General features: G+C 57.5%; 1 protein-coding gene and 1 long non-coding RNA gene across 21 annotated transcripts; both read left to right on the plus strand.

Annotated features, from left to right (window-relative positions):
- The first annotated feature begins 24337 nt into the window (after positions 1 to 24337).
- Positions 24338 to 119020, plus strand: PTPRS (protein tyrosine phosphatase receptor type S). 20 transcript variants are annotated; one of them, XM_047708753.1, is made up of 39 exons: positions 24338 to 24510; positions 61076 to 61275; positions 66749 to 66894; positions 67451 to 67592; positions 72593 to 72781; positions 74650 to 74658; positions 76290 to 76307; positions 78488 to 78598; positions 80476 to 80487; positions 89542 to 89811; positions 90717 to 91298; positions 92181 to 92314; positions 92658 to 92802; positions 97362 to 97420; positions 97553 to 97667; positions 98964 to 99157; positions 99298 to 99324; positions 101546 to 101663; positions 103090 to 103695; positions 104150 to 104247; positions 104820 to 105073; positions 105695 to 105788; positions 105892 to 106107; positions 106605 to 106762; positions 107189 to 107200; positions 107470 to 107582; positions 109155 to 109202; positions 110185 to 110282; positions 110366 to 110489; positions 111039 to 111214; positions 111294 to 111413; positions 112879 to 113033; positions 113108 to 113393; positions 113561 to 113739; positions 114469 to 114595; positions 114857 to 114982; positions 116694 to 116848; positions 117016 to 117151; positions 117699 to 119020. In XM_047708753.1, exons 2-39 carry the CDS (start codon positions 61185 to 61187, stop codon positions 117765 to 117767), a joined length of 5712 nt encoding a protein of 1903 aa, XP_047564709.1. In that variant the 5' UTR covers positions 24338 to 24510; positions 61076 to 61184; the 3' UTR covers positions 117768 to 119020. The 20 variants fall into 20 exon arrangements, with proteins under 20 accessions (XP_047564709.1, XP_047564608.1, XP_047564672.1 ...); XM_047708652.1 differs by having other exon boundaries at positions 97362 to 97667; XM_047708660.1 differs by lacking the exon at positions 24338 to 24510 and adding an exon at positions 54064 to 54197 and having other exon boundaries at positions 97362 to 97667.
- Positions 92809 to 97347, plus strand: LOC125088505 (uncharacterized). Its single transcript, XR_007123732.1, has 3 exons — positions 92809 to 96038; positions 96074 to 96509; positions 96635 to 97347. It is a non-coding gene; the product is annotated as an uncharacterized LOC125088505 (long non-coding RNA).
- Positions 119021 to 121896: the final 2876 nt, after the last annotated feature.

The raw sequence follows: 121896 nt of genomic DNA on the forward strand, positions 1-121896 counted from the left end.
TGATGTCATCTATCCCTGCTCTGACCACAGATGGAATGCCACTTGCAGCAGAAAATTTAGGAAGAACGCCACGAACTAGAGCAAAGGGATAGAACTCGGCTGTCATCTCTCCCCAAGAGTACCAGCATCTCGGCGAGCTCCCCTTAGGTCTGTTTTCAGTGTGATTAGACATGTTGCAATTTATTTAAGAGTCACATACTGGTTTTGAAATTGATCCCCTATTAAGCATTTACATTGTGTTTGATGTGTTGCTATTATAGACCAGAGGAAATAACACCTTGCGGCTTCCTCCGAGTCCCCCTCTGCAGATATTTCTGGGGGGAAAGTGTCCTGCAATGATTTCTTAGAGGCAGATGTGATTATAATGATGTGCTGTCTTCTCCTCCTCCTTCTCCTTCATTAATTGAAAACTACTTTATTGGAAATTTTTATATACCCTCTTGGTGTCAAGTGAATTTTCACACCCAAAAACAAACAAACAAACAAAAAATGGGAGAATGGGGCATAGTTCCTTTTAGCAAAGTGGGACGGGCCGCGTTCTTGATGCAAAATACCTCACGATTAGGTCCTTCGTGCTAGTGACCCATTGAATGAGGCCACCCTACTTGCTTTTTGTGCTCGGAAGTCCTGTTTTCACTTAGAAATGCTGGGTTCTGACAATATTTATGCAGGATATCCTCCTCTGAAAGCTCGTCATCTGCGATCCTGATCTAGGCATCAATCTCACCATCATCGCTGGCCACCAGGGCTCCTCTCGCCTGCAGTCACTGTTTTTACTTTTATTGAACTGAAATTCACATAGTGGACGCTGGGTTTGGGGTGTATGCTTCTGACTCCTATTCCCTACTCCTTGTGGACATCCAACTACCCTACCCCCGAGCCCTCCCCCCCGCCCCCTGCTGGCCTTAGCACCCCCCCCACTCTTTTTTCATGTGTTTCCTTCCCGGTCTTCTTTCAATGCCCATTGGTTCTCTCTGCACCTGCTTCGTGTTTGTCCTCACTACAAAGGGAATTCGACAAATTGTCAGAATGAGGGCAAGGGTTTTGGTCTGTCTTGGTCACCGTGGTGTCCCCTTGTGCCTAGAGCATCCTGGCACACAGGGCTTGGTGGGAAGTCAAGATGTCACCCGAGTCCCTCCAGGGCCATCCAGCCTACTCCTCCCCATTACAGTTGGCAAAACAGAGACCGAGCAAGGGGAGATGTCTTGCCTAAAGGGACACAGGGAAGTAAGAAGAGAGTCTCATGGTAATATTGTTGGTGGAGCATTTATTGAGCGCCTACTGTGTACCAGACACTGTGGCTCACATGCATTCCCTCTATGAATTCTCACGTCGTTGGAAGGTCAGCGCTGTTTGCACATATGCATTTCACAGAGCAGGGAAACGCGTCCCGGCGGGGAAAGGATTCATCCAAAGGGGGAGAAGAAAGAGAGGGCGAGCAGGTAGGAGACACAGCTCACGCAAAGGATCATGAGTGCAGGGTCTAGAAGAAGGTGAACAAATTCAGGAAGAGCCCCATTGCCTGGGGACTGACTCTGTGCCAAGTCCAGGACTGAACACTCCCGCACATGCTCCTGGTGGTCGTCCAAGAGCCCAGGAAGCCCATTGGACAGAGGGGGAAACTGAGTCTCGGTTTAGGAGAGTGATGTGCCCAAGCAGAGAAACTGAGATCTGGAGCGGGGAGCAGAGGGAGGGGCTCCAGGTGAGAGGATCGGGGGCCCACCTGGCCAGGAGGGAGGTTCCCTTACTCACGGCCCCCATCACGGAGAGGCAAGGGTGGATGTAATAAATCTTCCTGTATCCAAAATTAATAGGGAGAAATTTTATTTCAGGGGTGTGTGGCTGCTCCCCCTCTGCCTCCCTCCCGCCCCTGGGACCCACGCAGGATGGGGTGGGGGGATCTAGGAAGAGGCCACAGAATAGGGAGCTCAGATTCACCCAAGTGTGGAATGTTTTCGCTAGGAGGACAGAGAAAAAATAGAGTCCCATACCTTAGTGTAGGGAGGGGAAACTGAGGCACGGGGCAGCTGGCACAGACTCACCTCACCCTCCTGGTGCCACCCACAGGGTCTTCCCTGTGGTGCCCATTCATTCAGGTCAAGCCCGTGACCCAGACCAAGCCCCCGTCTCCAGCCAGAGACCCTGACCTGAATGATCCCCGTCTCCAATTTTGCATGTAGTTTCCATTTCAGTTGAGCTACTTGTTAGGACAAACACACACACACACACACACACACACACACACACACACCCGTTTGCATGGGGAGAGACTGGCCCAGGAAGCTTGGGTGGGTGACATGCCCAAGGTCATTCAGCCAGGGGTAGTTGGCACTCTGGTTGGCTGAGACCAGAGCCTGTAAATTTTCAGCACATGTAGCTCTCTCTCGTTCTCTCTCTCCCTCCTTCCCTCAGAACCATTTAAACGATTACAAAGATGCTATTTTTATCTCAGGGAAAATTCAATTATAGACATTGACCTTTACGTGTTTTTCCCAGGCTCACGTGCTGCTGGCCCAGGGTGAAAAGTCTTCCGTGAATATTCTCAAAAGAGAAATTTCCTCAAAGTCAGAAACCTGGGGGGTGTGAGGGGGGCTTCAGAGGCCAAGGATGGAGGTCCAAGTCCGTGGAAAGGGAGGTTCGCCTCACTCCTCAGCCCTCTGGGGAAGCGGGGAGGGCAGGAATTCCCTCCTGCTGCCACATCTGGGGGCTGAGGTCAGGAAAGTCTGGTCTGCACTGGTCATGGGCTTACTCTCTTGTCTCCAATTGTGTTTTCTCTTTTCCTGGACACATATTCCAGGGCCTGGTAATAGTGGATGCTTATTCAATGCGTTGGGACTTCCCTTAAGTGTTTAATTATTCAACAAATATTAACTGTGTGTCAGACGCTGTCCTAGGTGCTGGGAGGAAATGGTAAACAGAACAGAATGAAAATCTCTGTTTTCAAGAGCTGACGTTATACGCTAGAAAGTAAACAAGTAAAACAGACAGCGGGTCAGATGGTGGTGAGGGCTAAGGGGGAAATTCTAGCAGCAAAGGAGGATTAAGATTTGCAGGGAATGACGTGGATGGAACTAGAGGGTATCATGCTTAGCGAAATAAGTCAATCGGAGAAAGACAACTATCATATGATCTCCCTGATATGAGGGAGAGGAGATGCAACATGGGGGGTTAAGGGGGTAGGAGAAGAATAAATGAAACAAGATGGGATTGGGAGGGAGACAAACCATAAGTGACTCTTAATCTCACAAAACAAACTGAGGGTTGCTGGGGGGAGGGGGCTTGGGAGAGGGGGGTGGGGTTATGGACACTGGGGAGGGTATGTGCTATGGTGAGTGCTGTGAAGTGTGTAAACCTGGCGATTCACAGACCTGTACCCCTGGGGATAAAAATATATTATATGTTTATAAAAAAAAATAAAAAATTTTTAAAAAGAGATTTGCGGGGAAGGGCTCAACGCTGAGATTTATAACAGAGTAAATCTTAAACAGGGTGGTCAGGGGAGGCCTTAGAGAGAAGGTGGCATTTGAATAGAGACCAAAGGAGGTGGGGGGGGAGGGCAGAGGGCACAGCCTGTGCAAAGGCCCTGGGGCAGCACTGTGCCTGGTTTGTTGGAGGAACAGTGAGGAGGTCCATGTGTCTGGAGCAGAGAGATGGAGGGGGAGATGGGGAGGAGGGGAGGGCAGGGAAGGCACAGGGCAGGTCCTGCAGGACCTTGGGGACTGCAAGGAGGATTTGGGCTTTTCCCCCAGGGAGATGGGAATCTGTGGAGGGCTGCTGGCAGAGGAGGGCAGGACCTGACTGAGGTGCTCACAGGCGCCCTCTGGTGGCCGATGCGGGGAGGGGGACTAATCCGGGACTAGGATGGATGGGACTGCGTGGGTCCTCGCTGAGGTGCCGGAACTGCACCAGATGATGTAGACAAGGGAGAAGGAGGGGCACCTTCTGGATAGACTGTGAAGGCAGAGTCAATGGAATTTTTTACGGAACTGGTCGTGGGGTGTAGGGAAAGGAGGAGAGCCGAGGGCGATGCCAGGGTGTCTGCCCTGGGCGTCTGGAAGGGTGCAGTTGCCATCAGCTGAGATAGGGAGGATGGGGGAGGGGCTGGCTGGTGGGAGCGGGGTGAGATTTGAGAGTTGGTCTGGGTTTGTTATTGGGCACCCGATAGAAATGCCAAGGGGCCACTTGGACATTAGAGTCTGGCGTTCAGGGGAGAGATGCCCTCTGAAGACATAAATCTAGTGGTCCCTGATAGAAGAAGGTATTTGAATCCACGGGGATAGACCAGGGGAGCGGGGAGGAAAAGAAGATGCCCAAGGGCTGTCCTGTGTTTGGAAACTGAGCAGAAAAGGGGGAAAAGCTGGCAGAGAGATTGACGGGGTCCCACAGAGAGGACGGGGGAAGCCAGGAGAGGTGTAGCCTCCAGGGGCCCCATGAGGACAGAGTTCCCAGATGGAGGGACTGGCCAGGTGAGACATCGCTGGGAGTGAGTGCAGGACAGGGGCTGAGGAGTGACTGCTGGATTTGGATCCTGGGAGGTCACCTTGACGAGGGCAGTCTCAGGACAGCAGCAGGAAGGGCTCACCCTAGAGATTTTAGGGAAAGCCTCTAACTCTCTGATCCCCAGATGCCCCCAACTCTGGAGTGAAAGCATCAGCCTAAGGATTTGGAGAGCTCATGTACTCGGTAAGTGCTATGCTTGGTAAGGCATGGCCGGGGGTTACCATTGGCTGTTGTCGTTACAGGTAAAAGTGCTACCTGTCCATCCACCCATCTACCGAACTGCCATTCTCCCCAGCCACCCACCCACCTACCCATCCATCCATCCATCCATCCATTCAACTACCTCTTTCCCCATCCACTCATCCATCTATCTATCCATCCATCCATCCATCCATCCATCATCCACACACCCACCCATCCACACACCCGCCCATCCATCCAACTACATCTTTCTCCATCCACTCATCCATCTCTCAATCCATCCATCCATCCATCCATCCATCCATCCATCCATCCATCCATTCATCCACACACCCACCCATCCATCCAACTACATCTTTCCCCATCCATCCAACCATCCATCCATCCATCCATCCATCCATCCATCCATCCACTCACCCATCCACCCAACTACCTCTACCACCCACACACTCATCCATCTACACATCCATCCACCCATTCACCCCTCCCTTCAGTGTCCGCACATGCCGGGTCCTATGCTCTGCTCATCCTCCAGGCCTGTCCTACTCCTCACCCCCCCCACGCCCCTCTGGTTATTCTCCTGAGATCCTCAGAGGGATGCTAAGGTTCACCTCCATGGTTCCTTTCCCTATTAGCCTTGCTCACCACGATCAACCCAAGTTTGTTGAACGGACCAGAGCCAGCCAAGATGTACCTTCCTGCTCCCTGGCCATGGGCCATGCTCAGGGTTGGGCTCAAGGTTAGCCATGCTCCGTTGTCCAATGGAGCCCTCCTGTGAAGGACCGGTTCCAGGGTTCAAGTCTTCGGGCCCAAGACAGTCACATCAGCTGAAAAAAATCCCTTCAGGGAGGCTTTTCTGGCCCTGGAACAAGGTTGGCAAAACCAACCTCCTCTTGTGCCCCAAACTCTGCTCAGCGCTCTTTTCCATGACCAGAAGGGCCCTTGCCACCTGCACCAAACATTTCCTCATCTGAACTGTGTCTTATTTCTGTGGCTCTTGTCCCTTGGAAAGTGGGCAGAATTGGACAGGTGGGGGAAGCGGAACACCTCACAGAGGCATCTCATCCCAGCTCTGCCCCGTCATGCTGTGCGACCTTCAGACGCGTCCCCTCTCTGGGCCTCAGTTTCCTTGTCTGTACAATAGGGTCACCACCACCCCCATCTCAAGACTAAATGAGTTCTGCACCTAAAGCATGGAGCAGTTAGTAGTTGCTTAATAAATATTATTATCAAATTATTATTATTTGATTAGTAAGTTACAAGTGTTATTTAAATTTATAACAACTATTGTAAAACATTAATAAGACTTACTATCTATATTGCAGCTGCTAGAGGGGACCGGTACTGACTTTGTAGTGTGTGTTCCTCACATGTTTTTCTGCACATGGAAATAGTTTGGGGATCACAAGTGGGGTCGTATTTAAAACCACTGTCTCCCAGTGAATGATTAATCACAGCCACAGTAACTCCCAACAGCCCTAGAAGGGAGATGGTTTTATTAGTTCTAATTCACAGAAGAGGAAAGGGGCCCGTGGTGAGAAGAAAGTCTGGATGGGAACCCAGATCAGGCTGAGTGCGGAGGCTGAGTGGCCAGGCCAGGCCGCTGGTGGAAGGGGGAATGGGGTTCCTCCTGGGGCACCCCAGGGCCGGGCTCCACCTGAGACCACAACTTCCTCCTGAAGTCATGGCAAACAGCTCCTTCAAGATTCTAATTAAGGCAAATAGGAGCCGATTCCCACCCTCAACCCTCCCCTGAGGACCAAATGCCAGGAGGGCCCTCCCTTTCCTCATCTCCTATGCAGGCAAGGCGCGGCAGGAGCTCCTATGGCCAGAGGGACTCGGTTTCCCCAGGTTGCGTCACTTGCTCTAAGCCTGGGTCCCTGGAGGGCGAGGGTGGGAGCAGGGAGGAGAAGAGGTGAGCTCACCAGCTCCGGGATTGAAGATGCCAGCTATGGGCTAGCTGCCAGGCACGAAGCACTCTCCACGCACCATTCATTCAGTGTTGAAAAAAATTTAGTCTTAGAGATTTCTTTGTTTGGATTGGTCAGGATGGAACAGGATATACGAGTCAAGAGCAATGCTTAGATGGCCCCCACCTTATGCCAAACCCTATTTTCAGCACCCAACCAGTGTTAATTCATAATATCCTCATCTGAACTGCCCTCTGGGGTGAGTCTCACCATTCCTGGTTTGTAGGTGAGGATACTGAGACACAGAGAGTTTAAGTGACTTACCCAAAGTCACACAGCTGGTCAGAGGCAGAGCTGGGCTTTTTACTATCATGTTTTTCTGCCTTTCAGACTATAAACAGGGCAAAAAAGAGATCTTCCTCCCCACACTGGCCCCAGTCACCCGGCACCTATCCCCAGAGGAAGTCACTGCTACAGAGCCCTATGTTCATTCCAAGGACCAGATAAGGTGCGCACATAAGCACCTGTGCATTTCCCTTCCCTACCTGCTTTCCTCAAGCACGTATGTGTGTATTCACGTGCTGTCCTGCACTTTCCTTGCTATCATTCAGTGATACGCCTTGGAGAGAATGTCTCATTGGTCCACGGACTCCCATGTTTTCTACAGCCACCTGACCCTCCTCTGGGAAACTAAACCAGGGTTTTTTCTTTTATTGTGGTAAAATACACATAGCATATAATTCACCATCTTTACCGTCTCTAAGTGCACAGCTCCGCGGCGTGAAGCACACTCACCCCATCCTGCAGTCTCCCCCACCGTCCATCTCCAGAACTCTCCATCTCCCCACGCGGAGACTCTGTCCCCATGAAGCACGGACTCCCCACCCCCTGCCCCAGCCCCAGCTCCCACCGTCTCCTCTCCGTCTGTGTGGATGGGACTCCTCTGGGTGTTGCTGGATGGGTGCTTCTGGGTCAGGCTTACTTTACTTACCGTAATACTCTCGTGGCCCAGCCACATCGTGGCAGGTGTCAGGCATCCTTTTCAAGGATGACTAGTGCTCCAGCGTGTGGACGGACGTGTGTACCCGTTCATCTCTCAGTGGACCTTGGGCTGCTTCCATCTTTTAGCTACCGTGGGTCCCGCTGGCAGGAATATGCATGTACAAGTCTTTGTTGGAAGACCTGTTTGCAGTTCCTTGGGGGTATTAAAGCGGACTGTTGGAGCCAGTCCCTGGGGAAGGACATTTAGGTTGGACATTATTCGTTCTGCTGCGGCAGACAACACCGCTGTATGCATCCTTCCCAGTTCTGCACCTCGGGCGAGACGTTCCCCCTCTCAGCTCATCGGTTTCCCCACCTGGCACATGGGGCTCATAACACTGCCCACCCTATAGGACGGTGGGAGAATTAAATGTGGAGACAAGAATAAAGGGCTTGGAACAGGGCTCAGTATACAGTAAGTGCTTAATTAATGCTCATCCTCCTGGGAGGCTCGGATGAGCCTCACTTTTCCACCCAGGTCTAGAGGGTCCGTCCACTGGCTGACTGCACGTGGCGGTGGGGGGCAGCCCAGACACCAGCACACTGGAGGGACCAGTCCCATCTGCTCCCACGTGTGCCCTCGGATGAGCGGGCAAGGCAGGGGTGCATGCAGGGAGTCCCCGGACGTCATGGGATTCACCTGCCTCTGCTCACAGGCAGGAGCAAGGACACACATGGGGGGCACAGATGCCACAGCCTTTCCCCTGTGCCTCCTCGCTCAGCCCCAGGGAGACAGAGCTCAGAGAGGTGGCCAGAGGAGCCCAGCAAGATGAAGCTGGGCTGCCCAGTTGGTCTGCTTGTTCATTTATCCTTTCATGTACTGGGCAGCTACTGTGTGACAGACGCTGTTCTAGGTTCTGGGACATAGCACAAAACAAGGGGGCCAATTGTGGGCTCAGCATCTGGTGGCTCATACCCTCCCCCTCTTGACCAATCAACAAACTGAGGCTCAAAGGAGGGCAGGTGACACAGCTCTAGAAGGAGAGATGGAGATTGAAGAGGTAAATAATCCATGGCAAATGCAGGGATTTTTATGAAATGGGCGTTTGGAGCTAAGAAGGAAATGAAAAGGGACAGAGAACAATTGGACATGTTCTCCAGGTGATCAGGGAAGTCTTCTCGGGGAGGTGACATTTAGGCTTAGGGCTCAGTGATAAAGGGAAAGCTGGGACCTCAGCCAAGACTTTGGGAAACTGTGTCAGCCTGACACAGCACATGCAAAGGTCCTGGGGCAGGGCCATGCCTGGTATGTTGCAGAAACAGTGAGGAGGCCTGAGTAGCTGGAACAGTGAGCAAGAGGAGAGAGGTAGGAGGTGAGGTCAGGAAAGGGACAAGGCAGGTCGTGCAGAGCCATGTGGGTGGGCAGGGAGGAATGTAGATTTGATTGAGAGCATCAGAGACCTATGAAAAAGTTTGGTTCAGTAGCGACTTAATCACTGAGCCAAGTTTTTATTTTTTTTTAATATTTTATTTATTTGTTTGACAGAGATTGTTTGACAGTAGGCAGAGAGGCAGGCAGAGAGAGAGAGAGGAGGAAGCAGGCTCCCTACGGAGCAGAGAGCCCAATGTGGGGCTCGATCCCAGGACCTTGAGATCACGACCCAAGCTGAAGGCAGAGGCTTTAACCCACTGAACCACCCAGGCGCCCCCTGAGCCAAGTTTAAAGAAACTCTGGCTTCCATGTGTAAAACAGGCTGACATTCGTTCATTCATTCATTCGCCCATTCACTCTGCAGTCATTCGCTGAACGAGCCTCGCCTGCACCCCCCATCTACAGATGAGGAAACGATCTGAGAGAGCTGGAACCCCAGATCCAAACTCAAGTGGCATGCGGCTGGTCCAGTCAGGATTTGAACCCACGCCTGGCAGGCAGACCTGCGTCCTAGCAGCTTCCCTCAGCCCCAGGTCTGCATCTGAATCATGGGGACCCCCAGGAAAGCAATTCCTTAGTGTGACAGGAATGTCACTGCAGAGATGCACATGAGCGGGGAGCACAACGGGCAGTGAGAGCTTAGATGGCAGCCACATGGCAGTGGTAGGAGCCCGGGGCAAGGGCATTGGACTCACCCGAGGGAGGGGGGGAAGGTACCAACAGGGCTTCCTTGGAGGGGAGACATCAGGGCTGAGACCTGAAGGTTGAAGGGTCGACCAGGTGAGAGGGGGAAGGAAGAGCATTGGAGCAGAAGGAACAGCATATGCAAAGGTCTGGAGGGGAGATCCAAGATGGCCCATGTGAGCACACAAAGTGGGTGTGGGGAGTCTGGAGCTCAGTGCAGAAAGAGGGCCAGACGGGGTGGGGCAGTGGAAGGAGGAGGAAGAGGATGGCTCAGGGACCGGGGGTGCCTCTTAGGCAGCATGAAATCCTGGATTTAGCCGGGGGACAAGAGTGGCCACAGATGGAACCAGGCAGCCTAGGGACAGAATAGGCTTTGTGCTTTGAAATGTTCCCTGTGGCTGCTGAATGAAGGATAGGGTGTCGACGTGGGAGGTAGGAGTGGGAGTCAAAGGGCCAGGCAGGACCTGGGGAAGCTGGGAGAGGCCACCTCTGCCTTCTGGTCCCCAGACTGCTTCATCTCTGTGCCGTCCTCCACATGCATTGCTTTCCAAAGTCACCCCTGGGTCAGACACCAACAAGATGCTTTTGAAGGGTCCCCTCCTCACAGTCCCCCAAGATCCCTGCAGTCTATGCCAAATAACAGAGGAGGCGAAGGGGTCCGGCCACCTGCAGGCATAAACACTGATGATGGCAGGCCAAGAGCAGGCGGGCGGTCGGGCAGAGGGACAGTCCTGACTCAGGTTGGCAAGGAGCACCCTCCTTGGCAGGCCCAGGTAGGGGGAAGTGAGTGAAGGCCAGGTGTGAGACATCCCCCCAATGCACGTGCGCACACACACACACACACACACACACACACACACTCAGTAGAGTCCAAGGTCCATCTGTCCCTGTGTCCACTTTGTTCCATCTACACCACCACCAGGTGGGGGCATGATGGTAGATGGTGGATGCCAAGGCTCTGGCAGTTTTGGAGACAGAACCCAGGTGCAAGATGGAGCCTAGGGGATCTGCCAGGTCTGGAGGGCAGAGTTAGAACCAACCCTGGAGCTGGGTCTGGAGATAAAACCAATTTGGTCTCAGACCCTGGGGTGCAGCAAGGGGGCTCCGGGGAGGCTGACATCAACCATGGCCGAGCCCTATTGCATGCTGGGCAGGTGACACATAGCACTTCACACAGTCCACAGAAGAACTCCTCGAGGGCAAGATTTCTATTCCTTCTTTGCAGAGGAGGGAATGAAGCTCTGTGGCAGGCAGCAACTTAACTAAAGTCGACACAAGGAAGAAGCAGTCCAGCCAAGATTTGAACCCTGATCTGTCGAGTCCAGGATCTGTCCTGTTGTCATTGCCGGACAGATGTGGAGGATTTTCTATGGGCAGAAGCACCCCTTCACTCTGGAACGGCACACATATAACATAGAGACCCAGACCTTCTATTCTGCCGCTCATGACAGGCATCACTAATCAACAACAGAACTCTTTCCCCAGGAGACAGGATCCAGGCATCACTAATGGATTGAAGCATCTCTTTTCAAGCCAGAACTGGGACACAGGCTCAGAATCTTTCTCAACACAGCCCCCAAGCAGCCACTTCCCATCAATGAGCAGGTGTGCAGTTGGAGTTGTGGGGTAAACACAGGCTGATTTCTCTTTTCAGGAAATTCTGCTCCTCCATCTTCCAGAATGACATTTTTAAGTCACAAATGTACTCCTTTCCCTGTGAAAAAGCCCTTCGGTTTCTTTTTGTTACCCCAAGGATGAAATCCAAACTCCTGGCCCTACCTTTGCCCTTGCTCTTTGCTCTGCCCACTGAGGCGTCTCTTAGCTATTCAGGGAGATCTTCCGCCTCCAACCACACCCGGGCTAAAGTCTCCCCAACACCTCCCACTCCTAGTGTTACCATGCTTTTGTTTCTTTGGAACAATTGTTGTGATCTGCAATTATCATCTTTGTTCTTCCATTTGCTTGTCCCTCCTACAAGGCAGGGTGTGGTCTGCGGGCTCTGGGATGTGCATTTGGCACTTTGGGGTCCTCTCTCTAAACCCCCAGAGCAAATAATCTGGTTGGTTCAACCTGTGGCCCTTGTCCCATCTGTTAAGACAGGAGGGTGGGGTCACACGGTGCTCGAGGCCGGGGGCACTGTGTTAGTGGGGCAGAGGGTCACTGGCAATTCTTAGGAAAAGCCCATGGGATGGGCAGACACCCCAGAAAAGGTATTATAAAAGCAGCAATAAAACAGTAAGTAGGGGCACCTGGGTGGCTCAGTGGGTTAAAGCCTCTGCCTTCAGCTCGGGTCGTGGTCCCAGGGTCCTGGGATCGAGCCCCACATCGGGCTCTCTGCTCAGCGTGGAGCCTGCTTTCCCCTCTCTCTGCCTCTCTGCCTGCTTGTGATCTCTCTCTCTGTCAAATAAATAAATAAAATCTTTATATAAAAAAACAGTAAGTAGAGTAAATAATAATGGTGAGTAATTGTAGCTAATGTTAAAATTTTAGTATTAAGTATTAGCCACATGTGGCAGGTGGGGAAACTGAGGCACAGGGAGGGAATGCAATGTGCCCAGGCTCACACGGTAAGAAAACTCCCTCCCCAGGAGGATAAACAACCGCACAAGACCAGACAGACACAAGACTGGCAACAGGACACAGGACAAGAATCTCTTCTCCTGGGGGGTGTGGCCCTGCCCTTCCTCTCTTCCTCCCAAGGACAATTCCCTCCCCACAGCGTCTCACATCCTCTGTGACCTTCATTCAGTCTTGGCATGGCTCCGCGAACACGAACACGTAGAGCTTTAACTCCGGAGCAATTACATTCTCTTTGTGGTTGCCCTGTCCCAGCCTCCCTCCGGGGTCTGGTACCCACAGCTGCGGGTGAAGTTTGCGTGTGGAGGACAGGAAGTGTCTATCTTTATATTCCGGCATGAACTGAGCCTCGGTCTCATTGAAATGGCATTTTCTTTCTCCTCCTAATAAACAAGAATGTATTTTTTTTTTTTTAGCTCTTCCGCCATCACTTGATTCTCAAGTCTGAATTGTCTGAAGGCTTAAAACACTTCTGACTACATCAACACATTTTAATGTTTTCCTCTGCTGAATGAGAAAGGCAGGAAAAGGGGGGTGCAGGGTGGAGAGTGAAAACAATTTGATTGTATTAACAGGAGTATAGAGTGTAAAAGTAGGGAGGTGATTGTGCCACGTTCTCTGCTTGGAACCTCATGAGGAGGAGTGTATTTAATTCAGAAAACTCCAATAAATCGGCGCATTGGGAAGAAGCGGGAGGAATTGGGTATATAACACGTGTCATTCATTTTTCCATTCGCGAGCGTTTACTGAGCACTTAATTTGTGTCAGGTGCAGTCCAAGGGGCCGGGGATATTAGTGAGAACAAGCAGATTAAAAAACCCTGCCCTCATGGCACACAGAATGTGTGCGAAGACAGATGTTACTCAGTTAATTACATAATTAACTATCACAGTTAATGATTTAAACACAGACTGCTGCAGGAGGCCAGAGGCAGGGAGGAGGACGGCATCTGACTTCTTAGCTACTGGATAAAGGGTGGGGGGACCAAGTGCCTGGGAAGAGCATTCCTAGCAGAGGGAACAGCATGTGCAAAGGTTGTGAGCCAGGAAGGAGCTCACGGTGGAGAAGGAGAAGACAGAGCAGAGAGGTCGGCTGGGCCCTTTGGGTCCGGGGGATGGAGAGTCACCCTGTGGAGCCCTGGGATGCTCTTGAGAAGGGTCAGGTGTGACGTATATGAGAAATAATCAATGGACCAACACTTGAAAGGGAAAACATTTGACAAACACAGACTGAGCATCTGTTGTGCAAGCTGGGTGCAGAGGTCCCAGGGGCAACCAGGACAGGGAATATTTCCTCTTTTTAATAGATGGGGAAATTGAGGCTCAGAGAGATGACACGGATTGCCCAGGGCCACAGAGCTGCCAAGTGGCAGGTGTGTGACTCCAAACCCTGGGATTCGTCTGGTCTCCAATCCTGCTCCTTAGAAAAAGACCTGAAAAGGCTGCCTAGAGGAGGAGAGAAAGGAAGAGGAGGGAGGAGGGGAGTGGGAAACAGGAATTGGGGAAGGAGAGAGACTTTCTGAGCACCCTCCAGGCAGCAGGACCAGGGGTGGGGAGAATATGTAGACCAGCCAGATTAAAGGAAAATAGCTCTTAGCAATGCCCCAAACAAAGGTGGTTCTCCCAGATGGGGGATGAGGGTTCCATCACTGGAGGTGTGCAAGGTCAGCCTGTGTCAGAGAGGGATTTCTGCTCTGGGAAATCCACTGTCCTCCTAGGCCCCCTTTACTCTCTGGGAACCTGTGATGGGAGGGCAGATGGGCCCCAACAAGCAACTTTGGCTTAGCTCTACTCAGTGTCACCAAGACTCAGTTTCCAATTCCGGCTCTGCTGTGCGGGCCTGGGCTGGTCCTCGACCTATCTGTGCATCACCTGCAAAAGGGGGTCATAACAGTCCAGACCTCCCAGGGCAGCAGAGAGTCCTCTGGAAGCACCAGGAACAGTGTCTGGAACAGAGAGTGCCCTCAGGAGAGGTAATTTCTGGTGAGGTCTCTAACTCAGCATCAGTGGGGCTGTGGTTGTCACTGGGGTCTTGGCAGGGCCTGGCACACACTGGGAGCACCTGGCAGCGTCTGTCAGGTCACTAGGAGTGATGACATCTGTGTCTCCAGCTCAGCCCTCTGGGGCCCCCTGCTCCAATGCCCAGTGTGCACTGGGCGCCCCTTCACGGAGTCATGGGGCTCATGGGGTCCTGCCTGGAGTGGGGGGCTCACACACCTCAACCTTGTCTCCTAGCCCCTGGACCTCTGTCCTCCTCCATCTGGATCAGCTCCCACTCTCCCTATTCCACCCCGTCATCCTCCCCTCAGCAGCCAGAGGGCGCCTGGGAGCACCTGAATCAGGAGCCACCCTCCCTGGGTACCCTTCCCGGCTCCCTCCTCTCTGGGGTAAAAGCATGAAGTAAAAACCCACAAGGCCCTGTGGGACTCTCCCTGTTCCCTCCCTGCCCTCCCCTCCTCCTCCTCTTCCCCTCTCTCACTTGGCTACAGACAGGGCCTTCTCCTCCAACATGCTAGACCCTGCCCTGCCCCAGGACCTTTGCACGCTGCACCCACCACCTGGGATGTTCTCCATCCACTTCAGGTCTTTTGTTCACACATCATAGTGAGGCCTTTCCTAACCACCCTATTTAAAAGCACACCCCCAGCCCTTCCCCTTTCCTGCTTCATTTTCTGCCCTAGCACTTCCCACCATAGATTTATTGTCTGATTTCATGTCTGTCTCTATTAACAAGTCAGCCAGAAATTGTTGCCTATTTTGTTCCCTGTTGTGTCCCCAGGGCCTGGCATGCAGTAGGTGCCCAGTAAGTATCTGTCAGAAGCATAGATGAATCAAGGAAGGAGCAGTCAGACCTGGGGCCCAAAGCCCAGCCCTGCCCCTCCCAAGCCATGTGAGTGTCAGGGCTTCCCCTCCGCTTTGAGCCTCGGTTTGCTGTGCTGTAAAAGGGGGCAGAAGTCATCAGTCCGCTAGCCAGGTGCTCATCAGATGACAGTTTCTATTGTCTTGGGTCGATGACCTTCCCCTTTCCCTGGGCCACCTGCCCCCAGCTCAGGAAGGTCCCAATATTTCAGTTTTTTCCTGTTCTAAGGGAAGTCATGACCATATTGGGGGATGAGGATAGCGGCCATAGGCTGGGGGCCCCTGTGCTGCGTCTGAAATGCCTCAGCCCCGAGAGTCTCTCGGGCACAGGAAAAGCGCCCCCCTCAAGGGCCCCAGAGTGCCAGGCACTAGGAGAGGAGCCGCCCGGGGAACTGGGACGCCAGGCGAGCGGATTTATTTAGCACTTCCCGTTTTATCTTGCGCGACATCTCCGCTGCCAGGACGATCCCACTCGCAGCCGCATGGTCGGGTGGGAACTTGAGAGGGTGGCAGGGGGAGGGACGCCCAGCCCCTGCTGAGACATCCCCTATCCACTGTGTGTCCTGGCCAAGCCACGTCCCCTCTCCCCAAAGATTTCCTTTGGAGGTGTGAGACAATAGTACAAATGCCTACTGTGTGCCAGGCACCGCCCTAAAATGAACGTGATTAAACCAACCTAGTGACAGGTGATTAAACAAACCCAGTGACAGGCGCAGTATGGACCGTCCATCTGTCTATACAGGATGGGCTGAGCCCCTGCCACTCAACTTCTGGAAGGACAGTGCTTGTACCCAAACTACAGACTGAGGATAGCTTCATAGTCTTCTGGGGGAGAAATAGACTTCTAAGGGCCCTCTGATTGGCTTCTCAAGGCGTGACAAGGGATGTCACCCTGACCAACCCCCCAGTAGTAAGGGTGATCTGTGGCTCATCCTGCCACATGCCCCAGCTCAAAACCTTGTCTCTCTGGTCAGAAAAAAACCCTTTCCCCTTCATCTACCCGTCGGGGTGCCCCAAGGCTAGCCCCTATCCCACTGCAGCCGGGTTGCCGTCTATTCCCAAGATGCACCTGGGCATGGTATGCAAATGAAGTGAGTTAACCCTTTCACACAAAGAGGAGGTCCCATACACTCAGGCAGGTGTTAAGCTACCCCCATGGTGTGCTTGGCTCTGTGGGATGGATTGATGAGCTCCCCCAATCCCCCACCCAGCTTTCACAGTGACTTCAATAAGTAAGTCATAAGTAATACCAAGGGCTATGGCTGGAAGGGTCAGGAGGGCTAACCTGGCAGCAGGTACAGGCGGGAAAACATCCAGAGGCAGGACCATCAGGGAAGAAAAGTTATGGTTTCTGCAGTCAAGGTGGTCTTTGTTCCAATCGTGTCCCTGAGCCCGTGATGTCACCTCCTGGAGCCTCAGTTTCCTTATCTGTAAAATGGGTCTCAGGAAGGTCCATCCTGCCTGGGCATCACCAAGTTTCCACAAGATAATTCAAGCTGTATTTGGACTTCAGTGCTCCTCAAACAGCAGTCTCCGGGCGCCTGGGTGGCTCAGTGGGTTGGGCCTCTGCCTTCCTGGGATTGAGCCCCGCATAGGGCTCTCTGCTCGGCAGGGAGTCTGTTTCCCTCTCTCTCTGCCTGCTTGTGATCTCTCTCTATCAAATAAATAAATAAAATCTTAAAAAAAAAAAAAGCAGTCTCTGGGTAGTGCTTGACCACTGGTTACTTAATATTTTCCTTAAATCCACCTGCTTCCCCGTAAGTAAACTTCTTTCTTAAAAAGAAACTATGAGGTCACACCTCTCCCTAGGGAAGGGATACACCAAGGCAAGTAAAAATAACAAGTTAAAGGAGTCAGGCTACAGTTTACAGAGACCAACAATGAGGGGCCCAGCCATGAAATTAACAAATGTTCAGATAGAAATTATCAGATTGGGGCATCTGGGTGGCTCAGTGAGTTAAAGCCTCTGCCTTCAGGGGCACCTGGGTGGCTCGGTGGGTTAAGCCTCTGCCTTCGGCTCAGGTCATGATCTCAGGGTCCTGGGATCAAGCCCCGCATCGGGCTCTCTGCTCACCAGTGAGCCTGCTTCCTCCTCTCTCTGCCTGCCTCTCTGCCTACTTGTGATCTCTCTCTCTCTCTCTCTCTCTGTCAAATAAATAAATAAAAAATAAAAAAAAAATCTAAAAAAAAAAAAAAAAAGCCTCTGCCTTCAGCTCAGGTCATGATCTCAGGGTCCTGGGATTGAGCCTTGCATCGGGTACTCTGCTCCGTGGGGAGCCTGCTTCTCCCTCTCTCTCTGCCTGCCTCTCTGCCTGCTTGTGATCTCTGTCTGTCAAATAAATAAATAAATAAATAAATATCTTTAAAAAAAAATAAATTATCAGATTGGAGCAGCCGCCTGTGTCCTCCCGCAGAGAGACTCCCGGGATGGTGCTCTCCTTCTTGGGAAAAGTATTGAGCAAACATTAGCTGGTAAGCATTCAGGACCCACCTAGCACGGGTCTAAGACTTCCTCCTGGAAAGAAAATACAAGGGATTAGCTCTGGCAGTCAGTGATTCCGTGGTTTTCCACGCTCTGTGTGACTCACCTACATCACCCTGAGGTTCAGGTGCCAAGCATGGGACCTGTGATAGAAGTCGGAGGGAGCCCCCTGGCTTGGTGCCTGGATGGCGAATCCAGGTGTGTCCCTTGGACCCTGGTGGCAACACCTAGGGCAGCTGCCCACCACACCCCACCCCGTGGAAAATCCAGGACTCTGTCCCCAAGAGCAGGAGAGACAGAACCCCCATCTGCTCCTGCAGCTGGTAAGATGGGACTGAGGCCAGTTTCGAAGACTGTCTTTGGGTCCCCAGGGAGGTGATGCCCTAAAGCCCCTCGGTCTCTCTATGTGCCCGGCAGGTAGGGGGTCCCCCAGCCTCCCCCAAAGCCCCAAAGCCTGGATCTCATGGCATAGGTGCTGGTGATTTATGGTCCGGGGTCTGGCGTCTCCAAGTAGTGTGACTTGGGGATGCCAACCCCCTTAATTATCCAGGAGTAACAAAGTGCTGGATGAGTTTAAGCTGGGTCAACTTCTGGGCAAGTTTCTGTTACAGGTTGAATTGTCCCCCCCTGAAAGAAATACACTGGAGTCCTAACCCCTTCCACCCCTCACCCCTGGGGCTTCAGAATGTGATCTTATTGGGAAGTCATTTCTTTTCAGGAAGTCATTAAATTAAAATGCAGTTGTGAGCCCGAATCCAATATGATGTTCTCATGGAAAGTGGGAATCCGGACATGGAGAGGGACAGGCCTGGAGGAAAATGGTATGAGCGGTCCAGGGAGGAGAAGGTGGCCGTCTACATGTGTGCGTGCATGTGTGTGTGTCATTCTTTACCATCTCATCGCATGGTCAGCTTCATGCGACCATGACCATCACGGAGATCCACAACTGTGTCACCACCACAAAGACGGAAAGATGCCATTTTAAGGAAGAATTGTTTGAAGGACCCATCAATTCTACCCTTTGTTCAGTGCAGATAGTGGTACTGACCTGGGTTTATTAACATGTAAATATATGCATTTGCTCCTGTTAAAATAATAGAAAAATAAGCTGACAACTTCGATAAAAGGTAGAACATGATTGTCAAAACTCTCCACTTGCATCTTTCACTAACAAATTATCCTGGAGAGTCTTCCCCATGGGTCTATGCGCTCAACCCCTTTCCACAGCTGTATACTACTCCACCATGTGGTTGTACCTGGTTAATTCTGCCTGTTCTCTCCTCTAGGATTTTTAGATTCAATTATTTCTTTACACTTCCCAAAATAATCCCCTGTGTCACAGCTCTGGGGACCCTCACAAAACGACCAAGTGAGATCACTTCAATTATACCTAATTTTAAGGCCAAGAAACTGAGGCTAAAAAGGGAGATATGTGTCGTTTGTTCAGGGTCATATGACACAAAGGTGGCACAGCCAAGAATTTTTATGACAGTTTCATTGAGATATAATTTACCACCAAATCATTCACCCATTTGAAGTGTATTAATCGATCATTTTCAGTATATTAACAAACCGTCATAATCACCAACCACCCACAACCTAATTTTAGAATATTTTCATCACCCCAAAAGAAACTCCAAAAGAACTCATTGTCCAACAAAGATCATAAAGATCTATGCCTATGTTTTCACCCAAGAGTTTTAGCTCTAATATTTAGGTCTATGAACCATTCTGAGTGTATTTCTATATATGGTGTGAGGTAGGGATCCAAATTCATTCTTCTGTGTGTAGATATTCAGCTTTCCCAGGACCACTTGCTGAAAAGACCATTCTGTCCCTCACTAAGTTGACAGCCTCATTGAAAATCAATTGACCCTGGGGCACTTGGGTGGTTCAGTGGTTAAATGACTGATTCTTGAGTTTGGCTCCGGTCATTATCTCAGGGTCAGTCTCCCAGCTCAGGGGGAACTCTGCTTGGGATTCCCTCTCCCTCTGCCTCTGCCTTTCCCCCACCACTCCCTCTCAAGGAAATAAATCTCTAAAAAACAAAGAAAAAGAAAATCAGTTGACCCTATATGTTTATTCTGAGCTCTCAATTCTATTTCATTGACCTGCTTGTCTATTCTTATGCTGGGATCATAATGTCTTGAGGACTGTAGATTTGTTTTCTGTTTGTTAAGTAGGCTTCATGCCCACTGTGGAGTCCAACACGGGGCTTGGACTCATGTCCCTGAGATTAGGACCCAAGCCAAGATGGAATCAGATGCCCAACTGATTGAACCACCCAGGATCCCCCAGTGACTGTTGCAATACCATTGGGAGACTGGGAAGTGTGAGCCCCCACCTTTGTTCTTTTTCAAGATTGTTTTGGTTATTCTGGGTCCTTTGAATTCTCATATGAATTTCAGGATCAACTTGTCAATTTCTTGGTTGGCAAAGAGGCCAACTGGGATTTTTTTTTTTTAAAGATTTTATTTATTTATTTGACAGACAGAGATCACAAGTAGGCAGAGAGGCAGACAGAGAGAGAGGGGGAAGCAGGCTCTCCACCGAGCAGAGAGCCTGATGCGGGGCTTGATCCCAGGACCCTGAGATCATGACCTGAGCTGAAGGCAGAGGCTTAACCCACTGAGCCACCCAGGCGCCCCCCAACTGGGATTTTGATGGGGATGAGATCGAAGTTCAATTTGAGGAATATTGCTATTTTCACAATATTAAGCCCTCCAGCCCCATCCACAAATGAGCTGTCTTTCATTTATTTAGGTCTCCTTTAATTTCTTTCATCAACCCTTCATTGTTTTTAGAGTATAAGTTTTGCATCTCTTTTGGTAAATGTATTCTTACGTATTTTATTCTTTTTGATCAGTTGTAAATGGAATCGGTTTCTTAACTACGTTTTGTTTGTTCATTGCTAATGCATAGGAAGTACAATGGATTTTCGTGTATTGATCTGATGTCCTGCAGCCCCAAGGAACGCGTTTACCAGTTTTAATACTTTCTTAGTGGATTCCTTAAGATTTTCTGAATACAACGTGCCATGGAGCTAGTTTTACTCCTTCCTTTCTAATCCAGGTGCTTCTGATTTCAGTTTCTTACTTAATCACCAGGTTCTCACCTCCAGTAACATGCTTGGTGGGAATGGTGAGAGCAGGCATCCTCGCCTTGTTCTTGATCTTGGGGGGAAGAGACCCAGTCCTTCGCCATTAAGTCATGATGTTAACTAAGAGACGCTTTGCCAGGCTGAGGAAGTGCCTTCTATGCCTTGAGTGTTTTTTTATTTATCATGCAGAGATGCTGAATTTTGTCAAATGCCGCAGCCAGGACTCGAAGCTATGTTTCTCTGAATCCAGAGCGCCTGTGTTTAGCTGATATACTAAATTCGTGGACCCCCAAAGGGGCCCCACATGGAGCCCAGTGAAGAGCAGGTGGTCAGCAAATGGGGTGTTCCCATCTGCCCCTTTTTCTCTCTGGCACTTGAAGTAAATCTACACACACACACACACACACACACACACAGAGAGAGAGAGAGAGAGAGAGAGGGAGGGAGGGAGGGCATACATGTGCACAGTGTTTAATTGGAGGAGTTGTATCATCATGGTGAAATTGTTGGCATAGGGGCGACATTGCTGGGGAGATGTTTTGGAACTGTCTTGCAGGGGTTTGAGGCTGGGTTCTGTGCAGACAATCCTGAATTTGGCATGAAGAGTCCTGTTTATAGACAGTAATGGACAGCTGATGGTTCTCTTACAGTTGCCTCAACAAAAACATGGTGGAGCTAATTACCAGGTTCTGGGAGACGCTGGGGCGGAGGTTGGGCCGGCAGAAGAAGATGGAAGTGCTCATGGGCTGAACTTTTCACCCAATGAGTCACACCCACAGCGTGCCAGGTGCTGGGGTCTGCAGACACAGAAGAGACCCAGGGCCTGCCAGGCCCCACCTCCGATCCCACTGCTTTCCACAGTGTGGAGCTTTGAGACTTAAGCTGTGCCACTAGGGAGAATATTCCCTCCTGGTTCTCTTGGAGCTTTGGCTTATGGGAAGTCTTGGTTTGGTGTTACTGAATCCTTAACACCTTCCTGACACTTGTCAAGCTCCTGCAGCTGCCAGAAAGCTGGGACAGAATCAGACTAGAGTGTTCTGTTCGCCTGGTCTATTGATTTTTCTGGACATCTAGCTAGCTACCCTGGTTTCCTCACCTACAATGGCCCCGTTTATCAAGAAACCCTCTTCGAGATAAGGTGCCGGGTGTTTGACACACTGTAACTAATTTTTCCCTCCCAACGACCCTAGGAGGTGGAGACTACTCCTATCCCCCATTTACAGATGGCCAAATGGAGGCACAGGTCACATGGGGAGACAGACAAAGACAAGCAAGCTGATCAAAATATAAAGTCAGTCCAAACTTTAATAAATCACCTGGTACCCAGACGATGATGAACTTGAGCAGGGGGCGGGAAGGTCTCCAGACAATTGAAAGATTAGGGGATCCAACCTTGGGAAGTGGAGGAGGAACAGTGTCCTAGGCAGAGGGAACAGCCAGTGCAAAGGCCTTGAGGCTGGACTGTGCCATTTGCAAAGAACAGTGAAAAGGTGGTGTGGGTGGACTAGAGTGAGCGGGGGGGGGGGGGGGGGGAACAGCCGGAGGTGAGGACAGGGAGGTGACAGGGGCAGGTCATTAAGGACCTTATAGACTGCAGGGAGAACTTGATTTTTTTCCCCCCAGGTGAGATATTATCTATCTCCTTCACTTGATTGTTAACTCCTGGAAAGCACGAACTTTTTTTTAGCCTGTTTTGTCCACTTCTGTATCTTCATCGCTTAGCATGGCACATAGAGGGAAGGGCCGAATGGATGGGTTTCCTGGGCATAGGATGCACTGGCTCTTACGCCCTTGCCTCTGCTGGTTGCAAGAACTCTCAGAGGTAGATGTGGTTGCCCCTTTTGCAGATGGGAACAGTGGGGCCGAGTGGCTTGTTCAAGGTTCCTCCCCTAATAGGCAGCAACACTGGGGCTCCTGCCATATCCAGCCTTCCAGAACTAGCAATCGCATTTCGTTCCGCCTTCATCGGGCACACACGGCTGGAGTACCCACTGTGTATGAGAAACCATCACCAAGATGGGGTTGGGTCTTCATTGCATGGATGAGACAACGAAGGCCAGACTGTCAATGGTTAGGTCAGGGTCATGCAGCGAGGAAGGAGAACCAAACAGGCTCCGCGAACCTGGCCGCTGCACTGGCCGCTGGGAAACTCCGAGCTTAATTTAGGTTCCTTGTTTAATTATTCATTCTCTCCTCTCTCTTCTCCTATTTATGACTTCCGCCTTCTCATTTTGTTCCCGGGGTTAATGCCTTTTGTTTATATCTGCATCTTTGGCCTGGAATGAATGAATCAACGATTTTGGAGGAAAAACCCCAAATTCTAAACTTGTGTCCTTTTGTGGGCACAAGGCCCTCTCCAAACACATACCTTGGAGAAATAAAACAACTTCAGCGTGTTCAGAACTCATCTGGAAGTGTGCAGTCTTGAGGTGCCTTTGAACCCTCCAACCTCCTATGGCAACCCCCCCCTTTTTTAAAAAATATTTTATTTATTTATTTGACAGACACAGATCACAACTAGGCAGAGGGGCAGGCAGAGAGAGAGGAAGGGAAGCAGGCTCTCCGCTGAGCAGATAGCCCGATGCGGGGCTCGATCCCAGGACTCTGGGATCATGACCTGAGCTGAAGGCAGAGGCTTTAACCCACTGAGCCACCCAGGCGCCCCAATCCTCCCCCTTTATTTTTCTTTCTTCTTTCCTCATCTGGTTTTCAAGCACCAACTACAGGCTAGCGTATCCTCAACAGGTCACCCTTACACTCTTTATCTTGCTCCCTTTCAGACAGGACACTGAGCCCCCAAGGGGCAAGCCCCTTTTGCAGGTAGGAAAACTGAGGCTCAGGGTCCTGCCCCGCGCGTCAGCGCCTGAGCTGGGGTTCCTCGGGTGATCCGCCCGGATTCCAGGCAGCGGGGAACGGCAATGAGGTGGGACGTCTGCAGAGTGCCCGCTCGGCAGGAAATGCTCTCTCATCCGTTCGACCCCCACACAGGGACCCCGGGCCCTCGGAAGTCACAGCTGGGGGGACCGGGATAAAAACCGCACGACGGGTCGGAGGGCGGCTGGCGGCGGGGACCAGGAGCGCTTTCCCCAGAAGCTGCGGCTGGAGCAGGAATCTTAGGGACAAGGGAAAGATCCCGGGGGAGCATTATTCCAGGCGAAGGACGGGCAGAGCCGAGGGCCCCGGGTGAGGAGGGGCGGGCGGTGGCACCGTCACGAGCCGGCCGGGTGCGGCATTTGCACCCACGGGCAAGCAGTGGGTGCGAACGTGGACGCATTCGAAGGGCGCCGGGGGAGCCGGAGCAGGACCGAATGCAGGGCCCGGCAAGCACCACGCCCTAGGCGCCGAGCGTCCTGGGTCCCGCAAGCGTGGCCGGAGGAGTCCCTCGCGCTGACGCCACCACCCACGCGTCCCGCGTAGCCCAGAGACCCGCGCCCCACGTGCTCTCGCGGCCCTTTAAACGCCCGGGGACCACCTGACCAACCGGTGCCGTTTCATTGGCCGGGGGGGCGTGGCTGCCGCGCGGCTGCGCAGTGACGCGCGCGGGCCGGCCCCGCCCCCGGCCGGCGGCGCTGGCGGAAGGGATGACGTCACCGGCTGGGGGGGCGCGCGATCCGGCGCGAGGGGAGCGCGAGCCGCAGTGAGTGTCCTCGCGCCGCCCGCCCGGCAGCCCGGCCGGCGCGCGCACGCCGCGAGCCGCTGGCGCTCGGGCTCCGCTCGAATCCCATGCAACAGCCAGGATGTGAAGCGGGGCAGAGCCGGGGGAGCCCAGCCCAGCCAGCCTCCAGGTAAAGGTGGGGGGAACCGTGAATTCGATTAAAAAAAAATTGCAGGCGCTCCAGTGGGGGTCTCGGAGGCAGCGGAGTGGGCAGCGCGCCGGCTTTGTGCCGGGAAAGCCTGCACGGCCATTGTGCTCGGAGGGTGCCCGGCTGCAGCCGGCTGCACGCCCAGCCGCGGCGCCTGGCTAGCGGCGTCCGAACAATGCCCCGGAGGGGCTGGGCCGGGGCGGGCAGGGGCTGCGGGGAGGGCTCTGCGGGCGGGGCTGGGGGGGGGGGCTTCGCCGCGGCGGGGGGGAGGGGGCTGGGCTGGAATCGCCCGGAGCGCGGCGTTGGAAGCTGCCCAGCGCCGCCGGCTGCACCACCCGGGGCTGCGGGCGGGGCAGAGGCGCGGAGGGGGGACGCGCGTGTGTGCGGAGGGGCTGCTGGCCCCGGCGGCTCCCGGCCAGGCTCCCCGGGCGGGTCCTGGAGGCAGGGGGCGCTGTGCTGGGGGAGGGGGACTCGCGGGCGCCCCGGAGTGGAGACCAGCCCGGGACCGGTGGCTCCAGGTGGGAGCGAGGGCAGACCGGCCGGTGCGCCCAGGGCGGCTGCTCTGCCCGCCGCCTTCGCTCTCCATTTGCCTTCCCCCCGAGACCTCCGGCTCAACGCTGTCTCGCCCTAGCGCCCTCCCGGCCTCATCCATCCCTGGGGAAAGGGGCCGCAGCTCCGGCACCCTGGCCTTGCCCCACCCTTCTGCGGCCCCGGCGCCCCCTCCCAGCCCCCCAGGCGGGGCGAGGCTCAACCCCCAGCCCCAGGGATTCCGGCAGACAGACGGCCGGGCGCGCACCGGGCACCCGACCTCTCCTCGGCGCTGGGGGCCCCTTGGGGATCCCGGGAGAGGGGAAGCCGCCCCTTGAGCCAGCAGCCCCGGGGGTTTTGCGCGCCCCGGGAGCCCCCTTAGGGGCGGGGGGGAGGTGAGGTGACGTCATCCAGGGGGCGGAGCCGTCGGAACCCTGTGAAGGGGGCTCTGGGGGGGCGTGCCCTGAGGAGAGCCCCCCGGAGTTAGGGTGCCGGAGCCCTGGGCGCATGGGTTTCGGCCAGGTTGCGGCCAAGTTCACTGCTCCTTATGGAAATTTCTCCCAAATTTAGGATCCCCCTTAACACCCCCCCAAGTCCTGGACGCTTCCCTCCGCGAAACCCCGTAAATCGGAGAACTCCCCTTCAGCTGCTTTTCTCCAGAATTCTCAAATCAGGGAGCCCTTCTGCAAACTGGGATTTTTTTTCAGCCTCGGTCCGCACTACCCACCCACCCTCATCTAGAACCTCCTCCTTAGTGACCCTTCCCCCATCTCAAATTCTCCTCGGGTAGCGCTGTAAATGGGCAGCTTTTGAGAATGTCCCTTCCTCAAATTTAGTCACCCCCTAGGGACCTCATCTCCCAAATTAAGAAACCTCCCCAGCGCCTCCAACTGGGGGACACCTCCCCTCCCCTTTCTAAGGCTCCACTGGGATTCCCCTGTTCCCCCATCTCAATCTGGGGGAGTCCCTGTTCTGAGCATGGGGCCCTTCTGTCGCTGGCCCAACCCCTGAAAAACCAGCCTGGCCGACACAGCTAGCGAAGAGAGGGGGATGGTGTCTGGGTGTCCAGGTTGTGTATTAGCACTTCAAGAAGCTCGGACAAAGCTGGAGGGTCCCCGGGAGTCCCAGGGACAGGGACCCACCTGCTCTGAGCCCCCAGTGGCCTCCACCCAGACTTTGGCTGCTGGGATCCTAGCTTTCCCTCCATGTCCCCCCATCAGTACTGTTCCTGGGGTGCGGGGGGCAAGGGCTCCTTTTGTTTGGGGCACCCTGCTTCCCCCTCAGAGCTGCCTCCCACCTCCCGTGAGAAGAGAGAGCCAGTCCGTGCCTGTATTCCCGCTGCTGCTGCTGGAGCTTTTATTAATGGCCGAGGGATTCGGTCGATTCTGCCATTTGCATAGCTCCCCTCCCCCTCCCAGGGTCCCTTCCTTTGTGCCCCCCTCCTCCTGCCAATCTCGCCCGCCTTCTGTCCCTCAGCTCTCTTCTTCCTCTGCCAGCTGATACTTTGGCTGCGGAAGGCAGGCAGCTGGGGCTGGGGCGGCTGCTTCCCACCCCCACATCCCAGAGCCCACCAACTTGGACCTGAGTCTCCAGCAGCAGCCCCCTGCCCCGGACAGTGCCCTCGGCACAGCCCCTCTTGCTGCCTGCGGTTTGCATGTGTCTCCATTCTTCTTCTCCAGAAAGCTTCGTCCTGCCCCATCCCCTGGGCCTGGGGGCACCTTCACCATGACGGTGCACTTCTGCTTGGGGCCTGGGCCCCCCACAGCCCCCTGGGGGTTGCCACCCGACATACTCAATTGCCCTGAGACTTGGTATAATTGGGCTCAGGCAAACAAAACGTCGCGGGAGACCTGGCCTGCCTGGTGAGCTCATGCGCTTTCCTGTTCCTGCCACCCCAGCTGATGACATCGGCCCCCTGGGGGGTGACGGGGGCTGGTGCTGTCTTGCCAGTGGCTGTCCTGAGAGGAGAGGCAATGGCCTGGTCCACTGCCCACCCCCTGCAGGAGATGGGATGGGGCATTCTGGTGTGGCCCGGTATGGGCTTGGAGGACTCTGCCCAGGGTGGTCGCTGGGCTCCCCTGGGGATCCATCCTCCCCCCAGGATCCCTTCCAGGCCCCTGAGGTGGGCAAATGCTGGGTGCAGGGAGAGGGGTACTGAGAGCCGGATACCTTGAGCCAGGCACCTGCCTGCTGTCCGCACAGGTCATCGCCCGGGGACTGGTACTTCTGTTTCTGTCCCCTCCAGCGGGAGTCCGAGCCCCTTCCCTGCCTGCTTCCCCCTGGATTCCAGGTGTCTCCACAGGTCCCTGGGCCACCCTTGGAGACTTGAGACATTTTTCTCTCAACACTGGAATGTAGCTGCGGACAAGGGTGCGAGGAGCCGGTTCGGAGGGGGGGGGGGGAGGAGCTCCTCGGACGTGAGGGACTTAGTTGCGGCATCTTGGTGGATGGTTCTGGAACCACCACCATTCACCCCTTTGCTTCTTCTTTGGGTCACACAGAGCTGGGGGCTCTGCCTGGGGCTCCCTGGACCCGGGGCCAGTGACAGAGATGGATTAGCTTCCGCTTCTCAACTTTCCGGGGCGTGACTCAGTTTCCCCTCCTGCCTTCCGGGTCATCTCTGAGAAGCGCGTCACAGGGGTTGGAGTGCAGTGCTCCCCTCGGACTGCTGCGTCCTGGAGCAGGGTGCCAGGAGACCTGTGGCTCTGCCGATTGCTCCAGCAGCCGAGTGGCCTGAACGATGGTCAGCGAGGTGGCCCGGGAGGGACGAGGGACGAGGGATGGGCCGTGTTTCTGACGCTCCAAGGCACAGTGTGACTTTTCCACCCAGGTGCCCCGCAGTGTTCACCTGCCGCCCGTGACTTTAGTGCAGCCGCCATGCGTAGGGGGGAGAGAGGGGGGCGTGTAGAGAGTTGGGGATCAGGAGGAAAACCCTAAAAATAAAGGTGGATATTTATAAACCCAGTGGGTTTGGGGGATAATTGACAAAGCTTAATGTTTTCAACTGAGAGCGGTCCCCCCACCCCCCCCCTCGCGCCGACTGCATTAGTTCCATTTGTGAAGTCATTCGGTGCCAGCGGAAGGTTCTTGAAGTGTCTTGGGCTCTGTGGGCGAGTTGCGGGCTGTGGTCCCCCTCCAGGGGTCTTGTGCTTCTGGAGGGAGGCAGGGGCCCCAGGCAGGGGTGCTGAGGTGCCCGGGGCCCCAACTTCCCAACACAGCCTCCTGGCATCCCCTCCCATGGTGAGGGGGGGCAATCCCGTTTCCCAGAATTGGTGAGAAGGAAGCCGCCCCTCTCCCTCTCCAGCGAAGCGGGCACACGTTGCCCTTGCTCTGTTGCCCTTGCTCTGTCCTTCCCCGCGGCAAAAGATGCCTGGGTGGGGTATTTGGAGAGACCCCAGCTGCCTGCTGGGCAGGGTGGCTCAGCCTCCGGTGGGGACAGGAGGGGACGAGACGAAGGCGTAACTGCCGTGCCTGGGTGGGATCCACAGGCTGATCCCACGGGAAACCTGCCATGGGTCCGTGGACAGAGTCACTGTGGCCTGTACTGGGCTGGGGTGGGGGAAGGAGGGGTCAAGGGTTTTTCAGATGTTCTTAAAATTTTGTCCCCTCACTTGGCGGTGGTCTGGAACCAGAAAGCTGGGGCTTGGCCTGCAGGGCGGAGAGCTGGAAGGGGATGGAAGGGAATGGAGGTTCAGGGGCTTATCACCCTGTCACAGGGAGGAGGGACAGCCCAGAGATAGGCCCATCCTAGCTCCAAGATGCATGGGAGGTCCTGGCACCAGGGTCTCTCAAGCCTGCGGGCCAGGGTGTCACCCGCCTAGCCTTCTAGAAGCTCCAGGTATGGGGTGTACTATGTGGGTTTTTTTTTCTTTAAAGAAAGAAAAGACACTCAGGAAAAAAAAAAAAAAAAAAAAAAAACAACCCCGACGTACCATTTCTGTCTTGTCTCTGGCTGATATTTCAGAAGCGTGGGGGGGCTTGTGCGTGGGGAAAATGAAAAATCAATCGGCTTACACTTCTGCAAAGGCGAAAATTAACGAGCGGGCGGGAGTGACTCATGGACAGGGCCCCGACTTTTCTCGCACTGCCTCATTTTTGTCTTTCCTTTCCCTGCCCTCCTCCTGCCCCTCCTGGGGGCCTGGCCAGGCCGGATGTTGGGGGGTAGGGGTGCTATTCTGAGCTCCCAGGAGTCCCCCTCTTCTGTCCCCGGGATCCAGGTGTCTTCAGTCCTGTGGAGGCCGGAGGGATTCTGTACCTGAAAATACACCCGGGGTCTTGCCTGGCCTTTGTGTTCTCTGATCACTCCCGCGGATGTCCCCCCCCAGGGGTGGGGGTGGGGGTGGGCGTCTCGGAGCTTGGGGTTCCGGATTGCAGTGACCTCCGCCCATGAAAATGCTTTAACTGGGGCTTGATCGCAGTTTTTTTTTCTTTTTCTTTTCTTTTTTTTTTTTTTTTTTGAAGGGGCAGAATTTGTCGCGAACTCCCTGGGAGGTGTCTGCGGTTTTTGAGTTTTATATTTGGTTTTTAAAATCTCTGCTCTTAGCCCTTTTTAGGAAGGTCAGGAGGGTCCTGTCCTCCTGGGAGAACTGCAAATCCCAGCTCCCCTCCCCCCACCACCCCCAGGTTTTCTCCTTTCTGTCTCCCTCCCTGGGGGGGCCTCACCTCTGCCCCTTACCCTCTCCGTGTGGGAGCCTCCTTGCCTGCAAAACGAGGTTTTGATGCCTCCGGCTCTGGGGTCCTGACTCCTGTGCCCCTCCTCTGCCAGAGCTGTGCAAACTCGCAGGTTGGTTGGCCTCTCTGTTTCTCCGTCTCTGAGATCAGGACTTGTCCACAGCCAGCCAGGACAGGAGACGCTTCTGGTGAAGGACCTCCCTCGGGTGTCAGATGCGACTGCTGTTGGCAGCCCATACCCTGCGACACCCAGACTCCACGTGGCCCGCCAGCCGCAGCCCCAGAGGCCTAGAGGCCAGGGAACCCGGGACGGAGGCAGGCGGGGTGTACAGGGGCTGGGGAGATTGCTCTATTGTCATGCTGTTGCGTGGGTAGAAATTCAGGGGTTCTGGGGAAGCGAGGTCGATGCGTCTGTGTGTGTGTAATTTAATGCCGCTTGTAATTAATCCCGTGATCCGCAAATGAGGGGGTATTGGGGGGAGATGGAAGAGCCCCTCCGCCTTATTTGGACTTGGCGCCTGTCCCAGGCCCTGTGCAGAGAGCATTCCCGCCGAGTTTAACCTTCACGCCCTGCCCCCAGCTGTCCGTGTGGCGGTTATGCATGGAGCCCCATTTTGCAGATGGGGAGACTGAGGCCCAGGAAAGGTCTTCTCTGGCACGAGGGCACACAGATAGGTGACAGAGCAAGGAGTCTCCCTCCCCAGGGCAGTGGATGCTAGACCTTAGGTCTTAACTCCTGGGGACGGGCCTGGCTCTCTGTCCAGTTGTCTGAGAAGTCGTTTGGATGCTGGTTCACCCGCTGGGGTTCCTGAGGGCCCCTGTGCCGACGCTGGGGTTCCCAGCTGCCTTCCTCGGAGGGGGGGAGCGTGGATGCTGGACTGGGCTGCCTGGGGCCCGCATCCCCACTCCGGTTGTGTGATGGGGGCGAGGTGTTCAACTTCTGTCTTCCCATTTTCTCGTCTACAGAATAGAGAATCGTGGTACCCCTCGGACGGCATTGTTGGGGGGAGAGCGCCGCGCTGACACATTGGCTGGATCCGCCCAGCAGGGGCTCCCCAGCAGCCCCCCAATGGGGTCCAGCCTAGGAGGGATGTCAGGATGACTCAGCCGCTGCAAACTGGGGCGTTCCCCGTCACTGGCTGCCTAATCAAGGCCGCCCCACTTCTGCGGCAGGATCGGAGCCACGGGAGGCCCGGCGAGGCGGACGGGGAGGGCGGGCAGCTGCTGTGCGAGACTCGGGCACCCCCGAGACCCCCGGGTGGTGGCTCCCCGGCTTCCAAGGCCCCGGGTGGGTCTGAGCCAGCGTCCCCCCCGCCCCAGGGGGAGGTCTCAGCTTTGACGGCAGCCCCGCAGAGAGGCGCCCCGGAAAGGGGTCCGTGTGCAAGCTTGGGGCGGGGCCATTCATTCATTCATTCACCAATTCATTCCTTCAGTCAGTTAGCATTTGTGGACTACTGGCCGCCAGAGACCGTGGGAGCTGGACTCTGGGTTCGAATTGTATCCAGCTCTGTGGCTCACTGGCTGTGAGGTCTCGGGCTCGTTCTGTAACAGACCCTTGCCTCGGTTTCCTCATCCATAACCTGGGGGCTTCGGCACTGCTCCGCTCTGGATAGGGGTCTTGTGACAGCTCTAGGAGCTCAGATCTGCCTGGTGGAAAGCTCTGTGTATGTTCTTTTTTGTTTTTTGTTTTTTGTTTTAAATAAAAGCGAATTGGAATTAAATTCTGGGGATACAGCAGTAAACAAGGCAGGCTTGGTCCCATGTTCCTTGGACCCTGCAGGTTATTGGGAGAGGCAGTGAGTACATAAATAAACAAGTAGGGTCGCCTACGGTCAGTCGGGCTCTGCTGAGACCGGAAATGCGGGCAGGACCTGGCAGGACACTGGCCGCTGTTCTATGGGTGGGGGCGGGGACACAGGGACTTTCTGAGGGGCTGACCTCGGTGTTGAGACGCGCAGGCATTGGGGACAGCAGCGCAAAGCTGGGAGGGACCTCTGGGGGCAGGGTGAGGCGGGCTGACCACAGGGGCCCTGATACTGAGCTGTTACTTTAAGGTTTATCATGTGGCCACAGTTTGCTGGCAGACACCCTCAGCCCACTGCCCCGAGCTTGGGTGTGAATATCGTTGCAAACAGAGACCCCTGTAGGGAGATGGGGAAACATCATTTGGAACAGCCAAGGCCAAGGCCCAGAGAGAGAGAGGAACCAGCCCGAGACCACACAGCTACACCCGACTGCCAGTCCCGCCGGCCCAGAGCAGGAAACTGAGGCAGGAGGATGTGGCAGAATGTCCTTCTCCAACCCCAGTGCCCATCCAGGCTGGGCTGATAATGCCTGTGGGTGATGTGCCCCAGGTAAGCCCCCACCACCCATCCTGCTGGCCAGCTCCCAATGGCTCCACAGCCCCATCTGAGCAAAAGCAGAAAATCCCGATTTTACACAAAATTGCCCCATTTTACGTCCTTGGAGCATTCTTTTCCTGAAAACACCTGCCTTCGCCAGGTGTGACCTCAGCCCCTCCTGGGCCCCTCCCTGAGCCTCAGTTTCCCGGGCTGTCCCACGGGTTTGAGAGTCACTGCCCTGGATGGGTTACTCAGAGGGCCCGGGCAAGATAACTCACGGGGAGGGCTGAGGACAGCCCGGGCCAGCGTCCACACTTGATAAACGCTGGCTCTGATTATATTAATATTGGTCATAATGATAAACTTGACTTAGATGAAATGCGGCACAGAAGGGAGCCTGCTGGTCCCGAGGGGCAGGGCTGTGAATTATCTTCTGGCTGCAGGACCCGTCCCTCAGGCTCTCTCGTCTTCTCCAGAACACAGCTCTTGGGTCTTGGGCCGGACCTTATCTGTAGAGTTTGTCCCAGCGGTCTGTAACCAGGGGCAGTTTGGCTCCGGGACACGGGACCATGTTCGGGGACGTCTGCGGTCGTCAGGACTGGGGGTGCTCCTGGCATCGGGTGGGTGGGTCAGGGATGAGTGCCCAGGATGCCCCCCCAAAACGATCCAGCTCTAAATGTCAGTACTGCTGAGGGTTAGAAACCCCGACGCATGCTCCGGACCTGTGGCGGTGGGAGAAACGCGGCAGGATGGCTGTTGGCTTGCCCGTGACCGTGAGCCTCCCGCGCTCTACACGGCAGTGCTGGACGCGGATGCCGGGATAACGGATGGGTCCCGGTCACACATCTGTCCCGGCCCCCGCTGCCCAATTGATTTTCAGAAGTAGGTAATTGCTCCTGATGTGCAGCCTCTGGAAAGCGTGGCCGGCTGGGGCTGCTGACGGCGGTGCTGGGTCTGGAGTGTGGAGGGACTGCCTGGGGTGTAGACCTTTTTCCTGCTGTTCCACCTGGCCCTGGGAGCCTGGACTCTGTCCTCATGGGGAAGGGTTTAGGGAGGCCTGAGCACCTGAAGTGGGAATCCTGGCACAGGCCCTCCCGGTCACATGAGGCAACCCCGTTATTCTCCCCCCACCCGGAGCCTTGGTTTTCTCATCCGTAAAATGGGGACACATCCTGCCTGCTGTGTCATGAGTTTTCACTGGTGTCATGTTGATTATACCCCCTCCCCACCGGCAGCTAGGTTGCACACGTAGGGGCTGAATGATGGTGCCCTCCCACTGGTCATCTTCATGAGGAATTGGAGGGAGGGGAGAACCTCAAACTTCCAATTTCCCAGATAGCTGCCCCAGAGGGGACATTGCCCAAACAGGCATTAAGTCCCCCATCACGGAGCCCAGCCTCACACCTGGCCCTCCAGTCCCCTTTCCTCTGTTCACCCTGAGAATAGCTCCCAAAGTGACAGCCGCTGCCCCCATCTTGCAGATACGGAAACTAAGGATCGGGGGCAGAGTAAGGGACATTGCCGCTGGCCGGTCTGGGTTCCTGATCCGTTCTGGCCTCTCAGGAGCTGTGTGACTTGAGGAAAGTTGCTTCACTTCTCTGGATGGCACCCCAAACCTCCTTCTTGCCGGCCAAGCCCCTCCAGGCTCCTGTACCCCCTCCTGCTTCTGTCCCCCTCACTCATTCCGCACCAGCCATGGGGACCTCCTCGCCCCCTCCTCTAGGCCTCTGTCCTTGCCGTCCCCTCTGACGGGAGCTCCGCTTCTGGCCAGGCCGGCTAGTTGGCCCGTGTCCCCAGCATGCTTGTTTTACACTTTTCTCAGTTGCTGCTGTCTGCCCCGTCTGCTGCCCCTTCCCAGAATGTGAGTTCTACCGGGCTCTCCCCAGACAGGCCTGCCTGGCTTCTGGGAGCCTCCGCTGTCCCCAACGAGCATCGGCGTGTCTCATCATCCAGATAGGGCGGGTCCCGACGCAGAGAGCCCTGCATCTGCAGCTCCCTGGGCAGAGAGGCCAGGAGAGCAGCTCCCTCGTGGAGATGCTGTGTGACCTCGGCCACTTGCTTGCCTTCTCTGAGTCTCTGCATGTCTGAGATGTCCGGCACAGAAGCAGTGACGAGAGGGTGTTGAGAGCCGGGGGTCCTGAGCATGGGTGTCTGGAGGGCAGGGATCCTGAAATAGTCTATGAGGTTTCCTGTCTCTTGGGGAGAAAAGAAGTCCAAAGGCCAGGGACTCACAAAACTGAATAACAGCTGGGCTGGAGGCTTTCGGGCTCAACGGGCCCTGATGTTCATTTGGTACCTGTGTTTCTGGCCAGATGCGTAGAGATGTTGCCGAGGAGCCCCCAGGAGCAGGCCAGGCTTTCTTTTGGGGCTCATATTTGGTGTTTTGGAACCCACAGTCAGGCCTTGGTTTGGCCTCGTGAGCCTTGGTTTGGCCTCGTGAGCCGTGTGTCCCTGGGTCTGTGGACTCACCGGCCGGAGGCTCTGTCTCCTTGTCTGTGAAATGGGTGTGAGCGGTTTCTTGGGCGGTCGAAAGGGTCCTTACTGAACATGCTTGGCAAGTGCTGGTGTGTCGAAGCCCCCTCCCCCCATACTTGACTAAACATCACTGAATATTCCATGGTGATTAACCCCTTCTGGGAGGAAGTTGAGGGCGTTAGTTACATACAGAACTCAGAGGACGAAGGCTTTGGGGCTGCTGGAAGGTGGTTGGGCCCATGTCTAGCTTCTCCCAAGGGTGTCCAGTCAGGCCTGGAGCCTCCCCGCTCTGGTGCCAAGAGCAGGCTGGCGGGAGCCGGGATCGAGCCCTGGGCAGACGTGACTGATGTGGGCAGGACTTTGCCCCAGGCCCCCCTGAGCCTCGATGGAGGCAAACCCATCACGCCAGCATGGCCAGAGTCCTTGGCAGGGGCGGGGGGATCAGTGCCGACCTTGTAGGCCTGTGTTTCGGTCATCCTGTGGGGCTGCATGGAGGCCTCCAGTGCTCCGCCTGGCACCCCCCAAATTCCAGCCACCCACTGTGATGTGTACCTTTAGCCCCAGCTGCCCAGTCCCCCTGATGATGGTTTTCTTTTCAACCGATCTCTTTTAAAACTTCAAAGAGAAAACTTGGTCTTACTCTCATGAATGGGGGACCTGGTATGTCCTTGACGTAAGTAGGTGGAACCTTAAAAATAAGTGGGATGAGAGTAAAACACACACACATGCACACACGCACGCGCACACACGCACAACCTGACATTAAACACTAGATTATCGTGCTGCTGCCAGAGGCCTCAACCGAGGCCAGGGGGTGTCGAGGCATTAAAGCTGCCTTAGCACTACCGGACACTTCCAACCTTCCGAAGGCTGGATGGAGCGGAGGACGGGGGCGGCCCCCTTGCTGTGGCATCGGCGTCCCTGAACGCGGTGAAGCATTGGGGGGTCTCCTGGCCACCCTGGGTCCCATCCCACCTTCCACCCAAGGTGCTTGGACTTGCCCACGGCATCTGAGTTTTCTTTCCCAGCGGCCTGGGGAGAAGGTTATTTCTCCCTGAATTCAATTAATGAGCCTATTAAAAACTATTTATTTTCCCTGACAGTTGTTTACTGAGGAGAAGGAGATGGATTGGCCAGGCGGCCTCACCAGGCAGGCACGAGGCAGGGTGGGGGAGGCCGGGTGCCTCGGGGCCCTGGCACTTGGGGATCGCAGACCGCGGGTGGGGTCCTGCTTCTGGGGAGGCATGGAATGCAGGCTGTGGCCACTGTTTCTGCCCTTGGAGTCTTTGGGGAGGCAGACTCAGGGATGAGTGAAAACCGTGCTGGTTGTGGACACAGGGGGCTGGCTCCCATGACCTCCCTCTTGTCCACCCAGGCCAAAACCTCTCGGATGCACTGGTTTGAAACCCAAGGTACACCTTGCTGCCATCTGAGTTCCATGATCCAGTTCTGTTCAGTGGGGTAGATGGTGGAATTTCCTGGAAATGCCTTTGAAGGGAGTAGCACATGCTCCCTTCTACCCCCTAAGCTGGAATATGGAGGCGATAGTAGGTATTCAGGCAGCTCTTTTGCACCACGAGGCAGGTATCATGGCTAAGAATGGGGGAACAAAAAGATGAAGGCCCCTGGGTCCCAAGGACTGTGAGGTGGGCCAGATAGCCCTGAAAAACCAACCTGGGAGTTTCCTTTACGTGATGAGAGAAATGACGCCTCTCTTGTGAATTTTTTGGTACCCGAAGCCCGACTTGGTCCTAACAATGGTAGTATGCGTGCCTCCTGACATACCCTGTCCTTCTGGTCTCTGCTCATTGGATGGGGAGGCTTTCCTGACCTCCCTATTACTCAGATTTGCAAAATCACTGTTTGCAAAATAATCGGTAAAAGGATCACTTGGCAAAATTTGCCTCTCCCCCACTCCCCATCTGTCCCTGTCCCTGCTCTGATTTTAGGTGAAGCACCTGTCCCCGGCTTCATGTTGTAGGCATCTTTACTTATCCTAGGCCTCCCGCTCTGCCTGGGACTCCCCGGGGAGGCGTTTTTGGCCGGCCTCCTCTGCTGTGCCCACAGCAGCACCAAGCACCTGTGCGTGCCCAGTAGGGCTCGGTGCCCGTGTTTTGCCTAAACAGGTCTCTGTTCCCAGCAGGAGACATGAGGCTCCGCGACACCCCGAGGCTCCCCAGCTGGCTGGTGGCTCCCTGGCTCTCTCCCCTTTCATCCCCAACCCCCCAGAGTCGGTCAGTTCGCCGGCAAGTCTGTCCCAGCGGCTGCTCCTGGTCCTTCCTCTCGCCCCCGTGTTCTCACCTCGCCTCCAGAAATAGCCCCTTTAAAATAGCCGCGTCCCCGCGTTCCCGGGCCTCTGCCTGCCCACGGTCGTGACGCTGTGCTGACGGGCCGGCCTCCTTATTGCTGTGGGATTTTTAAAAATATAGCTGGTGTTAGGTGTTTTTCCCCCGATTTTATGCCTGAAGAAGCCCAGGCATCCTCAGGTCGCTTCCCCATCCCCAGCACCCGCCCTTTCGGGGTTTGTGCTGCGAGTCACCAGGGATGCTCCCTTGAGCCTCGGCTCCTGGGGGTGTCTGGTTTGGGCAGCTGGGGACTTCCCCTGCAGACTGACACCGGCCAGCCCAGGTGGCCCTGTGTGGACTGCCGTTCCCAGTCTGGCCAGAGAGCCCCGGCTTGGAGTCCCAGCACCACCTCTTGCTGGCTGTGTGACCCCAGGCAAGTGGTAGAACTTCTCTGAGCCTCAGTTTACTTTTTTTGGAAAAGGGACATATCTGGGGTTTGGTCAAAAGGGTGGAATTTGGGGCGCCTGGGTGGCTCAGTGGGTTAAAGCCTCTGCCTTTGGCTCAGGTCGTGATCTCAGGGTCCTGAGGTCGAGTCCCACATCTGGCTCTTTGCTCAGCAGGGAACTGTTTCCCCCTCTCTCTCTCTGCCTGCCTCTACCTACTTGTGATCGCTCTCTCTGTTAAATAAATAAAATCATTAAAAAAAAAAACAAAGGGCGGAACTTGTCTGAGCCTCAGTTTACCTGTCTGTGACATGGGGACGTCTCGGGGCTTAGGCAGATGGCCGAATTTCTCTGAGCCTCCGTTTATCCATCTGCACATGAAACACCCGAGGGTTTCTCCCCGGGGCCTGGCCCCCTGGGTTTTCTCGAGATGTGAGCCAACCTCGTTCCACCATTCAGTCCCTCTGGGAGGACCTCCACCATCCCTCTGAGGGCAGGATGTAGTGAGTTTAGTGCCGGCTCTGGGCCTAGCACTTCCGGCAACCCTCAGGAAACCACTTCCTTCCCCAGGGACTTGGTTTTCCTTATCTGGAAAATGGGCCCATTTCACCAGCATGTCTGCTAGGAGGCCGCCGGGAGAGGAGCCGCCTCCACAGTTTCCCCTCCTGGCTCAGTACCCGGCAGATGCCCTGGAGATGTCACAGACGCTCTCCTGCCATGTTTATTCTTGTCACCAACGAAGACCACGGAGCCTGTGGTTAAGAACCAGACTCTGGGACCAGACGGCCTGGGTTCAAGGCCCAGCTATTTCGCACTTGCTGTGACTTGGCCTCTCCCAGCCTCAGTGTCCTGCTCTGTAAAGTGGGGATACTGATGACCGTATCCTCCCAGGGCCCTATGGAGCAGCCGATGGGTCTGTGAGGGTGAAGGCCCGGGGCAGCGCTGGGCTCCAGGGAAGGGCGATACAGCCTTTACCCACTAAACATCAGGCCCCTTCCACGTGCTCTCTCCGCCTGGGGGCTGGGAGAGGGACGCTGCTCTAATCCATCTGTTTGTGTGTCTGGCTTTGAGGTCCTGGCTCCACCCCTGGGTCCCCCCTGCCCACCGCGGCCGGGATTATATGGCCGGGAGGGACATGCATGGCCCAGGCCACAGGGCACTGCGGGGGCCGCCTCCGCTTCCTGCATTCGCTCAGCAGGTGTCGGGCTGCCGGATGGCACAGACAGGGACTGGAGGCTCAGGAAAGGGCAGGGGGGCAGTGTCCAGCGATGGCTCAGAGATGGGGACAGGAAGGGCCCCCTGGGAGGAGGCGTGGAAGCTTCCTCTGCTGGCACAGCTGTAGCGGCTGCCTCCCTTGTGTTTCTGCCCTCTGTCCTCTGGGCTGGTTTCCTGGACCCCTCCTGGGTGCCGGTCTCTCTCCCAACCTGGCATGGGAGGAAGTGCGTGCCTTTGTGGGACTCAGGGTCTGATGGGGAGACACAAGAAGCAAAATAAAATAATTGTCACACTGGAAGGTGATAAGAGAAAGCAAGGAGAGAAGGGGGTTGGGGAGTGGAGGGGGGAGGGTTGGCATTTAAGTGGGATTGTAGGGACAGCTTCACCGAGGAGGTGACAGTTTGAGAAGGCCCTGATGGAGGTGAGGGAGGGAACTGAGTGGCTGCGTGGAGGAAGAATGGTCTGGGCAGAGGGCACAGTCCATGCAAAGGCCCTGGGGCAGGACCAGTCCTTGTTCATTGGAGAGGCAGCAAGAGGGCCCATGTAGCTGGAGCACAGTGAGCTCTGGGGAGAGAGGGAGGAAAGGAGGGCCTTTGGGGACCCCGCGTAGGACTTGGGCTCTTACCCCATTGAGGCTCTAGTCCTGGAGGGCTGTGGGCAGAGGAGGGAGAGACCATCTGACTCAGGTGCTCAGGGCGCCCTCTGGCGGCTGCTGTGGGAGGCTGGACTGGGAGGGGTGGTGGTTGACTTGGCCCAGGCCGGGAGATCCTGGGGCTGGACCAAGTAGAGACAGAGGAGGGGGGCATAGACAGATTGGGATAGAGTTTGAAGGCAGACTTTGTAGGTTTCATCTTTATGGTAGCTCTGTGAGGCACTCCGATAGCCATTTGACAGATGGGGACATTGAGGCCCAGAGACGTCAAGGCACCTCCCCAGTGTCGTCCAGCTGTGTGTTTGCTGGGTTGACTCAATTCTGGGGCCTGGCTGGGATGCAGCCTTTTCCCCAGGCACTGACTGGCCATCACTTTCCCCTAATTTATAGATCTGTTCACAGGCGTTTAAAGGCTTGAGTGAGTTTGAGTTCTCGCAGTTGAGCTGTTGGGGGGTGGAATGGGGGGGTTCCCTGTCCCACCCCTTTGGGGCAAATACTTTGTCAGGGCTGTCAGTTGTGAGAACCTTTGGGAAACTGGGGGTTCTGTTAGCGATAGATCCGGGTTCAGAATCCGCGCTCCCCTCTTACTGTGTGTGTGAGCTCTTACTGAGCTGTGTGACCTTATGGTTGTTGTCTGACCTCTCTGATCACTTGTTTCCTGTGTGAAAGCGGACTCAGCTCACCAGTAATGCCTGGTGCTTGCCTGCCATGTGCCAGGCGGTTTTAGAGCGGTTCTTCTTGTCTTGCTTGACCCCTGTAGCCCCCAGGGTGTCAGGCAACAAAGCACAGGGTTCGAGCCACACAAGGCCGGGTAGGAGGGCACTGAGGGGGCATCGGCTGCTCCGAGGGTCGCCCGTGCAAGATGCTGGGTTCTGGGGCTTGGAAGCCCAGAGACCAGTGCTATGTGCAAAACTCCAACTGGACAGGTCTGGGGAGCAAAACAACTCAGAAGAGCTGGGCTTGGGACACAGAGGAGTTTCACTGACACTTACCACTTACGTACCTAGTTTGGGAGAAAAAAAAATCATCAAAGTCTATGTCTAATGAAGTTTAGAAAGCTCTTACAAATTCTTTTCAGAATGAAAAAACAGAAAAGCTCTTTCAGTTGTCATCAGCTACTTCTCTGTGATAAAAAGGTATTTCCAGGGGCACCTGGGTGGCTCAGTGGGTTAAAGCCTCTGCCTTCCGCTTGGGTTGTGATCTCAGGGTTCTGGGATCGAGCCCCACATCGGGCTCTCTGCTCGGCGGGGAGCCTGCTTCCTCCTCTCTCTCTCTCTGCCTGCCTCTCTGTCTACTTGTCTGTCAAATAAATAAATAAAATCTTAAAAAAAAAAAAAAAAAAGAAAAGGTATTTCCAGTTCAGTGGGTGCCATGTTCTTCCTGCATGGATAGCAGAATAATGGAGCATCTTAAACTTGGTGGAATACAGAAATCACCAGATCGGGTGCTGGGACAGGGGAGGGGAAGAGAGGACAGGAGGGTCTGAGAGTGAATGATGGGAGGGGAGATCAGGGAAGGCTTCCCGGAGGAAGTGGTGGCAGATCTAAGACATGGAGGCCGAGTAGGGGTTAACTGGGGAGGGAGGGAGGGAGGAGAGTTCCAGGCAGAGTTGAAAAGTCTCTGTGAGCTCTTAAGGTGAAGTAAGTAGTTTCACCTTGTGCCTCACACCAGGCCTAGCCCGTAGTAGGTGCTCACTGAATAGATCATGGTAGATGTTAGGGTAATGGGCCCATCATAGGCATTCAGTCGATGGCTCCCATGATAGGTGCTCAGCAAACAGGCACTGCCCACAGTCTCCAGTCTGGATGATGCCATGTGGGTGTCACTTTGTGGTGACTGCATTTTGGAAGACCTGGCTCCCAGAGGTCCCAATTTCTGCTGCGTAGGAATAACCTTCAAGGTTTCTGATCCTCAACTCCCTGCCCCGTTCCTGATGAGGCTGCATCATTGGGGGCACAGTGGTCTTGCAGCTTGAAAGGAGGAGAAACTCAAGTCAAGCACGTTATTAAAAAAGCAGATGAACTGACTGGCTCTCATAACCGAGAAGGCTGATATTAGAACAGCTTCAGGCATGGCTTGATCCAGGGCCTCCAACAAGGCATCTTTAACAGATGAAAAAAGCAGACCCAGGTGGCTTAAACCCCTTTCCTGAGACCACACAGCTAGGAGGAGGTTAAGGCACAGTTCAGATTCACGTTGCTGTGAATCTAAAGTCCTTGGCTTGGGAAGGTTGTCCCAGGCTAGGGGGTGACGATTCCCATTTCCCAGATGGGAAAACTGAGGTTCACAGAAGGGAAATGACTTGCTGAAGTAAGCAAGGAGCAGAGCTTGGTCTTGGACCGTACACCACATGGTTCCCCTTAAATACTAGCTGAGTGGTGGGTTGGACAGGCAGAGAAGGAGAACAGGTTTGCCAGAGACCCCACTGACCTTAGGCCAGCTCTCCCCTTCCCACCCAAGAAGTGCCCACTCACATCCCTCCCGCCAACCACCCGGATGGTCATGACGTTCTCCTTGCTCTTGATGAACACGTCATGGGTGACAGGTGGGGAGGTCCTTGCCGACCCTGGCTCCGCGCCAGCCATGGGCCCCGGCCAGGCCTGCCCAGCTCTGTCACAGGAGGAAATGAGATTGGCAGCCAATTGTTTTCCAAGCCAGCCGCCTCGCTCCCCGGTGCCCAATTTCCTCCATGTCGGCACTGATTGCTCAAGCCCTTGCCCCTTCTCCCCCACAGTCGGCCTCCTGACTGCTCGGTACCTCCCGCCATCTCCACCTGGGCACAGCCCTGCCTCTCCTGGCTTTGTCCTTGGACATCTTCAGGGCGTTTATTGGGCACCTACTGTGTACCAGGTGTTAGGCTTGGCTACTAGCCGACTTTGTCATCCATCTCTCCCTCTGCCACCTCCAGCCTGTGACCTTGAGCAGGGGGCCCGACCTCTCTGCGACTCAGTTTCCTCCCCTGTAAGATCGAGAGAATGAGGGAATGAGGCCAGGTCATATGCTTGAAACACATTGAATGGTGTCTGGCACACAGGCTTCCCCTTAACAGCTTTGTGGGACAGGAATGGGGGGCCTCCCCCTTTGGCTTTTCCCATGGAGCCGGTGGTGCCTAGGGGCTGGCTTCCAATCTGAAACTTTCTTCCGGGTCCCCGAGAAGAGCTTTCGAGCACTGAGAACGATCATAGGATCTCCTCAGGACATTGCTGGTGGATATCGATTGAGCACCCTCTTTATGCTGGGCCCTGATCCACATGCTGGGCACAGAGTGGTGAGGAAGCCAGAGCTCAGAGCCCAGAGCCCTGCCCTTGTTGGACTATAGCACGTGAAGGACAAGAAACAATTGATGGATAAAGGATTTAATTAGGACATTTCTCTGGGTGCCATGCTTTCAAGAAAGCAAAGAAAAACTTAGGAAAATGGAGCCAGGGAAGGGCAGAGTTGATATGTAGGGGTTGTTTTAACTATGGAATCAAGGCAGGCCTCTCAGAAAAGGTGACATTTCAGTAAAACCAGCAGGAAGTAAGGGAGTGAGCTGTGTGGAGTTCTGGGGGGCAAGTGTTCCTGGTAGGGGGAACAGCCTTCGCAAAGGCCCTGGGACCAGACCAGGCCTGATTCTTTGGAGGAGCAGCAAGGGGGCCCCTGTGGCTGGAGCAGAGTGAACATGGGGGAGAGGGAGGTGGGACCCCTGGAGGGCTGTGGGCAGAAGCTGGACCTGACTCAGGAGCCCACGGGAGCCCTCTGGTGGCGGCTATGGGGGTAAGGGTCAGGGGGAAGGGTGGCGGCGTTTGTCCAGGTGAGCGGCCATGGGCCCTGGACCAGACCCAGACGGAGAGGAGGGTGGAAGGGTGGGTGGATTCTGGGAAGGGTTTTTAGAAGAACCCGTGGACCTGGCCACGCCATGGCTGCTGGGTGGAGTTGAGCGAAAGCCGGAACACCCACGGGGACAGGAGGGACCAGCGTGGACCCCTATGTTACTGAACACCCGCAAAGTTTGCGGAAGGCAACGGGGCTGGCTCTTCCTGGAGGCGCTCTAGCGGGCCTCCTGGAGGTGGTGACTCCCTGCTCGGGAAGGCCCATGTTTTGTTCCACCTTTCGGCACAGAGCGCTTAGAACAGGGGCCCACTACGCATGGGGGACACGGGTTTGGATGTGGCTGGGATTGGAGCCACGCCAGCTCCGAGCTCCACCGGAGCCCTGGGGGCACACATTTTGAAATGTGCTGGAGGCCTGTCGGGGGAGGATCTGAAGGGGGTCTGCGCTGCAGAGCAGGAGGCTTGAGCCCAGAGAAGTCGAGGTGCTTGCCTGAGGGCGCCCAGAGCACGTGGCAGAGGCAGGACCCCACTGGCGGGCCCACACCCCTCCCGGCTTGCTCCTTTTCCTTCCCCTTTCCCTTCTGTGTTTTCCACCCCCGGGGGCTGCCAGCTTCAGTTCTTGGTGGTTTCCAGGCTCCCCCAGGCTTCAGCTTGGCACTCACCTCCTGCCTCCACGCACTTGGGGCCCGGTGCCAGGTGGGCGCGGGACAGGGGTCTTGGGGAGCACCCTCCTCCCTTTTCCACCCAGGGTTTCCTCTGCCCCTGCCCCACCCCCCACACTCTTGCTAATGATGGACGAGGAATGGGAGGGAGCAAGCGAAATTATATACACACGAACATATAAAAATTAGTTTAGGATCTGGGCCAAGAAGCACTTGCGCTTGGCCGGGCATTGTGGGTAATTCATCGCCGATTACCATAAAAGCCAGAGCCTGGCTGACAGGCGGCTGCGGGGCTTTTGTTTAAGGTTCTGATGAATATATAATCCTTCTCCTGGGCCTGGAGCCCACAGTCTCCCCCACCACTGTGGCAGCAGAACCCTTGCCCCCTCCCAAGGCTGTCAGTGGGGCATGGGTCCATGGACAACACTGCCTCTGGGTAGCTTGACTCGGCATTCGATGCCCACCGCCATCCCCAGTGACCCGGGCCTTGTGATGCTGTGTGTCCCTGGGCGTAGTTCCCTGAGTTCTTTCCCCACCCAACACACATTTATTGGGCTCCTACTGTTTGCGTGGCCGCACACAGGTGCTCTGTGTGGCAGGGGTGTCCAGAGGGGTTCTGAAGTGAATGCTACCCCTTCAGAGTCTGGGGGCTCACAGCTGATGAGTGGACACACACCCTCATTTTGAAGATTCACCCATCTCTTGTTCATTCCCGTGGCAAAGACGTCGGAAGCTTTTGGGATACGCAGAGCGGCAACAGCAGAGGGACCAGAGCAACCGTGCCCTCCGGGCATCACCAGCAGGAGAATGCATAAGCATCACCGCTTTGAAACATCTTTTATTTTTAATTTATTTTTCTGGCCAGATGGTGCCTACATGGGGGACACAACTGAGGAACTTGCGGGAAGAATGCACAGTGGGGAGTCTCTGTGCCCCTCCCCCAGGCTCTCAGTTCCCCTCAGCTTCCTTCCCTGGAAGCAGCCACCAGCCTCCTTTGAGGACAGGGGTTGGTAGGTGGAGGTTTTGCGAAGGGCCACATAGTAAATCATCTGAGCCCTGGGGGTTGGAGGTCTCTCTCTGTTGACACTACTCGACTCTGCTTTTGTAGCCAGAAGGCAGCCAGACTCAACAGGTGAATGAGTGGGCATGGCTGTGTGCCAATAAAGCTTTATTTATACAAACAGCCGGAGGGCCCCATGTAGCCTGCGGGGGCTGTAGGTTGCCCCCCCGCCCCACCCCCCAGCCCCAGTGCCGTTCAGTAGACCTTGTGCGATGACAGCAATGTTCCCTGACTGCATTTTCTAATGAAAGAGCCACTAAGCCCTGTGGCTATTGAAATGTGAGCAGATAAAATGTGGCTTGTGTAACAGAGGACAGGAATTTTACATTTTATTCCATTTAAACGTGAGCAGTCATAGGCAGCTGACGGCTACCGTTATGGACCGTGCTGTTATCCGGAGATCTGGGAGCCTTTTGTGGGCGGGGAGATTCAGATCCCTTTGTCTAACCAAACGGGAGCATGTTTTACACGCGGTTTTATACCTTGCGTGTGTGTGTTTTCTCTGCCCTTCCCCCACCCCGCCACCTAAAAATATAGCATCTTCGAAGTAATTTCATAATTGTACATCTGGCTTCCCTGTTCCTTTTCACAGCTGCTGTACTAATGTCCTAAGACTGAGAGATATGGAACTTGTATTATCACTCTTCGGGTCCTTGAACTGTTAAATAGTTAACTGATCCCTACTGATGAGTGACTGTGACAAGGGGTTGTACATATCAGATCAATTCCTGGAGGCCGTGTTGGCAGGCCCGGAGGGCATGCACAATCCCCGTCCCAATTCTCAGCGTCATCCTCAGCATCGAGAAAGAGACATGCGCCCCTGAGGGCTTGGGAGTCATTGGCATGGATTCACCACTGAGCCAACCTAAGTGTCCGTCACCGGGGGATGGCCCGGGAAGGCCCATGTTTTGGAGGGGGATGGCCCGGGAAGGCCCATGGTATTGGGCCGCAGCCTTGTGAGGGAAGGTGATGCAGCAGGTGAAAAAAAAAGAAGAGTCTGGGGATGTGTGGGCTTAGTAGATAACAGTGTCCTGTGGAAGACGCGTCTGCTGGGACCGTGACCCAGACAGGATAGTAGAGTTTGACCCCATTCGAGAGTTACCTCTGATCTGTGACTTTGTGGCCGAGGCTGGCACAAAACAAGGGGTGGCTTCTAGGGGCAGAGAAGAGGGACTCTCCCTTCCTCCCCTCCACAAATGTGTCTACGGTGTGCCAGCTGCTCTCTGTTCCAGGCAGGAAGAATTAAAAAAAAAAAACAAATTTCCTGCCCTCTTGGAGGTAGCACTCCAGTTGGGAACATGAAGAGAATAAACAAAGCACAGAAAGGAAAAAAAAAAAAAACCCACATCAGATGTCAGGGGGTGTTGTGATGCTCTAGGAAAAAAAAAAATCAGGGAAAGGGAATGGGGGAGCGCCAGAGTGGGGCAGGATTTTAAATAAGGGGTCCGGGAAGTCCTTGTTTGAACAGAGGTGGGGAGGGAGGAAGCCAGGGAGGTTTCTGGGTGGTCAGAGAGTGCAAAGGCCAAGCCGTGAGACCTCCCTAGACACTTGCTGAGTCCAGGCTGCCGTCCTTCCACACGCCCGTGCCCCCGCCGTCACCGCTCCCCGTGAGCGCTGCTTGCCAGAGGCAGCGGCTGGGGAATAATTAATAACTAATAATACTAATACTAATACAGTGGTCTGTCCTTATGCCTCCAAGTGGCAGCCAGCCCCTGCCCACGTGGTGGCGGCTTAGTCACAGATGGGCCCCGCTAGACGTGCTGTGGATCCCAGCACTGGGTGACTTCTAGCTGGGGCAGGAGAGCAAGGGCTGGGGAGGGGAACCTGACACCCGGATAGGTGGTGGGAGAAGTTGAGAACCAGACCGGGTTCAAGTCCCAGCTCTGCCAGTCGCTGGCGGTGAGAATTTGGGCCCCACTCCTGTGCCTCAGTTTCCCCAACTGAAAAGTGGGAGAATAATAAAACCAGTCTTTGAGGGAATTCAAGGAGCTGCGTATGCTTGGCCCGTGGCAGAAGCCAGGAGTAGTGGGCAGTGGGCTCATCGGGTATCTGCTCTGTGCCTGACTCAGCCCTGAGGGCTTCGCATGTACTAAGTGCTTACCGAGCATTTGTAAGTGTTGGGGGAGATGGGGTTGGGTCCAAATCCAACCCCTGTCCAAAGATGTCCCCTTCTCCTGGTCACCCAGCGCGTGAGAACTTCAGGAGCTGCCCAGAGAGGTTGTGCGAGCCCTTGGAGTCACCCAGCAGAGAGCCAGCCCTGCCTCCCCATCCCCAGGTGCCTGGTCCTTCCAGCTTCTCACCTGTGGGCTGGGACTCGACCCAGAGTTTCTCTTCCCACCTCGCCTCTTCTGTTCTATTCAGTACTGCTTACGCTTCCTCTCCTGGTTTTTCTTCTTCCTTGCCATCTCCTCCTCCTCCTCCTCCTTCTTCCTTGCCATCTCCTCCTCCTCCTCCTTCTGCCAGCACCTCCAGGTGCTACCTCCTCCCTGAAGCCTGCCTCCTCCACAGGTGAACTCCCTGAGTTTGGGCGGGGGCTGCCTGGGTCCCCCTGTGGCCCCTCCCCAGTGCTCTGCCTGGAGCGGGTATAGAGGAGGTCCTCTATAAGTGCAGGTGTGTGTGTAAAAGGACGGTTGTTACTGGACTGTGATGATTGTTCTCTCCTCTAGTGTGTTCAGTCTTCCCATGACACGCCCCACCCTGTACCCGGAAGACCCTGTCTTCCAGCTGTACCAGCCCCCTCTTTCCCTAGAGCTTAGTGCATTCCCTTCTACCTCAGGGCCTTTGCACATGCTGTGCCCGCTGCCCAGAGCTTCCTCTTTACTCCCATCTTGGCATGGCTGACTTTCATCGCTCTTCCCTCCCAAGAAGAGAATCCTGGGAGGTTGTGTGCCTTGGTCTCTGCCCTGTTCCCCAGAACTCAGGATCAAGACTGGGCCCCACCTTCACAAGGGAAGTCAGTCACAGGCTGCACCCAGCTGTGCCTCGGGAACCTCTCTGGCCTGTGCCTCAGTTTCCATGATCTTCAAAGACCTTGAACCTACAAAACTCAGCCCCAGGCACCAAAACAGCCCGCCTTCCTCAGCACAGGTGGGAAAACTGAGGCCCAGAGAACGCCAAGGACTTGTTCAGGACCACATAGAACTCCAGGCACACACCCTGAGGGGGAGGCTGTTTTGGGGGGGGGCGGTTATGGAGGAGGCATCCAGCATCACAGACCAGCAGTGACTCCCCTTTCATTTCGTAACAGTTCAAGGAGAAAAGCTCAGCTGGGTGTGGGGTGATCTTTAATACCAACACCTGCCTTTCTCTTTATAACCGTTGGGCTGCTGGCTTTAGCAACAGTATCCAGGGAAAATGGAAGAACCGGGTACATATTTTCATTGTAACTTTTTTTTTTTTCTGGCGACTTTCAAGGCTTGGCAGTTAGAGCCCTGCATTAGAGAGTTAGTTTCTAAAGTAAATTAGTTTAAGGGAAAGGCATGAGCCAGTTGAATGAAAGATTTAATAAGGGATTTGGGGATGTGGCAGAAGTGGTGAACAAGGAGGGAGGATTTGTGGGGGGAAACACCAGGCACGTCCTCACGGGGGACCTGGTGAGTGGGGAGGCATATCACAGAGAAGATGCGGCTAGATCGTTGAGGCAGTCCCAAAGGATTTAAGGTGGGAGATGGCGCGCCTGGTGGGGGTGGGGGCAGCCAGGAGGCCTGGGCTGGCGGGGGGCAGGGCGCCCACTCCTCTGCTGCCTTCTAGCTGAGTCAGCACCCTGGCGCCCCGACACAGAGTGGAGGCTGGCTGCGGTTGGGGCCGCTTTCCACACATTTCTGCCCTCGGGTGGAGCAGCGGCCCTTAGCTGGTGCCTGGCTTGTGAGCCAAGAAGACCCAAGTTCAAAGCGCAGTTGTGTGGTGCCTGCTGACCTCTGCCCTACTCCGCCAACCAGCCCCTCCGGGCCTCACGGAGCCTCTTCAGCCATTCATTAGTTCAGTCACTCATTTAGAAAGCATTTATCGAGCGTCTACTGTGTGTCCAGGACCAGGACCCAGCAGCGACCAGAACTGACCCAGCGCTGGTCTCCCCACCCCTACGGCCCCCTGCAGAGCCCTGCAGAACTTCCTGCGGTGATAGACAGGTGTGCTGTTTGCACACCTTGGTACCGTGGCTGTGAGCCACGTGGGAGACGTGGCCAGTGTGACCAAGGAACTGAATTCAGAGCTTTAACTGCATTTCATTTCAATTTAACAAGTCACATTTGGGTAGTGGTTCCCATGTTAGACAGCGGAGATACAGACAGTAAACAAGTGATACTTTCAGATGAAAATAAGCCAAAAAAGGAGAGAGAAAATAGAGGAATGTGTGATCAAGGATGACGGGGGTACCCCCAGAGCTGGTGTGATTAGCCAGGGCATCTCTGAGGAGGTGATGTTTGTGGGAGACCTGAATGGTGAGAAATAAACAGCCGTGAAAATCTGGGGAAGGTGTTTCAGATGGCATGGACAACATGTGCAAAAGCCCTGTGGTAGGACTGGGCCTGGCATGTAGGAGGGGGTGCTTTTGAACCCGGTTAGGACACAGGTGTTCATGAGTGCCCTCTGGTGAACGTTGTGGGGAGTGAAGGCGGGAGCTGGGGGATCAGGATACTCGTGACTGCACCGCTGGTCCAGGAGGGCAGTAATGGGAGCAGGGTGGGAAGGGTGCAGAGAAAGGTGGACAAGTACACAAGAAATTTAGGAGGGGAACTTGAGAGTGTTTCCAGAGTGGCAGTATGTGGGGGTGAGGGAAGAAGGACAGTCAAGGCTGGCCCCCAACTTCTAGCATAAGCCCATGGAAGGATGGAGCTGTCATCAGCTGATAAGGGAAGGACATAGGAAAGCAGATTTGCTGGATCCAGCCACACCTGAAGGCGTCCTAGATTTGTCCAGAAGGGAAGGAAAGTACAAGGCCCAGGGGGACCAGCAGGTGAAAAAGGCAGAGGAGGAGCCAGGGCGGGCAGCCCTCTGGCTGCGGTTTAGTCAGCAGCAAACTCGGCGCCAGGAGCGTGATGTGAGTGTGGGTGAGGCGGGCTTCTGGCTGGTCGGCACATGCTTGTTGCCCCGGGTCATGAATGCCAGGCTGGGTGGGAGGAGCTGTTGGGCAATGTTGCGGGGGGGGGGGGGGGGGTGTGCTGCGGCAGAGGAGTCCTGGGGCTTAGAGAGAGGAGAAGGCTGCCCAACCAGTTTCTCTCTTGCTCTGGAAGCGAAGGATGTGGCGTTTGGTGATTGCCCCTAAATGAAACTTTTCAGAATTTTGGCAGATTTAACAAACGTGAGGAAGGGGGGACGGCATGGGGGGAGGGCTGCGACTGGGGAGACTTGCCCGGGGTGCAGTATCTACATCCGTATCGGCGTGTTTCAGAGGCTTGAGAACCTCTCAACAGGGTCATCGGCAGGAAACGATGAGCCCGCCCCGCACCATCTGTGGATGTCCCCTCTTCATATTGTTTATAATGGAGACCAAGCTGGGACTGATTAAACCCGGTGGGCAAAAGGCCTCATAATATTGATCCCCACTTGAAAAAGAAAAGTGCTGTGCACCTGGGTGGCTCAGTCGGTTAAGCAAGTGCCTTCAGCTCAGGTCATGATCTGGAGTCCCTGGATCGAGTCCTGCATCGGGCTCCCAGCTCCATGGGGAGTCTGCTTCTCCTTCTGATCTTCTCCCCTCTCATGCTCTCCCTCTCTCTCGCTCTCAAATAAATAAAATATAATCTAAGAAAAAGGAAAAAAAGAAAAGTGCCAACTTGCTCACATAGGACAATCAACCTCAGAACCTTTGTACTTGCCGTTCCTCCTGCCTGCAGCTCTGTTCCCATAGGTGTTTGTCTGTCTGATTTGCTTACTTCATCCAGACCATCTGAGAGATCCCCGCAGACCTCTCCAGGCTTTCAGAGCCTTACAGGGAATCTTATTTTCTTTTCCATGTCTTTTATAGCTGCCTGGCATTATGTTATTGGCAATGTTTGTTTCCCTGTGGGTGTCCGTCTCCCCCACTTGTCTGTGAGCCCCGTGAGGGTAGGCGAGCTGTCTCTGTCATGCCCACCGCTGTGCCTTCAACCCAGCACACAGTAGGTGCTCAATAAGTGCTCGTAGACTGAATGAATGAAAATGACCACATGCTGACGGTTTCTCTCCAGGCGAGGGTGGATTGTGGGCAATTTTTATTTTCTTCTTTATGCTGATTTTCCCTAATTTTCTGCTGCACGCGCCTATTTTATAATTAGAAAAAAAGTTATTTTGAAAAAAATTACCCCCAAATGTCCCAGCTGTGGGAGCTGACGTGATCTAGCCCCACGCTCCTCCCCAAGGGCAGCTGCCTTCTGGGTATATACAGAGGACACATCAACTGAGCATTGGGGGGCTCCCAGAGTTAGCCCTCAAGGGTGCAGGGTGGGGGAAGGTTCTAGGAGTTGGCTGCTCCAACCTTCAAGGTGACCAGGCTAAAAACTCTGGAGTCATCCTTGCCCTGTTTCTCTGCGTCCTCCTGGACTGAGCCAGTGCAGTCGTCACCTCCTCTCTGGTCCCCAGCTCCTGCCCTCATCTCCCCACTTCTGTCCTTGCAGCAGCCACCAGAGGGTGCCTGTGAGCACCAGGGTCAGGGCCTGTCTTCTGCCCACAACCCTCCAGGGCTCCTACCTCCCCTACGGTCCCCCCAAGGCCCTGCTTCACCTGCCCTGGCTTCTCTCTCTCTCTCTCTGCCCTCCCCTCCTCCCTCTATCCCCCTCGTTTATTCTGCTCCAGCCACACGGGCCTCCTCACTGTTTCTCCATCATCCCAGACACAGTCCTGCTTCAGGACCTTTGCACTGGCTGTTCATTCTGCCTGGAGTGTTCCTCCCAGCCATCCATACCTGCTTCGTATTCTCTCAGCCCTTTCAGGTTTCAGCTCAAATGTCACCTCCTCACCGCCCCCCCCACACACCCTGTCTTTAATACTCCATCCCACGTCAATGAACATGTCCACACACATTTGGTTTGTCTTTGTAGCACTTACCAGCAACTGACCCACAGTGAATTTTGTTTCATTTGTTTCCTGTCTGTTGCCTGCGCCGGAGTGTCGGCTCCGTAAGGGCAGGGATCTTTCGTCAGTTCGTTGCTGCTGCTGTGTCCCACCCCGTGCCTCAACCGGGCCCTGCACACAGTAGGTGTTCACAAATGTTTAAAAAAAAAAAAAGTGGGTGAAAATTGCTGGGTCACCAGAGTGCCATGCTACACAGTGTTGCCTTTGGAGGAGAGTAAGGTTGGAGAGGGCTGTCCTGGGTGAGGAGGGTCCTGGCTATTTATGTAAACGTTTGCTGAGAACTTACCATGTGCTATCAGGCCTGGTGCCCAGAGTGGGCTCTGCTCCAGACTGGGCCAGTTCCAGCCCTGCCCCCTGAGGTCCCAGTCTGGTGGGAGAGGCGGCCCCGTGACCAGGCAGGTAGCAGGTGGGGTGACCAGGCAATGTGGGATTTATAGGACTCTGTGCAAATGGGCCACTCAGCTGGGAGGGGCAAGAGACGGGCCTCCCTCCTGCCCCAGGTCTCTCCACCCGGGCCATGGTTGGGGGAGGGGGCAGCTGTGGTCACCACCATGGCCTGGAGGCAAGAGGTTGTCTCCAGGGAGACACGGGCAAGAGGCCCAGATGGGGCAGGGCCAGTTAGGGAGGAGGGTGGCCTGTCCTCAGGCACTTTTGCCCCAGGTCACACAGCCCTGGGCGTCCTGACGCTGGATTCATCGAGTGCCTGATGTGCAGCTTGTATTACAGATGGGGAAACTGAGGCCCGGAGAGGGGCAGGTTTTTGCTTGAGATCACCTGGGAAGTGCCTAGATTCAAACCAAGGTCTGCATGAGCCCTTTCTTCTGTGTGTCCCACGACGTGCTGGGGCGCCAGGTGTCTCAGTTCACAAAGCACCTACTGGGTGCCCAGTACTTTGGGGGCTCCAGTGCAGGCCTCCCCAATACCAGAGGGGTGGGATTCTGTGCTCCATTCTGTGGTGGGAGTAACTGAGGCACAGAACTTGGAAAACAAGGATTCAGGGGAGTGGGGTGGGGAGTGCCTGTGTAGGTCCTGCCTGGGCCCCTCCAGCTGGCCGTGTGTCCCTCCTCTGAGCCCGTCCCCTTCACTCCACTGGGCAGGGAGCTTCTCCGGGGTGGGGCCTGTCTCTCCTGCACCGGCCTTATCCCCAGGGGCTTAAAATTGTAGTGGTTTGTTATTTTTGGGCTCCAGGCCTCCTGCAGCATTGTGGGTAAGGGCTCAGCCTCTGGACCCAAACCTTGGTTCGAATCTCTGTTCTTTCTGACCTTGAGCAAGTGCTTTTTCTCTCTTCTTCTTCTTCTTCTTCTAACTTTGGAAAGTGGGGGCTCATGGTGGGGGCCGGCAGGACGTTTGGTGCGTGGTGTGCATAAGAGCCCACTCCGTATTGGCTGTGGGATTCATCCTAAGCCCTCATGGGGGAACTGGAACCATTTTCACCCAGGATAGGAGCAGATGGGGAAGCCGGGCCCCCTGCGGCGGCTCCCGGGACTCCATCAGGGTCCCTGGCCCTCCTTGACTGCTTCCCCGAGCTCCCGGGACCCGCTGGGCTTCTGCCTTCCCTGCCTCTCCGGAGTTTTCAAACCCGCTCGGGTCGCAGCGCTGGCCGGGATTGGCTGCCTGCGTGGGGCTGCCCCTCCTTCTCCCGCTCCTCTCCAGCCTTCCCCCCAACCCCCCGGGGTGTCTGGGACCTGGCACGGTGGCCCCATCTGTTTCCAATCTGGCCCTGTGTGCACTCTCCGCCCCCTCCTCAGGGTTGTGGCTATCGTGGGGGCCTCGGCCTTGGTGTCTCCCATTCATCCTCCCAGACCCCTACCGGACTCCCGGACTCCCAGCGGGAGGGAAGCTTCTTTGTGCCTGCACCCCTCCCCCATCTCAGGGGCTCTGTGTGTAGGGGGCGCGGCCTCTGTCATCCAACCCGGACCGGGAGGGAATCTTGCTGCCCCTTCTCCGACCTCCTGTATTTGGGTGTGTTTGGGGAGCCCTCTGCCTCCGTGTCCGGCATCCAGCCCCTTCATCCGTTGCCATGGCCACGATCAGCTCGTGGAAGAGAAAGGGGAGTGGGGTGGGGGCTCCCTCTGGGATCAGGCTTACAAAGGGGGGGGAGTCTTGGGCTCTGCCTCTTGGGGCACCCCCTCATGTGTGTGCACATTGGGGGAACACAGCCACCCCCTTGGAGGCCTCCCCCTACTGGAACCCCATGTGGGCTTCCAGTACCCCCATGGAGCTCCCCCTGGTCTGCCCCCCCTCTGCCCCACTTCCGGCCAGGGCCCCGCCCGGCTTCGGAGCCCCCTCCCCGGGCCCGCCCCCTGGCTGCCCCGCCCGTAGGCCCCGCCTCCGGCCCCGCCCCCAGGCCGAGCTCGCTGGGCCTTGGCCTCTCCCGAGTCCTCGCTGCGCGCCGCGCTCCAGGCGGACCGAGGGACGGGCAGCAGCGGGCCCGGCCTGAGGGCCCCGGGCCCGATCTCCAAGCCGAGATCCGCGGGGTAAGTGCGCCCGGAACCCCTTCTGCCCCGAGGCCCGGGGTACCCCGGGTTTTGTCCCCCTCCTTGCCCCCCTCTAGGCCCCCGTGGAGGGGGGGACCCCTGCGCTCTCCCCCACCCGCGCTCCTCTCGGGCCAGTCCAGCCACCCTCCAGGGACAGCTCCCGCCAGCTTCTTCCTGGCGTCCGCGCCCCCGCCTCCCGCACCCTATTCAGGTCGGTCGCTGGAACTTGGGAAAACTCCGGACCGTTATGCTCTGTGGGGTCCCCTCCCCCGCCTGGCCCCCAGCCCGTCCTCCTCCCCCACCTCCCGGGGGCGGAGCCAGGCTCCGGGCAGCCTTCTGCCAACCCAGGGGCGCTCTGATAGGGGGCTTCGGATCCTTGGGCTGGGAACCCCCACGGCGGGGTTGGGGTTGGGATTCCTATTCTTAGCCACCCCACCCCCAAATTCAGAGAACGTTTCCCTCTTTTTATTTGTCCCTGTACCCCTCAGGTCTGTGGACTCCAGGTTAGTGCTGTACCCTGTTGGAGGTTTAATAAACGGGGGGGTCAGGACAAGTCTATCAGCCCCCCCTTCCACTTCCTGTTCCTGTCCTTAAGCTTCACGCCTCTGTCCCCCATCCTTGCCCACCAGACCCATACCTGAGCACCCCCTGTTGCTGCCTCCAGAGTCCTGCTTCCCAGGATTCCTTCTCAGAGTCTTGGGCAACAACACAGAGGGTCTTCCTGTGACTTCCCAGCAAGGGGTCCCAGCCATCCAAGTCCCCCTGCTGGGTCCTGAGCCTCATCTCCATCCCTTAAAGGCTCCAGCAGACCCTCAGAGCATATGTAAGTCCCAGTTGGAGGTCGTGCCCTTGCTGGCCTCCCCTGCCTGTGGTGTCTCCCTCTGGCTTCAGTTTCCCCCTCTGCAATAAATGGGACCCCCAGAATGATGTCGGTAAAGTGTCAAGTGGGGCTGGGCATGGTCGGTGCCTGCTATATGTAGGGGCCTCGCCACGTTCCCAGGGTGGGGAGGAAGCTACCATCTTGGAGGATGACAGGCCTATGGTGGGAGACACACGGGGTGTGTGGGTAGCCACGGAGGGGGGGCTCTGATCCCTGATCCAGCCTGGGACCTTGGGGTGCTTCTTGGAAGAGATAACAGCTCAACAGAGACCTGCGGAGGAGTGTGAAGGCTGAAGTTTCGTGGGGAAGGAGGAAGGGAGTGCTGGGTAGAAGGGATAGCGTGTTCTCATACCCCTTTGTGAGCCCGAGGGCCATGAGTGGGGGCACCCACGAGGTGCACAGGCGCTGGGGCTGCACCCTAGTGGGGTCAGCAGTTCTGAAGCCTGAGGTTAGGAATCTGGATTTTAACGATGTTGGTGGGAGCTACAGAATGTTTGAGAGCAGAGGAGGGACAGAGTCACGCAGCCACTCCCAGCCGCAGGGTGGCAGGTCAGGGCTGGGTGAAGGAAGGGTCCTGAGATGGGGTCAGGAAGGGTCAAGATTCAGTCTAGGGTGGGGAGATATGTCGCCGTGTGTTGGAGGAGGAATCCACAGGTCGGCCAGCGGGGGAAGGATGTACCTGGTCTGGGCACCCATGTTAAGAAAGGCCCGGAAGGGGTGCCTGGGTGGCTCAGAGGGTTAAATAAAGCCTCTGCCTTCGGCTCAGGTCATGATCCCAGAGTCCTGGGATCGAGCCCTGCCTCAGGCTTTCTGCTTGGCGGGGAGCCTGCTTCCTCCTCTCTCTCTGCCTGCCTACTTGTGATGTCTGTCAAATAAATAAATAAAATCTTAAAAAAAAAAAAAAAAAGCCCAGAGGGCAGAAGCAGCCCAGTGCATCTTGGGAACCACAAGATCCTATGGGAAGAGGCAGCAGGTGGGCCCGGGTCACGTCCTTCAGGGCCCAGAATGCTGAGCACAGGAGCTGGGAGCCCTGGTGGGTATGAGTGGGGCAGGCAGGTGCAGATCTTAGCCACTTGGGCTTCTGTAAGGGGTGGACACAGGGCCAGGGGCAAGCCTGGTGGCCCAGGCACCTGGGAGGTTGGCTGAGAGCTGGTCTCTGGCCTCGAATCTCAGCCCAGCCCCATCTCCCCACACTGCCTGCCCCTCACCGGGCGGTTACCCCTCTCCGAGCTCAAGTCCTCATCTGTCTAGTGGAAGGACGCATGGGGAGCATAGAAGAGGGCTTAACATGTGGCGGGGGTACCCAGCTGGCATTACCGTTTCCTCCCTCTGGGATTGGGCCTGGCTCCTTTCTCATCCACACCTTCCTGGCTGCGGAGACCCCTGGGGACACCACCCGGTCCAAATCTATGGTTAATTAAAGGCGGATCCCTTGGCCGGTGTTAGCCCATTCTCAGAAGGTTGGCAGGGCTGGCCCCGCCCGGCCCCACCCTGAGCCTTTTTCCTGATTGGAGGGCGGGGGAGGGGACACTGAGGCCCGGAGAGGGAGAGGGGCTTGGCTGGAGCCACTTGAAGCCCACCAGTGACCACAGAGCTGGAGGTCAGACCCTCCTGGACACTTTGGGGACACAGTGATCCAGGAAGACTGGAAGCCCGGGTCCTACCCTTGAGGGTCTGCCTTGGAAAAGCCATTCCAGGCAGCAGGCCAGTCTGTAGGCCTAGAAGGGAGGGAGTGCAGCGGGGGGGGGGAGGTCATGCAGGATCAGGGTTGGGGATGCTCCCCCTTATGCCCCACTGCCAGGGTCACCCGTTGTACCTTCCCTGCCCTGGGGCTGTGCAAGCCCACCGAGGGTTGGGTTGTGCACAGGAACCTCTGGGTACCCCCGTCCAGGATAGGACAGACCCTGAGGTGCGGGCAGGGAGAGGCACTGGGGTGTCCTCGAGACACGAGACAGCATCTTGTGCGGGTGACACAGAGCCTATTTGCCTCCCCATCCTGGGTCATAATTGCCCCTTTATGCTCCCTGCTCTGCGTGGGTACACAAGGCTGGCTCCAGGATCTCGTGACCCATGCCCTGGCGACCGGCGAGCATGGGTATCTTTCCACCCCATGTTATCAAGGCCTCAGCCCCCAGAGGCTGCCCAGCAGTCTGTACTGGGCCCAGAAAGGATCGTCCACTTTGCTGAGGTCACACAGAGGCTGGGGAAGGACACGGTCATGGGATGAAATGTGAGCTCTGGGCCCAGGGTCCCACCCAGTCGGGGCCTGGGGCTCTTCTGTGAGCCTCAGTGTTGTGGCCTGTGAAAGGGAGCACCTGCTTCTGGCCGGCTGCCAAGAACAGAAAGATAGTTCTACACTGGTCCCGGAGGAAGCTGGGTCACTGGTGGCCAGGTAGTGGGCAGGGGCGGGGTCCCTCTCTGGCCCTCAGTTCCAGGCCCACAGGCCATTTTCCACCCTCCCTGAAGCCCAGACTCATTTGCCATCCAGGTTATTCTCTGCGACTCCCACAGGGGACTGCTCCCTTGTTAGTGGCCACACCATCGTCTAGGAACTCAGGGATTGAGGCATCATGTGACCTCAAGGCACCTGCCTCAGTTTCCTTTTCTTGGCAGTGGCAGGGGTGGTGGCCCAGGCTGCTTTGCTGCAAGTGGGGGCAGGGAGGGGCTTGGCCAGGGCTAACCCAGCCATGTCCCTCCCAGCCCAGAGCTGCCAGGAGCTCCTTGATGCCCTGTGGGTCCAGCCTGTATCTACCTCTCTGCCCTGATCTCTCTTCTAGGGTCTCTGGGTTCTGCTTCTTGCCTTTCTTCATGTTGCTCCTTGTGTGGGGACACCCTCCCTATTCCCAGTCACCCTTTCGTTCCCAGCTAAATAATATCAAATCTGGGCAGCGGGCAGAGCATGTGCAAAGGCCCTGGGGCAGGAAGAATGAGGGTTGTGTGGCTGGAGCAGAGGGAGGGAGGGGAAGGCAGGGAGGGAATGGGGAAGATCGTGCAGGGTCTAGGGGGTCAGGGGAGGACTTGGGCTTTTACCCCAGGGAGGTGGGAGCCCTGGAGGGCTGTGGGCAGAGGAGGGCGGGACCTGACTCAGGCACCTTCTGCCTTCAGGGGGAGGACAGATCGTGGGGGCGATCGCAGGTGATGGCTGCATTGGTCCAGATGGGCAACGGCGGGGCTGCACCCAGGTGGAGGTGGAAGAAGGGGCGGGAAATGGGATGGATCCGGGCAGAGCCGAGACCACTTGCCCTGTCCCTGGGTGGGAGACCCTACCCAGGGTCCTCCAGGGAGAGGGAAGGACAGGAGGATGGGGTGGGGGGGGACACTGCCACCAGCATGGCCAGTTCCTTGGGGAGGACAGGGTCCTGAGAGACCTCGGCACTTTTTCTCTTCCGTGCGGTGCATGGCCCTCTCCTCCGCCAGTCTGCCCCCACCTCTCACCCCCATTCCCGTGGGATGGTCCAGGCCCCGGCAGCCCCCAGCGCAGGGGCCCCCTCCTGCATCAGGCTGGCGTGGCAGATTTAGAGAAACCCACACCCGGATCAGCCCCGTCCTGCCCAGACATCCAGAAGGCGTGGGCCCTGCGAGGTGGGGGCTCTGAGCCCCAGGGTAATTTGGGGCCGCTCTGTTCTGAAGGTGGCTGCCCCGGCTCTCTTGGGGTGTGGGGAGCAGGGGGCTGTGGCTGGAGCAGGAGGTCACCTCTGTGCAGGTGGCCCCTTCCCGGGCCCGCATTCTGTGGGAGGACAATGAAGTCGAGCAGGAGGTCCCCCTCTTGGGGGTCCATGGTGGGCCTAGTGGTCCCGAGTGTCAGCCCCCCTGGGCTGCGGGCTTTCTTTGTGGCCTCAGTTTCCCCAGAGGCCCTCTGACGGCCGGCCCGGCTGACCCAAGTGGTCTGGGCCAAAGCCCACTGCTCCGACATGCCCCCCTAGATGTGTGTCTGTGGGTGGGGCCAGCTGCTGTGGTCACCCTGGCGCCAACGGCCTGTGGGCTCTTTTCCCCATCTGGGGCCTCCACCTTCCTCTTGGGGCACGGCTGATGGGGTGAAGGGGCTGTGCCCTAGGCTTCTCTTTTCCACCTGCCTGCCTGGTTCTCAGCTGGTTACGTCTAAGTGTGTCCAGGATTGCAACTTGTGTGCTGTTGTCCTTAGACAAGGGGTCTGGCTTGAGCCCCTGTGTTTACGGTCTGGCTCACACAAGCCAGGCGTGCAGCCTCCGCGGCCCATTTCCGTGGCCTGGCTCCGTGCCGCCTCCACGGTCATGGTCCCCGTGGCCTGGCTGCGTGCACACATCTGAGTCTGAGGTCCCTGAGTCCTGGTTACGCGTCTGCGCACCACAGACCTCTGATTGGCCTCCGTGGTTCTGTTTGCTTGTAGCCCAACCGTGTGTGTGTGTGTGTGTGTGTGTGTGTGTGTGTGTGTGTCCTCTGCCCGACTGTGACCCTGTGCACATATCTGGTCATGCTGTTTACCTGTGGCCTCTGTGTGGACCCACGTGTTCTCTGATCTGCCTGTACTTGTGGTCTGACTATGTGCAGGTTGAGTCCCGCCCCTGCTGCAACCCTTCCTCTCCCATCCCGGCTTCCCCACCCCCATCCCTGAGCCATGGCCAGGCCACCAGCAGCCCAGCCTCCTCCTGGGGCCTCTCTGGGGCTGGGCGAGGTGACCGCAGCCGGGTATTTTGGGAGCCAGAATCACAGGGGCTGCCCCATCATTATATGGCACCCGTCCCTGTGGTCGTGGCCGGGGCCCGCCCGGGGCACGGCCTGGGATGGGTGTGGGGCTGACCGGGCCGTGGAGGCCGTGTCTCTGCCCGGCTCTGGCCACAGTGGAGACCGGGGAGGGGCTTTGGCCCCGGTGAGGAGGGAGTCTTCTATCCTAGAAGAGTTTAGATGCTGGTGGGAGAAACAGACTCAGAGTGATTAACATTCGCATGTAATTTGCAAACTGGGCTAAAGTGGGGAGGATGATGACCTTACTCATGACTGAGGCTGTGGGATGTGGACTGGGGTGCGGGGGTGGGGGGCGGGAGCGCTACCGGAGGAAGTGACAACTGAGAGCCATCACAGGTGGTGGGGGGACAGCAGTCCCGGCAGAAGGCCCAGCAGGGGCAGAGGCCAGCAGGCAGGGCTGAGCTCAGGCTGCCCAGCTACCCCTCCAGGAGAGGAGGAAGTGAGATCAGCAGGAGTGGCTTCCTCTGGGGGCAGCGGGAGCCACAGAGGCTTTAGAACAGGGCAGGGGGCAGGGCCTGACAGGTGTGTTGGGGGCAGATCCGTCCGTGGGCCGAGCAGGGGCCAAGGTGGGGTGCAGGCACAGCTGGCAGCAGTCGCTGGAGCCTTGTCCTTCCAGAGGCCCAGCCCGGGAGGGCGGCAGCAGGTACTCAGGACCCCGGAGCTGGTGCCCAGTCCTGGTTGGGCGCTCGGTGGGGGTCGAGGTCCCTGCTCCCCCAGAGTGGAGGCTTACTTGCGGTCAGCTGTCAGTGGGTGACTGGGGGCTGTCTCTGTCCACTGGGGCTGCTGACTGAAATACCATAAGGCCTGGTGGCTTCCCGAGAGCAGACGTGGCTGTCTCTCAGGGCTGGAGGCAGAAGTCCAAGATCAAGGTGCCCGAAGAGCTGGGGTCTGCTGAGGGCTGCTCCCTGCTTCCTAGCCGGCCCTCTTGTCGCCCTGTGTTCGTGCGGCAGAGGGAGTAAGGGAGCCCTGAGGCGTCTCTTTCACAAGTCACTGCGCCCATTCCTGAGGGTCCCACCCTTGTAGCTGAATCCCCTCCCAGAGGCCCAGGCTCCTAGCACTGTCCCAGGGAGGGTGGGACACAGACCTTCAGCAGGGGCTCAGCCCTTCCCTTCTGCCCCATCATCGCCCCGCGAACCCCCCTCGTTGTTCTGCAACCCTTCCCCCCACCCCGTCCCTCTCCTCTGTCCCTCTCCGATCCTCCCGCTGCTGCCTCCATGAAGGCCCCCCGGATTGCTTCTCCTCTTCCCCTCTCACTGTGCCTCCGTTGTCTCTGCAGACGCTGCCCCGTCTGACGCTCGGCTTGGCTCGAGGCCTCTTTGTGAGGGACGGGGGGGGGGGCATCCCCCTCTAGGGCGGAGGCCGGAGGCTGCAGGTGGCTACCAAGCATGGCGCCTGCCTGGGGCCCCGGCGTGGCATCTGTGGTTGGTCCCGTGGGCCTCCTCGTGGTCCTGCTGGTCGGAGGCTGCGCAGCAGAAGGTAAGAGTCTGGTGCGGGACGTGTGGGTGTCCGAGTCCGTGTCTGCACGTGTGAGTGCATGTGTCCCACCTCCTCCCCGGGGCCCCAGGTGTGGCCACACAGCACCTGTGTGCCCCACGAAGGAGGCTGAGCAAAGTGCCTGCTGGGCGCTGGTCCTGGGAGGCTCAGAGGCCAATAATCATGATGGTATTAAAAGCAGTAATGGTAATGACGATGATGGCCATTTCCCCAGCATTAGCTCTGTACCACGGGCATTGCCAAGTACAGACTTGACCTCTTTCACCTCTCTCCAGCTGGATGGTTCCATTCCCTCCCCCATTTTGCAGTGAGAGAAACTGAGGCTCAGAGGGACTTACTTGAAGCCACAGGGTTCACCTTCCCTTGCCCCACATAGAAACACCAGGCCCCTGGGTGGGAGATACAGAAGCAACCAAACCTTCCCAGGTGGAGCCAGGAGAGGCTTCTTGGGAAAGAGGGCATTGGAGCTGGGGCTTTGTGGCTGTGTAGGAGTTTGCTGGCGGAGAAGGTGGTAGCCCTCAGAAAGGACTGGAGGTGAAGAAAGGGCTTAGTGTGGTTTGGGGTGGGCAAGGCTTTGTTTCGGATGTAGCATGGAAAGGATGAGGGGTCCTTTCCCTCATCCTGGTCCTGACACCAAGAACGAACTTACCACAGGGGGCCTAGAGGTGGTATCACTCAGGCCCATGGGGACACACAAGGTGAGGCCAGCAGGAAAGAAAGTGGCATCTGTAGTTAGTCTGGGTTTGAATCCTGGCTCTGCCTTCAACCTGCTGTGTGACCTTGGGCTAGTGACTCAACCTCTCTCAGCTGCCATTTCCACCTTGACTGAATGAGACTCATAACAGGTCCACACCTCAGCATTCCCGTGGCAAAGACACACGAGAATGCTGCCTGGCGCGTAGTATGCCCACAATCCCATGCTCCCACGAGCACAATAATTATGGCCATTGGACAAGAACACCAGGACACGCACACTTGCCTCAGCGATATATGCCTTTTCCTGTTTTCATGTTGTTTTTTTAGTGGATGCCTAACACATTCAGATCAGCCTGATGGGATGAATACAGTTCTCATCGTTCCCATTGTACAGGTGGGGAAATTGAGCCATGGTGAGGTTTCATGACAGCCAGGAAGTAGCCACAAGCCGCGGCTGGGTTGGGATCTGTCTGGTCACTGTGGGGCCTGTGCATTCCTGGGCTCTGCTCCCCACAGTGGGAACAGCAAGTCGAAGACCACAAGCATTTTAGCATTTTGTTCATTCATTTAAGGCAGGGTCAGATTGTTCCCTGGGTCAAGGCATCCCAGGCACTGTGTGTGTGGGGGGGTGTCAAGCAGCATTCCTGACCCCACCCATTCCATGCCGGAACACCCCCAGTCCTGACGACCACGACTACAGACATCTGTAGGCAGTGTCTCACTACCCACCCCCGCCTCCACCGCCCTGGGTGAAAATCGCTGGTTTAAGTTACACTGGTTGAATAAATAATAAGTTTACTCCTTTGATGCTTGCTCCAGGAATAATTACCAGCCTTGGAGAAACTGAGGCTGCCAGAGCTGGAAGCCCACTGTGGTTGAGGGAGGCTGCGGGATTTGGAGACTGCACTGGCCTGGGTTTAAATCCTGGTTCTGTTGTGTGACCATGGCGACCTGTGGTCTCATTCATTCAGTGTGTCTTTAATAAGGACCTACTGTGTGCCAGGCACTGGTTTAGCCACTGGAGACGAAACAGACATCCCACCCCTTTACAGAGCTCATAATCTTGCAAGGGAGAAGCACTAAGTGTGTTGGATGGTGGACATGCTGGGGATGTGGGTGTGAGGTGAGGGTTGGGGGCTGCATCTTAACGGCGTGGGAGAACATGAGGGAAGGTCTCAGTGAGGTGGCCTCTGAGCAGAGACCTAAAGGAGCTGAGAAGTGCACCCTATGTGTGTGTGGGGGAAACTCCCAAGCAGAGAGAGCAGTATGTGCAAAGGGCCTGGGGCAGGACCCGGAGTGTTGGAAGAACAGCCAGGGGGCCCATGTGGCTGGAGCAGAGAGGACGAGAGGGAGAGAGGGAGGAGGAAGGGGTAGGGAGGGGCCAGAGCAGGTCTTGCAGGGCCTCAGGGGGCTTCAGAGGAGGCTTGGGCTTCTATCCCCCAGAGGTGGGAACCCTAGTGGGGCAGTAGGCAGAGGAGGATAGAACAGAGATTTGCCTGCTCACAGCGCCCTCTGGTGGTCGTTGTGAGAGCACTGTCAGTTGTGGGTTGTCCGTGGTATTGCGGGGTGGGGGGGGTGTTTGAGGGCCTGAGCTGGGGGAGCAGGGCGAGGTGAAGACCCTGGTTCAGGCAAGCAGTGAGAGGGAGGTGACCCAGGATATTAGCACCTGCTGTGCATCTGAAGCAGGCCCAGTGGGTATCTCCTCAGCCCAGGCATTGTTACTGTGTTAGTTTAGGTGTCCTGTACTGCCCTACACTCAAGCCCAGGTCCGCGTCTCCAAGGCCGAAGCATCTTGCCTCCAGGGGCGGGTCTGTGTCACAGGAGCTCCGACCTCTGGGACCCACCGTGATTTGCGCAGCCAGCTTCAGGGAATAGCCCAGGCCCCTGGGGAGCCACGGAGGGCGGGGGCCCTCAGGCCACAGAGAGCCCACGTGGGCAGCTGAAACCAGCAGCCAGCGCCAAGAGGAGCGACTGCTGCTCTAGAAAGGGCCTCAGGTCCCGTGGGGCCTTCCCAGGATGCTGTGGGGCTGGCCCAGGCAGGGTTGGAGGGGACAGGCATGTGGGTCTCCCGCGCCGGCCTTGGATTCTCCTTTCTAGAGTCTGGAGTGGAAAAACCAGAGTTCGGGCTCTCTCCCAGTCTCTATGCTGGGGGTGTCACCACTCTGAGTGAAGACAGGGAGACACCTGGGATATGCTCTCAGGGATGAGGACCCACAACCCTATTTATCAAATGTGCCCTTGCTGGGGTAGGTCCCTGGTTTAGACCCCCAGTGGAATAATCCCAGCCCCCGTACACCACGAACTGAGTGACGCTGCGCACATCTCCCATCCTCTCTGACACCCCAGTTTTGCTTCTCTGTGTCCTGGGTACAAGAACAGCACTGAGTGCCACCAGGCCCAGGACCCCACAAGTGGCTGCCGTACCCCAGGGCATCTGTCTTGTGTCCGGGCCCCTTTGCCAAAAAGAGGAGGGGAGGATTCATCCAAAGGAGAGAATCCAAGCGTCTATAGGAAATTTTCTAATCAGGGTGCAGTGAGCGGACAGGGCTCTTCTAGGCTCTCTGTGACCCCAGAGCCACCTGGAGATGGGCTGAGAGGGGGGATCTCGGGAGCGAGTGGGCTATTACATGGGGTCCGGTGTTCAGTGGCCGTCACGGGTCACCAGAGAGGTGACCACCAGACCAGTGGCATCCTGGGGACCCCATGCCCACCAGGGAAACCAAACGATTTTGGCACACCACGCCCAAGGCTGTGATGGGGGATGTCCAGGCAGAGGTGGGGGGCAGAGGAGCTCCTGACCCAGCCTGCGGTAATCTGAGAAGGCTCCCTGGGGGAGGTGCTGGCCTAGCTGAGGTAGAAGCTGCCAGATGAAGGGAGGAGGGACTCCAGCGGAGAAAGAACAGCAGGGGCTCCCTGCTGTTGTGTGTGTCCGTGTCCTGCCCGCCCCCCCCCAGGCTGCTGGGGGTGTGTCCCAGCTCGGAGTCATAAACAGGCAGCTGGATGCCTCTTGGAGCTTACTTCTGCCCTTCCTTCCAGGGGCTCCCAAGAGAGGATTTCCCCCAAGTAAGATTCCTGACCCGGCCACAGTCACTTTCCTCTGTGACTTCGGCTGGGGACACGCAGGGCCCCAGTCGCCATTCCTGAGGCTTGGAGGAGGAGCCACCAGGGCAGGCAGAGCCCAGGGCTCGGCAAAACATCCCCATCAGGCTTGAGCCCTGGAGGCGATGGGAACCCAAGACTCGCGCCTGTGGACAGAAAGAGCCCTGGAGGCGATGGGAACCCAAGACTCGCACCTGTGGACAGAAAGACCCAGGTCCAAATGCAGGCGCTGTCCCCCTGGGCAGGGTGGCCTCACGCAAGCTTCTCCACCTGGAGTCCGCGTGTGGTTAACCACCACGGCTTTGCAGGGGTCCCGAGGGCACCCCCTTTTGTTCAAAGAGGGATTTGAAGAAATAATTTCCGTTTATCTTTAAACAGCTGTAAATCTCAAAAAGGTACCAAGCGGGAAGCCTCTCTCCCCCTCCCAGTGTCTAGCCACCTGGTTTCTCTCCTGGGGCAGCCTTCACGTGTGCGCATGCGCGCGCACACACTCCCGCCCCGCCCCCCAGGTTTTCTGCCCACCCTCTTGAGTTTTCTTTTCGTGCAGATAGTAACATCCGCTGCACTCTCTGCCCCTCGCTGTTGAGATCTTGCTGTTCTGCCCTGGGAGTTAGGAAAGCCCCCTCGTCCCTTGGTGCTGCCCAGCGTCCCACTTCGGGGCGGCCCCGAGGACATGTAGTCCGTCCCCTTTTGTCGGATAGTGAGGTGGCTTCCCGCAGGGCCTCGCCAACCCGCCGCAGCCCTTGAATCTGTCGCTCAGAAAACCTCAGGAGTCGCTGAATTCCTTCCTGCGCTCCGCTGTAGCAATCCCAACAGCAAGTGGCGAGCCCGGATTGCCTCGAGCGGTCCCTCGGTTACCGCGCAAAGTCAGAACCGAGAATGCGACGGGAAGTACTTTCACAGGATGCAGGGGCCTGTCCAGGCGTGGCGTGGAGGCTGCTGGGGCTTAAAGACCCCGCAGGCCCCACTGGAGACTCTCCGGGAGAGACTTCATACATCGGATCTCCTGGAGGGGCCAGGAATGTGGGCTTCGGAGCCAGCCGGGTTCAAATCCCCGCTGGGCCGGTGGTGGCTGTATGTGTTCAAGCGAAGGCTTTGCTCAGCGTCCTCAAAGTTAGGTATTACTGAACTACACCGCTGCATACAATAGGCGCTCAGCAAGCGCTTGCTCTCCCGGTTGTCAGCATCTTATGCCTCGGAAACCGGATCAGCCTTTCTGAGCTTCTGCTTCTAGAGCTGGCCCCTGTGTCTGGACGCCTCCCATGGATTAAGAGGCTAGAGCCCTGGATTCCAATGCCAGCTGTGACCTCAGATCCCTTGGTCATCCCCTGCTTCCCTGTTGGGTGCCTCAGTTTCCCCACGTGTCCCACCGGGGGATTATCTCCTTGCAAGTCTTTTCTGGGCCAGGGATCCTCCAGGGTTGGTTGGGCACCCCATGGGGGGCTGCCAGGTGCTAAATCTGAGGACCCCAGAGTCTTGGGGGAGGGCTCCCCTTCCACCACCTTCTGTGGCCCATGTGAGGTTGGAAGTAAATGTGAGCGTGTGTGGCTGTGGTCTCCGGGGTGGGCGTGAGGAGGGAGGGCGTGTTTGCATGGCTCCATGGGCTCCTGGGCTCATGCCTGGGCCCACCAGACCTTTCCTCTTCCTGCTCTGTCTCCAGAGCCCCCCAGGTTCATCAAAGAACCCAAGGACCAGATTGGTGTGTCAGGGGGTGTGGCCTCCTTCGTGTGTCAGGCCACGGGCGACCCCAAGCCACGGGTGACCTGGAACAAGAAAGGCAAGAAGGTCAATTCCCAGCGTTTTGAGGTGAGTCAGGGGTGAGGAGAGCCAGTCTGGGGCCAGCACCCTCTCCCAAGACGGGGCCCCAGCGGCTCAGCCATGCTCAGCCACAGATGTCCCAGATACATCTCCCAGATGTAACACAGGCAGCCAGGCCGGGCAGCCACCCTCTGTGGCCTCCGGCCGCTCTCACCCCTTCCTGGCCAGGCCCCCGTTCTGCCTGCTTAGTGAGGGCCGGCCAGACTGGCTTCCTTTGCCGGCCGTGTACTGTGTGGCCTTGAGCAAGGCTACACTCTCTCTTTGCCATCTCGCACATGGAGCCTCACGCACCACCCTATAACACACACACAATCAGACACACACGCTTCTGTAGCCGACATCCCTCGCCACGCTTGTCACACATACCGGCCTGTGCTCCTCACACACCCACGTACACACAGGCCCTTCTGCTTGCATAGACCTGGGCTCGGGTTCCGGTTTGCACGGGACGCCTGTCCGCATGGATGGTCCAGCCCCCAGCTCCTCTGCCTGCCTCCCCAGGGACTTCAGCCTCACCTTGTTCCCTCTCCCCTGCCCGTGGCAGACAATCGAGTTTGACCAGAGCGCGGGGGCCGTGCTGAGGATCCAGCCGCTACGGACACCCCGGGATGAGAACGTGTACGAGTGCGTGGCCCAGAACTCCGTCGGGGAGGTCACGGTCCACGCCAAGCTCACTGTCCTCCGAGGTACTGGGCTTCTTCAGATGGGTGGGGGAGGAACCAGGCCCTGGGCTTTTGAATCATTAAAAATGTTGGATTTTCTCCTTGGGGAACCTTGATCTCGCTTCCCCAGCCCGTTATGCCGGTTTGGCCCAGAGTCTGCCAGTGGGGATTTATTGAGCTTTTACAGGAAAGAGCGGTGTTGAGGGGACTAGTGTCATTCCCATTTATCATCTTAATCATGCTGCTCTGATTACAAGAGACTGATCCACCTCAAACTGGTTCACATAAGAAAGAAAATTCATTGATCTCTGTAATGAGACTGCCCGTGGAGGTAACAGCTTCAGGTTTGGCTAGATCCAGGAACTCATGCAGAGTTCTTAGGTCTCACCGTCTCTCTGCCTCTGGGTTTGTTTTCTTCCATAGTGCCTGTCCTCAGTGGGATGACCCCAGTAGCTCCAGGCTCCCAGGCCCCTACCCCAAAGAGAGGACCAGGTGGCCTGGGACGATGGCTCCTTGCCTAAGCTGGGTTAGATAGCCATCCCCGAGCCAGTTACTGTGGCCGGAGGAACAAATACTCCCATTGGCAGAGTCCTTCCTGGAGTCAGGGGTGTCAGCCCACACAGACAGGGTCAGCAAGGGGCGGGTCCGCCAAAGGGACAAAGGAGGAATAGATGTTGGACAGGCACAGACAGCTGCCCACCACCTCCCATGCATTCACACAGATCCTTCGGGAACACTGCTGGGCTGCTGGCTAGCCCTTGTGGGGGGGAGGGTGGCATCATGAAATTGCATTCTCCTTGTAAAACAGCACCCTTCAGACAGCCTCGCCACAGCGCCCCCCCCAACCGCTGATCCCTCCTGCCTGCTCTGTGGCAAGGGGGTGTGAGCCTCTCTAACTCTGTGACCCCAGGCAAGTTAATAAGCCCCTGGGAGCTGCGGCCCCTCACCTCCCTCACCTCCTGGGTGGGGAATAATGAGGTTCAGCGCGAGGGGGCGCCATGTGGTCCAGGGAGGTGGCGCATGCGCGGGAGAGGCTGCGCCCCCCCCCCCCCCGCCCCACCCCGCCCTCCCGCAGGGACCCAGCTCTTGGCTGACTCCAGCTCCCCAAGCGTCACCGTCCATAGTACAAGTTTAGTGGGGCGACTGCCACCAGCCCTTCTGGGGCTCCCGGGCTGGCATGCTAAAGCCTCTCCAGGGCAACACAGCCGGGGTGGGCGGAACCTTGGCCCCCGGGGCACTTGGTCTTGGACCTGGGGTGCAGCCTGTGCGGGGTCCCTCCCTCCGAGCGCTCTGCGCATCTAGGCTGTTTAACAAGAGGCCCCATAGTTTCCTCCGCGTGGGTCCTGGAGCCTGTCCGGCTGCTGGGAGGAGAGGGGCAGGGAGCTAGCTCGCCCGGGGCCTGGCCCCCCCCCCCCCCACCACCTCGCCTCTTCCCAGCAGATAGGCTTGCCCTGACCTTTCCCGGGCACAGACGGAACAGCCTGCCTCCCGCTCCCCTGTGCCAGCCTCCATTGTGAGCGCTCAGAGAGTTAAAAGGACATGCTGTGAATCTATTAACCGCCCAGTGGCTGGGAGTCTGGGAAAGAGACGTCTGTGCTCCCTGCAAACCCCCCCACCCCCGCCCCCATCAAGGCCTCCTTGGCTTTGCTCTGTTCTCTGGCCGCCTGGAGGGCTTGGTGCTTGGGCTGGATGCCCAGCCCTGGGCCTTTGACCCAGGAGCGCCTGTCCTCCCGCACCCCCATACCCCCTCCCGGGGCCCTGAGTCCCAGGGCTCTCCCTACGGTTGGCCCAGCTCTGGGCCCAGTTTTCCCTGCCTCCCTCCCCTGCTCTCTGATTGTGGACCCTGCTCACGCCTCCCTTGCTGTTGTTTTAATTAAACTCCGAGGAATCGGGCACAATGTGGTACGCGATGAACATTTTTGTTTAATTAGGAGCTCTCGGTACCCAGCCCCCCACCCCCACCGCTGGCTGCCACCCACGCGCGCAGTGGTGGGGCCCCTGGGGCCGCAGGCACGCAGGGTAAGTGCTCACGTGTGAACTCGCGTGGGAGTGGCCGCGTTCTCGGGTGAGCAGGCGCACACATGCCGGCCTGGAACGCGGAGAAGCCAGGCCGGTTGTTTTGGCCTTAACCTCCAGTGACGTCATGGGTAGCCGATCAGAACCACCTGTGGGCTTCAGGCCTCAGGCGGAGGAAGGACGATCAGGGCCTGACCCACCTGGGACAGGGTCCAGCCCCTCCTCCTCAGACTTGAGTAGGTCCAGTCCCCGGATTGGGGATGAGGGCTGCCGAAGCTGGTCCGTCCCAGCTTCCTTTGGGCTTAGCCAGGCCTGGGTATGAATCACAGCCTGTCTGTGTGTGGCTCTATGCGCTAGAGCAGCTGAAACTGAGCCTCAGTTTCCCCCTCTGTGAAATAGGTCCCATCTTAGAGGAGGGCATGGCAACTTACCTGTAGAGTGCTTGGTACAAAGTGCTCAGGATTGGGACTGGGACTTGGCCTTCCAAGCACCCCTCCCCCAACGGTGTGTCCGGAGTTCCGATCTCTCTGGCATGGTGGTCTCTCACCCACCTCTTCGTCAGTGCCCCAGTCCCATACCCCAGAGCACCCACCAAGCCCCCTGCTCCTTCTGGACCTCTGTGTATCGTTTCCCTGCACGCGGATAAGCGTCTTCTGGTCCAGAAGACAGCCAGCATTTTCTGTAAAACACCAGGGAGGAAATATTTTTGACTCTGCAGCCCAGTCTCTGTCTCAGCTTCTCAGCTCTGCCGTTGTAGCCGGAAAGCTGCTGTAGATGACGTGGACACAGACGTGGCCGTGTGCCAGTAAAACTTTATTGACAAAAACACGCCAAGGGCCGGGATTGGCCTTGGGAGAGTAGTTTTTGACCCTTCATCTATACTGTCTTTCACTCTGAACCTGTCCACGTAGCAGTGTGTCTGGACTTTGTTTTGGCTCCCATGGGTGGCCCAGCATGTAGATAATGAGTCCCCGTTGATAGCTGGTTAAGTTGTTGCCAGCCCCATGCTGCTCTGAGCCACTCCACATCCTCCTCTAGGGCACGGCGCATGGAAACCGTAGATGCGGAGCTGAGGGTCAGGGGTCTCTGGAGGGTGGCCACGGGGCACCCCTCCTCATAGGCTTTGTAGCCCCCGCGTTCCTGCGTGTTCACCTTCAGTTTCACCAGCCCCCACCCGTGATTGGTTTTGCTGTCACTTGGCCATCAGGATCGGGGTGGTGGGAACCACATGGGTTTGCCAGGGCTGCCGTAACCCAGTCCAACCATCTGGCAGCTTAAATGACAAATTCTCTCCTGGTCCTAGGGGGGCTGGAAGTCTGAGACTGGGGTGTTGGCGTGGCCAGTCCCTCCTGGGGCCTCTCTCCTAGGCATGCGGGCAGCTGTCTTCTCCCCCATCCTCATGTGCTCGTCCCTCGGCATGTCCGTGTCCCCGTCTCCCCTCCTTGCAAGGACACCCGTCAGATTGGATTAGGACCCACCCCAGTGGCCTCATTGTAATTTAATCACCCCTTTAAAGTCCATGAGGTCCTGGGGTTCAGGCTTCAGTGTGAATTTGCTGGGGGAGGGGGGGCTCCTTTTGGCCTGTGAAGGAGCGAGTGGGTGTTTAAATTCGCACCAAGGAGCCTCGTCCCTCGCCCTAGGGAATCCTTTGTCCATTGCAGATGGCAGGGCCACAGTGGACCTGGGGGTGTTCCGGATCAGAGCAAAAGGCACCCAGAGTCAAGTGCTGGAGGGGGAGAGTGGGGGTGGGGGAGCAGGTGGCCCCCTGAGCTGCTTCCATTCCCTGGTGTGACACCAGCTCAATTAGGTCACAGAGTCTGGTGAGGTTCTCAGGCATGCCAGTGACCACGTTCCTGCTGGCACCAGACATAAGGGGCATTTTCTCCTCCTGGTGGCTCTCCCACCCCCCTTTACCATGGAGGGAAGCCAGACCCTGGCCAGCGCCTGGAGGCACTGAGGCCTGGAGGCACAGGGACGTCTGGTGGGTTAACAGCAACTGGAACTGAACTTTTCATGCATTTATTGAGCACCTACTGTATGCCAGGCCCGGTGTTGGGCCTTGGGGGGTGTGGGGGCGACATAGGCACAGCAGGATAGAGTTGGCCTTAGATATGCTGGAGTCCAGGAGGTGTGTGGCTCCACTGTGTGAGCCAGCCTGAGGGCACCTGAGTGCAGAGATGGAGGCCAAGGGGGACGCAGGAGGGAGCTTAACCTCTCTGAGGAGCAGTGAGGTGTGTGTGGCTGGACGGAGAGAGTGTGAAGGTGGCTCGGAATGGGGCTGCCGAGGCTGGTGGGGCAGTGTGGGCCAGGATCTGGGTCCCCCCGGGAGGTAAGGACTGCACTGGAAGGGCGTACCGTGTGAGGCTTCTGTTTACGGACGTCTGTATTTACTTATTTTTTTTTAAACGGTGTGAGGGGCAGAGGGAGTGGGAGAGCGAGAATCTCAAGCAGACGCCCCACGAGGGGCTTGCTCCCACGGCCCTGAGATCATGACTTGAGCCGAAATCAGGAGGTGGACTCTTCACTGACTCGGCCCCGCTCCCCCTTCCCGGCGTCTGAGTTTATGTTTTTAAAACTAGCTCTGGATGCTCTAAAGGACCCAGCATCTTCCCCACTGGGAAAGTCTTTCCCGTGTCACTGCTGACACGAGCTGGATCATTTTTGGGTAGGGCGGTGTCCTGGACATGATGGGGTGTTGAGCGACATTCTAGGGCCCCACCCCAGGTGTGACCATCAGAATCCCCCACACCCTAGACCTCTCCAGTCATCCCCTATGTGGCAGAGTGGCCCCGAGCCAGAAGCTGCAGTCTGGCCCCATGCACTCTGCCCCCTGCCCCCTGCCATCGCCCCTGGCACTCCATCCCATGGGACCGATCGCCCATGTGCCAAGCAGCCACAGAAGCTGCCCCTTCAAGGCAGGAGCTGAACTTGGGTCCCCTGCGTCCCGGCAGTGTCGGCCATGTGGCAACCGGCCCCCTGCCCTATTCTTCCCCCGTCTCCACCCTCAGAGGACCAGCTGCCCCCTGGTTTCCCCAACATCGACATGGGCCCCCAGCTGAAGGTGGTGGAGCGGACGCGCACGGCTACCATGCTCTGTGCCGCCAGCGGCAACCCCGACCCCGAGATCACCTGGTTCAAGGACTTCCTGCCTGTGGACCCCAGTGCCAGCAACGGGCGCATAAAACAGCTGCGATCAGGTGAGCACAGGGGGCTGGGAGGATGCGGGAGCCACGGAGGGCGGCATCTCCAGGGCCCAAGCCCTGGGGGCTAATGGGAGACAGAAAGGCAGAGGGGATGTGTAGCCACGGGGAGGGCATTAGGGTGGGGAGATTGTCTTCGGAGCTGAGCCAGCGGGGATATAATGGAGCATGGACAGGCAGGGGTAATGGGGAGCTACAGCAGATGGTAGGAGGGGAGTGTGTCCGTGCCTTAGTGGGGTGCTAACGGACCCCAGTATGCACAGTGGTAGGCAGCTACAGACACCACAGGGGCAGAGTTTCTCCAGTCCCCAAGCGGCGCAGTCCTAAGGAGGCTCAGATGTTCCAAGTGATGGAAAGCCCCAGCAGTGGGGACACGGTGTGGTCCAGACAGGCAGAGGTAAGGGGGGCCGTGGAGAGTGGCAAGGGCGGCCATCCTCAGAGCCTAACCACTGGGTGTGTGATGGGGCACAGACAGGCAAGATAGTGGGGAGGCATGGAGGGTGGCACAGGGAGAGTGTCTTCTCTCCTGAGCCGTGGGCCTGTCCAGTGAGGATATAGTGGGGCCCTGACAGGCCAGAGGAGAGGAGAGATGTCTAAGGCAAAGGCAAGAGAGAATTTCCAGTGCTGATTGCAGTGAGAATCTCCAGAGGTGGCGGGAGGCCTTAGACAGGTAAGGTAGTGGGGAGCCATAGAGAGCTACAGGGAGAGATTGTCTCTGAGACTGAAGCAAGGACGTGACAGGGCACAGGGAGGCAGTCCTGCTTGTGTGTCCAGGTCCCCGCCGGGTCGGAAGAGCACAAGGCCTTGGTCACCTTTGGGATGGGTGCTTTCACGGTTGTGTCTCAGTGTAATGGCCGCGTGCCCCATCTGTGAGTCTGTCTGTCTTGGGTGGGGGGGGTGCTGTGTGGGGGGGCGCTGTGTGTTGTGTCAGTTATCGCACTGCTTCATGATGAGTCCACGTGTCTGTGTCTGGGCTCCCGGTGCCGGCAGCCTGACCTTCCCGCGGGAGGCCGATGCAGGCCCTGCCACCTGCCTGTGGGTTCGCCTTCTCCCTCCTGCACACGCACCCACGTTACTGTCCCTCCCAGCCATGCCCCCAGTCCCCACGTGTGCAGACACGCAATAGGGACGTGCCCGCATGCCCTCCTGGGTGTTTCCGTCCGCTGTGATTACACATGTTGGGGTATACCACTTTGCTTTCTCCTCCCCACCCTTCCTCTGAGGACAGCCCCCTGCCCTGGAGCCAGCCCTGCCTAAAGGCCTCCCAGTGGTTCTTCACACCCCCACTTACTGCCGGTCCCTTCAGCATCCGCCGAGGGTCCGTCTGCCCGTCCTCTGCTTTCTGCTTCTCACCAAGCTCTGAGAGGGAGCAGACGTTAAGCGCAGGGTTTCTTCCGTGGAGAGACCTGGGCCTTGCCCTGGGTGCAGGAGGGGTGGGGGTAGACAGCCTTCCCCCCTCCCATCTGTCTGAGGATACTTGCAGCTTGAGGGGTTCAGCTTCGGGCTGATGGCAGCCTGAGGATCCGGTTGTTTCCCTGCTGGCTTCTGCCCTCACAGCCCCCAGTAGAGAGAAGAGCGTGGACCCCGGGGCCCAGCACCTGAGCCAGCATCCGCTGTGTCCTAGAGCAGGTCTCTTTCTCTGGGTCTTGCAGCCATGAAATGCGCCTCCTCGCTGGGGCTCGTGACCAGATGCCTGGCACAGACTAGGTGCTCAACGAATGTCCGCTGCTTTATTGATCATAAAAAATCTGATGATTACCCTCCCCTCCCCTCCCTGCCCCCGTCCCGGTGAGGATACAGGCTTTCGCACTATGCCCGTTAACCATCCTGTTCTCTTTTCTTGTCCCTCTGTTAAAAACGTTCAGAAACCTTTGGTAAGTCTCATTTGTTCACCATGTCAACAACTAACGTTCCCCTCTTTGTTCCCTTCCTCCTGCCCCCTCCCCCCAGACTAACAGCCACTGTGACAGTAACGGTGACCCACTCCACGTGGCATGTTTACTAACGACCCCCTCCCCCACCAGCCACCCAGCCCTCCCCCGTCAGGCACCAGGGGGCTGCAGAGAGAAGAGACCAAAGGGAAAAGAGGAAAAAACACAAGGCCACAAGAGGCCAGTCAGATCCCAGAATGGGGACTAAGGAAAAATGAGTGGAATCCTACGGCTAGTGAAGTTTTGTACCTAACAATCCCCCAGCCTTGACACTGCTGGAAAATGGGGAACTTACAGAAGTTTGGGAGCTGGGTCTGAGGGGGAGAGAGGACTTCCCTGCTGGGCTGGCATGGGGCACTTCCTCTTTTGTCAACATCCAGCCTGAAGGCCCTAAAACTGACTGCTGGGCTAATTCTTACTAGAGTGAGAGTGACTGCTCTAGTCCCATGAAAGTTCCTTTTCCTCTTCCTCAGGTTAAGCAGCAGAACCACCTATTAAAGGTATATCCTTTCCTCTCAGTACGGTGGCCTTGGGCTGTTAGGCCATCTTGGGAGGTCCTGTTCTGTGGCCTCTGGATTCCTGCCCACCTAGTCTTTGCCGCCTTAGGCAAATTCCCATTTCCTCCTAAGTAAAGAAGAGAAAGGGGTCTCTTGGGTTGCGGATTCCGGAAGAGGTAATACAGAAGCATGGGAGGCTGGAGAGCTGAGCTCACAGCCCACCCCTGCCTCTGACTCATGGTGTGACAGTTTGCTGGCCCCTCCGGGCACCCATTCGCCCATCAGTTTGCCTGCACTGGGCGGAAGGAGCTGTGTTCTCTCGCTCTGCCCTGGCCTCAGGGTCCCCGGGCTCCACTTGTTCTGGGCGGGGTTCTCAGCTGTCTATCAGTAGAGAGAGAGGGGCCGGATCTCTCCCTGGAAGATGAGCTGGGCGTATGATCTCCAAGCCAGGACCGCCTTCTTTGTGTGTCTGGAGGTGTCCCCTGCCCCAGCGCCCAGGTTAACCTGAAGACTGCCCTTTCCTCTTTTCCTTTTGGAGATTCAGGAGATGGGAGGGCCCTCCCCTCCCTCCGCCCTCGCTCCCCTCTCGCTGCTCTCCCCTGTCCCTCTTACTTGGCCTGTCTGTAACGCCTTCCCTCTGCTTTATTAATGCCCAGCCCTGGGGCACTAACTCCTCTCCCCGTGTCTCTAACAAGACTCCCAAGACCTTCCTCGCTCCCTGTCCCTTCCAAGAAGGAAAGAAGAAAGGGAGGTCCATGACCTCCCTCCCTCAGCCCAGAAGGAAGGCAGTCAACTGGGCCAGACCAGGCCATAGACCTCCCTGGGCCGTAGGGACAGCCCTAAAACCAGCCTAGAGGGCCTTCTGGGCTCAGTCCCTCCTTCCCCAGGAGACTGCTGCCTCCTGTGGGAAGTCTTCCTAACTGACAAGCCCTCAGGGCTGGCTCAGGCCCCCACCCCTGGGGCAGAGTGGACGGCCCTGGCTTGTGGCCCAGCCTGGCCTCCCTGGGCCCCCCCGGCCCTCCGGCCCCCCAGGACTGCCTTCTGAAATTCACCTGACTCTCTCTGCTTCCCTTACAGAAAGCACTCCGATCCGAGGTAAGAGGCTCTCTCCTCACCCTCCCGCCCACTCACGCTCTCTCTCGCTGCCCCCGCCGGCCCCCACAAGCTCCATGGGGGGCTGCACCCAGGCCCTTTCCATGTATTTACCCCTTGCCACCCTGCCCAGTGTCTGTCCAGTTCTGTGTCTCTGTCGCTGTGTGTGGCCAAGGGGCCGAGTGTGACCATGGCTGCCCTGCAGGCCACCTGGCCTCAGGGGAGGGGCTGTACCTCCCATGTCCCCCCAGAGCTCTGGGGGCCAGACGCTGATTGCTACTCTGTGCACAGGCCTTGTTTCTCTCCAGCCTCAGTCTTCCTATGCTTTGGATCTGAGGGTCCAGCCCGATGGAGCAGAGACAGCTAGTCTCAAAGGCCAACCCCACCTGTGCTGAAAAATAGACTGGAATAGGCCTGGGTGGGAGCCGTAGGGAAGAGTCCGTGTCTAGTCCTGGCTTTGCCATGGAATGCTGTGTGACCTAGAGTAGGTTCCCGGCCCTCCCTGGGCCGCCACAGTAATGGCTGCCTGCTGCTCCTCAGAGCCTTGAGGTTGGGGGAAAGGAAGAAGTGTGGGAAATGGGGGAAGAGCCTGCCTCCATAGTCCCCGAAGAAACTGATCCGGGATCCTCGTTTGTGGGTCCATGTCATTTCCGTGGGACAGCCACGAACAGCTGGGAAGGGGGACTTCTTGGGAGCGTGGACTGGATTTTCAGACTCCTGGTGCCGGGAACTCTGATACCTGGGATTCAGACTCCCGTTTTATTTGGTTATGAAAATGAGAACCATGACCCAGGCCTTTGATTTCAAACATACTTGTGGAAGCATTTGCCTCATTTTTACTTACTCGTGGGTGTTCAAGTCTTTTCCGAGGTCTGTGATTTTAAACATCCTTAAGGAGGTTCAGTACGCTTCATTTACCTGTGAAAATGAGTATTTGTTCCAGACGTGTGGTCTCTAAAATCCCTGGGGAAATGTTAGCCTCCTTCTCATTTACTCATGGGCACTGCGATGTTTGCTCAAGGCCCGTGCCTTCATACAGTCTGGAGAAGGTTTGTTCCTTTTTATATGTTCGTGGGAAGGAACCTATTTGATCTGGGCCTGTGGTTTCAAACAGAGAGGGGGGAAATCAGCCCTAATTTCATACACTCAGAGGCATTAAGATCTTTGATTGGGGCCGATGACTTTAAGGATACTTGAGGCAACTGGCCTCTTCTTTAAAGTTTTATTCGCTCATGACCAACAGATTCTTTGATCCTGGCTTGTGGGTATTGGAGGTTTTCATTCAGATTGCTGATTTCAAACACTCGCAGAGTGTCCCCCCTTAACCCGGGAGTGCCATGGCCCTGGGCATAGGACCGTAGTTGCAAACACTCTCGAGGAAGTTCGTTTGATGACTCCTCAGCACCAGGATCCTGAATCCAGGCCCGTGGTTCTAGAGCAGGTGGGTGAATTCGGACTTGCTTAGATGACATTGGGGGAATCCAGGGGGAAACTTAAGTTCCTCTTCAATCCGTTTCAGGGGCAGGAGGCTTTAATCCAAGTTTTTGATTTCAAACACACCTGATGTGTGTCATCTCAACATCCTTTACCTTAGCTAACGTGAGTTAGTCAGTTAGTCTTAGAGAAAGGCAACCTCGTCTCTCTCTACGGGCGCTGCCGGCTTTAAGATCTGTCATTCCACACACACTCGAGGAGCCCATTCCGTGTTCATTTACACATGGGCACCGGCTGAAACCAGGGGGACAACCACCAGATTCCTGAACCCACACGTCTCTTGGACCCAGGGTCTTGCAGATGACTGCTGTGGCTTATGAAGGCCAACTCAGTCCCCTTGGCCTGGAGGGCACACGTACCTCTCCAGCTCCACAGTGAAACCTGGCGGTCATTTCTAAAAAAACACCAGCCGGGCGCTCTGCCTGGTTTCCCAGCAAGAAAGGAGGCCTTGGTGGGGCACTGCAGTGCATTTAGGCTGGTGCTGGGCTGGGCTCGGAGTGCGGGGAGGTGGGGAGACGTGCCAGGGGACCCACAGCCCAGCCGGGGTTCCGGGCTAACTCATCTCTTTCATCTGCCTCTCTCTGGCCCAGACCGAGCAGGAGACAGGTGGCGCGGGGCTCTGGGACCGCCTGCCCGGCCCAGGCCCAGGCCCTCCCTGACTGGCCCGGCTTTGTCCCCTCTCCCCGCAGGGGCCCTGCAGATCGAGAGCAGCGAGGAGACGGACCAAGGCAAATACGAGTGCGTGGCGACCAACAGCGCCGGCGCGCGCTACTCCTCCCCCGCCAATCTCTACGTGCGAGGTAGGGACGCCGCATCCAGGTCGAAGACAGGGACCCGTCCTGTCCCGTTACCCCCTCCCTCCCTGGGCTCACAGCCTCCGGGCTCCCCTGTTCCCTGCAGACCCGAGCAGGAGGGCCCCCACCCCACCCCCTGGTCCCAGCAGGACCTTGGGTGAGGCGGCGTCCGTCTCTGGGCCTCAGTTTCTTGACCTCTACAATGGGGGCTGCTTACCCCCACCGCCCCCGTGCCTGGGACGGACACCCCAGGGGCTGTAGGACTTGGTGGGGAGGCAGGAGGGAATGGGGCAGGGCCAAGGGGGTCAGTCTGGGGCCCACAGGGCTGGGGGAGCCTGCAGGCCTCCGCCCCACCCCGCCCCCGCCCGCCCATCCGAGTCGGCTTCTGTGGTGTGTCGTGCCGTGCCCCCCCTTTGCTGTGTGCTTGCTTCGCTTCTCCAAACTCCGTGGCCTCTCGTAGCTCCCCGCTTCACCCCCCCGCAGCACCCTCGGTCCGAGAGCTGGGGGGGGGGTCTCTGAGGCCGCCCCCCGCCGGCCCCTGCACCTTTGGCTGTCCCAGAGCCCGGTGCTCTTTGTCTCCTGGTCCCCCTCAGGAAAGGACTCGTGTCGGCCCGAGCGAGGCCGGGGCCACGGCAGGCACTCGGGCCTGGGGCTCGGCACCCCATCAGGCCGCGGCCGGCACGGCACGCCAGCGAGACTGGTCGCTCTCGTCATGCCCGGGAGACCGGGTCCTTGTCCCAGCGCCCCACCCCCATCCCCCAAGGCGGCCCTGGGGAGCATCTACACAGACTTCCTTCTCAGTCCCTTGGTGTCCCTTCAGAGGCGCCGGAGGCGGGGGGAGCCTCCCCTTGTCCCCAGAGGCCTGGGTCAACCCCTCTTATCCCTGTGTTGGTTCTCTTCAGGTCTTCCAGAAATTGTAACCTGCCTCCTCCTCCTCCCTTTGCTTTCCTCCCTCTCCCGCCTCCCCGTGGCTGTTTCTGATCAGATCCGTGGTAGAAGCAGCTTCTGCTGCCAGGAAACAGGATCCCCCTTCGAGCCCCGGGATTGCCCTGATGGGCCCTGTGTACTTGACCTCACCCACACTTCTCCAGGCCTCAGTTTCCCCCACACGAGGCACCAAGCCCCCGCCATTTTCCAGCTAGGAGGCGGGAAGCTCCTCCCCACCCCCCCCACAGACTCTCCCCGCTTGGTCCCCACCAAGCGCAGCCCCACCAGGCCCCCCCAAAGCAGCTCCTTGGTTCTGCACCTTGGGTTGGACATCTGTCTCTGAGGAGGAGGCCTCGTGGGGGGAGGGAATGGGGATGTGGGCGCGAGGGTGGGCAGGGGGCAGACACCGACCCACTGCTGTGGCACCGCTGGTGAGTTGTAGCGCGTCCACGGCTCCCGCTGACTGGTCTTCGTCTAACCTGCTTATTTTTCTGCAAACACCTGGGATGGGGGTGTGTAAGTCTGGCAGGGTTCGAGGAGAGAGCGTGGACGGCAGGCATGGGGAGGGGGGGAGGCCTCTAGAGAGGGTGCAACAAGGGAGGGGGACCCCCCCGTGTCTTCATTCCCCTGGAGGTGGGGTCCCCCAGCATGAGCCCCTGATCTTTTGGGGGTCCAGCCTCCCAATCTTTGCCTGGGTCTCAGACGCTCCAGAAATGAATTTAAAAAAAAAAAAATCGTGGAAGACAAATGTAATATGTCAAGAAAAGAGAAAAAGGTCATTGCTGTTCTTTTTTATTTTTTAATTTTAATTTTTTTTTTTGGTTTAAAGAGAAAACAACAAACTATTGCAGCTTTTAGCCTTGGGAAGTCCTCTTTTTACTCTCTGTATCTCCCCTATTTTTTCTCTTCTCCCCATGTCATTGTGTTCTGCATCAAACCCCCTTTACATCCCTCAGAGCTTCGAGAAGGTTGGTGTGTTTTTTTCTTTTTTACTTTCTTTACCCACATTTTTACATTCCGAAAGCAACACACACGACACGCACACAGACACGCACACGCGCGCACACACGCAGACACGCACACGGAAAACGAGAGCCAGAGAGCTAACAAGTCAATAAATGACGGAATACGAGTAGTAAGCACGAAGCGAACAAAACAAAACAAAACAAAAAAACTGCCAAGCGAGAGCAAAAACCCAGAAAGACACGAAAATTTCAGCCGCGCCCAGCCCGGCCTAGGGCCGGCCGCACACATGCGATGCTTGCATTGTGGTCGCCTCTATGCATCCGTTGGTAATGTTGTTGCTAAGTTTTTTGCACTCCTCGTCGTCATGGTAACTTGGGCCTGATGCATGCCGGGAGAATGTAACAATTTCTCTGCATGCCACTCTTGTCGGTTTGGTTTGGTGAATTCCCAGCGCCTTCTGTTGGAGTGTTTTCTCGTCTCCTGTTCCGTTTTTCTCCTTTGGTTTCCTTCGTATTTCTTTCTTTCTTTCATTTAATTATTATTACGATTCTTTTTGGTTTTTTGTTTTGTTTTGTTTTTTGGGGGGGGGAAACCGATCAGTTCGTTTTTTTTTTTCCCCCTCCCATCCCCGTTCACCCTGGTCCCCTTCTCCCCCAGAGTGTTTCGTCTTTGGTTCTGTCTCGTGTTTACGTGCTATTTGGTTTCAGTTTCTTGGGCTGAGCTGTTCTGTGGTTGTTCTCCAAACGCATTGTGACTTAAAAGCCAGTGTTCCTGTCCCAGCTACCATCCAGGAGGGCGGTAGGGGTCCCACAGCTGGGATGCTGGGGCAGAAAGTGACCGCCTGCGCTCAAGGGCACAAGGGAGGTGACGTAGACAGATGGTGGGGTGTGTGGGGAGAGCAGCCCCATTTGCCCGGCCTCGCTGGCCAGCCCCCTTTGCCCCAGAGCTGACACCTCAGCCTCCCAGTGTAGCCATGTTGGAAGGGGGCTTAAGCAGGCATGTTCCCGCCTTTCCGCCTCGGCATGAGACTGCCTCCCTCTCCCAAACGACCCAGAAAACAGGCATTTGAAGCGCAGCTAAGTGGGCAACCAGCGTTTCGAGTCCCTGTTCACCAAGAGTGGCAGTCCAAACGTGGGAAGTGGCTGCCTGACATTGGGTCATCCTCTTGTAACAATGCATGCTTGGCTCATCGGCAGCACTCAAGATGGCAGCTGGAGTGGGCACAAATCCAGAACCATCTATCAGGAAATGTAGCATGACCGACTTCAGGAGAAAGGCACAGGCTGTTATCCCGCCGTCAGTGCTATGCCTTCGCCTCGCAGGCGACGTTGGCCGCTCCCTCCACCTCCACACAGGCTTCAGCCCCAGTCACGGGAGTCTTGTCCAGCAACACAGCACGGTCACTTTCTGAGTACCCGAGCATCAGAACTGTGGAATTCTGGAGAAAACCCAGGGGAACTTTGGACCTAGCCTCTCCCCCTTCTCTTTCTGCCTCCCCAGCTCTCCCACTGCCTGCCTCTCCCTCGCTTTCACTCTCTCTTTCTCTCCCTCTCTCTGTCTCTGTCTCTCTCTGTCTCCACCCTCCTCTCCCCACCCCTACCAGGGCATCTCTCTCCCGCAAACCTTTGGAGATTCAGAGATGCTAACTCCCATCTTCTCCCTCCCCGAAGAAAGGCAAGCCCTCGAGAATAACCACTCCAACCCCAAATTAAAAAAAGAAAAAAAATTTAAATTTCTAGCCCCCGACCCCTCAGCTGACTACCCAACATAGGTGAGAGTTGAGAGAGGAGGCTGGGCTACTGGGCCACCATTTCCCGGGACCCTCTTGTCGCTCACCTTCCTTCCCTAATCTCCCACTTACTGGGAAGTCCAGGGCAAGAGGACTTAGATGCAGTAAGAAGGGATTGATTTCTCCTATCTCCTTTGGAACCCAGAGTGAGAGCTGCCAGGCCGGCCCACAGAAGAGCTCCAAAAATAGAGGAGAGGATCTCCAGGCCCTCCAGCAAAGCTGGAATTAGAGCTGAGAGCTGACCGAGGGTCTTGGGCTCTGGCCCACGTGGATTCAAACCCCGCCTCTGCCCCTCCCTGGACTGTATAACCTTGGGCTAGACACCAGAAACCTCGGGGTCCCATTTTCTCATCTGCTCAAGAAGGGTCACCCCCTTACTAGCTCATAGGGGAGTTGGGAGGATTCCGTTGAGCTAATTAATGCTCAAGTGCCCTGTGTCGTGCATGGCGCCTAACAGATCGCTGGTGGGATTGTTGGAGAGCAGGAAAGGGGAGAGGTCAAGCAGTCCCTTCCCTCCTTTGGGGACCTCATCTGGCCCATGCTGTACCTTGCAGATCTGCTGTTGGAGTAGGATGGCTACAGCACACCACTCTGAAAAGAATTGTAGGCAAAGCAAATTCATGTGCTCAGATCTCATTTTTCGCTGGTGCTTTTTTCTGAACCCATCCCGTGACTTCATTTTCTCCTGGTTCCAACCCAATTCCTGTGAGAGCAGTGGCCATCCGAGAGCCCCCTGTCACTCTGCCAGGGAGTTCGGTGGCCAGAGAGTCCGAGAGGCAAAAAAAAAACCAGGCCCAGTTCGGGTGCTGAGCTACCTTGCTAAGAAGCACCAGCTCCGCCGGAAGAGGGGGGCCGCCTGCCCTGTCCCGCCCTAAAAGCTACAAACGTTTGCACAGTTGCTAGAGCAGCCTGAGCCGTGAGTGGGGGCTGCCGGGAGTCCCTGCCCCCAGCTGAACTCTAACTCCCCGTCACCCAGCTTCACTTCTGCTGACCCTGCTGGGTGGTTCCGCGGGCGGGATGTTCAGACGGGGCCCTTCCCCTCTGGAAACGGATCTCTGTGATGCAAAGGCCCACGATGTCCAAACCAAGCCCAGTTTTTCATTCCGCTTCCAGAACTCCCCTGGGGAAGGTGCAGCTCAGGTTTTTGACAAGGTGGGAAGGGGATCCACCTTCATTCTCCCTGGCTGTTAATTTTCTTGTTTGTCTCTTCAACATTGTAAAGCTTTAGGGTCTCACTTTAGTGGCCAAAGGTGGTGCCTTTACCCCTTGGTCTAGCGACGTAGTGTCATTGAACCATGGTGTGCGGGACCCAGTTAACTGGTGAGCCTGATGGCATGTGAGGGCTGGCTGGGAGAGCTCGCAGTGAGCTGGGGGCATGGGGAAGAGCGGTCCGCCTTCCAGGGACTCAGGATACCTTTAGGATTTCGGAGGAGGTCAGCAGGGGCTGGGACATTTCAGTGACAAGTCTTGACTTCTGAGCCCAGGAACCGGACTGAATGCCCAGTGGGTTTAGCCTGCCCCAATTTCCAGGTGGTCCCTGGAGCTCTCTCTCTGACCCGTCCTTTTTTTAAGATTTTATTTATTTATTTGACAGAGAGAGAGAGAGAGAGAGCACAAGTAGGCAGAGCAGCAGGCAGAGGGACAGGGAGAAGCAGGCTCCCCGCTGAGCAGGGAGCCCAATGTGGGGCTCGAAGGCAGACGCTTAACAACTGAGCCGAAGGCAGACGCTTAACGTCTGAGCCACCCAGACACCCCAGGACAGGTGGTTTTGAAAATTAAACCTCTGGCCCCTGAGCCATGTCAGATTAGTGGGTAGGACCTCTAGGTGTTTTCCTGACTTCTGGCCACGCCCCTGCCCCCCCCCCCCACTGCCTCCCGTAGCTCCAGAAAGACTTGCATTGGGGTATGTTGGTGAGCTCCCCAGTTCCTGCTGATCACGCCTGGCCATGCCTCCCCCTGCCCGCCCCCAAGACCCCTGACAGGACCCTGATAGGACCCAGCCCTTCTCCTCATCCCACCCTAATCCCAAGGGGAGAGGGGGCTCCAGGGTGGGGCGGCAGGGAGGGGGCGTTCTGCAGGAACACTGAGCTCTAGACCCTCTCGCCTGCTGCCTGCCTCACACCCTTTGCATTGCTCTTTCCTGTGTTCTGGGGGGGAGTGAGGGGAACATTAGATTACACCTTGTCATTTGGAAAGCCCCACGTCTCTGGCAGCCACAGCGAAGGGGGGGGGTGAGGAAGTCATTCAATTGTCAAGACGTCAATCCCATTTTCTGCTAGGACCCCCCCCCAAAAAAAAAAGTGGGGCAAGGGAGAGGGTACCAAAAAAAGGAAAAAAAAAATCAGTGTCGACAGTGCAGCAAAACGTCCAGCTAAAAATGCTAACAACTTGCTGAGGCTGCTGGTCAGCCCGTGGGCCCGGCTCCAGCCAGGTCCCTCCAGGCCTTGCACGCTATCTCCATGGCGGAGGGAGCTGGCGGTGGGAAGGAGGAGGCAGGATGGCGGAAAGGGGGCAAGAGCAGGAAGATGCCCAAGGCAGGCCATGGGCCTGTATTCGCCCCAACCCCCGCCCCGGCCCCAGGGCCACAGGCTGGGGTTCGTCCGAGGGGCTGAGAACCGGGCTTCGGAATCAGGCTCAGACCCCCTCCCTTCCCAGGACCGGTGTAATCTAAGCTTCGGTGAGCCTGTGGGGGCTGCGGAACTTCTTGGCATCTCCCCCCCACCAACCCGCATCCTCATTTTGGGGTTTGGAGGGGTACCCGCAACTCCCCTCACCCCAAAATGCCAGGCAGAGCTCCCCCTTCCTCCCTTGGAGCTGCGGCTTGCTGAATCGTTGAGATGTCTGACACTGTCGAGTTCCCTACCTAGTGCTTCCACCAGACCACCTCACTTTTGAGTTTTCCCTCACCCCTCCCCAACCTTTCTCCCCCGAACCCCACCCCCTTTGGTTTTTGAGTTTCTGCCTCTTCCTGCCTGGGGGAGGGGTCGTCTCCCGGTTGCTTTGACGGTTTTTGAGTTGTTTTTCCATGTGAATCGGGGTTTGAAGCGACCCACCCCCCCAACCTGCCACCCCCCCCACCGCCCACCCTCCTGACCCCCTCACCCATGCGGGTCCTCCCCGCTGGGACCCCCGGCTACTCGGTGACGAGAAGAGCTGGAAACGAGAGCCAGCTGGAGCGTGCTGAGGACCAAGGCTGGTGTGGTCCCCTTATAACCTGCCTGGACCCTCCATTCAGGTCGGTAATTGGGGGCGGGGGTCCCGTGGGGCCACTCCGTCCTGTGGGCTCTGCGCCCACCTTACTTTCTAACCCGCACCTCAAGCTTGCAGCCAGGGGTGGAAAGATGTAGTGGGTGGGTGTCAGCACCAAACTGGGCAGAACACAGAGGTCAGCCACTGGCCCTTGCTGCCTGGAAGGTTGCCCGGAGGCCTAATGCAACCCCTGAGGGGGTTCTGAGCCACCTAGTGCTGATGGGCGTGATCCTCCCCAAACTTGTGGCAAACCAGCCCTCCTCCTACAGTCCACCCTTCAAAGCAGACGAGGTGAATGAGAAAGCCGTAGGCAGAGTTTGTCAGCTTTTACATCCTATTGACAGGTCCATTTAACTGGTGGCTGCTGGCCATGTTCAGGATTGTGAGCACCAAAATGGCCGTTGTTGATAAATGCCCTTCCACATTTAGCCGACTTAGAATTAGCAATCCTATACCCCAGGTCTTTTATGTGTTCAAGAGAGATGCTTGTCCCTGCTTCTAAAAAAAGCTAGAGGTATATTCCAGATCTCCCCAGGGGAAGATATTTTAAGATAATTTCAGATGTGACGGGGGTCTGTGGGCCAAGATGTTGAGCCTTATTACACGGGGATAAATTTGGCTCATCCTTAACCTTCAAATCCTAAAGCTAGCACTTACTCTTTTTGATATTCCAATAATCCCTTTCTGTCTGAGTATCTTACTAATGGCTTCTGGACATTTGTTGTAATGACCGCTGGATAGTATTCAACTGGTGGTCCCTGGTTATTATTCAGTTGATAGTTATATGTAGATGATGGGGGTACTTTTGCCCTCTTTGTTGTCCCCAGAAGGTAAAGACACATGAGTTTGCAAGAGCCAGCTGCCAAGAAGAGACACTTGGCTGTAATTCTTGCTACTTGCCATAGCGAGAGAAGACTCAGGGACCGGGCAGTCCTGGCTTTGAGCTCTGGCCCCAGCAGTTTCTTGGTGTCTGCCAGCCGGCTCTATCACTTCTCTGAGCCTCCCCTGCCTCGTCCACAAAATGGGCACTAGAGATACCTGCCATACCACGTTGGAAGGGATAAAGGGGATAAAGGGATCATGGGGAGTCTACAGAAATTCTGCTTCCTTTTTAATGAATTCATCCCAGACTCCTGTAAGGTAGAGAATCTAGCTGATCTTCCCCCTATGCCCAACCCTGGAAGACCAGAAGGAAACTTTGCTGGCCCCATGCCCAGGCTGAGTACCTTCTGTGTGCTGGGCATTGCCTCGGTCGACTTAATGGCCTTCTGAGCATGTCCCCAGTTAGCTCCATTTCACAGATGAAGAAATCGAGGCACCCAGAGGACCTCCCCAAGGCCCATCGGGTTTATTCAACTACATCAGCTCTCCCACCTCTGCCTGGAGAGGTTTTCTGTGAGACTCTGAGGTTGGGAAGAATTTCCTTGCTGAGTGCTCAGCATGTCTGAGACGAGGGCTGGGCTGGTTTGCCCCGAAGGTTCTTCTTTGAGGATGTCACCTTCGTGGCCACCTTGAACCCGCAGCCTGGGTTCTCAAGTGCTGGGCGAGGAGGCCGGACCCTGTGTTCTGCCGCGGGCGGGGGGGCACCTCCCTGGGGAAGTCACAGCCCTCCTCCCTTTCAGACCCCGATTTTCAGCCCCACACATTCCATGTCTTCTTGTTTTGTTTTGTTTTGTTTTCTTTTTTTTTTCTTTTTTTTTCCCTTTTTGGTTTTGGGTGTTTAGTTACGGAGGGGATTTTTGTTTGGTTGGGGTTTTTTTTCGGATTTTTCCTTTGTTTTTTCCACTTTGTTTTTTCATTTGTTCCTCCTGGTTTTGTTTTGGACGTCGATGCCGTTTTCTGTCCTTGATTAATTAGCTCCCCACGCTCATCCCCCATCGTGTTCTGTTTCCATGACAACGCAGCGTCGGGCATCCCACTCATGCCTCGCTGTGGATGCCGGCGGCTGGCCTGGACCGTGTCCGCTGGCTGGCCAGACCCCATTCTCCCCCAACTCCCCCCACCCTCCACCCAGCCCTGCCAGAAAGCCGCCCCCATCCCGGTGCCCTGCCCCGCCCCTCACCCCCAGTCTGTCTGCATGGCCCCTCTGTCTCCCCGACCCCGCACCCCCACTCCTCCCCTTCACCGATACCTTCCACTTCCTCCATCCCGTCTCCAACGTGACACTGGACTTTTCGTGGGGCTTCCTTTTCCGAAGGGCTGCCACTGCTTTGCCCTGCCCCCCACCCCCACGGTGCTGCCCCCCCTCCTCTTTGCCTCCAGCCATCCGGATTCAGGGAGCAGGGGTTGGGATTTCCAGCTCAGGAGCCAGGCTGCTTCCTTTTGTCCCCTGGAGCCCCCCCCTCTGTAAGGCAAGCCAGGCCCCTGACAGCCATGCCCCCCCCCACCCATAGCGTGTGGAATCTGAGGCAGGTCAGGGTGCCACAAGTCACCTTGTGGCCCTCTTGAGCCTTGTTCAATCTCCAGTCTCATCTCTGTAGTTCCAGACAAGTCTCCCCGACCCGCCCAAAGCTGGGGACCCACCCACGCGACTTCTCGTGGCCCCCAAGGTTTTAGCCAGGGACACCCTCTTTCGGGCTCGAAGGATCTACTAGGTCCCCCCAGTTCCCTCCTGCTGAAGTTAAACGTCAGTGGGCAGCCGTGCCTTGTGGGGGTTCAGGTGCCGTTAGCGTCTGCACCTCCCCCCGGCCCCGAAACCCGTCCAGCTTCCGAAAAGGGAGCCCCCGAAATGCCTCCTGCCGCCTTCACGGTCCACGAGGTTGGGACAGAAGGCCGCACCCGCCTCCCCGCTGAGAGACGCACAGAACATGTCCCTGTTTTCTCAACGTTCAAGCTCATTCCCTCGTTTTATTATTATTATATTATTATTATTAATTGATATCCTATTTATGATTCTGCCAGGGCTGTGATGTGACAATGTGACGTGTCACATTGGGTCACATCCGCTAGAATTAATATGCAGCATTGAAGTGGGCCCCCTCCTCCCTCCTTCTCTGTCTCTGCCCCACTCCTCTCTCTGGGCCTGTCTTCCTGTTCTGTCTCTCCCGTGGCTTCTCTCTCTTCTCCGGCTCCCACGAGGGTGCACTGAAGGCTCCTGAAACCCAGGCCTCTTCCCTTGCATTACCTCTCTCTCTCTCTCTCTCTTTCTCTCTCTCTGTCCCTCCTTCTGCCTCGCTCTCTTTCTCTCAACCAACCTCTCTTGCATGCTGTTTGTGACTCTGAGAGCTGCATCTATCAATGGAAACTTGTCAGATCCGACAGAAGCTTTTAGAAGGGTTTCTAAACCCAAAAACCACAAAAATTTCATTAGAGTTTCTCATCTTTTCCTCGAGGCCCCCGGGAAGTGGGTAGGACCCCCTGAGTCCCCGGAGGGGACGAGGTTGGGGGCCGAGGTCCCGGCCCCCTCTGCCTCCCGGTGCCGTCGGATTCCGGGATGCTCCCCTTCTGGCTTCCCCAGAGCCCCCTCCCTCCTCAGCACCCCCCACCCCCGAACACTGGCAGCCAGAATCTTCCGAAGCTCCCCACTTGGGAGAGCAGGCGGAGGGGCTGCTCCCCGAGGCCACGTCTTGTCAGCAAAGATGAGAAACAGCTGATAAATTTTTGTGTTCGTAACTGTGCTGTGACCAGCCACTCTGGTCTCTGAAACCCTGTTGCTATGAAATAATGCTTCATGTCTCTTTTTATTATATATCGATATATCTCTCTATATATTGTTTGTGAAGTACCTTCCTTTGAAGTTTTGGTTTCTTTGTGTTGGAATTTGATTTTTTAATTTGGTTTTTTTGTTTCCTTTTCATTTGGAAGAAAAAAAATTTCAGCTGGGGGGAAGGAAACAGCCCTGTTTATATTTAAATTGTTTTCCACTTTTTTTTCCTTTTTTTTCTTTCTTTCCTTCCTTCCTTCCTTTCTTTCTTTCTTTCTTTCTTCCTGCTTTTCTTTCTTTGTCCCCTCTGCATCCCGTCTCCCCGACCCCCCCACCCTACACCCCTCCCCCCTACCCACCGCCGCCCACCCCCAGTCCGTCGCGTGGCTCCACGATTCTCCATCTTGCCCATGAGCCACGAGATCATGCCAGGTGGCAACGTGAACATCACCTGCGTGGCCGTGGGCTCACCCATGCCGTATGTCAAGTGGATGCAGGGGGCCGAAGACCTGACGCCCGAGGACGACATGCCCGTGGGTCGGAACGTGCTGGAGCTCACAGACGTCAAGGACTCCGCCAACTACACGTGCGTGGCCATGTCCAGCCTGGGCGTCATTGAGGCCGTGGCTCAGATCACAGTGAAATGTAAGTGGGGCCCGTGGGGTTGGGTGGAACAGGTGGAAAAGCTCTAAGTTCCCATGCATGGTCATTCGTGGCTTCGGTCATTCGTGGCTGTGGAGGGGACAGTTGTCTCGTGAACAGATATTTGTTGGTTGGGTGTTATTCTGGGCCCAGCCCTTTGGAGCAAGGCACGGTCTCATTCTTCCGAGCGTAGAGTCCAGCGTGGGAGACAACCACATAGCCAAGGCAGCTGCGATGGAGCTTCCCTGGGATTGTGACGGGGATCCCGTGGCACTGTTCAGACCCCTAGAGTAAAGGTCTCATCTCCCAGGAAAGTTGGTCAGAGAAAGATCTAGAGTTGAGTAGGTACGAGCCAGGGAAGATGGAGAATGCTTCTAAGGGAAGGAAATGGACTGTGCTGACTCAGAGAGGTGGGGCTGGGCTGGAGGATTGTAGGTTCTCCTGGCGTCTCGGGTTCATGGTGAAATTCAGAGGAAGGTGCCCAAATATTCTTCCAGCTTTAGAAAAGGAGCAGCAAACAGATAGCCTGCAGACTGCATCTGGCCCTTCACTTGTTTTTATTAATAAAGTTTTATTGGCACACAGTCACACCCATTCACCTGTGTCTTGTGTATGGCAGTTTTTGGGCCATAGGGGCAGAGCTGAATAGTCTCAACAAAAGACTCCCTGGTCTCCAAAGCTGAAAATAGTTACTGTGGGGCCCTTTGTGGCAGAGTTTGCCAAGCCCTGTCCTTGGGCCAGAGTTCACCAAACCCCGCTATACGTGATGGGATGGGCGGGTCATGAGGCCTGTGGTCACTGCCGAGGAAGTCAAGGCGCAGCGAGGTTGGTTGTTTGGCTGAAAGTCACCCGGCCTTCGGGGTCTGCAGCCCGTGTCCCTGACATGTGACCGTGCCTCACACCCACAGCTCTCCCCAAGGCCCCGGGGACTCCCGTGGTGACAGAGAACACAGCCACCAGCATCACCATCACATGGGACTCCGGCAACCCAGACCCGGTGTCATACTACGTCATCGAATATAAATCCAAGAGCCAAGACGGGCCCTACCAGATCAAGGAGGACATCACCACGACGCGTTACAGCATCGGTGGCCTGAGCCCCAACTCAGAGTATGAGATCTGGGTGTCTGCTGTCAACTCCATCGGCCAGGGGCCCCCCAGTGAGTCAGTGGTCACCCGCACGGGCGAACAGGCCCCAGCGAGCGCCCCCCGGAACGTGCAGGCGCGCATGCTGAGCGCCACCACCATGATTATCCAATGGGAGGAGCCCGTGGAGCCCAATGGCCTGATCCGGGGTTATCGCATCTACTACACCATGGAGCCCGAGCACCCTGTCGGCAACTGGCAGAAGCACAACGTGGACGACAGCCTGCTGACCACCGTGGGCAGCCTGCTGGAGGACGAGACGTACACCGTGCGCGTGCTGGCCTTTACCTCTGTGGGCGACGGGCCCCTCTCGGACCCCATCCAGGTCAAGACACAGCAGGGAGGTGAGGTGCCCGTGGGAGGGGCGGACAGCAGGATTCCAGTGGTGGAAACAGAGAGGAGGCGGCAGGGGTGGGGCAGGGGTGGGGCAGGGGCGGGGCGGGCAGTCAGGTACCTCCAGCCTCCAGCAGGCTCATCTTGCCTACAAGCCCCAAGGTGGGTTTTTCATCCTGCATGTATGCTTTGAAATCCTTTCGTGCTAGCGTTTCGAACGCAGGAAGTTGTCCCAGAAGTCTCCCATTTCTGTCTTCTCTTGGGAAATTTGATTTGGCAAGGCCACAGGGCTACGATGGGACGTCCAGATGGGTCCTGGTGGCTGTGTCTGAGGTTGAGAGCTCCTGCTCTCTGTTCCCATTGGAGAGACGGATGCCACCTGCTTTGAAATTATAAAGGGAAAGGGTATCCGTCCAAAGGCAGTGGGCTGGCCGCCTGGCTGCTCAGGTGGAGGGGCAGGGTTGGGGGGTTGGGCATTTAGGTGCGTGGGGCCCCGGCTCTCTGTGGGTTTCCCTTCTTTTCTGGTCCGGCTCAGGCTTCAGAACCTCAAAGTCGAGAAGGCTCAGCAGCTGCTCAAAGTGAAGGGCGGAAGGGTCGGAATTGTGCTGCTAGAGGACGCGCAGGACAGGGACTCGGTGTTTTGAGACATCACCCCTACAGTCTCTGTCATTCAGTTTGGGGGAAGCAGAGAGCGTGGGGGAGTTGCAGTGGGTCCCCAGCGCAAAGAAGCACAGTGGAGAACATTCGGGAACGAGCAGCCTCGCCTCCACGGCAGTTGCTGAGCTCCCTGGGGCTCTTTTTTTGGAGAATGGGGACCCCTGGCACGTTGGGCGCCCCAGGAGGGGACCTCTCCCCGGCGATCCCCATTTCTCCTCCTCTCCCCTCCCCCACAGTGCCAGGCCAGCCCATGAACTTCAGGGCCGAGGCCAAGTCGGAGACGAGCATCGGGCTCTCGTGGAGCCCCCCACGGCAGGAGAGCATCATTAAATACGAGCTCCTGTTCCGGGAGGGCGACCACGGCAGAGAGGTACGGGGCCGGGGCGCCGGGGGCGAACACCGTACAGGGGTGGGCCGGGTTGCGGGGGGTGGGGGGGCTGCGGGAGGGGGCGGGGCGGCGGGCCCTCCGGACTTGCTGACTCGGCGCCCGGATGTCTCTCCTCCCCCTGCTCGGCCTGCGGCGGACTGCGCATTTCTCCGTCCCTTCCACGTCTCTGTCCCTTTTCCTCGCTGTCTCTGTCTCTGTGTCTCCGTTTGTCTCTTCTGCTCTTGTTGTGTCTCTTTCACCATCTCTGTGTCTCTGTCCGTGGGTCTGTCTCCGCCTCTGCCTGTCTCCGCCTCTGCCTGTCTCCATCGCCCCGCCCCGCCCCCAGGTGGGGAGAACCTTCGACCCAGCCACGGCCTTCGTGGTGGACGACCTCAAGCCCAACACGGAGTACGCCTTTCGCCTGGCGGCCCGGTCTGTGCAAGGCCTGGGCGCCTTCACCTCGGTGGTGCGGCAGCGCACACTGCAGTCCAGTAGGTGTCTCGCGGACCCCGCCCTTCCCTGCGGGGGGGCCCCGGCGCACGCTAACCCTGGCCGCGCCGCCGGGGGTGGGGGGCGCCTGGCCTCCGACGTGCCCGCCCATGCTGCGCTGGGGGTTCCCGCAGGCCCCGCCTCCCCCCACCCCGGCTCCCGGGCGTAGAGCCCTGGGGGGGGCCGAGGTGTGCCCCCTACATCGGGGCCAGGTGTGGACCGCACCTTCTCTCTCCTCCCCGCCCCCACTCCCCCACTGCCCTGTATCTGGGGCTCACGGAACAGCCGCGCTGTGCCCGCTCCTAGGCCTCGGGAGGGCTCCTCGAGGCTGTCCCAGCTCACGCCCGGCCATTCCCAGACCTCTTGGCTGTACAGAGACCCGCCGCCTCCCCAGGTGGCTCTGCCCCCTGGTCCCCCACTGCCAGGAGCAGGAGGGGAGGGGGTGCAGGTCCCAGGACAGGCTCTCAAGTCCCTGGAGCTCTTTGCTGTGCCCGCCCTGCCTCCCTGTCACAGACAAGTCACCTTTTGGCCAGAATACTGCAGCCGACAGCTGGCTCCAGGCCGCATCGTGGCCTCTAACGCCGCCCTGCTTGCCTGCTCTGAGCTCAGGGCCGGGGCAGGCCGCTGATCCCGCTGTCTCCCCTCCTCCCTCTGCCCCTCTTCTGTGCTAAGCCTAGCCCAGTGTGGCCTCCACTGCCGTGGCCCTCTCCCCCTTCCCTCCCCCTTCTCAGTCAGTCACAGCGCAGGCCTTGTTCCGGAAGCAGCCTTGGTGTTCAGACCTTCACATCCCCCTGGGTGTGTGCACACGGGTCAGTCGCGAGTGACGGCAGCTTGGGCCTGGGGGTCTGAGCTGCTAGGATCAGTGGCCTCGGAGACACAGCACCCCTGCCACCCCCAGCCCCCTTCCCTCCTCCCTACTCCCCTGTGCCAAGCGGAGCGCTCTGCAGCTCCCCGGCGTCTGGGCGTGTTTGTGCGTGAGGCGATCAGTGAGGGTGTCCTGTGGCTCGGGCGGCCACGTGAGAGAGATGGGCACAAGTGCCGCGAAGGTGAGTACGCGCTGGTCTCAAGCAGGTTCACAAAAACGGCTCACCCTGCGTGCCCCCCTCCACCAGCCTGTGCCCTAGTAGCTCTAGGCCACACGGAGTCCAGAGCCCAAATGGAGACACACACACACACACACCTCCCCCAGCTCCGCAAGCTTTCTACACCATGGCCAAGAGCCACACCTGCCCAGAAGTGGGGAAGCTGGCACTGCGTGCCCCCAGTGCCTGTCCATGGGTCTGTCACACCCTCCCCCACCTCCCCAAGATGTCACGCAGGTTGGGCCGGATTGTGAAGGAGGCGGCCTCCACGGTCGTCAAGAAAGCGGCTTTGGCCCAGCCACGTGAACCTCCGGGGCGGCCCAGGACAGGGAGTGGGGGAGAAGGTACTCCCCACTTCTCATCCCAGGATGGGTGGGGCCCGAGAGAACTGGCAGCAAGACCAGGGCCAGGCGTATCCCCCTGGGGACGGCGGGCTTCTTAGGCTGAACTCAAGGGTAGGTGGAGGCCAGACCACTCAGCCGTGGGTCTCCCCACACCGTCTCACCTTCCCGCCTCGTCGGCGCCAGTCTGGAACTGCAGCGTGCCCACGCTGGGGGCCGGAGCAGGGCTTGGGCCCGCTTGCGTCCAGAGACCCACCCAGAGCTCGGTCTGGCCTTATAGCTCAACACTCAGCCACTCCCTCCCTCGTAAGAAAGTCTTTTAAGTTAGCAGTTGAAGAGTGGAAGGTAGGTAACCAGACTGGGAGTTTTCTGGAAGGCGTCTTTCTTTCTTTTATTATGGTTTTTCTCATCATCATCACCATCACCGTTGTTTTTTATTTTATTATGGTTTTGATTTTATTTTTCCTCCCCCTTTCTCTGCGAATCCATTCCTTCCGGCACATTCTTTGGTTGGTTTTCCCACTCCTGCCTGATTCCCCCAGGCACTTTTGGTTGGGGTGGCTGGTCAAGAAATGGGAGAGAGGGCCCCGCTTGTCTGGTATCAGAGGAGGGGATGTCGGCATTTCACTTTAAGTGAGGCCGGAGGGTCATTCTGTTTGAAGTAAGCCGTTGGGAGAGGCCTCTGAGGTGTCTGGTAGTCTGATATGTTTGATAGGATAGGACCCTCTGTTTCTCCTCTGGTCGCCCTGGCAGGCAGTGTGCACGTACAAGTACTCTCTAGACATGTGCTCACTGAACAAATGGGCTGCCATGGTAGTAGGGGTTCTGTGTGCCTTGACATAGGCACTATGTGTGACATAGGCGACATGTGTTCTGTGTGGCTTGCCTTGAAGCAAAGCCAGTGGCCTCCCTGGGCCTCTCTGCAGGCAAGAAAAATTCCGGAGCCACGGGCAGTTGAAGTCACGTAGCTCCAGCCGTCCTCAGCTGGACTGAGGCTGAGGTCTCAGTCCCCATTCTCAAGTCAAGACAGCCCCTGGACAGCTGAGCCTGGGTTCGAATCCTGGCTCTAGCCGCATGCCCTTGGCAAGGCAGCTTTGCTGTTTCTAGCCTCCGTTTTCTTCCTCTGTGAAGTGGGAGGTGATATGTGAAAAGCACCCAGGGTAGGTGGGGTCTGGCACCCAGTAGGTCTACAAGCGGTGATCATAGAAGACCAGGCAGCTGGGCTTTGAAATTAATTTCCCTGCGGGTAAGATGGAGTGAGGCTGGAGGGATGATAGTTCTGGCCATTTATGCATCTTAAGAATTAAATGACGTTCCATGAGGGGACACATGCTGAGTGTAAAGGGCTAGGTTATGGGGTGTGCACAGGGTAAATGGCCTTAATACAGTCTCCTAGTAGGTGCGGAGCAGATGGGGGCTTAATGTTCTTTTCATAAAGCCCCCGAACACGCCCAGTAGGTGCTTAATATGTGTGAACTATCGCTGCTATTTAACAAAGCCCTTAGCACACTTCTTGGCACACATTAGGTGCTTCATAAATGCTCTTTTAATTCTAAGCACGGATTGGCATGGTGCTGAGCACATAATTGGCGTGCAATGAACGGATGCCATCAGTTGTTTATAACAAGCTTCCCTGGTGCCCAGAACCGGGGGCTGCGGTTGTTCTGTGAAGCCTTTGACAGAACAGCTGGTATACAGTAATGCTCAGTAGGTGGTGCTTTCTTAAAGGAGGTTGGCCTGGCTTTAGGCACATGGTAGTTGCTCAGATAAGAGCCGTTGTCTCTGAGGAGGCCTAGCATGGTTTCAGGTACACAGGTTTTGCTCAGAACATGATGTCATCATCTGCAAAGCCTTTGGCCCTGGGTGTGCAAACAGTAGGTGCCCAAGAAGTGAAAACTGTTACTGTTTACATAGAAGGCCCTTAGCACAGTCCTCGGCACAGAGTAGGTGCTTAAGCGAGGACTATCGATGTGCTACAAGGCCCTTAGCACAGGGCCTAGCACATGGTAGGTGTTCGGTAGGTAGGGGCTTTTCTCAGTAAGGCCTGTAGCACAGGGCCTGGCACGTAGTAGGTCCTCATTCCATGGGGACTACTGCTGTTAACTGATAAAGTGCCTGGTGTGGAGAGGTTCTGTGTAAATGGCAACTGGTGTTTTTATCTTCAAAGGGCTAGCAATGCCCAGCCCATAGTAGGTCCTCAATAAATAAGACTTGGCCATTAATCTGTGATGGCCATAGTGTGGTGCTGGAAGAACAATGATCTGTAAAGACCTTGGCACACAGTAGGTGCTAATCGGGGCTGTGCCATCCGTAAGGTCCTGAGCCTGGGACCTGACCTGGTGGTGTCCAGGCTACAGACACTTGTATTACTCCCCTACAAAGCCCTTGGCATGCTCACTGGCAAACAGTAGGTGCTCAAAACACAGACATGATTTTGTCTCCCAGGTGAGGCTGAGAGGGTGGTCCTAGCTGAAGTAAGCCATGGGGTGGCCTCCAGGACCCCTGAGAGAACAGGTGTCCAGTACACAGATGCTTTTACTGTCAACCTGCAAAGCTCTGACACTGTGTCTGGCACACAGTAGGTGCCCAATAAATGGGACTTTTGCTGCTTTTACCCTGGCAGTCCTACTCCCCTGGCGCACAGTAGGTGTTCAGCAAATAAATGCATTTACTGTTATCCTGTAAAGCTCAGTGCCATGCCTAGCACACAGTAGGTGCCTGATAGATGGGGCTTTTCGTGTAATTACCTGGCATGGTGCCTGGCACATAGTAGGGGTTCAGTAAACGGATGCTTCTACTGTTAGTCCGTGACACCCCCGGCACCGTGCTGAGCTCACGATAGCTCTCCTAAAGGGGGATGTTCCCACTGTTCCCCAGGCCCCGCTGCGTGCCGGGCAGGTGCAGCCCCCGGCGCTGAGCCCGTGTTCTTGGCCAGCCCTCCCGGCCCCCATCCCCACCCGTCCATCTCACCTTTGGTTGACACCCGCTTTTTTTGGGTTCGACTTCTCTTTGGTTTGGTTCTGTTTTGTTTGTTATCATCTTCTGTTTTATTTTCTCTTTCCCATCTTTTGTTTCCCCGTCCCCTCCCCGCCCATCCCGCCTCCCCTCCCCACCCCCACGTTCTCCCCCCTCCAATAGAACCGTCAGCCCCCCCTCAAGACGTTAAATGTGTCAGCACGCGCTCCACGGCCATTTTGGTAAGTTGGCGCCCACCGCCGCCGGAAACGCACAACGGGGCCCTGGTGAGCTATAGCGTCCACTACCGACCGCTGGGCTCCGAGGATCCACAACCCAAGGAGGTGAACGGCATCCCCCCGACCACCACTCAGATCCTGCTGGAGGCGCTGGACAAGTGGACCGAGTACCGCATCACGACTGTCGCTCACACAGAGGTGGGACCAGGGCCCGAGAGCTCGCCCGTGGTCATCCGCACCGACGAGGACGGTAAGCACCGGGCCCGGCCGGGGACCCCCGCAGGCCCCAGCCCGCCCCACACCTCGGCACCTTCGGGCTCTGCAAAACGGGGCTGGCTGGTGGTCCAAAGGTAGAAGGCACAGTCTTGAGGGCGAGACCCGAAGCAAGCATCCTCCCCACGGAATCTGGGCTCCTTGATCCTGGAACGCTCCATTCTAGACCCTCCGGGTGGTATTTTCTCCTGTGCCTCGTGCCTGGGAGGTTAAGCGGACAGACCTGTATTGTTTATTTGGTGCGATGGTGGAAAGTTACAGAAACAGTGTGGGGAATGGCCAGCAGCACTTGCAACAGACTTAGCGTCCGTAACCCCAGAAACCTAGCTTTTAGGCTCCTGGGATAAGCCGGGATCTGGAGCGTCCTCGGTCCGAGCCGTCCTATCTGGCAAGTAGGTAGGCTGGTTAACAGCTTCTAGGGGCGTGGATGGTTAACAGTTTCTGGGGCACAGAGCCTGATTTCTAGCAATGGCCGGTTTTCTGCGGTGTGAGGCTCTCGAGTGTCGTGGCTGACTTTCCAGCCAGAACGTTTTGTCTGCAAAGTGAGATGAGGCTCTGGTCTGGGGTCCATTGGTAGAAGCTGAGGCATGGGGAGAAGTGAAAGCAGGCACTTCTCCAATAAAACTGCAGGTCCTCAGCGTTGGGAACCCAGCCAGGCTTCCGAGCCTTGGCCAGAAAGGTCTGGTGGGCAGCCGTGCATTAGGTGGGAAGAGCGGGGAGGAGATGGACAGGTTGGTTGTTTCTGCCAGACCATGGGGTGTGGCTGGATAGGAAGGGCCGTGATCCTTGGGGCTGGCTGCATACTGGGGTGCATGGGAGCCTGCAGCTGGACAGCTTGGGTTCAGACCCGGGTTTGCTTCTTACTAACCCTGCGGTCAAGGGCCCGACTTACGGGCCCATTTCCCCATCTATAAAATTGGAGTAAGAGCCCCTGCCCGGAAGGGATGCTGTTAGGATGGAGGCAGGTGGGTAATGCCCGTGGAACGGGCCGTGCAGGGCTCACTCGTGTCATGTGGCCCTGGGCAGATGTCTTAGGCTCTGGGGGGCCTCAGTTGCCCATCCATAAGTGGGGCACACCATCGGGCCCCCTCCCCACCCCACCTCTGGGCTGTGGGAGCCGTGAAGGAGGGATGCCCTCCCAGCTGGTGGTGAGCGCTCAGACCAAGTTAACCAGCAGCCACTTGGCACCCTGGCATCCGGCAGCGGTGCTGCCCCGGGGCAGGGCCAGGCGCCCCAGTAACGGCCCTGCCCACCCCTCCCCTGCCCCCGCCAGTGCCCAGCGCGCCGCCGCGGAAGGTGGAGGCGGAGGCGCTCAACGCCACGGCCATCCGCGTGCTGTGGCGATCGCCCGCGCCCGGCCGGCAACACGGCCAGATCCGCGGCTACCAGGTCCACTACGTACGCATGGAGGGCGCCGAGGCCCGCGGGCCACCGCGCATCAAGGACATCATGCTGGCTGACGCCCAGGTGGGCGGGGCTCTGGTGGGCGGGCCCTGGGTGGGCGGGGCGGCCCCCAGACCCTGCGCTCCTGCCTTCTCCCTGCTTCTCTCTCTCTGGCCACCTGCTCACCTCCTCCTCTCTCCCCTGCCGCCTCCTCCCACGCTCAGTGGGAGACGGACGACACAGCCGAATATGTAAGTAGCACCCCTGCCCGGCCATTGCAGTGTTCTCCCGCGGGCCGTGCAGTGATGTGACACCCCCATCCCCCACACTCCCCCTGCACGTCTCTTGTAAGAGGATCTTCTCCCCTGGGCCCCAGATGCCTACTGGTAACTTGGAGTGTGTAGCCTCAGTTTTCAATCAGGCAGATGGCCCTAGGAGCCTTGCTGGGGTCCTGGACTCAGAGGGTATATGTTAGCCCTCTTACCTGGATGGCCCCTAGACCCACCGGGCTCACACGGTGCCCCTCCTGCCCAGCGCCCAGCCTTGCTCCTGCCGTGGTTTTCACCGCCACACCTTTGCTCAAGCTTTTTCTGCAGCCCTGACTCACCCCTGCACCCCACAGCGTCCCCTGCTGGACCTAGGGCTGGCAGATCCAAATTGGGACCAGTTTCCAACCCAGCCAGACTCTTTTATCACCTGGCTCAGCCTTCTCTAACCTCAAAGTTTCTCTATCTGGCCAAAGCATCTGCTTCATTGTGGCCCTTGGGTGGTGAGAGGGTCAGTGGACCCCAGCACGGTGGGGAGGGGAGAGGCCCGCGGGACCCAGTCTTCTGAAAGCCCCAGGTCTCATGTTAAATTGACACCAGCCCCACGCACCCACGCCCAGAGGCTTTGCCTCTTCCCTACCCCCAGGCTGAGGGGTGAGTTCCCTCCAAGGCCTCCACCTCAGCCCCTCGCACCCACCAAGACCCTGGGAGGGACTGAATGTGAGGTCCAGGGGCAGGAGACCCTCTCTTCGTCCATCCCCGTCCCCCTGCACATGCACCTGACCTGGGGCCACCCGCCCCCTACCCCCAGGCATGCTGGACCGTGTTTGTGGGTGTGCATGCGTGGGGACGTGAACGCATGTGTGACTGTGAGGGCTGACGCAGGTATGTGTGCTAGGTCAGGCGGCAGCTCGAATGTTTGCAGGACAAGCCATTATTTCCTGAGCGGTGACCAGGACAGACCTGAGCCCACCCTCCTGGGGGTCCCAGTGTGGGAGAGGACGGCTCATTGGAACAAGACACAATACACTTGGCCCTTGGACACAACGGGTTTGAACTGCGGAGGTCCACTTATTGGCCAGTTTGTTTTTGAGAAGCACAGTACAATGCTTCCTTGTGACCTCCTCTTTCTCCTTTAGCTGCTTTAGCGTAAGAATACGGTATCTGATACGTATGATGCGCAAACGATGTATTTGTCAGTTACGTTTATCCTTACGTTTATCCGTAAGACTTCTGCGCAACGGCGGGAGGGGGGCTAATAGTAGTTGAATTTGGGGGGAGTCAGAAGTGCCATGCAGATTTTAAACTGCACGGGGGTCGGCACCCCTAACTGCCACGTTGTCCGAGGTCAACTGTCCGTGTCTAGTGACAGCTCTGGTTGGGGCAGGGTCTAGCCGGGGCTGCAAAGATTTACGGATGCCCTCTCTGGGCTGGGGGGGTGGGCAGTCCTGATTTGTAGCTTATCCCCTGTAGCTTCCTGCTGTAGACCTGAGACAGAATCACCCCGAGGGCATTGATGGTAGCAAAATGTAGTAAGACAATGAGGAGAGGGTGGGTTTTGAGTAATTCACTACCTTTGTTCTTATCAGTACGTGTGTGTAAGTTACTTTCTGATAATGGCTGTGTTTAATACGGGCTTAAAGAATTCCTGAGAATTTAACTATTGGCTCTGGTGGCCTGATGGTGGGCATCTCCAGCGCACGAGTGGGTGTCATGCAGACAGCGGGCACAGCCCATGCAAAGGCCCTAGGGTGGGAGCAAGCCTGGCATCCTGGAGCAGGGGGAGCGAGGTGGGGAGTGGGAGGAGGCAGGGACAGGCAGTGAAGGATTTGGGCTTTTGCCCCTATGGGAGTTGGGAGCCCTGGAGGGCTGTGAGCGTAGGAGGGCAGGATGTGACTGTGGTGCTCACAGGTGTCCTCTTGTGGTCGGTGCAGGGAGGACAGCCTGGGGGCAAAGACCGGAGCCTGGGGATGGGGGGCGGTGGGGAGAGCGCTGGTCCTGGTGGAAGATGTTGGGGTATCAGGCTGCGTGTGCCCATCTTCGCATGGACGTGCTGTGTGTCAGGGTCTGTGCATGAGCTCGGATGCACGCCTCTACCCGCAGACTAGGCCCCACATCCGTCTTGCTTGACCCCAGCCTGGGGAGGGGGGTGGGCAGGGCCGGTCTCAAGCCCGGTGGCGCGGCTAACCCCCATCCCTGCCCACAGGAGATGGTCATCACAAACCTGCAGCCTGAGACCGCCTACTCCATCACCGTAGCCGCCTACACCATGAAAGGCGACGGTGCTCGCAGCAAACCCAAGGTGGTCGTGACCAAGGGAGCAGGTGAGAGAGCCCCCCCAACCCCCACCACAGCCCCGTTGCCCCCAGAGCACCCCATGGAGTTCTTAGGTTCATGCAGGGAGAGAGCACTGGGCAGTGGGGCGGCGAGAGCAGAGTCACGGGGGCAACTCAGGAGGCCGGCCAGCCCCGCCTTCTCCTCCTCACGGCTTTCCCACCTGCTGAGCAGCGGCCGGGTGGAAACCACAGCCAGGCCTCTGTCCCATTCTGGCTTCACCAGGGCTGTTCCTTTCGTCTGGATACCCTTCCCCGGCCTGCCCCCTGCCCACAGTCTCAGTCTAGTGCTCACTCTGGGCAGTCCCGGCGCCCCCCTCTCCCCCACCTTCCCTCGTCACAGCTCTGATCACCCTGGGTGGATTGTTTGGAGGTCGTGTGCCCGTCTCCCACACTGCACCGTGAAACCTCTTCTAGCGGCCCTGCCTCAGTTTCCCTTCCTGGCCCCACCAGGCCCCTACCATCAGTCCCAAGGGACTATTTTTTTACTCCAGCCAACATTGAGGAGGGGGCGAGGTTGCCATGAAAATGTAAGGGGGGGGGTTGTGGGCAGATGGCACAGCCCAGACCAAGGTGTGGCGCAGGGAACAGTCTCTTGTGTTTCAGGAATGCTAGGCTCCGAGCCCTCCACCTCACATCCTGCACCCGCCCCTTTGCCAGGGCCCCTCCCTCAGTCCACAGAGCCCGACATTCCCAGCCAGCTGGACACAGCCCCTCCCCATGCCGCCGCGGGTCCGTGTCCATGCCATTCCCTCCATCTGCCTAGTCTCTATCCTTCGGTATCCAGCATATGCATTACCTCCTTCAGGAAGCCTCCCCTGATTGTTCGTCTTCTCTCAGGGACCTTGCCTTACAGCCGTGTTTGTCAAGCAGACCTACTGCATGTTCTGTGACTGCTCAGAGCACGGTTCGTGAAAGGTCCTGATAAGTCCTGCAGGAGGAGAAGACTGGTTTTATTGGTAGACCTTCTCTCCTACCGGACTTACCAGGACCTTGGCACATTGATTATTACCAGGACCGTGAGAACCATGGGGCAAGGGCAAAGTTTTGAAACATTCCTGTGTCCCATGAGTATTTAATCATATGCTGGCAGGAGGCAAGGGGCACATCAGTGAGGCAGGAGCTGAGTGACTTATGAACGAGAAGAGGTAAACATATGCGGGCCTGCTCTGGCATCTGGAGATGTTTTCCTTTGTTAGGTTCTGAGTCTCCCGCCCCCTCACTCTTCTTTCCACTCACCGAGCTCAGTGCTACCGCAGGGCCTTTGCATAGGCTGTTCCCTTGCCTAGAACAGTGGGGCCTCCCTGAGACCCCTTTTAAAACTTGCAGCCCTGCCCCTTGCTTCCTGACTTCTAGACTTCCTGACTCCGACGGGCCACATAGCCCTGACATGCCCCCTGTCTCCCCCTCCCCACAGTGCTGGGCCGCCCCACCCTGTCGGTGCAGCAGACCCCTGAGGGCAGCCTGCTGGCACACTGGGAGCCCCCAGCCAGCACCACCGAGGACCAGGTGCTGGGCTACCGCCTGCAGTTTGGCCGTGAGGACTCGCCCCTGGCCACGCTGGAGTTCCCGCCTACTGAGGACCACTATACGGCGTTGGGTGTACATAAGGGAGCCACGTATGTGTTTCGGTTGGCGGCCCGGAGCCGAGGAGGCTTGGGCGAGGAGGCGGCCGAGGTCCTGAGCATCCCCGAGGACACTCCCCGCGGCCACCCGCAGATCCTCGAGGCAGCTGGGAACGCCTCCACGGGCACTGTCCTGCTCCGCTGGCTGCCACCCGTGCTCGCCGAGCGCAACGGGGCCATAGTCAAGTACACGGTGGCTGTGCGGGAGGCCGGAGCCTTGGGCCCCGCCCGAGAGACTGAGCTGCCGGCCGCGGCCGAGCCGGGCGCCGAGAACGTGCTCACGCTGCAGGGCCTCAAGCCCGACACGGCGTATGACCTCCAAGTGCGGGCCCACACGCGCCAGGGCCCCGGCCCCTACAGCCCCCCCGTCCGCTACCGGACGTTCCTGCGGGACCAAGGTAGGCGCGCGGCGATCCCCGCACCAGAGCCGGACCGGGCCTCGTGCCCACCCCCACCCCAGCCCCCTCCCTCTCCCCCACCCAGGTAAGTGATCACTTTTCTGCTTCCTTGTGGACACTCGAGGCGAGTCCGGACCCCGAGGCTCCGGCGTTGGCAAAGGTGGGACGTGCCTAGGTGGCACCGCCGCCCCCACCGACTCCCTCCCCCTGCACCCTTCCTCTCCCCTCTCCTGCTCCGTCTTCTCTCTGCAGCAGCGCCGTCTCCCCCATCCCCGGCAGGGACTTGGGACAGGGCCAGGCAGGGCCAGGCAGTAAGGCCATGGGCACAGGCACAGCGGATGACAGGGAGCGCCTGGGCCGCCCCACCCCCACCCCTCTGGCCCGCCCCGCCCTCCCGCCAGCACTCACGGGGCCTCTCTTCTGCTCTCTCCCACTCGACTGCTGCCGGGCACAGTCTCACCCAAGAACTTCAAGGTGAAGATGATCATGAAGACGTCAGTTCTGCTCAGCTGGGAGTTTCCAGACAACTACAACTCACCCACACCCTACAAGGTGCAGACCGCCCGCTGCCTCCAACCCCGGGAGCGGGCGGGCCAGGTTAAGGGCTGGGGCTTGGCCAGGGTTGGGACTCAGCTGGACTCAGGGCTGAGTGGGATCAGGGCTCAGCTGAGACTGAGACTCAGTCTGTGGTCAAGACTTAACCTGGGATTGAGGCTCAGTTTGGGATCAGGGCTCAGTCTGAGATTAGGGCTCATTCGAGGTTGGTTGGCAGTCGGGTCCGGGCTCAACTGGGATTGAGGATCTGCCTTGCAGGTGATATAGCCTAGGATCCAGGCTCAGTCTGAGGTCAGAGCTCAGTCCGGGTTGGGACTCAGTCTGTGATTAGGGCTCAGTCAGAGTTGGGACTCAGCTGGGATTGAGGATCTGCTTAGAGTCAGGAGTTAGCCTAGGGTTGAGGTTTATTCTGGAATTATGTTTTAGTCAACACTGGGCTTAGAGCCGGGGTTGGGTCTCCATTGGGGATCACAGTTCAGCGGGGTTGAGGCAGAGCCTGGGATCAAGGCTTAGTCAGGGCCGGGGGGCTCAGCACAGATCCCCCCTGCTGAGCCAGCCCTGGCCCACAGATCCAGTACAATGGGCTCACACTGGACGTGGACGGCCGCACCACCAAAAAGCTCATCACGCACCTCAAGCCCAACACCTTCTACAACTTTGTGTTGACCAACCGCGGCAGCAGCCTGGGTGGCCTTCAGCAGACGGTCACGGCCTGGACCGCCTTTAACCTGCTCAGTGCCAAGCCCAGTGTGGCTCCCAAGCCCGACTCTGACGGCTTCATCATGGTGTACCTGCCCGACGGCCAGAGCCCCGTGCCTGTCCAGTATGATCACAACCGCCCACTACCCCCAAGGATTCCTCACCCCCTCATTAGCCAGCTTTGTGACTCGGCCGAGCCACCTGCCCTCACCTGTAAGACGTGGGTCATGTCAGCCCCAGCCTCTGTGGTTGCCCAGAGGCATCTCATGAGCACTGTCACTAAATGTGACCTGTGTCTTCTCCTCCATCATTCCTGATAGTCCTGTGTGCCTGACCTTTGGGTTCTGGTTTCCCATACTGGTGGGGAGACAGAACTGGGAAGCAGACACTTTCAGATCCATGGTGTGTTAGAGGCACCAGGGTTGAGAGTCCCCAGTGGAGAGACGAGGACTCTGCCTGGGGAGCAGAGAAGAATTAAGGATTATGAGGATATGTGGGTATGGAAGCTGGGGCTTTGAAGGATGTGTAGGAGTTCAAGAGCTAGAATTGGGGTAGGCTTCCTGAAGCAGAAGGAACCACATACTCAAAAATCTGGAGGCTTGAATCGAAAACTATAGTCCTGTGTGCCTGGGGTTCTAGGGGCATAGAAGCAGAAGGGAAGATTCAGAGCGCAGGAACTCCCCGCCCCTCCCCCCCCCAGAAGGCATTCGTTGGACTTGGCCTCCAACCTTTCGTTTCCCTACAGGAACTACTTCATTGTGATGGTGCCACTGCGCAAGTCTCGTGGTGGCCAGTTCCTGACCCCTCTGGGCAGCCCAGAAGACATGGATCTGGAGGAGGTGAGGTGGGGCCCGGACCTGCCAGGCCCAGGCCTGTCCTGACATCTGGAAGCCCTGTTGCTGCCGGCCGGCCTCTGAGCACCCCATGCCCCTGTTCCCACAGCTCATCCAGGACATCTCGCGGCTGCAGAGGCGCAGCCTGAGACACTCGCGCCAGCTGGAGGCGCCCCGCCCCTACATTGCCGCTCGATTCTCGATGTTGCCGCCCACATTCCACCCCGGTGACCAGAAGCAGTACGGTGGCTTCGACAACAGGGGCTTGGAGCCCGGCCACCGATACGTCCTCTTTGTGCTTGCAGTGCTGCAGAAGAGCGAGCCTGTGAGTCGCAGACGGTGTCTGCCCACTCCAGCCCCGGCCTTTGAGTGCACAGGCCCCAACGTGGCCTCAGCCCCCAGGGCCCTGACCTCAGACCTAGACACAGGCCCTCCCAGCTTCCCGTGACCAGGGCTGGGTGGAGGGAAGGACTTGAGGTTGGGGGTACTCCACGGGGAAGGCTTTTTAGAGGAAGGGACTTGGGACCCAGGCCTTCGGTGGCTGTGTAGGAGTTCGACCAAGACAAGATGTCATCAGGATTTGCACACGTTGGAGGGAGGTCTGGAGGGGCGAGAGCAATGAAAAGGACTTCGGAGTGGCTGTGGCCGAGGGAAGCAATGGGGAGGGCAGAGATTGGCAAAGGGCCAGGCCAGGGGTCAGGGTTCTTAGGAACCATCAGAGGAGGGTTTGGAGTCGGGGAGGGAAGCAGGTTTGTTGGAAGAAGACCGCTCTGACCACTAAGACAGACACTGATGGAGGCCCCTCCCGCCCTGGTCCCACAGACGTTTGCGGCCAGCCCCTTCTCAGATCCCTTCCAGCTGGACAACCCGGACCCGCAGCCCATCGTGGACGGCGAGGAGGGGCTCATCTGGGTGATCGGGCCCGTGCTCGCCGTGGTCTTCATCATCTGTATTGTCATTGCCATCCTGCTCTACAAGAAGTGAGCCCTTCTGCACTCCCCCACTGGACGGGAGGGAGGGCTCCCTGGAAGAGGAAGGAGAGTCTGGAAGGTCCGGGGAAGGCCAGTCGCACAGGGTGATCACAGAGGTCCTCCGCTGTACAGCTAGAAAAACCCTGGCTCAGAAAGGTTGAGCCACTGGATCAAAGTCACACAGCCTGGGTTCAGACCAGGCCAGTGACTTGATGCCTGCCAGGCCTCGCGGGACATGTCTCGCCTTAGAAAGGGAAGGCCGAGACGTCCCTCCTCATGGTGGGACCCCAAGCAGGAAGGATGGACCCCGTGTTCAAGAGGAGCCCAAGGCTCTAGGAGGTTAGGAAAGCTGCCCACCGTCACCGAACAGGTGCTTGGTAGCCCTCACCTGTCTTCTTTTCCCTCCTTCCAATCTGTGTCTGCTTTCGGGAGCAGCAAACCCGACAGGTAAGGACCGAGCCCCGTCCTTGGGAGGCCTTGGGCAAGAGACCAAGGAGGGGGATCAGGGTGGTGCTGTGCCCGTGGGGCGAGGAGGTGCCGGCAGGCTGCAGGCGCGTCCACGTGCCGTCCCGGGGACCCCAGCTGTGCATGTACGCGGCCCCCTGCCCACCGGCCGGGTCGCGTGCTCCTGGTACCGGACTGGCGTTCCCGCGAATTCGTGTGCGTTTTGGGGCATGCGCTGGTGCTCAGGGAGTCCTATGCTTGCTCCCACAAAGTAAACGCAAGGACTCAGAGCCCCGCACCAAATGCCTCCTGAACAACGCCGACCTGGCCCCCCACCACCCCAAGGACCCTGTGGAAATGAGACGCATTAACTTCCAGACGCCAGGTACGTGTGTAGGCCAGGTGCCGGGATCCACGCCTCCGGGGGGAGGTAGCGCGAGAGACGAGGGAGTGGGCCCCTCGGTGGAGCCCCTTCCGCCCCCGGCCGAGCGGTTTGGTGCAGCGAGATGCCTGGTTCCCAAATCCTGAGTGGATCTGGGCTTGGGGTTTCCAGGGATGGGGTCTGGTTATGACCAAGTGAGGCTTTTGCAGAGCTGCGTTCCACTGGTGGTTGGGGTTGTCTCTGGGAGCAGAAAGGACCCTCAGAAACTAAACAGGCTCAAGAACCATCCTTTCTTCTGACAGAAAGAACTTTGCTTCTGGCTCCCAATTCTGGTCTTAGGGACACTCGGGTGGCGTTTGGGTTTTTCCTTGGCCTTTGCCCATACTCCTGTGGGATGTCCCCCTGGCGAGGTACAGAGATTGTGCCTCCCGTGTGCCCTGCACGTCTCTCGTCCACAGATGCTCATGCTCTCCTGGCTCTCCACAGTTCCCTGTGGAGTCACACGGGTATGCTCAGGTCCCCTGCCGTGCCTAGAGGGAGAACTGAATGAACCAGGGTCTTGTCCTTGGTCATCCTCTGTGCTGTGATCCACACACACCCTCATCCTTCTCCTCTTAACGGGCTCATGCCAACTGCTTCTAACCAAATAAGGAGATTTCCATTTAACTGATGGCTGCTGTCTCCTTATGAGATCACAGCATGGTTACATCTTTCCCTCCCCGTGCACCAGTCTCTACTTCTTGTCTCTGAGCTTCCTGTCTACTTCCTGTCTCATAACTGTTTCAAACCAGAGATTTTAAATATTTGTGTTACTGATGGCTGCAGTCCTTCTTAAGGGCTCATGCATGACCTCACATGCTGTTCTTAATATACTCCTTTTTCTTTTCTGCTGTTAAACTGTCTCACATCAGTTCTGTTGTTATTCAAATGAGGATTTTGATCATTTATATTTAACTGATGGCTACTGTCGCTTCTCTGCCTTCCTCCTAAGATCAAGTGTAACTGATGGCTGCAGTCTGCCATAAGGGATCACGAAAGGTCCCATGTGGCACCCCTCATGTACTCCTTTCTCTCTTCTGTTTCTGGACTAGGTCACGTCAGTTCTATTTCCATCCAAGTGAGGATTTTTGACACCCATATTTAACTGATAGTTGCTGTCTTTCTTAAAGCTCATGGCACGGGCCCATAGGCCCTTCCCCTGCCCCCAAGTTTCACCCTCACCATCCTGCACCTTATCTGAAATCTCCTCAGCTGACCCCAGCAGGGGACCCAAGGCCAGGTTGTTCTGGGGGCTTGGGGGCAGACATGTTGACAAAAGGCCGAGAGCTTTGGGATCTTTCTGAAGTCCCGGCTGAGAACCAGGACTGGCTGCAGTCTAGTCGGAGGGACTCCCAGCAGCTCCCGTAGGTCCTGGGTGCCGGGGCGGGGGGCGATGCCGGGCAGCGTGCGTTCCCTGTTGAAGTCGCTCTGCCCTTTGCGTCTGTTGCCCGGCCATTGTGCGTGCGTCCAGCGGGGGATGGGGGAGGCAGGGGCCCCCGTGTGTTTTCATTTATTTATTGTTTGCTGTTTCTGCAGATTCGGGCCTCAGCAGCCCCCTCAGGGATCCGGGGTTTCACTTTGAAAGTTAGTTCCTGTGTCTCTCTGTTCTCGGCTTCCTTTCGCGCCCCATCCCCACCCCCCTGTTTGTTTCCATCTTTGGTTCTCCATCCCGCCTCCTGATATCTGTCCACCTGTCCTGCACTGGCTTCTCCAGGGAGTTGGGGGTCTGGTCTGTTGGGCCCTTAGGTCGCTGGTTGTGACTGCGTGTAGGTGGGGGTGTGCGGCAGGACCCCAGCTTTACTCCTTAGCAAAGGGCTCTTGGGGAGCACCCGGGGGGCTGGGGATTCTGGTGTTTATCAGCCGGCCTGGCTGGGTTGTACCTCTGGGCCGGCACGTAGCTCAGCCCGCCAGACCCCGGGAGCGGAGACCAGTTTTGCAGACCCAGACACTGGGGAGAAAGCCATGCCCATCCCCTACCATCCCACGCACCAGATGGGGAAAGGAGCCCTTAGAGGTCAGAGGTCAGGGGCTCCCTGCACCTGCCCCATGCAGGCACACAGAGAGACGGGGACCCCCCCGCCAGTGCACACTGTCTCCCCTCCCCAATGCCTTAGCGCTCCCTGGCAGCAGACTTCACGGTCACTCTGATCCCAGAGAGGCAGACAGGAGTGTCCATCTCCAGCCCATGCCCTGGGGAGTGAGGTTTCCAGAGGCCCAGCCAGCTGCGTCTGCTTCTCCATTTCTCTGTCACTTGCCTGGTTCTTGCCTCGAGGCACAAGGAGCTTGGAATCTTCCGAGGCGACCCTTCCCCTGCATCTGCAGCTGGGTTGTCGGGCTCAGCTGGGAGCTGCTCCTTGAACGCCCCACCGGCAGGCAGACAGCCCCGCAGGCCTGGGCTCCCGGCCCCAGCGTGGGCCGTCCTGAACCCTCCCCTCCCCCGCCACTCGCTCTAACCACAGCGCGTCCATCACAGACTCACACTGTAGAGTGTCCCCGCCCCCCGGCCCTGAGACCGGCCCCCACGTGACCGGCCCGCACCGCGGGGTCTGCTTTTCCCCCTTCCCAGGCATGCTCAGCCACCCCCCGATCCCCATCGCAGACATGGCCGAGCACACAGAGCGCCTCAAGGCCAACGACAGCCTCAAACTCTCCCAAGAGTACGAGGTGAGCCAGCACCCCTGCCTCCCGCCCCCACCCGGCCCCCCAGTGCTGCACCCTGACGCCTCCCCGCTCACCTTCCCCTGCAGTCCATCGACCCCGGCCAGCAGTTCACGTGGGAGCATTCCAACCTGGAAGTGAACAAGCCCAAGAACCGTTACGCCAATGTCATCGCGTATGACCATTCCCGCGTCATCCTCCAGCCCATTGAAGGTAGCGGCCCGGGCCCCCTCCCACCCTTGCCCGTGTCAGGGAGAGCACACGGACACCGGGCCTCCACGTGGCCACGTGGACGAACGAGGGCACAGATTAGGGAAACTGAGGCCTGATGCTGGCCGCAGGCCTGGTCCAGCTCCAGCCAGAAGCTCCTGGGAGTTTTTGGAATGTAGTTAACTGATGGCAGCTGTCCATAAGCTGTTTCCATCTGTCCCTCTGCATCAGCGGTTCTCAATGCCCAGGGAACGTTTGGAAGGTCCGAGGACATTTTTGTGTTCACGTTCCGGGGGAAAGGAAGCTAGTAGCATCTGAAGGTCTGAGAGGCGGCTCAGACTGTGCCGTGCACAGGACAGCCCCACCAGAGAACAGTCTGGCCCCCAGGATAGTAGTGTGGAGATGTAGAAACCTCCACATTTGGGCTCCATGGTTCCTTGGGGGACAGCTTGGGGCAGTCCAGGAGAGCTCCCAAGAGGTGGTAGGCCAGACAGAATCCGTGTAGGAGACCGCAGGACCCCCGCTGATCTCTGGCTTCTGCCCTGGCTGTAGGCATCGTGGGCAGCGATTACATCAATGCCAACTACGTGGACGGCTACCGGCGGCAGAACGCGTACATTGCCACGCAGGGGCCGCTGCCGGAGACCTTCGGTGACTTCTGGCGTATGGTGTGGGAACAGCGTTCGGCTACCATCGTCATGATGACGCGGCTAGAGGAGAAATCACGGGTGGGGCCCGGACCCTGCAGCCCCAGTGCCCCCGGCCAGCGCTAGCCCACACTCACCTCCATTCTCTCGCCTTCTACAGATCAAGTGCGATCAGTACTGGCCCAACAGGGGCACAGAGACCTACGGTTTCATCCAGGTCACGCTGCTGGACACCATCGAGCTGGCCACGTTCTGTGTCCGGACGTTCTCTTTGCACAAGGTAGGGCCCAGGCTGGAGCTGGTGCCTGGGAGGGGGTGATGGAGATGGGGAAGAGATAGTCAGAAGGCTCCAGCTTCTGTCCCGGGAGCTCCCCATCAGACAGAGAAAAGCAAGCGTGTGGGCCCAGGCTGCCCACATTCTCTCGAAGCCTGCCGCGTAGATGGGGAAGGTGAGACTCAGAGGAGGGACTTGCTGTGCCCAGCCACAGTAGGAGGACAAAACCAGCAGAACCCAACATAGCAATGAGCCTGTCATCCCCTTGCCATCAGTTACGTCCCAGGCCTTCCCTCCCTGCTTGCTCTCTGGCCTCACTGAGCCAAGGCCCGTGGTGGGTAGGAGACAAAGCCAGAGAGTCCCTGCTAGCCTGGGCAGTCAGGCCTGGGGCAGAGGGAACTTTAGACATGTATTTAACTGATGGTTCCTGTCAGTTCCATGGTTCCATGTGTCTTCTGCTTCACTGGTTCTCAACTGTGAGGCAGTTTGTTATCCGGAGGACATTTTTTCATTGTTACTATGGGGCAGAGAGGGCAGCTGACACCACAATGTTCCCCAGACTCCAGCCAGGTCCTCTGTCAACAGTAAGCACCCACTGTGCGTCAGGCCCTGATTGGGGCACCGAGACACAGCAAAGACCAAGACAGACAAAATGTCTTGCCCTTCTAGAGCTTAGTCTGGTTGACAAGGCATTGACAGTAAACATGTAAAATGACAAATCTTATATGTAGAAAGGGGAAAAAAAAAGTCTATGTCGGGGACCTGGAGATGGTGAGGAAAGGAGCCATGAGATCTGGGAAAACAGCATGCCTGGCAGAGGCTCCACCTGTACAAAGGTCCTGGGGCAGAACCATGCCTGGCATGATGGAGAAACAATGAGGAAGCCTATGTTATGGTTGTAGCAGAGTGCGTGACGGGGAGAGAAGAGGAGGGGAGGGCCTCCGTGAGGACTTGGGCTTTAATTTAACCCTCAGGTGGATGGGTTAAACTCAGGGTGGGGTTAACTCAGGTGGATGGGAGCTCTGTTGCGGGGGTGGGGCAAACCGGACTCAGGTGCTCACCGGCGCCCTCTGGTGGCCACTGTTGGGGAGGGCGGACTGTTGGGGCAAGAGCTGGAGGAGGGGGTCCAGGGCAAAGGGGACTGGACCAGGAAGGGCGCCACAGAGTGTGTGAGAAGCAGGCAGGTTTGGGACAGACAGAGGCCGAGCTAGTTGTATGTGGGAGGGCCAGTGAGTCAAGGGGGACTCCGGGGTTCTGGCCAGAACACCTGGTAGGATGGAGCCACCCCCAACTGAGATGGGGGCGGATTTGGGGAGAAAGTCGGGCATGATGTTGGCTACGCTGGGACACATTGGTGGGGTCCCCCCCCATCCCAGTACATGAGGCATCTGGGCTCCCGGGGTGTGAATTTGGCGTCCTCTGTCTGCGCACGGAGGGCTGCTGTGACTGGAGTGTCCATGTGGCCCCCCAGAACGGCTCCAGCGAGAAACGGGAGGTCCGCCAGTTCCAGTTCACGGCATGGCCTGACCACGGGGTGCCCGAGTACCCGACGCCGTTCCTGGCTTTCCTGCGGAGGGTGAAGACCTGTAACCCGCCGGACGCGGGCCCCGTGGTCGTGCACTGCAGGTACCGCTGGCCGCCCCCCGCTCCCGCCCCGGGGCCTCCCGCGGGGGCCCTGACCGCCGTGCCCGTCCCCGCAGTGCCGGCGTGGGCCGCACCGGCTGCTTCATCGTCATCGACGCCATGCTGGAGCGGATCAAGCCGGAGAAGACGGTGGACGTGTACGGCCACGTGACGCTCATGCGCTCGCAGCGCAACTACATGGTGCAGACGGAGGACCAGTACAGCTTCATCCACGAGGCCCTGCTGGAGGCCGTGGGCTGCGGCAACACGGAGGTGCCGGCCCGCAGCCTCTACGCCTACATCCAGAAGCTGGCGCAGGTGGAGCCCGGCGAGCACGTCACGGGCATGGAGCTCGAGTTCAAGGTGGGAGGGGCGGCGCAGGGGCGGGGCCTCGGTAGGGGCGGGGCTGTCCCGTCCCCGCCCCACACTCCACCCTAGCACTCCCCTTGGGAAAACACACAGCCCTAGCCCCCCCCGCTGGAGGGCCGCCTGGTGCTGCCGGTGACCCCAGCCCTCCGCCGTCCCCACAGCGCCTGGCCAACTCCAAAGCCCACACGTCCCGCTTCATCAGTGCCAATCTGCCTTGTAACAAGTTCAAGAACCGCCTGGTGAACATCATGCCCTACGAGAGCACGCGGGTCTGTCTGCAGCCCATCCGCGGGGTGGAGGGCTCCGACTACATCAACGCCAGCTTCATCGATGGCTACAGGTACCTGCGCTCTGCCTCCTCCGCCCAGGGGTCTCCAGCCTCACGTGGGAGATGGAGCTGGACACCCCGCTGGCCTCCGGGTTTCAGGGCTGAAGGGGTGGGGGGGGGGGGGGAGTCTGGAGCTGTGTATTTAAGGGATGGCCGCTGTCTGTAACGTGGTTCCGCCTGTCCTTTGTACAGCGATGGTTCTCAGTCTGGGCAGTTCTGCCGCCCAAGGGAAATTGGGCTGTGTCTGGTGACATTTTGTTAGTCATAACAGGAGTGGGGGCAGGGGGAGGCTGGGGCGCTACTCAGCGCCCCACAGTGCCCGTCCCAGAGAATGATCCTGAATGTCGGTGCCAAGGTTGAGAATTCCTGGCTAAGGGACGGTGTTGGAGAAGGTCCTGCCGGCACAGAGGCTGCAGGGTGACCGAAATCCTAGCACATTCAGACTCCTGGAAGGAGTTGGCTGGTCCTCCAGCGGGGGAAGGGGAAGGCAGGACAGGTTAGCAGGCGTCCTGCCGCCTCCGTGAGGCACTAGAACTTACCCTGAGGCTGGGGGCTTCCCAGGTGCAAAACGGGGTGATGGGGAGGCTTGGTGAGGTGGGGTAGGGGATGAGGCGCTGGCCAGCAGCTCCTGGGGAGGCAGGGGCGTGGCAGGTGGGACCTGCTGGCATGGGCATCAGGCCGGCCCCCAGCCTGGGCCTGCATCTCACCGCTGGCCCTGGTCTCACACGCCCCACACCGCAGGCAGCAGAAGGCCTACATCGCGACGCAGGGGCCACTGGCAGAAACCACGGAAGACTTCTGGCGCATGCTGTGGGAGAACAACTCCACCATCGTGGTGATGCTGACCAAGCTGCGGGAGATGGGCCGGGTGAGCCACAGGCGGGGCGGGGGTGAGCCACAGGTGGGGCGGGGGGGGGGGTGAGCCAGGGGCGGGGCGGGGCGGGGGGTGAGCCAGGGGCGGGGCGGGGGCCGGGGGCCGGGTGGTGAGCCCTGGACCAGGGGCAGGGGGTGAGCCACAGACAGGGAGTGCAGGGGGGACCGGGTGAGCCACGGACTGGAGTTGGGGGGTGACCACGGACTGGGGGCGGGCCTCAGGCCGGACTGACCACAGCTGCCGTTCCCTCCACAGGAAAAATGTCACCAGTACTGGCCAGCCGAGCGCTCCGCCCGCTATCAGTACTTCGTAGTGGACCCGATGGCTGAATACAACATGCCTCAGTATATCCTGCGGGAGTTCAAGGTCACGGATGCCCGGGTGAGTGTCGGGAGGGATGGCTGCCAGACTCTGGAATCCCAGTCCTGCTGCACAGGTCTGGAGGGGGCTTCCCTAGTTGAGGGTAGAAGCAAAGGCCTGGGGGTAGAACCAGGCCCTGGGGGTTGGGTTACTGAGAAGACCAATCACTGCCAGCACCAAACAGGTAGGGGAGAGCGCCGAGTCGTGGTGCCGACCCCACAGTGTCCCCCTGGGAGCATGCACAGCACCACTCACCAGGGAGCAAGGCCCAAGGGGATGGTGTAGGAGGGCGAGAGCGGGCTGTTCCCCGTGGAGGACGGCGTGGCAGAGCTCCAAGCGGGGTGGGAGAGATGTGACACGGTGCGGGGTGGTGGGCCAGGGAGCCCCAGACCGGAAGAGGGTCACGACCGGCGGGGCTGGGTCTCAGCACCGTGCCGGGCTGAGGAGAGCAGCGGGTCGGTGCTGTTGGTGGTTAAGGATTCCGTGGAGAAGTGGGGGGTTGCCGGCAGCTGGTAGAGACTGGCAGAGGCAGGAAGCCCTGTGGGGAGACGGAGGATTCCCCTGTGGTGGGAGAGGGGGTGGGATGATGGAGTGGGTTGGTCACGACCTTGCCAGTAGGTGGTAAAGCCCAGTGAGCAACCAATGTGGTCGGCCATGGCACTTGGGTGGTGCGAGCTGGTGCCGTGGGATCGGTGGGACGTGGGACTGGAGAACCCGTGGGTGGTGCTGGGGGACGTGGCGGAGGGAGGCAAGCTCGAACGGGTTGGGTGGGAGGGAGGCAGGTGGATTGGAGAGTGAATGCAGGTCATGGAACGTGGTCCCCCAGGTCGGCCGAGGGGGAGCTGTTCTCAGCCACAGGGTAGGGAGAGAAGCTGGGAGAAGGGCAAGCGTTTGGCCCGCGGGGGTGGAGGAAATCTGTGGAAAACGACGTTGGGTAGCAAAGAATGATGAGCGCTCACTGACCAACGCTCCCTCTGCCACTGATGGTACAAGACTGAGGAAGGTGGGAACGGAGGCCGTCAGGGTTGGGGTCTCGCTGGATGGCACCCTTTGGGGGAGAGCACGTGATCGGGAGCGCAGATGGTGAGGGAGAGGTGGAGGAGGTCCGCAGAAGACGGCACCCGCAGATGGTGAACTGCGGGAAAAGGGCCATTGGGTCACCGTGGCTGGAGGCCAGAGGAGAGTGACGGTGTTGGCTGGCACTGCTGGAGAGTTGGGGGGAGGGGCGGGCAGAGAAAGTGCAGGGAAGGTGGAGGGTGGCGGCCACAGATTAGGAGTTACCAGCCGTGGGTGGTGAGAGGTGGGATGATGGTGTCAGGTGGTGCTTTTTAAGGGACAGATGAGAGGGAGTGTTGAGTGGACAGTGGCTCCGTGCTGGGTGGCGAAGGGTGGGAGATGCCGCGTGGAGCACGGAGGCGGCGGCCGGGACTGAGGGAGGCAGGTGTCGGGTGCACCACGGGACAGCAGCCAACGGTGTCCTTGGATGCCACTTTGGCCGGGCGGATGGCACTGGAGCTGTGGATTGGCGGGCGGTGACATATGAGAGGACATCGTCACCGCATGCGGAGGTTGGCGGATGGGGAGGAGCGCAGTGTCGGCATCCTTAGATGCTGTCGGACAGCGAGCCCCCAGAGCAGGTGGCGGGATGGGGCGAGGGCGGCGTTGGCTGGAGACGGCATGGGAGGCCTGCCCGGCGGGAAGCCAGCCATGACCGTCGCTGACCTCATTCCAGGATGGCCAGTCCCGGACGGTCCGGCAGTTCCAGTTCACGGACTGGCCGGAGCAGGGCGTGCCAAAGTCGGGGGAGGGCTTCATTGACTTCATCGGCCAAGTGCACAAGACCAAGGAACAGTTCGGCCAGGACGGTCCCATCTCCGTCCACTGCAGGTGAGCTGTCCCGCGCACCCCACTGGGGAAACTGAGGCCCAGCAAGCGCCACTTCAAGCCTCGCCCGGGCTCGCGGGTTGGGGCTCTCTCTGGGTCCCAGGATTCGGGCAGTGGCGTGCGGGCCCGCAGGGCACCCGGCCCTGAACGGCTGTGCTCACCCCCACCAGTGCCGGCGTGGGCAGGACGGGCGTGTTCATCACACTGAGCATCGTGCTGGAGCGCATGCGGTACGAGGGCGTCGTGGACATCTTCCAGACGGTGAAGATGCTGCGGACCCAGAGGCCGGCCATGGTGCAGACGGAGGTGAGCGCCGCGGGCAGGGCCCCGGCGGCCAGCCCCGCACCCCGCCCCCGCCTTGGTGTCCTCTCCCGTGAGATGGGTGCGCACAGTCAGCTCCACTCTGGGTTGTCGTGGGCACAAGTTCCTCGACAGCCAGTGGGGCCCGCAGGGGAGGAGTCCGACCTTTTGACACGAGAGTAGACTGAAATCTAGAGCCGAGAAGCAGCCGCGCAGTGGGCAGAGAAGCGTCCGTCCCGGCTCCAAAGTCTCAGCAGGTTCAGGGATCTGCCGGCACCCTGAGACGGGCCGGAGTTCGGGAAACCCCCCGGCCCTCCCCGGCACTGGGGAGGCAAAGCCAGAGTCAGACCCCCAGCCCCGAGCTCCCTGCTGCAGGGGACGGGGCTTCAGGCAGGTAGAGGGAGGCCCTTCTGGGGCCAGAGCCCAGCCCGTGCGACGCTGTCCTGCAGGAGCTTGGCAGTAGGCTGGCTCCCGAGGGCAATGGGGAGCCCCGAGGGCGGGGGGCCGCAGGACAGTCGGGGGCCCTGACCGAGCCCACCTTCCCCCCCCGCAGGACGAGTACCAGTTCTGTTACCAGGCGGCGCTGGAGTACCTCGGGAGCTTTGACCACTATGCAACCTAAAGCCATGGCCGCCGCCGGCCAGACTCCACCGGCCCGGATGCCTCTGCCCCCGCCGGGTGGGCCCCCCCGCCCGAGGCCTGGACCCCCGGCGGCCAGGGAGGGAGGAGGCAGTGGCCACGTGTCTGCACGGTCCAGGAGCGCCGCGGCGCCCCAGCCCCCCGCGCGGTGCCCAGCAGCCCCCCGGGCACCGGCCGCCGCCTTCCAATACTTGGCACATTCCTCATTTCCTTCCGATTCCGAGCGAGAGATTCCTGGGGGGGTGGGGGGCAGGGAGCAAACAGGGGTTCTCCCCGGACCCAGAGGCGGGCGGGGCCGTGCGCTGGAGCCCCGGTCTGCGGGGGAGCCCTCCTGCCCTGCAGCCTGGGGGCGCCACCGGGCCGGGGGGGTGCAAAGTTCAGCTTTCGTTTCAGACTCCGTGTAACCGTAGCCAGTGACATTTCTTTTTTTAAATAGCGTATTTTTTTTTCTTTCTTTTTTTTTTAAGAAGAAACAAACAGAAAAAGGAAAAAAAAAGACTCGCCAATCAACAGATTTAAAAAGAACTTTGCTTATTCCTGTTCCGTTCACAGACTAGTCTATTTTTTCACCGTAGAGAACGTTTTTGTGTGATGACCCCATTCGTAGGTGCAGTGGGGGGGGACCCCCAAGACCCGCCCCCGGGGCACCTGGCTTCCTCCTCCCACTGCCGTTGCCCTCGGGAAGGTGTGCCTCGCTCAAGGACAGAGGGCCCTTGTGCTCCTGGTTTCTTCCTTTTTTTTTTTTTTTTTTTTTTGCATTTTTTTTTTTTAATTTTTTAATTCTGAAACATATCAAAGACCAGTCTGATGGGAGGGGTGGGGGGAGTAGGGGGCTCCGGCCCACCAGCGTCAGGTTCAGAAACCCACTGGGGTGGGTGCTGCCACCAAGGAGAGGGCAGTGACCCCCCACCCCTGCTGCCTGAGCCCCCTCCCCCGTCTCCTGCCCCTGAGGAGGAGGACTGAACAAAATGCGGGGGGGTCCCGCTTCTTCCGGGAGAGAGAGGCCATGTTCTGCCCGGATCAGGGACCCTTTCCCCCTGGGACTATGGGGCAGAAGCAGAAGGATGGGATTCCCCACCCCCCACCCCTGAGCAAGTGAGTTTTTCTCTTTGTACAAGAGCGGATCTGCCGTTGCTTTCAACACTGTTTATTCAAACGGAAGCAGCTGGGTGGTTTTCCCACCTCTGCGTATGTAGATATATCGACTTTGTATTAAAGGAAGATCGTCTGACCCCGGCCGGTGGTGGAGTGTTTGTCATGCCCCCGTCCATCCCGTCCCGTTCCATCCCTGGAGCGGGCAAGTGCCTGCAGGCCTCATGCGTCCTCATTCCGTCACGTGAACGGTCTGGTAAGGAAGGCGGCCCCGAGAGGTAGCGCTGCTTGTCCAAGATCACACAGGGCCTGCGGGGCCATCGTGGGACTGGAGCCCAGAACCCAGGCTCTGGTTCTCCGCGGGCCGCTTCATGTCCTCAGTGATCATCGCGACCATGGCTGGGCTCTCTGAGGTCCACTGGGGGAGTCATCAGCCCGATTTACAGATAAGGAAACGAGCTCAGAGAGGGACGGACGTCAACCCACAGTCACCCAGCAGGGCTGGGATTCACACCCTGGTCAGTCTCCTCCGTGGCCGAGGGGTCAGTGACGGAGTGGGGTCCCTGGAGGGGAGCCTGGGGTTGGAGCCCCTAGTCTTCCCACACTGGCGGTTACCCGGTGAGTGGATCCAGACACACTGGGGCTTGGAGGTGGGGCATGTGGGCCCACGCCCTTGCCCTCGTCTCTTGCTGCTCTGGTAGGTGCTAGACAGGGCTTGAGCGATCCTGCCCACGGTCACAGAGAAGCTCCGGGAACAGGACGGGGACATCTTTGTGAGGGCGGAGACCCAGCGTGGGAAGGGGAGGTCACGCCATTGGAGAAACCATCAGATCCAGCAGTTAGAAAGAATATATAAAAGGTGTCACTAAGGCCAGTGCCATGAATAAGCTTCGTGAAACCGATTGATCCGATCGTCAGTTCCCCCGCCTCCGTGGTTCTCGAACACGCACGGAACATTTACGCAGATCAGCAGTGGAGATCCCCACAGATCCTGAGAAACAAACAGGTCAGGGAACCAGACCTTGGCTCCAAGGAGTCGGTTGATGCCGTGACAAAGTTAGCCCCACCTGGGAAGCGCATTTCTAAATAAGGCATAAGTGGAGAGAAGGAATCCGCATAGAAGGCACAAAGCCCTTGAAACTAGGCGACTGGTTCCGTGAGTACTGCACACCGTGAAATCGGGGGGACGCAAAGGGGTCCCCAGAGGAACACGTGCAGCCTCAGGCACGCTGGCAACGAGGAATTCTGAAAAACGAAGGGAGCTTAAGAAATAAATCAACCTGGCTTTCAATGCCGATAACTGGAAAAGAACAGAATCGATCTAAATAGAAAAGAAAGTTAAAAGTTGGATCGAACCCTGGACAGATTGGATGTTTCTTCTTTTGCGTTAACAAGACGAAAAACTTTTTTAAAAACACCGAAGGGAGATCCGTCGTAGGTCACGTACACTCAAGAAATGAGAGTAACCGGGAAGGTTGAGAATTAACTACAGACTGAAGCTTTTTTTTTTTTTTTTTTTTAGATTTTATTTATTTGTCAGAGAGGAGAGCAAGCGAGCACAGGCAGACAGAATGGCAGGCAGAGGCAGAGGGAGAAGCAGGCTCCCCGCCAAGCAAGGAGCCCGATGCGGGACTCGATCCCAGGACGCTGGGATCATGACCTGAGCCGAAGGCAGCTGCTCAACCAACTGAGCCACCCAGGCGTCCTTTTTTTTTTTTTTTTTTAATTGTGAAACATATCCGGGGAGTCGAGGAGAAGCAGAGGCGCTGGGGAGGGGGTGACAGAGGCAGCGTGGCGGGGGGGGGGGTCCCTGTCCAGCTGTGGGACTGCAGGATGCGGTGGGAGGACAGTCCATGAAGGAAGGAAGGTGAAGAAGCGTGCGGGACACGGAGTCGTTCCTGAGCTCTGACAGGTGGGAAGGAGGATCTTCCTAGTAACAGGTTGTGAGACAAAAGGGACGGAACTGTCAGATTACTTTTTTTCAAGATTTTATTTATTTGAGAGAGTGAGCAAGCGAGAGAACACGAGTTGGGGAACAGAAGGAGAGGGAGAAGCAGACTCCCCACTGAGCGGGGAGCCCGACGCGGGGCTCGATCCCAGGACCCCGGGACTGAGCTGAGGCAGACGCTTAAGCGACTGAGCCACCCAGGTGCCCCCAAAACAGTCAGATTCTACCCCAAGCCTGGTCTTACCTGAATCATGCAGGATTTGACCAAGACCGCTGTGCCCTCAAGGAAAGCCCAGCCTTCAAAGCCCCTCTAAGGAAGCATCTCCTTCTTCCCTTCTGTGGTCTCCCGAGCCACTGAGGCAGAGTCTAAATACGGCCTCCCCATCCTTCCTGGGAACCATACAAGGAGCATCTTTGGAAGAAGTGAATGTGTGTGACCCTCAGCTCATGGGCTCAGCCCTTAAGATGCTCCTGCTTGTGGGGGTAGGAGATGGCGGGATTGATCTGAAGGCTTCCGGGAAACTGAGGACCTTAGGGGATGGCCTCAACCCACAGACATGACATGGAGATGGCATCTCCAGTCGCCTGGGCCCTTCCCACAGGCTACCATAGCATCCCCCCACCTTCACTGAGCATGTACTTTATGCCCGGCTCATGGAGTCTCATTTAATCCTTCAACAATGCACCGGCAGACAGATAAGGAAACTGATGCTCCAGCAAATCAGGTGCCTCACCCGGGATCGGCGGGTGATGAAACCCGGACGAAGAGCCGGTTCTGCCCATTTCCCACAGCCACCGTGAGGCTGGTCCACCTGCCTGTGGCCAGCCTCGCCCACACAGGGCAGCCGCGGGCTGGAAGGGACAGAGGCTAGAGCAGAACCCATCAGCAAGCCCGTCACCGAGGGGCCAAAGCATTCTAGGGCTCTGGGGGGCCGGGGACAATGCACACCGTCCTAAACAGCAGCCCCTTAACGCGTTTAAAGCAAAGATGCCCCCGAGAAAGAAGTCCGTCAAACCTTACAGCAGGGCAGGGGACCGATCCTCACTTGGGAATGCGAAGACCAAACCGTCA

This window comes from Lutra lutra, chromosome 1 (assembly GCF_902655055.1).
Source record: "Lutra lutra chromosome 1, mLutLut1.2, whole genome shotgun sequence".
Classification (NCBI taxonomy): domain Eukaryota; kingdom Metazoa; phylum Chordata; class Mammalia; order Carnivora; family Mustelidae; genus Lutra; species Lutra lutra.

Coding starts and splice junctions, on each gene's coding strand:
- PTPRS (XM_047708652.1), top strand. CDS start 61,185: ATGGCGCCTGCCTGGGGCCCCGGCGTGGCATCTGTGGTTGGTCCCGTG. Junction 91,299..92,180: donor GGTCAAGACACAGCAGGGAG/GTGAGGTGCCCG, acceptor CCTCCCCCACAG/TGCCAGGCCAGCCCATGAAC. Junction 104,248..104,819: donor ACTCACCCACACCCTACAAG/GTGCAGACCGCC, acceptor CCTGGCCCACAG/ATCCAGTACAATGGGCTCAC.